This window comes from Grampus griseus (genome assembly GCF_964374135.1).
Source record: "Grampus griseus genome assembly, chromosome: 3".
Classification (NCBI taxonomy): domain Eukaryota; kingdom Metazoa; phylum Chordata; class Mammalia; order Artiodactyla; family Delphinidae; genus Grampus; species Grampus griseus.
The window spans coordinates 65,856,958-66,001,136 of NC_139019.1; the positions used below are offsets into that span (position 1 = coordinate 65,856,958).

A 144,179-nucleotide genomic window follows, 5' to 3' on the forward strand; every position below is an offset into this window, starting at 1 on the left:
GGGAACAATGTAATTGACATAGAATAATCAGGATCATCCCCTTGGGCTGGGGTTTGACCCAGGTTCCACTAAAGTATATGGCTGTGTGAAGGAGGGTAGATACTAGAATGGAATTAGAGTTTTGTTAGAAAAGAGAAGGAGGAATGGCTACAGGATAGCCAATCAACAATGGCTGTTATAGAACAGTCCTAAAGGTAACTGAGAAGGGAATAACTGTGGAGATCAAATAGCCCTCTGCAGTTCTTCTGAGCTTAGCTCTTTGATTTCTAGATGGTCCCCAACAATGGTAGTTATCCTCCTCATAATGATAGCTTCATAGATATTTGAGCTGGAAGGGACCATGCTGAGACCCAGATTTGTTAAATGTCTTCACACAATAAATTAATGGCAAAGCCAGGGCAGGCTTTCTTGACTCTCAGTACAGGGTGTTTTCTTTCATTCTTTACCCTTCAGACAGTTGGAACTGCTTTAAAACTCATGGCAAGCACTGGCCTTTTCTGTAATTAACAGCTTCTTATAATATATGTATTTTGTTTGTTCAGCCTCCTAGAAACTAAATTGAGTTTGTGCTTTAAAAAGCCTACTGGAAAAAAAAAAAAAAAAAAAAAAGAAAATTGGAATAAATAAATAAATAAATAAATAAATAAAAATAAAATTAAAAAAAAAAAACAAAAAAAGCCTACTGAGATCCTTGTTCTCTGTTCTGATACCGTGTGCATGAACCACCAACAGGTTTCCTCCTACCTCACATTTGATGTGAATCCCTTTCTTGCAACATCTCTCTCAATAGCTTCCCCATCTTCTCTTGCTCCATCTATGACCAACTTCCTGTTTCTAAATAGATTTTGTGGTCGCCCCTCCCTCCTTGTGCCAGCTCCTAGCCACTAGTTACTTAGGCTGTGGTCTATATTGTTCTTCCAACAGCCTACCCTGTTGTGGTTGCCCCACACATCCACATTGTTATATGTCCCCAGTTTGGGTTCTGGGATTATTTTGGTAACTACCACATTGGGTGAGAGTCAAACTAATAATTTAAAGTGTTGGGACAACTTCTCCTATTGCAAGTCTCCTCCTGTTTTTACAATCCAAGAGGAGCTGCTTCTTGTACTCTTATTACCTATAATGCACAAATAGAATGTGATGTATGGCCTCCCACAAACCTGAATGCTTATGATTTACTTTGTGTTTTTCTTCTTTTCTTTCTAGGACAAGATGTTGATAAATATAAAGAGCATCTTATGGATGTGCTCTACCTTAATAGCAACCCATGCACTACAGAAAGGTGAGTGTGGTAACAATTTTTTTAGGACTAATTGAAATAAAAATTGAAGTACTGGGGCGTGGAATGGGATTATGGAATCATTAAAATAAAGGATGGGGCTTCCCTGGTGGCGCAGTGGTTGAGAGTCCGCCTGCTGATGCAGGGGACACGGGTTCGTGCCCTGGTCCAGGAGGATCCCACATGCCGCGGAGCGGCTGGGCCCGTGAGCCATGGCCGTTGAGCCTGCGAGTCCGGAGCCTGTGCTCCGCAACGGGAGAGGCCACAACAGTGAGAGGCCTGCATACCGCAAAAAAAAAAAAAAAAAAAAAAAGGATGAATTTTTGATATATTCATTGCTGAACACTTTTAGCTAAAATATTATTAGGTTGAAAACAGTGGTTTAAAAGAAATCAATCATAACAAAATAATGAACCAGGTGCTAAAGAAGCAAGTGGGCTTTCAGTAACTTCCCAGATTACTTTCAGACTGTGCAAAAAGGCTCACATGTGGGGCTGGGCATATTTTTAACTTCTGCTTTCTTCAACACTGCTCAAAAATTTTCTATATTAAAAAAAGAAGACTATTAAACATTCAGGAGGACAGAGTTTGAAAAAAGTAAAGAAGATAGAGAGAGGGCTGATAGCCAAGTTTTTCCCCCACCTCCATTTCTTTTTTCCTTCCCTCCCCTCCCCTCCCCTCCCCTCCCCTTCCCTTCCCTCCCCTTCCCATCCCTTCCCTTCCCTTTCTTCCCCTTCCCTTTCCTCCCCTTCCCTTCCCTTCCCTTCCCTTTCCTCCCCTTCCCTTCCCTTCCCTTCCCTTCTCTTCTCCCCACCCCCTTTCTAGTAACTGGATAAGTACACATCCACTGTTTTTGTTAGCTGTAAATTGTATATCCATCTAATGAGTGTTCTGTGATTCCAAATTTGTGGACTCTGGTCTATGAAAAAAGATACTGTGCTGAGTTTCAGTGATCTGCTCCCATCAAGGGTCTCTCCAGACTCAGCTTCCACTTCTTTCTCATACTCACTCTATGCTTCTAGTCTCTGCAAGAATTTACAATTGCATTCATAGACCTTCTTATTCCCTTTTATTTACATGCAGTTCCTTCTGCTTGACAGTCCCTTCTCTTGTTCTCTACAGTTCCACTTCAGTTCATTCTTAAGACTCAAAATTTAAGTATCATTCCGTCTATTCATCCATCCATCCTTCCACCTATCCACTCATTTATCCATCCGTTGACAGTATTGTTTGAATACATTCTATGTGCTACATGTTAGTCTGGGTCTCCAGGGATATATCAGTGGATGAGTCATACATTGTCTTGGATTTCATTAAACCTAATCTCCTTAGTTACATGAGGTAAGCGATAAACAAGTAAACAAACAATCCAAGTACTTCCGAATAGATGAATATAAAGCAGAATGACATCATAGGAAATGGCATAGGGTGGGGGGCAGGGGGGTGATAAAGCGTCTTTGAGAAAGTCATACTTAAACTGATGTGGGAATGATGAGGAAGAGCCAGCCAGCTAAGATTTGGCCCAAGTTAGGTAGTGTGTTTGAACAACAGAAAGTTCACTGTAGTTGGAGAGCAGTGATCAAGAAGAAAGTAGGAGATACAGACAGAGAGATAGTCAGAGGTCAGTTCATATAAATAGTAACAATATCTAATACTTAGAAAAGAGCTTCCTGTGAGCCAAGAACAGCTTAACATTAGCTTATTGAAACATTCGTTATCCATAGAGGAAACTGAGAACCTAAGAGACTTGCTCAAAGCCACACAACCAGTAAGTAGCAGAACTGGGAGATAAACCAAGGCTGTCCCAGGTGTGTGTGAGCTTTACCTCTGTTACGTTTCTTATCTATATAGGGCATTGTAGCTTTAGAAATGACTAGATTTTATTTCCAGGAAGCACTGAAGGAAGCGCTGAAGGGTTTCAGCAGGTGAAAGACATGAGTTGATGAATGTTTTCAAAGTTCCATGTTTGCTATTCTATGTAGATTTGATTGTAGGAGAGCAAGGGTGGCAGCAGGGAGATCATTTAGGAGGTTATTGTGGTCACCTGTGTGTGAAATGGGGCGTGGCAGAAGAGCTGGAGAGAAGTGAATTCTCATCTCTCCAACATGGAGATGGAGGATTCAGACCAACAAATGGATTGGATGTGGTGTGGTGAGGGCAAGAGAGGAATCAAGGCCGAGCTGACTTTGGACATGGCTCTCATTCCCCTTTCCAGCCAATTTAAAAGCCCTTTCTCTATGTTCCCATTGTCCCCTGTGCTGTGACATCTGTTATAGCCCATACCACTCGCTATGATAAGTTATGCTTCGTTTTTCTTCCCAAGGGGGGTGTAGCTTCAAGAGAGCTGTTTTTTATTTTCTAGCAGAGTTCCTGACACACTGCTAGCACTTAATCAATTTATGTGTTGAGTGAATAAGTGAATGAATAAATACACAATGTGTGAATACCACAGTGAATGACCTGGATGGCCGTCAGAGTCTAGGCTCCACCAATCCAAGAGCCCAGGAGCTGTCCTTTTCAGCATTTTCAGGAAGTAAAGGTTGAAGGTCACAGAGAGGAAAGGACAACGGCATCCAGTGAAGAGGGAAGACAGAAAGGAGATAGAGAAAAGGAGTTGGTTTGGGTGGGAAGTAATAGGAGGGAATTATAGAGAAAGTAGTGGGAGAACCTTGAGGAACAGGGCAACTCACCCTCCACTTAAAACAAAGAAAGAACTCATACAAACAGTAGGGAAACAAACAAACACTTATGGTATAGCTCATGATGGTATTTTAAAATAGTAATAATAGCTAACAGTATTGAGTGATTTCTACGTTACGCCTCGTTCTAAGTATTTTACTTTGTTATCCCTTTTTAATCTTAGCTCTCCGATGAGACACATGCTTTTATTTTTCCCATTTGGCAAATGAGGAAACTGCAATATACCAAAAGATTTAGAGACATAGCTAATGTAGAAGATTATACATCAATTTAGTGATTGAGCCTGTAGGTGAACCCAGGCAGTCTGGCTCCACAGTCCCTGCTCTCAACCACTGTATTGTACTTTATCCCAAGCATCAAGTTCTTTGCAAATCTGTAATCACTGTTAAGAGATGTCATTAGTTTGGGGCTAATTTCAGAACAATTTTTACTTTTTCATGTGAGGGGTAAAAATTGAACATGTAAGATCCATATGAAACAGACTTGCCAAGTTCATAGTGAATCACAGAGCAGTAACTAGTTGAGTCAACACAAGTACTCTTATCTTAAGGTTTTCTCTGTTTATGTCTACGCACGCAAAAGGTCAATAACTAATGAACACTCTGTCTATTGGTTTCTGGATTTATTTTAATGCATGAAGAACTCTTTGCTTTAAAAATACCCTTTATATTGATTATCTAGCATTGACCCAGTTATTTGGAAATTCCTCTAATATTAATAAATGCAGCCATGCACAGTTATTAGTAAATGAATGAACAAGAGAGTGACATTAATACTTGAGAGGGTGATAAATTCCTCTATACTCACTCTGACAATTATTTGGCTAAGGTCTGTGTGTGTGTTTGTTCAAATTGTGTAGATAGAATTTGCATTATCCTTGCTCTGCAGAATTTATTGGCAGAGAATGAAACATAACTGATCATTCATTGTTCAGAGATTTCTCCCTTACTGTATTCATTTAGACCACAAACTATCTGGTGGGAATAGTGAATTTGTTTTAAAGCAAATTTTTTTGAATTTTATTTTATTTTATTTTTTATACAGCAGGTTCTTATTAGTCATCAATTTTATACACATCAGTGTATACATGTCAATCCCAATCTCCCAATTAATCACACCCCCACCCCCACCCACCACTGCTTTCACCCCTTAGTGTCCATATGTTTGTTCTCTACATCTGTGTCTCTATTTCTGCCCTGAAAACTGGTTCATCTGTACCATTTTTCTAGATTCCACATATATGCGTTAATATACGGTATTTGTTTTTCTCTTTCTGACTTACTTCACTCTGTATGACAGTCTCTAGATTCATCCATGTCTCTACAAATGACCCAGTTTCATTCCCTTTTATGGCTGAGTAATATTCCATTGCATATATGTACCACATTTTCTTTATCCATCCGTCCATTGATGGGCATTAAGGTTGCTTCCATGACCTGGCTATTGTAAATAGCGCAGCAATGAACATTGGAGTGCATGTGTCTTTTTGAATTATGGTTTTCTCTGGGTATATGCCCAGTAGTGGGATTGTTGGGTCATATAGTAATTCTATTTTTAATTTTTAAGGAACCTCCATACTGTTCTCCATAGTGGCTGTATCAATTTACATTCCCACCAACAGTGCAAGAGGGTTCTCTTTTCTCCACACCCTCTCCAGCATTTGTTGTTTGTAGATTTTCTGATGATGCCCATTCTAACTGGTGTGAAGTGATACCTCAGTGTAGTTTTGATTTGCATTTCTCTAATAATTAGTGATGTTGAGCAGCTTTTCATGTGTCTCTTGGCCATCTGTATGTCCTCTTTGGAGAAATGTCTATTTAGGTCTTCTGCCCATTTTTTGATTGCGTTTTTTGTCTTTTAAATATTGAGCTGCATGAGCTGTTTATATATTTTGGAGATTAATCCTTTGTCCGTTGATTCGTTGGCAAATATTTTCTCCCATTCTGAGGGTTGTCTTTTCGTCTTCTTTATAGTTTCCTTTGCTTTGCAAAAGCTTTAAAGTTTCATTAGGTCCCATTTGTTTATTTTTGTTTTTATTTCCATTACTCTAGGAGGGGGATCAAAAAAGATCTTGCTGAGATTTATGTCAAAGAGTGTTCTTCCTATGTTTTCCTCTAAGAGTTTTATAGTGTCTGGTCTTACATTTACATCTCTAATCCATTTTGAGTTTATTTTTGTGTATGGTGTTAGAGAGTGTTCTAATTTCATTCTTTTATATGTTGCTGACCAGTTTTCCCAGCACCACTTATTGAAGAGGCTGTCTTTTCTCCATTGTATATCCCTGCCTCCTTTGTCATAGATTAGTTGACCATAGGTGTGTGGGTTTATCTCTGGGCTTTATATCCTGCTCCATTGATCTATATTTCTGTTGTTGTGCCAGTACCATATTGTCTTGATTACTGTAGCTTTGTGGTATAGTCTGAGGTCAGGGAGTCTGAGTCCTCCAGCTCCGTTTTTTTCCATCAAGATTGCTTTGGCTATTTGGGGTCTTTTGTGTCTCCATACAAATTTTAAGATTTTCTGTTCTAGTTCTGTAAAAAATGCCATTGATAATTTAATAGGGATTGCATTGAATCTGTAGTTTGCTTTGGGTAGTATAGTCATTTTCACAATATTGATTCTTCCAATCCAAGAACATGGAATATCTCTCCATCTGTTGGTATCATCTTTAATTTCTTTCAGCAGTGTCTTATAGTTTTCTGCATACAGGTCTTTTCTCTCCCTAGGTAGGTTTATTCCTAGGTATTTTATTCTTTTTGTTGCAATGGTAAATGGGAGTGTTTCCTTAATTTCTCTTTCAGATTTTTCATCATTCGTGTATAGGAATGCAAGAGATTTCTGTGCATTAATTTTATATCCTGCAACTTTACCAAATTCATTGATTAGCTCTAGTAGTTTTCTGGTGGCATCCTTAGGATTCTCTACATATAATATCATGTCATCTGCAAACAATGACAGTTTTACTTCTTCTTTTCCAATTTGTATTCCATTTATTTCTACTTCTTCTCTGATTGCCATGGCTAGGACTTCCAAACCTATGTTGAATAATAGTGGAGAGAGTGGACATCCTTGTCTTGTTCCTGATCTTAGAGGAAATGCTTTCAGTTTTTCACCATTGAGAATGATGTTTGTTGTGGGTTTGTTGTATATGGCCTTTATTATGTTGAGGTAGTTCCCTCTATGCCCACTTTCTGGAGAGTTTTTATCATAAATGGGTGTTAAATTTTGTCAAAAGCTTTTTCTGCATCTATTGAGATGATCATATGGTTTTTCTTCTTCAATTTGTTAATGTGGTGTATCACATTGATTGATTTGCATATATTGAAGAATCCTTGCATCCCTGGGATAAATCCCACTTGATCATGGTGTATGATCCTTTTAATGTGTTGTTGGATTTTGTTTGCTAGTATTTTGTTGAGGATTTTTGCATCTATATTCATCAATGATATTGGTCTGTAATTTTCTTTTTTTGTGGTATCTTTGTCTGGTTTTGGTATCAGGGTGATGGTGGCCTCATAGAACGAGTTTGGGAGTGTTCCTTCCTCTGCAATTTTTTGGAAGAGTTTGAGAAGGATGGGTGTTAGCTTTTCTCTAAATGTTTGATAGAATTCACCCGTGAAGCCATCTGGTCCTGGACTTTTGTTTGTTGGAAGATTTTTAACCACAGTTTCAATTTCATTACTTGTGATTGGTCTGTTCATATTTTCTATTTCTTCCTGGTTCAGTCGTGGAAGGTTATACCTTTCTAAGAATTTGTCCATTTCTTCCAGGTTGTCCATTTTATTGGCATAGAGTTGCTTGTAGTAGTCTCTTAGGATGCTTTGAATTTCTGTGGTGTCTGTTGTAACTTCTCCTTTTTCATTTCTAATTTTATTGATTTGAGTCCTCTCCCTCTTTTTCTTGATGAGTCTGGGTAAAGGTTTATCAATTTTGTTTATCTTCTCAAAGAACCAGCTTTTAGTTTTATTGATCTTTGCTATTGTTTTCTTTGTTTCTATTTCATTTATTTCTGCTCTGATCTTTATGATTTCTTTCCTTCTGCTGACTTCAGGTTTTGTTTGTTCTTCTTTCTCTACTTCTTTTAGGTGTAAGGTTAGATTGTTTATTTGGGATTTTTCTTCTTTCTTGAGGTAGGTTTGTATAGCTATAAACTTCCCTCTTAGAACTGCTTTTGCTGCATCCCATAGGTTTTAGGTTGTCATGTTTTCATTGTCATTTGTCTCTAGGTATTTTCTGATTTCCTCTTTGATTTCTTAAGTGATCTCTTGGTTATTTAGTAATGTATTGTTTACCCTCCATGTGTTTGTGTTTTTTTATGGTTTTTTCCCTGTAATTCATTTCTCTTCTCATACTGTTGTGGTCAGAAAAGATGCTTGATATGATTTCAATTTTCTTAAATTTCCTGAGGCTTGATTTGTGACCCAAGATGTGATCTATCCTGGAGAATGTTCCGTGTGCCCTTGAGAAGAAAGTGTAAACTGCTTTTTTTGGATGGAATGTCATATAAATATCAATTAAATCTATCTGGCCTATTGTGTCATTCAAAGCTTGTGTTTTCTGATTAATTTTCTGTTTGGATGATCTGTCCATTGGTGTAAGTGAGGTGTTAAAGTCCCCCACTATTATTGTGTTACTGTCAATTTCCTCTTTTAGAGCTCTTAGCAGTTGCCTTATGTATTGAGGTCCTCCTATGTTGTGTGCATGTATATTTATAATTGTTGTATCTTCTTCTTGGATTGATCCCTTGATCATTATGTAGTGTCCTTCCTTGTCTCTTGTAACGTTCTTTATTTTAAAGTCTATTTTATCGGATATGAATATTGCTACTCCAGCTTTCTTTTGGTTTCCATTTGCATGGAATATCTTTTTCCATCCCCTCACTTTCAGTCTGTATGTGTCCCTAGGTCTGAAATGGGTCTCTTGTAGACAGCATATGTATGGGTCTTGTTTTTGTATCCATTCAGCAAGCCTGTGTCTTTTGGTTGGAGCATTTAATCCATTCACGTTTAAGGTAATTATCGATATGTATGTTCTTATTACCATTTTCTTAATTGTTTTGGGTTTGTTTTTGTAGGTTCTTTTCTTCTCTTGTGTTTCCCACTTAGAGAAGTTCCTTTAGCATTTGTTGTAGAGCTGGTTTGGTGGTGCTGAATTCTCTTAGCTTTTGCTTGTCTGTAAAGCTTTTGATTTCTCCATTGAATCTGAATGAGATCCTTACCGGCTAGAGTAATCTTGGTTGTAGGTGCTTCCCTTTCATTACTCTAGGTATATCATGCCACTCCCTTCCTGCTTGTAGAGTTTCTGCTGAGAAATCAGCTGTTAACCTTATGGGAGTTCCCTTGCATGTTATTTGTCATTTTTCCTTGCTGCTTTCAATAATTTTTGCCAATTTGATTACTATGTGTCTTGGAGTGTTTCTCTTTGGGTTTATCCTGTATGGGACTGTCTGCACTTCCTGGACTTGGGTGGCTATTTCCTTTTCCATGTTAGGGAAGTTTTCGACTATAATCTCTTCAAATATTTTCTCGGGCCCTTTCTCTCTCTCTACTCCTTCTGGGACCCCTATAATGAGAATGTTGTTGTGTTTAATGTTGTCCCAGAGGTCTCTTAGGCTGTCTCCATTTCTTTTCATTTTTTTTTTTCTTTAATCTGTTCCACAGCAGTGGATTCCACCATTCTGTCTTCCAGGTCACTTATCCATTCTTCTGCCTTAGTTATTCTACTATTGATTCCTTGTAGTGTATTTTTCATTTCAGTTGTGTTGTTCACTCTCTGTTCATTTCTTCTTTAATTCTTCAGATCTTTTTTAAACATTTCTTGCATCTTCTCGATCTTTGCCTACATTCTTTTTCTGAGGTCCTGGATCATCTTCACTATCGTTATTCTGAATTCTTTTTCTGGAAGGTTGCCCATCTCCACTTCATTTAGTTGTTTTTCTTGGGTTTTATTTTTTCCTTCATCCAGTACATAGCCCTCTGCCTTTTCATCTTGTCTGTCTTTCTGTGAATGTGGTTTTTGTTCCACAGGCTGCAGGATTGTAGTTCTTCTTGCTTCTGCTGTCTGCCCTCTGGTGGATGAAGCTATCTAAGAGGCTTGTGCAAGTTTCCTGATGGGAGGGACTGGTGGTGGGTAGAGCTGGCTGTTGCTTTGGTGGGCAGAGCTCAGTAAAACTTTAATCCACTCGTCTGCTGATGGGTAAGGCCTGGCTCCCTCCCTGTTGGTTGTTTGGCCTGAGGCGACCTAACACTGGATCCTACCCAGGCTCTTTGGTGGGGCTAATGGTGGATTCTGGGAGGGCTCACGCCAAGGAGTACTTCCCAGAACTTCTGCTGCCAGTGTCCTTGTCCCCACAGTGAGCCACAGCCACCCCCCTGCCTCTGCAGGAGATCATCCAACACTAGCAGGTACGTCTGGTTCAGACTCCTATGGGGTCACTGCTCCTTCCCCTGGGTCCCAGTGAGCACACTACTTTGTGTGTGCCCTCCAAGAGTGGAGTCTCTGTTTCCCCCAGTCCTGTCACAGTCCTGCAATCAAATCCCACTAGCCTTCAAAGTCTGATTCTCTAAGAATTCCTCCTCCCGTTGCTGGATCCCCAGATTGGGAAGCCTGACGTGGGGCTCAGAACCTTCACTCCAGTGGGTGGACTTCTGTGGTATAAGTGTTCTCCAGTTTGTGAGTCACCCACCCAGCAGTTATGGGATTTGATTTTATCGTGATTGCTCTCCTCCTACCATCTCATTGTGTCTTCTCCTTTGTCTTTGGAGTGGGGTATATTTTTTGGTGAGTTCCAGTATCTTCCCATCGATAATTGTTCAGCAGTTAGTTGTGATTCTGGTGTTCTTGTAAGAGGGAGTGAGAGCACGTCCTTCTACTCCGCCATCTTGAACCAATCTCTCCAGGAATAGTGAATTTTTGTTAGCATTCACTTTTATTTCTTGCATTATCAGAGTTTCAGACAAGTTCTTGCAGGTAGCAGGGTTTTTTTGTTTTGTTTTGTTTTTTAGCATGCATAGTCAGTAAACATTATCTTCTGAACTACTAAATTTCTCTCTTAAAATATTTAGATTTGGTAAACTTAGTTCTTGTTACCCCCCAGTGCCTTACGACCCAAGGTTTCATACACAAAAGACTTGGCCACACAGCTTCTTGTTCATCCTGTTGTTAAGACTGGATTCTACATGAATATTTATTTACATCCAACTGAAGCTTTTAATTTTCTTGTATCTGTAAACACCCAGAACAATAAATAACCCCTGGGAAATTGCCTGTTGGTATAAGTTTGTTCTAATATATTTTTTCATTACAGCACAGTTATTGAGTAATGCTCTAAGTGTCAGAAACCTCCCAATCAGATAGATAGAGGTGAATCTCATATCTGCCCCTATACCTCTAAAATTGTGAAAAGAACTGTAATTTAGTAATAAATATTAAGGAATTGAAAGTCATTTATCTTAAACTCATTTTAAAGGAAATCATAAAGGGTCTTATAATTTGTTGTTGTTGTTGTTGTTGTTGTTGTTGTTTTACTGGTACGCGGGCCTCTCACTGTTGTGGCCTCTCCCCTTGCAGAGCACAGGCTCTGGACGCGCAGGCTCAGCAGCCATGGCTCACGGGCCCAGCTGCTCTGTGGCATGTGGGATCTTCCCGGACCGGGGCACGAACCCGTGTCCCCTGCATCAGCAGGCGGACTCTCAACCACCGTGCCACCTGGGAAGCCCAAGGGTCTTATAATTTATATCATAATTGATGCTGATGGTAAAGATGTTTATTCTCCATTTAAAAAGCAATCTTTTATTTGTGAAGTTAATGATCTATAATTCTTCAGGAAGGAAGATGGGATTTCCTAGAACATATGATGAATATAAATTAGGAGATTTTTAGTTCATAAAATTTTCACCCCTTCCCTTCTCAGGACCCCTTTTCTTGGCAAAAAAGTACAAAATATCTTTTTGTTGTCTTCATCTCCCTAATGGGATCTAATCTTTTTGAAGTTAAGTTTCATTCCTTAGCATCTGTATCATTTCTAATGCATGTCCATTTTGAGATGTGTGTTACTAATGCCTTTAAGCACTAATACACCAAGTGTTAGATACATATCATTTTGTTGATTAACATTATTTCACTCCACCTAGAGGCTACTATTACTATTCATCATATTTGCATGAACTGGGAGTTCCTTGTGCACTAATGATAATTTCTATTCTTATTACCAACACATTGTCTACCCAACTAGTAGAGACTGGAAGATGGGGGAAAAAGGGAGAGGAGAGGTATAGATTTCTATAAGCATGAAAGAATGTGGGTTTTTTGCATGTAATGGTATTAAATTGTGGTCAATGTGTTTTTTCTCATTAAAAGTTTAAGGGCTTAAACAGAAAGGCATTCTGTAGATTAATACTTTAGAAGGTTAGGTGAACAGATGCTAACTCCCCCTCCCCACCCCCACCTGCCCCCAGGATATAATCTAGAGGTAATGTTTCACTGCAAAGTGATTGCAGCTGGATTTCTCATTACAATGAAAGTCTTTGGTTCAAACACTGAACCAAAGAGCATTCTTCAAGTGCTGGGCTTCCCCCTGTTCCAGTCTACTGAAGTATGTTTTAAAATTTTCACTTCCCCTTTGAGTTGTTTTCATTTCCTCTAAGGTAATGTGGCAGTTATCTTAATCATTTTTCTTCTTCTGACCTGTAGACTTAAATTTGTTTTTTAACTATTCTTCCTAACATTGGTCCAGTCTTTTAAACCTGCATTGCTTAAGTCTAGTCTTCTCTTGCCCTTGATTGCTTGTCTTCCTACACTTGCCTTATTTTATCACTTATTTTGTTCATGTTAAACACTAAGTTACAAATACTTTAAAATGAATGCCATATTTTTAGCTCATAAAAAAATAAGCATTATTAATCCCTGTCTTTGTTATAAAACATTACTGAAGTTGTGTACTATTCTCTGTATATAAAATCATTCTAATTATTTCACATATTGAGGATATAAGCAACCCCCTGTAATGGTTCTTATCCATTCACATATTTAATAGACTCAGTTTGTTAATTTAGTATTTTCTCTTTCCTCTAGTCAAAGTGGAAAAAAGCCCACCTGTTAAGGGCTCCCTCTCTGGAAAAGTCAACCTACCTTGTCATTTTTCAACCATGCCTACCTTACCACCCACTTACAACACCACCAGCGAATTTCTCCGAATCAAATGGTCTAAGATTGAATTGGACAAGAATGGAAAAGATTTAAAGGAGACTACTGTTCTCGTGGCCCAAAATGGGAATATCAAGATTGGTCAGGGCTACAAAGGGAGAGTGTCGGTGCCTACACATCCCGAGGACGTGGGCGATGCCTCACTCACCATGGTCAAACTGCTGGCCAGTGATGCAGGCCTCTACCGCTGCGACGTCATGTATGGGATTGAAGACACACAGGACACCGTGTCTTTGGCTGTGGAGGGTAAGGCTTTGGGAATCTAGAAGAAGGTAGTATAACACGATACCTGGTTCAGAAATGTGGTGAAACAATATTCAAAAGTAACCATTGCTCAGGGGTTGGACAAGGGGAAAAACATTAATCAACACAACAGTCTATGTCTTTCACCAAAAATGAACTGTTATTTGCTTAGGAATCAAGGAAGGTGACTTTATACTAGGTATAATGAATACTTCAAGACATGGTTTATAGCTCAAGAATCATTACTTCATTATTGAGACCTATCAGTGGTTATTTTTTAATACTGTAAAGGCTGTTCTACATTTTGTTTTAATTTTAACATATGTGTATATGTGCATATACATGCATACATATACACACATATAGATATATACATACACACACACAGGAAAAAACCCCTTTCCTTCTTTTTCTCACTCTCCTAGCATGATTATTAAAATCTTTGAATTTGCTTTTAAGAAATATAAATTATATCTTAACTTACATTGAAGAAATAAGGCACCTAATAAGTACCATGGTATATATCACAGTGCTTTGAAAAAGCTAGGACTCAATAAACATTTGAATTGGATCAAAACAAGAACTCAGTGAATTTTTTTTAAGGTCAATGCACTGGTTGTTGTCCACTGTCTTGCAATGAGACATTTTAGTTTTAGCCCACGTTGAGCGGTGGTTTGTATGTCATTTGAATTTAAGTTAGGAGACAAAGCAAAGAAAAATTGCTTTAATTGGGTACACACATAATGCCATAGCTCTTGGAAGAAAAATATTTTGGCAAGTTATTAAGCAAAATTCTAATACCCAGACATGATGGAACAGATTTTTCTTCCAACCCTCTACTTCCCTATAAAATATTTACCTTTCAGAAATATATACAAAGGGTTTTATTAAAACTCTTTCTTGTGTAGCCAAAAGGAAATATTTTGAATTTCAGATGTGACAGATTAATTTTCTGAACATCCTTTTCCATTCAGATTCTATTGCTCCCTTCTATAAATCTATTTTTATGTTTTCCAGGCATCCACTAAACACCCTGGGCTCTTTGCTCTTTTAACCTTTTTATCATTTACTTTGGTTTGTCTAGTATTGTTTTTTCTACTGATCTCTCTCTTCCTCTTTTTGTATAATGTAACATACACTATATATATATATATATATATATATATATGGTGTTAGATATACATTGCATATAAATTTATATATACATGTATGTTTTTAAAATCCCACAAGAAGTTTACAACTTCTTACAATTTTCATCATTAAAGAATTAGCAGTGGATTTGCCCCTTGCCCCCTTTGAAACAATGAAAATCCTCCACTTAATCTCCTTAGCCCCATGAGGTCTTCAAATTATCCCAGCAATTGCAGATACTTCTACAGCCTGGTATTCCCAAGGAGGCCCCTTTGTGCCCTCTTACTGCCAATCTTCAGGGCACATGGAAGATTTTTAATTACCAAGAAGGCTATTTGAAGCTTTGATCAACATAAGACTAATTTAAAACCATTCAAAGTCTGGCTTAAGCCTTAGAGATCGTTATAAACTATCTTTCATACTTACTAGATAGCACCATATATACTTCCTGGTACTTTTAGAGTCATTCTACAAAGCTACAGATTTTATGAAACGCATTTGATCAGTTTTTTCTTTGCAATATCAGAAATGGGAAAATGAATGTTAGTTGTCAATGCATCTCCTTGGTGCCTCTGCAGATCTTTCTGTATTGACACTGATCAGAGGTGCTTATTTATGACATGGCTAGTCTGTTCCCTGCAGATACTTTATTGGCACATACCTATTTTGGAAGAGAGAGACAATCTAAGGATAGGCATGTGGGAGACAGTCTTATAGCTAGAAGTCAAGCTGTAAGAGAGAGAGAGAGAGAGAGAGAGAGAGACTTGTTGTCAACTCCAGGAAATTACTAGGAATAAAAGGAGAGTGGAAGATATCTTGGAAACCAAAATTAATTCCGCCTAACAAAACAGTGGTCTTAAATGATATGACTCAATAAAATCTCATCCGTAAGACCCAATTACCCCAATTTCTATTTTCCAGTGACTTCCTAGGCACATTTGCTTGACTCACTTTGCTCTTTTATGAAAATGAGTCATCATATTTACTCCAGTTATAAATGGATGTGCTCTTGCTAAAGTAGGAGAAGAGGACCAAAGCTCCACCCCCTCAGCTGCTCTTTCTTCAGGCCTTTGACAATTCTTTGAGCCCTGAAACACAGTTCAAGAACCATAAGTTTATGTAACTCCTAAAATACAATGAAGTGGAATTTGAGGCACATATCAGGATGCCTGGCTTCTGCCCATGGGAGTCTGGAGAATTTTATTTCAGGCCTCCTTTGGGATAAAAATCATACATCTTACCTGTCAAAGTGGAGACCCTAAATTATGAATATGATAAACTTTTATCACAGCAGTCTATCCAACATTTTAAAATTCTTTATCTAATTTGACCTTCCTATCAATCAAATAACCTAAGCAATATTAGTTATACTTTATGAAGGGGAAAATTAAGACTTATATATGATTAAGGAGCAAATTAGGGATTGGAACAGGCCTTCTCACTCATACCTACTCCAGCATCTTTTCCATTTTAGTATATTGTCTCTGGAAGTAAATATTACAATGTTTCATGTTTGTAGGAAGTGGTACTGGTGAAGGCTCCATGTGCTTCTATTGAGTTGGCCCTGAGTAAAAACATGAAGTAGGAGAAGTTGATCTTGTGGCCCCCTTAACTCTTTGTATCTCTTGCAGCACCTACTCCATTTAATTGTCCAAGGTTCCCATAATAGCCTGAATACTACCTGCATTTAGGACAACTAGTCACCATTTGGGATTTAGTGGCTTAAATCTTTTTTTTTAGATTGTTTACATGGGAACAGAAAATTCTTGAAACTCTCTAATGGAGCAGAATAGGACACCTAAGTGAGCAACATTTCTGGGGCTCCTCAGATCACCATAATTTTGTATAATGCTACATAAAATAAAGTAAACATAAAGAAGTATCATGATGTTATTACCGAGTTAGCAAGTAATTTGACAAATTACTCCAATGAGAAACTGCACAGTATGGTGGGAGACTTGAACTTGCCCATAATTGTTTGCTGCTATCTTTGCAGGGGTTGTGTTTCACTACAGGGCAGCGACCAGCAGGTACACTCTGAATTTTGAGATGGCACGGAAGGCTTGTTTGGATGTTGGGGCTGTCATAGCAACCCCAGAGCAGCTATATGCCGCCTATGAAGATGGATTTGAGCAATGTGACGCAGGCTGGCTGTCTGATCAGAGTGTTAGGTGAGTGGTCTGGGGGCCACCAGGTTTAATTCATCTATTTGGAGCGAGAATAAAGTGCTACCTACTAGTCCTTTATTTCCCCAGGTATCCCATCCGGACTCCCCGAGAAGGCTGTTATGGAGATAAGATGGGGAAGGAAGGAGTCAGGACCTATGGGCTCCGTGCTACTCATGAAACTTATGATGTGTATTGTTACGTGGACCATCTGGACGGTAAGATGTTCAAATTTCTATAGCTTCATTTGACCTAAGAAAATTGAGGAAAGACTGGGAGCACGTGGGGATAGAGCAAGTCTTCATGCTTGTTTGGATTCCAAACAGCAACATTTAGTTTAAATAACCGTATGATTCTGTGGTGAAATAAGCTTAAATTAAAGTGGAAAGAGAACGAGGGCTGTGTAAATGGTTATGTAGGTTTGAAATGTCTTTAGTTAATGGCAGGTTTGCTTTCAGTCATGCTGCCATTGGACTGTTTCCAATACACTTTTAGAGCATTAAGAATAGAAACCTGTAAGGGTGGTACCTATTCTTGTAAGAACTTCAGGTAAAATCCTGTGATGACAAACCACTGTGAATCCAAGTGCTGATAAACACCCCGAAGTGCAGCTGAGTCAGGCAAACTAGCCCGGGAAGGATTTTCATGGTTTGCTTCTCCTTGTGTTCACTTTGTTACACTAATATTTAGAGCAATTATTCATTCATTCAACCAATGAACACATTAAAAGAAAACACCTACTGTGTGATAGGTACTCTGCTCGTAGTTAGGACTATGAAGCCAAGTAAGATATAAGCCTCGCTTTAGAGATGCTTAGAGTCTGATTGATTCTGGTACTATCATTTCTCACTTAGCATGAGTTAGATTCTTAGAGACAAGTTTGAGTTCTCTTGTGGCGATGTTATCTAAGGACACAATGCAGTTTTACTATAAGAATAGAAATTTCAGTGACTTTTGAAGTGGAATTTCATTTGTAGCAACAGGTATCTTAGAAGCCTAAATATATAAATAGAAGTATTGCATTGAGTTATACTTTTAATTTTGGCTGGCTCCCCAAGAAAAGAATGAACTCAATTTTCTTATGTGTAAAATAAGGAAGTAGGACTAGATAACCTCCATAGTCCCTTCCAACATTAAAATTCTATGATTCTATGAATTGAAAAAATAACCTCAGAGACTGAAAGCTAGAAAATAAGCAGCTTATATTTGCCTAATGCCCTAAATTTGAATAGGATGGCCTGCTTCCAAGAAAGCTGCTAAGTGTGGTTCTCTAGTATCTTAACATTCTTATTATAACTATTATTTAAGACTGATAAATGTGTTTTCTAAACCATAACTTTGATACTAACAATTTCCATTTTTTACAAGGACAAAGGGAAAAGATATGTAAAATCCATGCTATGAGATATAGATAGATAGATATAGCTTAGCTCCTTCCTTTAAATTTAATTTTATTTTAAATTTAGTTAACTTTTTTCATGGAATAGGAGATGGTCAGTAGGGGATTCTGGTTCTAGGAAATAAATTTGGTTATTGCTATCTCAGTAAGATGGAAGTTTGTATTCAAATTCACTAAGGTGGAATTTGTTTTATCACTGTGGTTCTCCTTTGGAATAATATCTATTAGAGTGATAGTTATAAAAATTTCTGGAACACTGATAATGCTGGAACTAAAGCAGAGATAGTTTTTGAAAAAGTATACATAACTTCTAATTACCTAAAAGATCTTTACTAAATATAATTGAAATGTGGTTTTCAAGTATAAATCCGTGGCCAATTTGATCCCAATATGAATAAGCATCACAAGCCAGACTCCTTGATGGAAAGACAGGCTTAAGTATTTACAATGCTCCCGGAAGGAGCACCTAGGGGCCCCTCTGCATGTCTCTTCTTCAGTCTTATCCTGATGGAGCTACTGAAACCCCAGTCTCTAAGGCTGCAGAATCCCTAACTTCTTTGAAGGCCAGAGGACTTTCTGCTTCTGCAGAAGTTCCAGAAATTCCATGTCCTGTACAAATTCTGTGTGAGATACTTTTGACAGGTCTTGGTGGTAAAAGCCCTACCAAGGATTCCTAGCCACATTGTACCCATTGAGAGCTGGCTTCCCAAAATCTGTTCAGAGGATCAAAACTAGTGTTCAGGGAAAATTGAACTCTGTCAGAAGAGTCATTCTGAGGATGTATGAGTACACCACAATGAGAAGGATTTATTAGTCATACAGGAATTCTTCTCCACCTCCATAAATATCGCCACTTCTAGGGCAACTGGTATTGGTCAAACCAGTCTCTCCTCCAGTGTAACCCAACTATATTTCACACAGTTGTATATTTACTTGGGATAATTGTTCTACATATTTGATAATTGAAAACTTGTAATGTATAATATAGCATAACTTTAGTTGGAGTATTTATACCAAAACAACAGAATTTGAACTTTTTTGTCCTATCACGTAACAGCTGGAAGAAAAAGATAAAAGAATAAGTATAAATAGGAATTCAAGCACTGGCTGAAATTTGTGTCAGCAGAGTAACAAGACGCCCTGACATGGGCAACCTTGGGAACCTATCGCCTCTCCTTCTCTGGCCTATATTTTCCATGTTAGCCCTACCCTTTGGCTTTTCTTTCACCTGGAACAACTACCACCCTACTATTCCAATTCCCTGACCTTCACACAAGCTTCCCAACACTTATGTGTCTGTACTATGGGCTGTCACACTGATCCCATATCCCCTTCTTAAGTCCTAGATGGTCTCTCTCACCTTTACCATTCTCAATCTTTGAATGTGTGACTATAATCACCCTCCTGCAAATGTTTGCTTATTCCTCCATCTCTCCCACTAGACCATGGATTCTGGGAGGGAAGGAATCATGTGTCTCCCCACTATGTCCTTGGCACATAGTAGGTGCTCCATAGATGGAGTTGAATAAAATGAGTGAATTAATAAATTAACCTCCAAACTAAGTGCCCACTATACTCACATCGCTTTACACTTGCCCTTTGGATAACTTCACACATCTCCGGGCTTCATCACAATTCTACTTCCCAGTTTTTCATTGCTCCAATGTCCTTACTGGTTCATTTAATTTCACTTTTGCTCTTTTGTGTGTAAATAAGTCAAATGCCTTGTGGGATGAACAGGACACAAAGAGACACCAAACAAACAAAAAAAATGAAAAATGATAAGTTTTAGTTTTGCATGTCTAGCCCTGAACTCTCTTCTGAATTCCATACCCACAGTTCTAGTTTGTGAATCATTTTTTAAAAAAATATTTATTATTATTATTATTATTTTTGGCTGCACTGGGTCTTCGTTGCCACGCAAGGGCTTTTCTCTAGTTGGGGCAAGCGGGGCTACTCTTTGTTGCGGTGCGCGGGCTTCTCATCGCAGTGGCCTCTCTTGTTGCGGAGCACGGGCTCTAGGTGCATGGGCTTCAGTAGTTGTGGCACGTGGGCTCAGTAATTGTGGCACATGGGCTTAGTTGCTCCGCGGCATGTGGGATCTTCCCGGACCAGGGCTCGAGCCTGTGTCCCCTGCATTGGCATGCAGATTCTTAACCTCTGTGCCACCAGGGACGTCCCTGTGAATCATGTGTGTGTCTCATCTCTGGTTTTCTGTTTTATCTCACAAATAATCCCCAAGCCTTTAACAGTTCTTCAGGGGACCTGTTTTATGACCATCAAAGCATGTAAACACCATGGCCATTATCATTCCCCTACTCAGCATTGTGTAGTGTGAATTTCCTGTTGCCTTCCTTCCTCCTTGAGGACCTGCAAAGCCCCTCAATCCTGGCTTGGGAGTGACCTATTCAACTGTGTTTCCCTCTCTCCAATATGATGCCACACATGTGCACCAATCATCCACAGACCCTCTGCTACCTCCTGCCAGCAGCTCTGCTTTGATCCTCTCTGAAAACACAAGCCTCTCCCCTTTCCAGCATTCTACTCTTCCCTCTGCCTATGAACAGACTGCCTCCAAGGGCCCATCTTTGCCTCTTCCAGCTCACACTGACATTTCCTGATTCTGAACTCCCACTTTTCTTAGAGTTAGTTCCACATATCTGGTGTTTAATTCTTCTCTGGTTGCTTTATGTTCATCAGACACAAACTATTACCTGTTATTTTTATTTCTGAAAAACTTCTGTAAGCTCCTGATAGAGATAAGGCCATAGTCATCTTCTGTAACTTTCCCAACCACAATGAAGAACCTATTCCAGTAATAGACACATCATAGTTACTCAAGAACTACTTGGTGGTAATTGTAGTATTTCTCCAGACTTTGTCTCTTTCAGAGGCTGTCTCCACCACGCTACCATTTCTACAGTACTTGAAAAAAATGCCAAGCTTTGTCCACCAAACTTACTAAACATCTTTTTTTTTTTTTAAATTAGATCACCATGATACTAGTTTTTTCTCTTTGAATTTCTCCTCTCACTCTTTTCTGTGGTGTCTCTTAGAAATAATTCCTTCCTAGAGACACTCTTTTCTCCTTTCCAGCCTCTCACAGTCATGGCCCTTTCTTGCATTCCCAGCCAACTGTCCTCTCTGGCATCGGTTCCTTTGTCCCTATTCACAAATTACAGGTTTATTTTTCTACCGCTGCCTCATGTCAAAATCCAGGATAGCTCTATCACCTCTATGACTTGTCTAATGCCTCCACGTCATGCTTGTGTCTGACCTAGAACCAAAAACAACCTTTCGTTTTTCTCTTAATGAGCTCCTTTAGATATGAAAAGCTAAACATTTAGGTAAAAGCCTGAATGTCATTAAACAGGTCTTAGAGCAAGGCTTAGTTCCACCTTCTTTAGCGTCTTTGATAGGATCAAAATCAGATATATCAAATCTGGAAACTGTGTGAGTTCCTGCCTGTGGATGCTCAGATTGACTTAATTTTGATGGAATTTACAGCATGTAATCTACAGAGTACTTCACCAATGGGAGTTATTTAAGAATTAGTGATAACTGGGTTTATTCAGTTAAAAAGCCCCATGTCAGCTAGAATAGCTTCCTGCACACCCTGGTTCAGCAGATGGGTTCAAATATTGATTTTGGATTATAGAACCTCTCCACATTTGTTGAGGTTGGTGCTAGAAGATGCTGAAACTTTTTATTCTCTGTAGAACTCACAGAATCATAGATCACAGCTATAGCTGTGGGTTCCCAAATAGACTTTAGATATTAACACACCTTGCTAAGGATTCGAAACTCAACTTGGAGTTGTTTTTGTTTAAGTGTTTGAATGGTCTAGCTAAGAGCCACTGAGGAAGGTGACCAGGCATGGCACCCTGCAGCACCTATGGAAAACGTGTCCTCATTCAGTATGGTGACTTGAATAGATTACCTGTGAGGTAGCTCCGTAGGGTAAGGAAAGAAACTATTTATTGTATGTGGTTGCATTGCCATTTAACTTAATTCTCACAAAAACCTTGACAGGCATTTATTTAAAACCTTTATTTTTACACATAAGGAAACTAAGGCACAGAGGTTAAGTGACTGGATATACACCCTTTTTCCTGTTCTACCGTAGTAACTTTTCAGGACCACCAAAGATTCCCCAGTAGAGCAACAGGTAGTCTAACAAACCAAGAGGATCAAAGTGCTCTTAAACTCCCCCAAATCTCTGATTTCTCACATAAAAAATATCCTAATTCTTATTTGAGTAATGATTGCATTCCTGTTTGGATAGCAGTGATTGGAATTGCTGGGTTAAATGATAACTCTATTTTTAACTTTTTGAGGAACTGTTTTAAAATTCTTACCAGCAGTACATTAGGGTCCTGATTCTTTCATTCTTGCCAACATTTGTTTTCACCTGACTTTTTGATTATAACCATCCTAATGTGTGTATAATGCTATCTCATTGTGGTTTTGATTTGTATTTCCCTGATAGCTAATTATGTTGAGCAACTTTTCCTTTATGACTATTGGCCGTTTACATATTTTCTTGGAGAAATACCTATTCAGAACCTTTGCCCATTTTAAACTGGGTATTTGTCTTTTTGTTATTGAGTTGTAAGAGTTCTTTGTATACTCTAGATTCAAGGGAGCCTATTCAGATACACGATTTGTAAATATTTTCTCCCATTTGCCGATCTGTATTTTTACTTTTTCAATGGGATCCTTTGACACACAAAGATTTTAATTTTGATGAAGTCCAATATCTACTTTTTCTTTGATAGTTTGTGCCTTTGGCGCCATATCTAAGAACACATTACCAAATCCCGAGTCATGAAGACTTACTTCTGTGTTTGCTTCTAAGAATTGTAGTTTTAAGTTTTACTTTTATCTATTTTGAGTTATTTTTTGTATATGGCGTAAGGTAAGAGTCCAAATCCATTCTTTGGTATGTGGATTTTCAGTTATTCCAGAACTATTTGTTAAAAAGACTATTCTTTCCTCATTTAAGGGCCTTGGCACCCTGTTGAAAATCAGTTGATCGTAGATATATCGTTTTATTTCTGGACTCTCATTGATCTATATGTCTATACTTATGTCAGTACCACATTGTGTTGAATACTATTGCTTTGTAGTAAATTTTGAAATTGGAAAATATGAGACCTCCAACTGTGTTCTTCTTTTTCAAAATTGTTTTACCTCTCCCGGGCACCTTGAGTTCCCATATGATTTTTAAGATCAGCTTGTCAGTTTCTACAAAGAAGCCAGGTGAGCGTGAACTGAATCTCCAGATCATTTGAGGTGTATTGTCATCTTAACAATATTAAGTCTTCTGATCCATAAACATGTGATTTTTTTTCCACCTTTTTTTAAGATTCTTTACTTTCAACGATGTTTTATAGCTTTTATAGCTTTCAGAGTATAAGTTTTGCTGTACTTTTGTTAAATTTAATCCTAAATATTTTATTCTTTTTGATGCAAATGCAAATGGAATTTTCTTTATTTCTTTTTCTGATTGTTCATTGAAAGTGTATAGAAATATAATTGATTTTTTTATACTGGTCTTATATATTGTATCCTACAACCTTGCTGAAATTGCTTATTAGTTCTAATAGTTTTTTTAATGGAATCCTTAGGATTTTCTATATACAGTCCCTTTTATTTTATAATGTTACCTTAAATAAGTAGAAAGTAGAAACGTCTTGACATAAAACCCTTGAAACATGTGACAGTCATTTGCTTTAAGGTTTTGATATCAATTTCTGGAATTCTAAATCGGAAGAGCTTCTTTGGAAATACAGTGGTCATTTAACTCTCAGCTGTGAAAAGTAAAAAAAAAACTAGGCTGATTCTCCTGTGTTGACCTGCAGCCATACTGAGCCTGTCAAACCAAATAACACATTCAATCTCATATATTTTGAAGACTCAGACATCCAGAAATGTTTTAGAACCTCTTTCTCACTCTAATTAAAATCTTACTGCTCTGTCATTGGGAAAGAATGAGATCCGACATCCTGCAAACCATAAAAATATGTTTAAATTTTAGTGGGATTTCCTGTGTCTTTAAACCTTTCAAATGACATATATAAGATCTTGTGTAATAACACATTGACAAATATGTGGATTCCCTTTCCCATGAATATGATCTGATTTAGAGAATGTTAACTGACTATCACAGCTGACTGATGACAATTCTCTAAAATTAATTAGAGGTTAAAATTTTCAAAACCCAGTGTCTATGCTTTAAGCCACATTATGCGTCTACTTCAGTCTAAAACAAGTGAGAAATTTGAAAGGTGCTGACCTGGCTTTCCAGTCTCATTACCCCTCAAATGAGAAACATTGCCAGCCTAACACTAGAATTGGATGAAGTTACCTTGGCAGCCCCAGAAGTTTTCTTGTCACTGTTAACAGAAGGTTTGTTTCTGTACAGGTTAAAGGATCAGATCTTAGGGGGAATTGACATGCTTTTGAATTACCTACAAATATTGGCTGTCAAGAAATTATATAGTAGTGTAGGTTAGCTGTTAACCAACCACGTACAGTTGATGGATTTCGTGATCCAGGATAATGAGTATTAGTCTTTATTGCTTTGATCTTGTATATATAGACATGGGCAAAAAAGAAAGAGAAAGACAGAGAGAAAAGAGAAGAAGCTTCCTTTGGAAAAAAAAAAAGTCAAAAACTTTAAACCTAGTAATAATTATGTTGAATTGTCTTTATCACCATAATACTTGCCATATACTCTAAGTGGTTTTATCCTATGGGCATTTCATGTGACTCTTTCCAGTTCACACACCGTATCTACTTTTGCACACATTTATTACTCATATACCATCTTGGCCCACATTGCAATGAAATGTAGTAACAATCACAAATCTTGAACTTCCTTACAGTGAACAAAAAATCAGGAAGTTCTGTTCTCAGATGGGCAAAGGGACTCATGATTAGTTTATAAGAATTGATTTTCAGACCAGACAGTTCAGGATAGAAAGGTTATGAGCACAAATAAACAGAATAAATATAAACATTGATCACACAACCCAGAAAATAGACGCATCTAGATAATTGTGGTGATATATCAGCTTTGACTACCACAGACAGCGGCCCATCAGCTGCAGTCCAGGAAAGAATTGAATAATTATTTGTGATCTGCTGATGCCAATTCCCCGTTTCACCTTGGTGATCTCAGGGAATTTTCAGTAGAAGAAACATATCCTCCCTTAGCTTTGCTCTGGACCCAGGCTCTTTCATAATTTTTCTGAGCTACTCCTGAGTGTAAAGTCTAGCTTTTGAACAGCGTAGGTCATCTTAATGTTTTGATTTGTTTTCATCATTGCTTGCCATTTTAGTATCTGTCATTTTAAAGTCTGCTAAGAAATAGCTTTTCCATTTAGCAATCAGAAGTGTGGAAAAATAACATGCATGGTCCACTTTCCAGGGAGTCTTTTAGCAGTTACTTGTTAAATTTAAGTATTTTTTTCTTAATATTTCTGATGATGTTAATTCCTATGATTAAGACGAATTTAGTTTGTAGAATGTCACCACATATTAAAGTCTCACCAGCAATGTCTTCCAGTTTCTTCTAGGACATCCCTGGAAAGTTGGAATAACAGGAATAATTCAAAGCCAGATCATTTAACTTGAAATTTTGGAAAATTAGAGGTTATATATGTTTTCCATATGAACATGCAAATTATCCTGAGTGTGAAATCCTCTGTTCTGCATTATAGTTTATGTGTGTACTAATGCAAATATATGTGTATACATGTCAGTAAATTCTTACTTACAACTTAAGTCAGCTTGGCATTTTACCTTAAGTCATGCATCGTTTTGTGTATAAAGGATATTTTGCGCATTTCTTTCCTGACACTTTATTTGCTCTCCTTAATCAGCGAAAAATTGATAGATAATTTTTATTATTTAATTATATTATATCATAGATAATTATTTATTATCTATAATAATCTATGAGAGATGCAATTATCTCATAGATAGATAACATTTAGAAACATGTTTCAAATCTGTATTCTTGTTACAAATTTGATAATAAATGTCCTATAGATGTAACAGCTTTGATGAGGCAACTTCTGGAACTGAATAGTAGACTCCTTGTTAACTTATAAAAGTGATGCTTGTCTTCCAGGAAGGCATATATCCAGTAAAGCTAAAATACATTCAATTGTTCAGTCACAGTATTCAAGAGTAGAGCTAGAACACTGCCTTGTCTGATGCTAATAATAGGCGTTTTCTCTCTCAAGGAAGGCTTTGCTCTCTCCTCTCACTCTTAAGGTGATACTGTGATAAAATTCAGAAGGAACTTTTATTACTTACATCAGAGGCCAAAAGGTGCCTTTAAGATACCCTTAGGGTAGGAACTTATACAACCTGACCAATGAAGTCCTGTTGGAGAGAGAGAAGCTAAGCAAATGCACTGAGTTGCTTTGCTTGATTTCCCATGTTTGCTCTCTCTTTCTCTGTTCCTTTGGTTCCTGGTTTGGCTTTGCCTCTGGACTTTAGATTTTATCTCTTGGTATATCCTCATATGATCATTCATTTTTGGACCAAGCTTAGGTTTACATTCCTGTTACTGGCCCAGACTTAATTTCTGTCTGATGTCGTTAATGCTATGAATGACTGATGTTAGAGTTTAGAACATATAATTTGACCTATAAATAATTCCTGACTATAGATTTTAAAACTGAGAGTAGATCAATAAAATCTTTGAAAATCTTAACATCTTGACTGCTTTTCTCAGTGTAAAAGTGGACAGTGTTTAGCCTAAAACCTGCATTTTTCTATGGGATATGGGATTGAAAGACTTGCGCCTACAGTTAGTGACTAAGGAGAAAGACTGCTACTTTTGTCTGCTCTACCTTGCTTGACTTTTTGCAAAGCCTTCTTTTTAAGAAATGAGACACTTCTGTGTTCAGCTTACATATGGTCTTGGACACTTTATCAGGGTCCCTGCTCTGTGCCAGATTCCTTTGCTCCCTTGCAGTCTCTGGTACACCCCTGGGAGGCAATGGACTTCATATGCCCTTTGCTTTGTTTTTTGGTTCCTGCTTTGATTCTGTCTGATTACCTGGTCTACGCAGTCTGCTTCTATCTCGAGCAGGTTAACACATAGGCTACCAGAAACTTAATACTAAGTTATCTTTGTTATGGCTCAATTGAGATTCCTTTTCCTGATTGAAACATACATGTCTCTAGAGCAGTGTTTTCCAAACTATTCCATGAAACAGATCCATGGACTGTTAATTAGTCTTCTATGAGAAAAGGAGATTACTCTGGTCAAATGGCTTAAAAATCCTAAGTTCTTTGTGGGCACTCCCAAATAAATACTATAATATTAACTACTCTGAGAAGTCTCACAGAAACAAAGACCTGTCAGATGACTTGTATTTGTTTCCTAAATGCCAATGTCCACGAAACCTCTTTTCTTTGGAATACCTACTCATGTCTCAAGGATCACCAGTTTTCTGTAGGAGACATTTTTGGAAATTATATTCTTAGAACTTGAACCATAAGTTAATAACCTTCTCCATCCACATCTTCAACAATAAGCTTTTAACAGGTTAATTCTGATTTAAACAGCAGATCTCCTGACATTTGTATTATATTAGATAAAAAATATATAATGTCAAAGGATTATCTATTTAAAACCAGGCAACTAATGAATCAAAAAATACTTGACAGGAGGTTATTTTAGTTTTGTCAATAAAATGTAAAAATAGATGTCTTAGAAATCAAGGACACAGTAATATGAATTAGTTCAGTTATTGCTATCTGTGTATTACCTATTAATTCACTTTTTTTTTTTCTTTCTGGTTTTGGTATGAAACTGATGCCAGGATATTCTGGCATATTTGAGAAAAGTAGAAGATGTCTGGCCTTAATAATTTGAGGTTGAAACACAGGAAGGGCAAAGTTTAGACGTTCAACTTATTGCTTTTGGTAGAGATTGAGTGTCAATTCTAAAAGCTTTAAGACTCAGTAAGAGAATTCCATAGTGTGGATGCTTCACTATATGATTAGATTTTTGAAGTGGACAAGGTAATGTTTATGTTAAACAGTTATGATTTAGGAAGGCTTAGACTTTTTTTTTTTTGGAACAGAGTTAAAGTAAATGTTTTTCTTTTCCTTTTCTCATTATTTTGAAATGAAACAACAATTATGACATATATGATGACAGGCCACACATTATCTTTAGAGATGAATTGGTTTCATTCTCACCCTAGGGTAAACTCAATTAATGCCAGTTAAATCTTCCTTTTTTCATCTGAGTTACACGAAACCCAATGGTGATATCTCTTTCAATAAGCTTTTAAAATTTTATTTGCAATGTTTGATAAAATTTTACATATAAACGAAAAGGAAAATAGGTGGCTTTGGGGATAACAGAATTTAGTTAAATAAATAAAATCATTATTTTTTGGAGATTGGATAGATGGAAATTGTATCCTCCAAACAAGTGAATTAAATCACTGTTTTGATATAAAGTCAGATTTAACAAGAGTTTTTATATGAAAAGTTCTATGAGTAGTTCTTTATTGATTTAATAACAATAAGGGTACTCTCTTTTTAACCTGCCAGCACCTACTGGAGCCTTTCTTTCCTTTAATACCCCAAACATGTTTGCTATTTAAGATAGGGAAACCAGTTACCCAGAAAATCATGCCGTCATTTTTCTTCATTGGCCCTTTGGTATGGCGTTTGGAGAAGTTGATTTCTTCCATCATATGGACTAAAATTGCTGTTTGGAGAAGCAGAGTTTTCCTCAGTTAATTATATTTCTCTGCCTTGCTCTGGTTGGCTGATCACTCTTGTTACTGAAAAGGAACAGTACTCTTGCCTCATTGTAGAAGTACCTCACAATGCAGAAAACGGAGGCAACAAAACTGATATTCCAGCTGTAATAACAAATCCAAGTGTTCCACCTTGGAAGGAAGCGTGCTGGCCTGCTGCCCTCTTCCACACTTACATTCCTTTCAGGCCAAATGCAAGTGTAATGCTGAGGTGAACGGGGCTGCTGAGGCTGCTTGGGGTGACGCAGTCTCTCTTGTCTGCCTGTCCCCAGGTTGCTTTGAGCCAAATCCATAGGTGAGTGAATCGCCTGTCCCAGACAGCAGCTACCCAAAGCTCTGCAGCAGAGTTAGTGCTCTTTAATGTGCTGCTTGGGAAGGATGGAAGAGAAAGGGCCCCTTGTTTCTGAACAAGAACTTGAAATGCCATTCATTTAACAAATTATTAAGTACATACTATGCAACTGGTCCTGTGACCCTTAAGCTTTTAAAACTTAGCGGGAAGGGAGACATGCTAGGAATGGGGAGGGGGAATCTTTGTTCTTATAGTATATTTTTGGATGTGAGATTACTGTCCTTTGCCAGCCTAGGTAATTAAGGACAAAAACCCATTCTCACCTCTACCTTGCTTTTTTCAGTCAGGTAAAAGTCATTTTTCTTTCTCTTCTTCAAATAACTCTTATTGGGATTTGGCCTAGTTTCGTTGGTAGCATTTTTAGATTTGCAGTGAGAAGAGCTGATATGGGTGACTTGGCCTTTTTTCCCCCGACTGATTTTTCTTGTGTTATAAAGCTAGGACACACGCACAGAGAGTAATGGCTCTACACGTTTTAAACAATCCCTTGTTACATACGGATTTAGTTAGGTGAAGATCCAAATCATGAGAGCTCTGCATCCCAGCTGTCTAATGTCTCATAGAATCAGAGAGTGGCCTCAGTGAGATAGAAACAGGACCCACAGCTGCTGTAATAATGGGCTATCAACGTGTTAGCTTCCTCTCTACCTCATTTTATACTCCTCCCCATGCCTGCTATATCTGCTTAGGTATTCTCTAATGCTGTCTCCTTTAGCCACTTATGTGCTCATGTGTGAAAAGCATCATTTAATTCACATTGCATTTATTTCAGCAAGTTGTTATGTTAGTTACCCAAGTAAAATTCCAATTTAACAAACTCTCTGGCATTTCCAGAATACTTTATTGTGACATGTTAAGTGATAATGAACATACTACTTGGGTCTAATTGAGCCTGGCGATGAACAAAGTAAATGTCCTGCCTTTCTTTGTTCATCAATAAGCAAATGTAAGAGTCTCTCCAACCTAGTTAGAGCCCCTGCTAGCACATACAGTAACTTTGTGAGAACCGCAAAGGGCGCTCCTTCTGGGCAGACAGATTGCAAAAGGTATCCACCCTGGGCAGAGCAAGCAGAAAAAGGGTGCCCCTTCCTCCAGGGAGGCTTTGGTACCTTTGGCTGGTTGAATGGGATACTGGCCCCCGTACACTCTCAGCCCTGCCCAAGTGTAGGCCATGACCTGCATAACTATCAAGGCAGCCCTGTGTCTAGGACAGGAAGGCAGGAAACAGCATTCCATTCTGCCTCTTTCCCGTCCCCCTCTTCAAACCCTGGAGGTCTTCTTGTTTTGTTGTTTACTTTGATGGGAGTTAATCCATTTTGATGGTAGAGATAGATGAGAGAGTCAGAGAATTACTATTTGATTTTAGGGTAGACAAAAATAACCTCAGTGACATTTCAATGCAACTTTCTCTTTCCAACATGCAATGTTAACAAGTACCTCATAGCCTTTTACATTCAAGAGAAAACCCGTTTCCTGTCTGGTAAACCAAAGAATCCTTTGGAAAAGTTTGTTCATTTTAAAGAACTGATTGTAACTTTATTATCAAATGACTGCTTCTACGGCCTATGGGAATATATGTATATAAAATGAACCTTTTCTGGCGTGTGTTCTTTTTTTATTGTGTTATTTCTTATCACTAGTAATAACAAAATGAGGTAACATTGAGTTTTCTGCTTTAAAGTATAGAAGCTGCTACCTTGCCATGAAAAAAAGAATTACGTGCTTTTCCCCATCTCCCGTAAACAGAAAGGGACTGAATAGTAAAATTTAGACCCTTTTTCCTCTTCTGATTGCAGGTGATGTGTTCCACATCACTGCTCCCAATAAATTCACCTTTGAGGAAGCTGGAGAAGGGTGTGAAAACCGAGATGCCCGCCTGGCGACAGTGGGGGAGCTCCAAGCGGCGTGGAGGAGCGGCTTCGACCAGTGTGATTACGGGTGGCTGTCGGACGCCAGCGTTCGCCACCCTGTGACTGTGGCCAGGGCCCAGTGTGGAGGTGGTTTACTTGGGGTGAGAACCCTGTATCGTTTTGAGAACCAGACAGGCTTCCCTCTCCCTGATAGCAGATTTGATGCCTACTGCTTTAAACGTAAGTGTTTGGTACCTTTTTAAACATTACAGATTTTTAAAAAAATACTTCAAAGCCGTGCAATTGATGTTCAACTAGCCATCGGAATGATTCCATGTCTTGCAGTGTGTGCACGGAATGGAAACAGTTCAGTGACTTTCAAAACCAAGGAAATGCAACAGCAGTGATACGGTTAAAACAAGAAATTTGACAAATGGTGTTTTTAGAGAGGATGAGGAAATGTCAGGTGAAGGCCTTAACTGTGATGCATTGCACTTAGAACCATAGAACATGTTTCTGCGTACTTATTTTACATTAATTGCAGTCCTTGAATGCAATTAGATTGTTGACGCTATAATGCTGGGACCAACTGTGGCTGAGTTGAATCCTTGAATTCTGTTTATTTCGTCTTTGTTTGCTGTCACCCTTTCTTTTAAATGGCGGAGGATTTACATTTCAGTAATTGCAGGTGAGTACTTGGAGCTGACGTGGATAATACCTAAAAATGAACCATGCTATAAATAAAAATCTTATTTTATCTCATTTTATTTCAAATAATGGAAATATGTGCCTTCTAATGCTTAATTCTCTAGTATCACATTGAAGTGCAGTATATGTTTTTTGCAAGCCTTAACATAAATAGGCTATCTTCAGTCAGGTTTACTACTTAAAATGGATTTTAAGTAACATTTCTCAATATTCATGATATAATTATTTTAATTCTTCAGATGTCCTTAAATTATTTTAGCACTAGTAGTCACATGCTATAGTGCTTGTAGAATGCTTAATTACACAAGCAAGTAATCCAGAGTCTCACTGTGATATTTAGTAGGATCTATATTGTGCCAGCAAAACAAATATCTCCTAGAATTTTTGGTGACCTTGAATATGTTCAAGATAGAGCCACGTTATATTGAAATACAGTGAGAACTTTTTACTAAGTTTCCAATATATATTGTTATAGCGATACGTACAGTCATCCCTTGGTATCCATGAGAGACTGGTTCCAGGACCTTGGGAATACCAAAATCCGCAGGTGCTCAAGTCCCTCATATAAAGTAATAATTGCATATAACCTACACACACCCTCCTGTATACTTTAAATCATCTCTAGATTACTTATAATACCTATACTATGTAATAGTATATAATACCAACTATGTAAATAGTTGCTGGCACACAACAATTTCAAGTCTTGCTTTTTGGAACTTTCTGGAGTTTTGGGAACTTTTTACTTTTTTTAATCAGAAGTTGGTTGAATCCTCGGATGTGGAACCCATGGATATGGAGGGTCAACTGTAACTGAAATGAGTAGAAAATACACTAGCTTATTTTGTAATTGGTTTCTGAAGTGAAATATACAGACATTCTTCATCAACCAAAAAGACACAGAACTGGGAAGTCTTGAGTAGTCAGGAGAATAGATGTTAGTGCAACAGAAAGGTATGGTTTCACATACTGCTATTTCCCAGCTAAGATACTTCTGTTTGGATCTCTTCCTGTAAACTCAACTTTCTGAGTGTTAAACCCACGTGTTGTGTATCAGTGTGATACAAGCTGGCCATGAAAAGCCATTGAAAATATTAGTTTTTTTTCCTAGGCCCCGAAACTACAGAAAAGGTCTTAATCACTTTTAGGAAAACAAACAAACATCAACAATAGTAACAAAACCTTATCCCTAGAAGTAGAAAGATATCATTCCTTTAAGCCATATACCCATAATGGGTTATGGGTATATTTTCAAGTAGTTTAAGCTTTAAAATCAGTTTTACACTAAGTGACTGATGTGATTAAGGAAGAAGATTAAATCTGTGTGTGTGTGTTGGAGAGGGGATGGGGACAGGTGGGTTAGAGAGGTTAAAGTAAGGAAGGAGTTGAATTATCCAGCATGACTACCTTGTTTGATTTTATTTTCTTGTGCATTATAAACGTGGCACTAGAAAACTTTTAAACATTTTTGTTCTCCTTGAGAATAAATTTAAACCAAAGCCTGTCTGTAGCCACAAAGAATTCATCCTGATGTGTTTTAAATTATTTATTTAAATAAGGAATTCACATGAATGTACAAAATAACAATGTAGTTAGATTCAAATAAAATAACCACCTAGTAAAAATCTATATAAAATATGAATAAAATTTGAAAGTTTAGGTCCATTTTTTTTCTTCCTAATTCGTTTAAATCTATATAACTTAGAAATATATAACTGGCAAATATAATGGATTCAAATTTTCGTTTTTCTCCCCATCTAAGCTAAAGGCTAGATTCTTATTTAGTTCTTCTGTAAGACTCTACCATACTCAAAATTTATTCAGCATATAAAAGTTTAAGACAGTTTAGTCATACATAAAAGCCTTCCTTAAACCACACACAATGCCAACAGCCTCCCCAAATTTCTAATTCGTTTTTCAGAGATTCTTTTAAAATATACATTTTTTTGCTTTGAAAAATATTCTCAAAATGACTTGCCTGCTGTCCAGTTTCCCACATAGTTGAGTAGTGACTAAATTTATGGAGTTAAAGTTGGTAAGAGTTATGGCCTTAAGGACAATTCCAAAAGTGATTTCAGAGATGTACAGCTGGCTGGTTAAGTAGAAGAATTTAGAAATATAAGGATATTTTTCTTGTTTGCTTTTACCAAAAGTAGACAGTGTTTTTAAGGCCACTTCATGGTGAATAAACAATACCAAATCTCACTTTGCTCTAATTCCCTTCTCCTTTTAAAATCACTGAATAGAACATTAACAATGGCTGATGATAAATATAATTAGAATCTGAAAAACAAGTAAATTAATGTCCTTATGAAATAAAGTTTTCCTGTACATTTCCCCTTGATGGTTAAATTGTGCACTTTTCATTTTTCTTTGACCTCAGAGTTAAGCAAGTTCTATGAAATAGAGTTATGCAGGGCTTTGAAGGATCATCCATACTCCCCAATTTAAGTGAATCAAAACTATTGATGACTCATAATAACCTCTCATTTAATGTTATTAAAGATCTCCAGGAGAGGGAGATAGGGAATGTTTCCTAGAAAACCCATTCCAATATCCTATTACTATCACTCTCAGTTTTTCCAATTATCTAAATCCTTTGCATTAGAATTTGAGTTCATCTTTCCTTCTTAAGTTGGAGACCAAAATCTAAATTACAGCATTTCTACTATTGAAAACAACTGTTCGGTTGTCCCTCAGTGTCTCCCTCAGTTGAAACAATTTCCTTGTTCTGAAATTTTAATTTCGAGGCCTCTAATCACCTATGCCATCTTGCTTTGAACCCTCATTGTTTTTCACATCCTTCTGTTGGATTAAACTTGGAGCTAGAGATAGTGGTCTAGAGAAGGCTAAGTAAGTACCCACCACATCCTATGCCATCTTTCTTATATATTTGTCCACTTTTACAGTTGACCTGCCCTTCTAACCTATGGTCAGTATATTATATTTTTTGTGCCCTAGATCATAATCTGACCATAGTGTCAAAACTTATCCTTCCCGAACTGGTATTTTTTTAAATGTCTCTGTTTATTGAATTGAATTGGTTAGCATTCAATCACTCGTAAAACTTGAAAAGTTAATTTGAATTCTAATCTCATTGTTCCAAACTTTACTCTTTCCTCAACCATGAACCCGGAATCAACTTATTGAATATCCAGTGATTTTCCTATAATGTAGGCAGTATGGGTATAAGTTAAATCAACCATCATGCTGCTAATAGGGTTTTTATCTTTTATTAGGAAAATCTGCCTCATGTCTCACAACAGAAGCACTGGAGAAGATAGTCCATAGGATATAAAATACCATAAAGTACAGTGATGTGAAACATCTGTGTGGCAGACAGCTGCAAATGTTGGAAGGGAGCTTTTGTGGGAAAAGAATCCTGCTGCTTTCTGTTGGCTTCCTCGATAATGGAGTTGAAGGGACACTGGTAGTTTTCCAGGGCAAAAGTTTCTCCATGTGAATCCTCCTTCTGGAGAGACACTTTTAGAATAATCTGGAGTTGTGCTTTCACCTTTGTAATAGTCATCATTAATACACTGGCATTTATTCTTAAGACATTTCTTTGTAGATATTTGTGTTTTTTAAAATTAGTTCCTTTGTTTTGGAATGGTTGAAGCAAATGGTGCAGATGCTCAGATATACTGAGTTGTGATGGAAATCAGCTGTTAAGTTGATGAAAAAGCAACCCAACCCCAAAAGGAAGTCTGAGGTTTTCCATTCCAAATAGTAGAATTAATCAACTTAATTATAAGCAGACTTCTAAACAGGGCTCTCAAATTATTGAAAACCCTTGGTTTTGAAAACAAAGTCACATAGATCCTAGCTTTGTAAAGGAGATTCTCTGAGACATACTGCTGTCATATTACTGTGTTCCGGGCCTAGAGGAAGGCAACACCAAACAGTTCAGTAATAATTGATAATGACAGGCAGTTACGTAGTTTTTGAAATCTGAGTCGTTCATTTTTAAAATGCTATAAAAGTATTTTCATAGCACTGTGGAAAGTTGTTAACGTAGAACTTGGGTTGGAGCATAGGAAGACCTGATTCACAGGCCCTCTTTTGGCCCTATTGCAGTTATCACCTCCTTTTAAGTGAATTTCATCAGCTATGGAACTACTCAGAGGGAAAAAGCAAAATTAGCTTTTTTGTTGTTGTTAATAATAATATGATTAAATTTTCTCTAATGTGCAGTGTGCTAAGTGTTTATATTATGTTTCCATGGGAACTTTCTCTATATGTACATTTTACTGTTTCCCCAAAGAATGCAGTTATAAAACAAACATGATATTTGGCAGTTAAATGAGGTAACAGTTATGGAATTTCAGAGGATAGAGAATTGAATGAAAAGAAAAATAGTCAACCTCACTTAGGTTCCTTAAGTTGTTCATGTCAATCAAAATAACAAAAGCTTCTTACAGGAAATGAATGCAGAAAAAGCTTTCTTTAAAAAAAGGAAAAAAAAAAGTTATTTAACATGTTTTTGAAGAGTGCGATTCTTTTTTGTTCTGTTGTTTAGTTTTGTTTTAATACAAAGGGATAAAAAGTGGCAGACTAAAGAATTTTTAACTACATCATAATGAAATGGCCCCCAAGTTTTTGTTATAAAACTGATGAATCTGGCCTTTAAAATGGTCTGGGAAATGACAACAGCTAATAACAGCTCATACCAGACAAAAAATGAGGAATCTGTTACAGCTCAAGTCTGATTTACAACAAAATCACATCATTTTATCATTAAATTTTTAAAATAGACTTTATTTATTAGAGCAGTTTTAGGTTCACAGTGAAGTTGAGTGGAAGATGCAGAGATTTCCCATATATTCCCTGCCCCCATTCATGCACATCCACCCCCATTATCAACATCCTCCATCAGAGTGGTATGTTTGTTACAACTGAGGAACCCACATGGACACAACATAATCACTCGAAGTCCATAGTTTACACTAGGGTTCACTCTTTGTGTTGTACGTTCTGAGTTTGGACAAATATATAATGACATGTATTTGCCATTCTAGTATCATACAGAGCAGTTTCAGTGCCCTGATATCATTAAGTTTTGATGGAGTAGCTGGAGCTCAAAAGTATCCAGTTTTGTTTTCCAAGGACTCTGGTTTGGGGATTATTAAGAGTACGCCACAAGATATTACAGATACTACAGATATTACAACTTTTATCAAGGGAACAGACATTACCCATACAACTAGTTTTAAATCATACAGGATGTAGCAAAACGATGACTACAGATTTCCTCAGATCAGTTCCTTCTGAGTCTAGTGGCAATCAGTTTTTGATTTTTGAAAATCTGAATTTAAAAAAAAGAATAACAAAATCTTTATGTGCTAAGCCGCTGCATTTTCTTTATGTTGAGATGGAATCTTATCTACAACACTGTCACTTTTATACACAACTTAAATTTCTTTAAACAGGCCAGGCCATTCTCTGTAAATCTGGAGGCATTATAATGTAGCATTTTATGATGACATGTTACTTTATATTGCCTGAGCCCATTCTTTCTGATGCTCAGGGTTGTTTCCAGTGATTTGTAATTACAGAGCTAAAATATATCATGTGGGTACTTTACTTCCTGTTCTATGTTTGCATTTCCTGCTAAAAGTAAGGCTGGAACCAAGACCCTTAAGAGTTACAAACATAATGTGTAGAACATAGAGCAAGATGTAGAACTACAACAAATGCCAAGCAGCCTCGGCCAGAGGCATTTTATTATTTATTATAAACAAGGCTACTCTGCAGATTTGAAAGGAATATGAAGACAAATGTCCAACACCGGGGATCAAGTGAATAGTGGTGTTAATATCCTGTTTTTATGAAAGCCTCCGCATTATGGACAATGTAATCATTGATATGTAACTCGGGTACATTTGATGTGGCTTTTTTGTTGTTTCGCAATCTGAGGCACTCCCTCTCCCCAGAGACATTATGTAGCTAGAGACAGAAGCCTCCAGAATAGTAGCACTAAGTTCTCCTACTAGACTTCAAGTTGGTGCTGTAGTTTCTGATAAATAACATACCTACTGTTTCCAAACTCTGCATTTATTTATTTATTTATGTTTAACTTCTCCTTATCTTAAAACTACATAGTATTCACTTCCCTTAGCCAAGAACAGTCATTCATACCTATGGGTAAAACCAGTGTTAACCCTTTCAATATAAAACAAGTGATCAATTTGTGATGATTAAATATTCAATTGTCTGTCTTCGGATTAATTTAAGTATAGTTCTTAGACTTCTCTCCATCAGAAAACACTTTGGGGTTGCCCCAAAGTACACAACAGCACTTAACAAACACACTGGACGTACAACTTTTTATTAGTGACTTGTCTAATCAACTCTTTGAAATTATTTTTCTAGCTAAACAGAATATATCAGAGGCTACAACCACCGAACTGAATATGCTTGCAGAAACTGCCTCACCCACTTTATCGGAAGAACTACAAATGGGACCCGACAGAACTACACCAATCGTCCCTTTAATCACTGAATTACCTGTCATTACAACAAAGTTCCCTCCTGTGGGACATATAGCCAATTTTGAACAGAAAGCCACAGTTCAACCTCTAACTATCACACACAGAATAGCCACAGAATCACCCGCGCCTGATGAGAGTACTAAGAAGACTTGGGATATGGACTATTACTCACCTTCTGCTTCAGGACCTCTTGGAAAGCTAGACATATCTGAAATTAAGGAGGAAGTGCCCCAAAGTACAACTGTCATCTTCCATCATGCTACTGATTCATGGGATGGTGTCAAGGAAGATATACAAATGCGAGAATCAGTTACACAAATTGAACAAATAGAAGTGGGTCCCTTGGTAACATCAATGGAAATCTCAAAGCACATTCCTTCCAAGGAATTCACTGTACCTGAAACGCCATTTGTATCTACAACAATGACCCCGGAATCCAAAACTAAAAAGAAAGCAGTAAGCACAGTCTCTGAATCAGTGACCACAAGCCACTATGGGTTCACCTTGGGAGAAGATGATGGTGAAGACAGAACATCTACAGTTAGATCTGGTCAGAGTACCTCGGTCTTTAGCCAAATACCTGAGGTCATTACAGTGTCAAAGACTTCAGAAGACACCACCCGCACTCAGCTAGAGGAGGTGGAGTCAGTCTCAGCATCGACGATTTTTTCACCTGTAACTATGCCCAACAGTGATGGGTCATCCATGGACCACTGGGAAGAGAAACAAACTAATGGTAGGATAGCTGAAGATTTTCTTGACCAGTATATGTCCACCACACCTTTCCCATCACAACATCATACTGAAGTAGAATTGTTTCCTTATTCTGGTGATAAAAGACTAGTTGAGGGAACATCCACAGTTATTTATCCGTCTCCACAAACAGGAAGAGAAAGAACAGAAACACTAAGACCAGAGATGAGAACAGTTACTTATACAGATGATGAAATACAGGAAAAGATCACCGAAGATTCATTTATAGAAAAAATAGAGGAAGAAAGCTTCTCTGGAATGAAGTTCCCTACAGCTTCTTCAGAGCAAATTCATCATACAGTGTATTCAGTGGGAATGACCAAATCTTTTGATTCCCCAGCCCTGACAACAACAAAGCTAAGTGTGGCACCGGCGGAGGCAACAGGTGTGGAGAAAGACTTTACGACAACTCCAAATGGATTAGAAACAGATGGCTATCAAGATACCACAAAGTATGATGAGGGTATTACAACAGTGCATTTGACTCAAAGCACTTTAAATGTGGAGGTGGTTACTGTATCAAAATGGTCATTGGATGAAGATAATACAGCATCAAAGCCTATAGGGTCCACAGAACATGCAGGCTCTCCAAAATTGCCCCCTGCCTTACTCACCACTATGGGAGTGAGTGGAAAGGATAAAGAAATCCCAGGTTTTACTGAAGATGGAAGAGATGAGTTCGCTCGTATCCCAGATAGTGCTCAAAAGCCATTAGAGTTTACTGAGGAAGACACAACAGACCATAAAAAATTCACAGTCAGATTTTGGCCAACTACATCAATTGGCATCACAGAAAAGTCAACTTTGAGAGATTCTACGACTGAAGAAAGAGTTTCTCCTATCACAAGCATGGAAGGCCAAGTTGTTCATGCAACCATAGAGGGAAGTGCTTTGGATGAAGGAGAAGATATGGATGTCTCTAAGCCTGTATCTACTGTCCCCCAATTTACACACACTTCAGATGTGGAAGGATCGGCATTTTTTAATTATAGTAGCACCCAGGAGCCTACTACTTATGTAGAAACTTCCCATACCATTCCTCTTTCTGTAATTCCCAAGACAGAATGGGGAGTGTTGGTACCTTCCATTCCATCAGAAGGTGAAGTTCTAGGTGAACCCTCTCAAGACATACATGTCACTGATCAGACTCACTTTGAGGCTACTATTTATCCTGAAACTATAAGAACAACAACAGAAATTGCACAGGAAACAACTCAGGAAGAATTTCCATGGAAAGAAGAGACTCCAGAGAAACCAGTTCCTGCTCCCAGTTCTACAGCTGACACAGCCAAGGAGACAACAACACACTTGGATGAACAAGAGAGCGATGGGTCAGCATATACAGGCTTTGAAGACAGATTGGTGATAGGTTCTGAGGGAGTCCCAGTTTTAGAAACAACTCCAACTGGAAAAATTGAGCAGAGTATGTCTTATCCACCTGGTGCTGTCACTGAGCCCAAAGCAAAAACAGATGGTGTGGTAACACTAATACCAAGCATGGGGCCAAAGGTATCTTTAAGCCCAGGGCCTGAACAAAAATATGAAACAGAAGGTACCAGTCCAAGGGGATTTGTATCACCTTTTAGCACCAGTGTTACCCAGCTTATAGAAGAAACCACTACTGAGAAAATAGAGAAAACATCCCTAGATTATACGGATTTAGGCTCAGGATTATTTGAAAAGCCCAAGGCCACAGAACTCCCAGAATTTTCAACAGTTAAAGCCACGGTTCCAAGTGATATCCCTACTGCTTTCAGTTCAGTAGACAGACTTCACACATCTTCAGGATCCACTGAGAAGCCGCCTCTCATTGACAGAGAACCTGATGAAGAAACAACCAGTGACATGGTAATCATTGGAGAATCAACATCTCGTGTTCCTCCCACTACCCTTGAGGATATTGTAGCCAAGGAAACAGAAACAGATATTGATAGAGAATATTTCACAACTTCAAGTACTCCTTCTGCCACACAGCCAACAAGACCACCCACTGTGGAAGGCAAAGAAGCCTTCGGACCACAGGCACTTTCCACTCCAGAACCCTCAGCAGGGACAAAATTCCACCCTGACATAAATGTTTATATTATAGAGGTCAGAGAAAACAAGACAGGTAAGTCTTTGCTTTCTAGACATACCAGTCAAGGCAACCAGCATTTTATCTTGAAAATTACTTTTGGAAAAAAAATATCAACATGCCAAATGCTGCCAGTAGAAGATAACTGGAGTGTGAAAAAATTCTGTTTTAGCTTCATGTATTTGTACAAGAATTGGAAGAATATGTTAAACAATTGGAAGAATGTTAGATATTATTTTATTTTAAAAGTCATAAGAAGCCCTGCTTTGTCATCTAATATAACCAAATCATCACTGTTACATCACTTCAGAACATGCAGAACAAAATGTTTTAATTTCAGTGTCTTTCCATGTGTTACTACTCAAGTGTAGTACTAGACTGTGTTAACATTCCATTGGTCTTTAACTATTAACCTTCAGTACTTACACTGTGGACAGCTAAAACCGTATTGCATATGCCTAGGGCTGATAAAAAGACATCTAAAGGTTTGTTTTGGGTTTTCTCTTCCATGATTTGCAGGTTTATCATACAGCTTTTAGGGTGGGTAATGTGGGTCTGTAGTGTAAATGTTATTTTAAAGAAAGTTCAACATATTTTCAAGCTGTAGTCTTTGGGTATTTTAATGAGGCTTTACATATTTAGAACAAATACAATCTAGCTCAGTTCTAGGAAATGCTGTCATCTATTGTGTCAAATATAATTTCAGAAAGTGGATATGTCAGCATTACCTCTGTTCCCTAAAAACCAGACTGTAATTTTATTTATTTTATGATTTAGTTATTTTATCTCTAGGAATATTCACAGTGCCTTCTATTCTGTTCAAATATTTTATATATCTCTCTGGCAAATTTCTTAAAAGCTGTTTCTTTACATTGATTAATACTTGCAATTTTTATCATCAAACATAACTTATTCCTTCCTAAAGGTCAGTCAACGGTATCTTCTAAATTCAGTAAGCTGAATTGCGAATACATAGTGTATGCAATACAATAGATCTATTCAGGTTTGTTTGTCTTTTTTTAATTTAGAAGATCATTGATTTTAGTTAAGTTGCTGTGTTTTAGTTTTAATATGTGGATTAAAGGAATAAATACTCATTTTTCCTTGACCTGGCTCTGAGAAGTCAGGCTAGAAGAATGATCTTGAGCAGGTTTTCTCTCTTAATGTTGGGCTATACCCCTCAAGGTGTCATTTTTCTTAAGAGGGATGCTACCCTCATTAGCCTGCTCAGGGGTGCACCTGTTGGGAACACAGGTGGCTCTAATGTCAAGTCAGCTGGCTTCCAGTGCTGTTAGATGGTAACTTGGCTTCTATCACCCAGAACTTTCTCAGTGTAAAAGTTCATGTGGGGCAGTGAACAGTAGAGGAGAGAATACACTCCCAGAATATTGACGTTAATCTCCACTTCCCAATACCGTTGAACCAGGCCAGGATTGGAGCATTATTTTCCTGCTAATAATGCTGTTTCTTGGAAACCATAACATATTTCTTCCCTCTTACATTCCTCTTCCGCCTCTTGGAGCTGGAGTTGGAGAGAGGAGGCGAGCTGCCAAGTAGTGGGAATGAGGATTCCTGTTAGTAGGGTTGGAAAAGTGACAAGAAGATATTACTGTGAAAAAGAAAGAATTGAAGAGAAGCATAGGGATTACTATGAACGCTTAATTTGAGAATTAAAAAAATAATACTTGAATGACTAACTATACAGAAGTTTTTCCCAATTTAGATTACTCTCTTGTTAGTGTAGATACTACATTGAATCAAATGATATAGAAAATAGTAAAAAAATGTTCTGCATTTAAAAACTCTTCTAAATGGGAAACTGCGTTCAGGTGAGGGTGATCAAATTACAAAATGGAAAAAGTGAAAGTCAATCTCCGTGGAAGAATTGGCAGTCATCAGGGAAAAACAAAATCTAAGTTTATAAATGCTTACTTGAAATGGAGGGTCTGAGTAACCTAACTCAGAAACCATTTATACAAAGCGTGTATTTTTATCTGAATTGTCAGCTTAATTCAGCTGGGTCTGGGAAACACAACTAGGTGTTTCCTCCTCTTTCTTCCACTTTTAAAACGTGTGACCATGATTTCCCTTCAAACTAATTTTCGTTCAGCGTTTATAACAATGGGTCGGAAAACTGTGGAAAGGGAATACTTGGTTATCTCCTTCGGCACGGGGTTCCAGTGAGTGGCGCGGGGTCTGGGGGTGAGGATAGGACATGTCTCTATCTAGTTCCCTCCCTCCATCTCTCTCTCTTTCCCACCACCCCAGCCCCCTCATCTACCTGGCTTTTCCATGTGCTTTATACATGCCATTCTCCTTAAGAATAAAAACACTGTTTATTGTCTTGATAAGACAATGAGGTTGATTCAGATCCAACTGCTTTACTTATACTCATTTGTTTCCTATGAAAAATTTGATTTTTCAAGGATTTTTCATTTTGACAAGGGCAAACCCTAAAGCAGATGTTAAATTAATGAGTTTTAGGGCAGGTGTACATTAATAAGGAAAAATACATATGTGCCTGGAAAACCAACCTTTTTATGTATTAAGGCACATTTTTCCAAACTGGAAAATCCTTGGTACATGTACAAATTTATATAAATCTATTCATAAACATAAAATTGAACTCTACACATACTGTATATTCAAGTAAGCAAAAATACCACGCATGCTACACTAAAACAAGGCATTCATAATTTTTTTGCTGCACTCAGCCGCTCATATAAATCTTGATTTTTTAGAAAAAATTTTACTATTATGAAACAAAACATGCTATGCAGGACATGTTTATGTTATAATTGTTCCAGTGGATCTTAATAGCAACTTAGGGTGCTATTGCTAGAGAGCAACTGTAGTTAGCAGTTAAACAAAATCTGAAGGAACTTTTCAGCTCATAAAACTTTTATGAGCTGAAAAATGCTATAGGGTGGGTTTAACAGTGGTTCAGGGGATACTGGAAATATGACTCCTGTCTATTTCAGGAGTAATTTGCACACCTGCATTTGAAAAATTATTGAAAGGTTTTCTTTGTGAACATATATGAATTCTATAGAGTTTAAAGGCATAGGAAGAGTTTTATCAATTCTGGACTTTTTTTCCTTTTTTTTAAAGAATGCTCCTCGAAATCATCTGAAATGTCACAAGTTAGTGTAACAGGATTCTGAATGTTTTTAAAAACTGATATACTGTACCTTTAACTCAGAGAATAATGTGGAAGTGTACAGATATTAAATTTAACATTATTATGCAAATGTTCATGGTTATAACCTTAAAATAGGTGGCTTATTAGTTTTTTTAAACAAGTTTTAAACAAGTGTATACTACATACTATTTCTCAGGCCTGCTTGTTATTATTTTCTTGCCAGGTGTTCCTTTCTGCTAGTTTTATAATGTATATCTATCCAAATCTAAGTGTAAGACAGGTATTAAGCCAATATTAAACTAAAATGGTATATATATATTAAATATTGATAAAATTATTAATGAAATGGCATTAAAGATTAATGAGATTTTGAGAAGAATAATTTTGGCCTCTAAATTAGAGTTCATTTTACTCTGTTTCCTTATTGAGAGTTATGGTACTTTATTGCTGACATCATTCAGAAATAATTCCCGTATGATTAATCCCATCTGCATTTTTGTTTGTACACTTGAGAAATGTATATAGAGATAAAGATTTATTTTCTGAATATGATGCTGTTGAGGAGAGGGTAAAGAATAAGGGACGTTAGTTCTGAGAACAGGGGATATCTGGGTAAACGCCAATATTTATACCATTGATTGTACGGTCATCATTTTTTAAAAGGTAATATTAGCCCAAGATAGCCTCATATAATTTTTTAAAATCACATTTTTCATTTTTATAGAATTTATTATGTAGGAAAATTATTTTCAGAGTTTTAATTACAGGATCAGATTCCTTTCTTCAAATAAAATGTTATTCAGGGCCTCTATATTTTGAGTAGATAAAGAGTGGCTGTTCCGGTTAGTATTTGAGGGGTGTATCAGGAGGTCCACTTTCTTGGACCTCTCCCTCACCCCCAGTGACAGTTTCTAAAGTAACGTGTACCTCAGAACACAGCTAGAAAGAGAATGATAACATGTAGGTAATTCAAAATAAGCAGCAACATTTAACTCCTGAATGAATTGATTTTTTTAAGTAAAAACATTTTCTAAATTGGCCTAATTATCCATCTATCACTATAATGACACACATTTATTAACTTTTACCTCTGAATAACTCTGTATGATCCCGTATAAAACAAATTAAGCAAATCTAGCTTCAATCTTATTGATAACTATGTGTAATCAAAATCATAGATAATTACATGTCAGAGTATGTGCAGAGCAAAGTCATCAAGCACACACTTAGAGCTTGATACTTTCAGACCACTTTTTACATATTTTATCATGTTTAAAGCTCAGAGATAATTTGTGAGGCAAGTAGGGAAAGTATCGCAGATGGGCAAACGGAGGCACACTGGGTCTGACGCTTTGGCACTGGTCTATGTCTTGGCGCTCCTTGGAGCATTTTTGCAGTGAGGCAATTCTCTCCCCTGATGAACTCACAGGAATAATGACTCTCTATTGGCTCAGGTGCCAGCCTGTCCATCAATTTCTGAAAGAACATAGACTCTGAAAAGACTGGCTTCTCGCTGGCATTCTATTGGTTTTAAAGCAGATGGTTTATATTTAGTTTGCTGCTAATATGGGACACTGTGTATGCTATTCAGATACCTGCTATGGCAAGAGAACAGCATGCTGAAATCAGTAGCTCTGACTCTGGGCTGTTTCTCTCCTGCAGAATTTTGGAGCACTTCCCTGAAAGTAGATGGATGGGGCGGGTGCCTGCACATTTGAGTGGTTCCCTTTGCTGGGCTCCAGCTGTGGCTCCCTTCCAGAGAAGCACATTTTTTTCTGCAGGGAATTAGGATGGCTTCCCCCATTTCTTCTTGGCTGTCTAGAAAAGGATTGAGTTCTTCTATTAGTCAAATAGTGAAAAAAGAAGAGACTGTCTATCTTCCTTTCGCTTCTATAGTAGGAAAAACAGAATTGACCTTAATGTTTCTAAATTATTAATGAGCTTAACACTGCACTACAGACCAAAAGTTACCTTTTTACAAAGTCCTTCTAAGTGAAATATTTTGTATGTATAACACTTACGGTCCCATAGAGACACACATACAAACATATATAGAGTCTGAATTTTTTAAAGCTTTTTTTAAAAAAAATTTATTTTATTTAATTTATTTTTGGCTGTGTTGGGTCTTTGTTGCTGCACCCGAGCTTTCTCTAGTTGCTGCGAGCAGGGGCTACTCTTTGTTGCGGTGCGCAGGCTTCTCATTGCGGTGGCTTCTCTTGTTGCGGAGCACGGGCTCTAGGTGCGCAGGCTTCAGTAGCTGTGGCTCGCAGGCTCAGTAGTTGTGGCTCTCGAGCTCTAGAGCGCAGGCTCAGTAGTTGTGGCGCACGGGCTTAGTTGCTCTGCAGCATGTGGGATCTTCCCAGACCAGAGCTCGAACCCGTGTCCCCTGCATTGGCAGGCGGATTCTTAACCACTGAACCACCAGGGAAGCCCGACTCTCAAATTTTTAAGTGCTCTATAAATATTTTATTAACCCACTAATCTCAAGGAAAAATTTAAGAAATTGAAATTGTATTTCTCACAGGTTGAGTTTTACTAATAAAAGAGATGTTCCGTAGATAGCTAAAAGGAACTTGTTGTCTTCTTCCTAACGTGAACCAATGTCTATTCTTTCTGAAAATGGCATTTGCAATTATAAGTTGCTATTATCAAAACTACTACTGAGGTAGGGCGTTAACCAAAGGCAGATACCACTTAGTTCTTATTGGCAGTGACCTCTAGAGAAAGGCATACACTGTCTTCCAGCAGAGTGCAGTCAATCAAGGGTTCTCTTCAGGTAAAGCTACAACATGCCTTGTTCTTTAACAGAATTAAAAGGGGCACAAAATAAACATAAACCATAGGCCCTGCTCCCAGGGATTTTAAGTGCATTTTGGGGAGCCAGTATTAGCACAATCAAATATAATTGCAGTACAGAAACACATAATTACACACTTGGTATGAGGTACTAATTGTGAATGGCAGATGAGGTCAGCAAAGAAGGAATCAATGAAGGCAGGGGATTCAGAGAATAGTTCATGAGGAGGAAGGTATATAAGTTAGTCCTTGTTGGAGGGGTAGATCAAAAATAAATTACCAGAAACTGGTTATTAGCCAATTGCTTCCCAACAGAGGCTCACCAGTGGGGCTAAGGAGCCCCAAGTACAATCAGGCATTTTTCCAGATAGGACTGGGACGACAGAGTGGGCGTCCCTCCTTCAGAAGATGAATGCCTTCTTAGGATTCACCTAGAAACCTATACAGATTCATGGATACCAGAGATATTCAGGCAACTTCCTCAGGAGGGATTGTTCTCACATTTTTCTGTTTTTTAATGATTGATACTGTTTGATAAAGATAGTGTCTTCTGTAAGTTAAATATGTTGAACTTTTCAAAATACATCCCTATGAAGTATCACGGTTCAGAGTTACACACTTGTAAAGTTAAATGACAGAAAACTACTTTTTAAAGAGTGGGCTGCACGTTCTAAACGGTGATCTATAGGTTTATGATATCTTAATTCAAGTGAAATTTGAATCGCTAATATTACAGAAGCAGGTGCTGTAAGTTGGGGAATCTAGAGTCAGTCTCTCCTTTGATTCTCGGCAATGCAGACCCAGGAATTTCTCAAATTTTCTGTCAGAATTTTTTGCCAGTAAAATGGATGTAGTGGCGATTATTGTATAAAAAGAATAATATTTCCTAAATTCTGACCCATACTCTTTTTTCCAAACCACAGGGATTATGAAATAAAAAGATGATTATATATATATAAACACATATATGTATCCAAACATATATATAATATACACGTATTCAACAAATAGTCAGATAATTGCCGTACACTAAGTACTACGCTAGAACTGGATTTCTGAAGCACACTCTGTCTGTGATATTCTGAACGACCATGGATAAGTAGTTGGTTTGCTCCATGGGATACATGGAAGACTCAGTTGATGTAGTGGAAAGAACCTTTGGAAACAGACCTGGGTTCATGGTCAGCATTGTTATTTGTGACCTGTTTGGTCTTGAGTAAATTGCTTGATCTCCATAGACCTCAGTTGTTATATCATTAAAAATACATGCTAATACTACAAACTCACCAGATTGCTTAAAGGAGAAAGGATCTCTTCCAGGGCTTGCCAGTCACGGTGGCAGACACATTGCACATTTAACGCTCCTTAAGTGACTTGAAAACACCAAGCACAGTGCCTGGCACGTGGCAATGACTTAGTACAAATTAATTCCCTCTCAGCTTCAGCACTTATTTCATTCTGAACTTCTAAATGTAGGAAGATTTAGACGGTTTTGTACTAAATAGGTTAAAAATGGAATTATCTTAAAATTCAAGATGATTTATACCAGGGAGCCAAATATAATTATACTATAGTATCTGCTTAACTGCAAGAGCTTGTTAAAATTTTAATCTTCTATGGATTGTGTTTGTCTAGGATGATGCCATTTTGGGTGCAAATCAGAAGCAGCTGCAGCCCTTATTTAAAATTTAAATATAGTTATAGTATTGATTCTATAGTATCTACACGTAGAATTCATTAGCTTTCTGCTCTTTTTCATGTGTGAAAATTGGGCTTGTGATTTTTGATAACTACCAATTTAATTTTATTTCAAAGAAAAGATCTTTTTACGAATTCTTTACAAATTTTTCCAGGTGCTGGGCCAGGCCTCTTCTTGCATATTCATAGAAAACATGGGCATTCCCTGCTGTCTTTTTGTTGTTGTCAAGGAAACCCCCCAGTTCTCTACACAGGGATTACATTCTTCTTTCTTAATAGCTCTTAGATCATTCATTTGTGCAATGAATAAAAAATGTATTCACGGGCCCAGACAGTGTTCAGAACTTTGGGGGGGGGGGAGGGGCGTAGCCAAGGGGAGAGATGTGTGGTGAGAGGAGCAATAGGGATAAAAGAAATAGAAAAAGAAATGCTTTGTGAGGTTCCATTTTAATGAGTTAAAGTGAACATTTTATATTGAAAAAAGCATTACCTATTTTTGTCAGTTTACAAAATTTATAACATTGCACCTCAGTGAGGCCAGTTTGTCACGTACAAATGGAAAAGCTGGTGAATAAGTGGCTTTATTGATAGAAGGATTCCAAGAATGGGGCCCTGGTTGAGGGCGTGGGGATGTGTTTTAGTGAAGACTTGTATATTTTTTTTCATTTGTATGGAAGTACTTTGATTTTTTTTTTTAATAACATAATTGAGGCATTAGAAAAGGTAGAATATTCTTTCAACCTAGGGCATCATGTGGACAATTGAGAACCTATTTTATTGCATTAGAAAGTGTGCTCCTTAGAGAGATATGCCAGTGTTTAGACTTTGAGTATGGATCAGGAGGGAAACATTGATCTGTTGGCATGAAGGCTGTAATTATTCTTAAAAAGAGTGGTTTGATTTGAGGGAGGAAAATAAATTATGGTGAACCTTCTAAATACTTGCTAGAATTATTGTGATAATATATAAAGCATTTTTCCGTAAATAATTTGAAGTCTAAGTAGGAGATCTGAAACTGGAAAGAAAGGATCTGTGGAGTGAGAGGAAAATTTTAACTGTATTTCAGCATCCGTGTCTATGAAACTTTGACGTATTGTGTCACAGTACTATACCCGGACTTGCTTGCCCCCAGTATATAATCAGCACACACTACCTTGACTGGCTTCTAGTGACTTTATCTTTTCATTTTAATACCACAGTATTCCTGGCGTCTCACAGGGTGAGTTGGTTTGTTTGGCCGTATGCTGCGCATAGTAGGTTTTGGTTTTTCTAAGTTGAGAAAGGGAAAAGAAAATATACTAATGCATGCTTTTGTAGAGTACAATGGAATATACTAAAATTAGCATTTTTTATTATGTTGTGATCTTATCTTGCTCTGCTCTGTAGGGGAACCATTTTACTCTCCGCAGATAAAACATTCTCTGCCCATCTCTTCACACTCACCTCCAGGAAATATTTTAAAGGCTTGTTGAAATAAAGTCATTCAATCAAGCTACTCTGTGGCTGGGGGAAAGAAAATAATGTCATCCATAGCTTAGTTGGGAAGGCAACTTGAAATAATTAGTAAGCAACAAGAGTATGCAATAAAGGCTAGTTGGTTGCTTTAATAGAAGGAAAAATAGAGGTAATATGAAGTAAGTTAATATAAGCGGCACCTTTTAGCAGGCAAAGTCTCAGAATTGACCTCACAGGAAACTCTGGGCATTTATCCCCTCACTGAGCAGCCATCCATTTTACTCAGGAGGACCCAGAGTAGCACCAACCAGGCACCAGCCAGCTGACCAACAATGATGCCATTCTGTACAGGGGTTTGAGGAGCACCAAGAAATCTCCCAGGGCATAAATATTGCTCACACTGCTTCTCAACCTTGGCTCTATATCAGAATCACCAGGGAGCCTCCAGATAAAAATATCCACTACCCCATCCTCCACCAGATAATTTGAATCTGAATTTCTAGTGATAAGGCTTAGGCCTTTGTACTTTTTTTTTGTTTCTTTTCTTAACTTTGCTTTATTTAATTTTTTTTAATATTAGGTATCTGTATTGTTAAATGCATGTGATTTTGATGCCTAGAGAATGTTGAACTCTACTGGTAAAGTAAAGGCTTTCTGACCTCAGACAGAGGCTGAAATATAGACATTCTTGGGGAAGGGGCTGCTTTAAGCCTCTGAAGTTTAAATTGTATTTTAACATTTTTAAGGAGGAAAAAAAATATGCTTAATTTAGTCTCCCCTGAGTGAAACTGTGGTCTTTGATCATGTTTTGAGAAGTGTAGCTTTTCTCACAAATGTTAGATGAACCTTGGCATCTGTAAGTAAGGAAGTAGAATTAACTATCATTGAAATATATGTTTTTTTAAGTCTCAGAATAATTGTAATTGAATCAAAAGTGATAGGGAAGAGTGGAGAATACATCTGGAATTACCTGGAACTGCATACCTCACTTTGCTGTACCCATATTACCTTCTCTCTATCAACATGGAAATTAAAAGGAAATAAATATGCTTATAGCTTAAGGACCCTTTTGGCTATACTGCCAAAGTGAATTTGTTCATTATATATTTACATTCGAGAAAAACAGTGTGATAAGCCTATATAGCTTCTAGATTTGGAAAGAAAAAGAATGATGAAAAGAATATTGAGACTGTGCCTGCATATTTACATTATCTGATTTTTATAACCATAAAAGTCTTTAGTATTTGAGTTATCTGTATGCTCCTTTAGTTGTATCTCAGAATGTGAGTTATTATTGCAGCCAAAAAACAACAATTTTTCAGTCCAAAAAAAAAGGCAAGTCTTTCAAAGGAAGTATCAAAGTAGTAAATGTAAACTTTTCCATTCTTTTTTTATAATTAATTTATTTATTTTTGGCTGCGTTGGGTCTTCGTTGCTGCACACGGGCTTTCTCTAGTTGCGGCGAGCAGGGGCTACTCCTTCTTGTGGTGCACAGGCTTCTCATTGCAGAGCACGGGCTCTAGGCATGCAGGCTTCAGCAGTTGTGGCTCATGGGCTTCAGTAGTTGTGGTGTGCAGGCTTCAGTAGTTGTGACACGAGGGCTTCAGTAGTTGTGGCTCATGGGCTCTAGAGCCCAGGCTCAGTAGTTGTGGCGCACAGGCTTCGTTGCTCCACAGCATGTGGGATCTTCCCGGACCAGGGCTCGAACCTGTGTCCCCTGCATTGGCAGGCGAATTCTTAACCACTGCACTACCAGGGAAGCCCCAACTTTTCCATTCTTGGTGATAAATAAATGTGTAGACATTCATCCAACTAAATTCCCAAAAGAAGGGCTAAGTGGCTAGTGTAAGGAGAGCATTACATATTAAAGGATCCCTTCACTTTAATTATGGAATATAGAAGTTAGTAAGGAAGGTGAAACAAGTATATAGTAACAACTGAGAAGTTATAAATAAGAATAATATGACATAAGTCCTATGGCATACAAATTAAAGATACAGCCAATTTGGGCTGATGAGTTTTAGTGAAGAGATATCTAGGGGCTTCTGCTGGATTATTCATAAATGCAGGGATGAAGTTCAAAGGAGGGTTTATGAAGATTCCAAGTTGGGGGCAGGAGTGTTCTTGTTGAACAGAAGCGTGAGTTGGGAATGAGGAGGATCTTGAGATGGGGGCATGGATTCTCTGCATCCAACTTAGAGGTGCAGAGAATGAGAACAGAGAAAAAAGGCAGAGGATGAATGTGTGTACAGTGATGGAGCTGTTTGAACACCCTATTGAAGAGGTCAGGTGACAGAGATGACTTTTGAAGAAGGGGTGGTGTAATTAAAATAAAATGGTGTTTGGTAAGTTTAGTAGCTATAATATGGGGGCTTAAAAGGAAGTGTATATATATATATATATATATATATACACACACACACACATATAAATGTATAAATGTATGTATGTATGTATTTATGAGAGGCATTTGTTTTACTTTAGTCAAAGTTTTTTTACTTAAATTTTAAATCCTTGATTTTGACCAAAGTACTTTTCTGGTGTTAGGACATCTGGTAATTATTTGTCTATTATCTATCTCTCTAGCATCTATTTATCTATGAAAAGCTTTGACAACCTTAGAGAACTAACATGAAAAAGATAAGAAAAGTACTGTGGTATGGTTGGTTTTTGTTTATTTGTTCTGCTTTCAAAGAAACACTTAGAAACCAAAATAACCTGGATTTTCTTTCATATAGCTCTTTATCTTATTGTTCAAAAATGCTTGAAGGGCCCAAAATTACTTGATTAAGCTCTCCAGGAAAACCCTTACTCTTTAAAAATTGGAAGTTAGGAAGTCCCTTGGGCCTCTTCTATAAGCAAGAAAAGCCCACACTCAGTGATAACTCCTTAAGCGCACTTAGACCAGATGACTGTATCTAAACACATTCTTTCCACTTGAAACAACAGCATTATTAGAGGATTATCTGAATTTGGGAAAAGAGTTGATTCCCATTTATCATCCCCATATCATGTCTGCCTCAAAAGTGAGGCCATCAGAAACACTTATATTGTTTATTACCCTTTCTGGGTGTAAAATTCATGAATTGAAAAATATGGAGCTCCTCGCTCAGCAAGAGGGAGCTGTCAGTGTAAGATAGCATGCTTGGGTGGTGCACCAAATGAACCTCAGCTAGCAGAGCTAATAGGGAGATGAAGGTCACAGCATCCAATCTTTTTTTTTTTTTTTGCGGTACGTGGGCCTCTCACTGTTGTGGCCTCTCCCGCTGCGGAGCACAGGCTCCGTACGCGCAGGCTCAGCGGCCATGGCTCACGGGCCCAGCCGCTCTGTGGCATGTGGGATCTTCCCGTACCGGGGCACGAACCCGTGTCCCATGCATCGGCAGGCGGACTCTCAACCACTGCGCCACCAGGGAAGCCCGACAGAATCCAATCTTGATCTCCCAGCCTCTAGCGTAATCTCTCACTTCTGGAGGAATTGGGTATTGATATAAATATCACGTGATTTTTCAATTATTAATGTAATTAAGTATGCAAAAACAACTGACAAGATTTGGGGAGGATGCTTATATCTTGATCACTAATGTCAATTCTTTTTTCAACATTCTGAGTTGGCACCATTTTTAGTGCCTCAAATTTTGAAAATGATGGGGAATTTAGGATGTCTGAGACAATCTAGTTGAAATGCACATTAGGTGGTTTTCTTTGCTTTATAAGGTGCCAGTTAGCATTTTATTTTAATTAAGAACATATCAAAAGGTGAATGAAATTGAAGCATTTGCTTATGTCTGGTTATTAGATTCATAGGTATATGTCAGAAAGCTTAAACATCTTAGAGAACTTCCAGTTTTCTCTATTTTAGTTCTATAAGTGTTTCTTAAATACTTCAGTATGGCTGTCTATTGAATTTTTTTAATAAAGAACCAAAATATTTTTTGATGCACATTAAGATGAAAACTATTTTAATAAAGAAATGTGATCCTAATATCTCTCTGCTGAGTAGATTTGTATATAATTACATTTAATTAAAAGCTCTTAAATTGTAAAATTCCCTATAGAGAACATGAACTTTAGCCAGCTGCCTCTGCATCTTAGCAACTATGTTTTGTGTCTGCTAACAGTAAGACTGGAAGACTTGTGCTATGTCTACAAAACTCTGCCATGAAGTACTTAAAAATACTTGGTGAATAATTTGAGGTCTGCTAGCAGTAAAGCTTTGTGTGAAATGCCATTTAAAAAAATCTATTAACCGTGGTACCGGTATATTCAAGTCAAGCTGTTAAAATACATTCATGTAAACATAGAAAAGATTATACATACACCTTGTGGAGTTTTGTGGTTTGACTCTTGCAATCCAAATAAAAGTTATATCACCCTTAGAATAAAATTCTAAAATAGAGCCATCTTTTTTAAGGACTTGTTCATCTAAGAGCTGGGAATATTAATTACTCCCTGAGGTTGCACTGTTGGTACAAAGTAGAGCAGATCACAACTTTGTAATGAAACACCTGCTTTCACAATAGCACAGGTGTCCCCCTGCCACACCCTACAAAGAAACTTTTCTGGTTTGCAATAATTATAGCTCTTGCAACTCTCTCATAGCATGCGTGGTGGGTGATGGTGGTGACAAGAAAGGGGGATGAAGAAGTAATTTCAGAAACTAAATAAACAAATAGGAATATGGGTGAGATGTAGGTGGCAGTGGTAGGAAAGAATTCACCTATCTATACTAGGTAGGTTAAATGAAATTTAAAAAATATGGAAACAAACTAGCCACGCTGAGAATGAAATGTAGATTTATCTGTAGAGAATCTGTTGGCAGAAAAAATTATCTTCAAAGCCCTGGGCAATGAATATTTTCGTCACCCTCAAACCAATACTAAGAAAACGGAAGAAACCATTTGGAACACAACTTATTTTAATAATAAATACTAGTAACTTAACTGTGAGAAGATTCCTTGGGAATCTTCCTTCAGAAAAAGGAAACTAATTCCAACTCACATTTCATATCTTCGTTTTATTTAAGAATTCTCATTTAGTGAAATATTTTTACAGTACATATCCAATGAGCACTTTTAAAATCACTTTATTACGATGTGCTGATAGTTCTTTGGTCAGTGCCAGCTTCAAGGTACCATGAGAAGCATAAGATGAAACAGCTTAAAGTATTTCTGTGTTTTCTACCATTCTGAGGCAAGTCAGATCAGATGCTTGTAAGGCAAGTGGAAAAAGGAATCCTAATTTTAATTTAATGATTGGTACATTCTCAATATGTACACTGAAAAAGTGTCCTTTTTAAAAAAAAATAGGGAGAAAAGAGTTATAGTAAGGTCATTTCTCTAACCTATTGGCAAGAGTATTTGTTTCAGAGAGAAAAGAGAAATTTAGAAGATACCCTTGGAGGTCTTAGGTCTCTGTAAAGTTGGTAAACATGTGTTTGCCATATAGTCTCATAGATAATAGGTACTCAGTAAATTTTGTGCAATCAGTTGGTCCTGCGGAGATAACGTTTGGGTGCCATGCATGTTTGTGGTGGTACGTTTAATTTTGCGTGCAAAAACCAGTATGATGCCGAGCTGTGTTGTGAAGTATATGCAAAGACCACTCTCTGCTGTGTTTGTATGGCTGTGATTGAAATATTGTGATATTTGTTTAGGTTAGAAAATGTATTCCATCTAACATTTGAGTCTTTTGGTGAAATTTTCTAATACAATGGTCTAAAATACTAAGAAGTCCTCATAGATTTATGAGCAATAAGAAATGTCAGAGTTCCTTACCCAAGTGGAAAATGGACTAAAAGAATACTATCCTTTGTTCATTGAACTAAAACTAGAGAATATATAGTGAATGTCAGGGACATTAATTAATTGAATTAAGTAGACAATAAGAGTTGATAGTCAATGAAATTACTATATAAATTGTTGATTTACAATGACTTCTTTGTTTTCTTTGCTAGAAAAACATTTTATTTTAATTTATTCATTCCTTTGTAAAACATGTAAGTGAGCATCAGGGTGTCAGTTCCTTTGACATGCTGACATTTGACACACTGACATGCCTCTGTGTCTTTTCTCTTTCTGCTTTATTCCACCCCACTTATTTTTAGAGCTACCAACATGATACTTAATGAAACCTCTATCTATAATTATTCACTAAGAAGATCATGGGATATGTTTATATCAGTTTTGTTTTCTAAAAAAGTAAGGAATTTATTTAGAAATCCATATAAATCTATAATAACTGAGTATTTTTACCCTATTCCTAGCCTACGAGTTTATAACTAAAGAACACCAAGCAGTTATTTCCTTATTAATCCTTGTGTTTGGCTGGAGAAGCTTGGCTGAATGGTTAGTTTAATCTCCACTATTTGTAAAAAGGTACAAAATGTGGTGGGGATTTTTCATATTTTTGACACAGACCCATGCTTCTTATTGAAAGTCTTTCTGTATTTAAATATAAGATGCTGTGGGAATTTAGCAACTGTATGTGTGATAATTCTTTTTTTAAAAAAAATATTTATTTATTTATTTATTTATTTTTGGCTGTGTTGGGTCTTCGTTTCTGTGCGAGGGCTTTCTCTAGTTGCGGCAAGCGGGGGCCACTCTTCATCGCGGTGCGCGGGCCTCTCACTATCGCGGCCTCTCTTGTTGTGGAGCAGAGGCTCCAGACGCGCAGTCTCAGTAGTTGTGGCTCATGGGCCCAGTTGCTCCGCGGCATGTGGGATCCTCCCAGACCAGGGCCCAAACCCGCGTCCCCTGCATCGGCAGGCAGACTCTCAACCACTGCTCCACCAGGGAAGCCCTGTGATAATTCTTAATAGTGAATTCTCATTTACACCTAGTGAAACCTAATGAAAAGGGTTGTATGTAAAACGACACTATAAGCAATTTAAGATAAGCATATTTTTGAAGTTCCTGTTAAACCCTACAGAGTTGAACAGAATAGTTTAACTGAGTGTGGCTTAATTCTACTATGTTCAAGTAGTATTAACAATGAGAGACTACTCGATTTGGTGATTAGCTAAGACTCTCAATGTGATATTTCAAGAGATTCATTTGTACAGAAAGCATTTAAAGATGTATTCTCTCATATACCTATATATGCACATGCATATATAGTCTCTCACATTCTTTTTTCTTAGTGAAAGGTAGCCTTCAACACAAGCCATATTAAAAGGTGTTTATCATCTGAAGATGTTTTCTTTTAAAATATATACACCATGAGGCAATATAAGATTACAGTAACAACTTCAGTGATCTAATATTGAACGAACTTACTCTTTTTGGGGAAAGAAAGGTGAGGCATTTAGGCATTTCCTTAAGTTTGGCAGTTAGGAGTAGTTGTAACATCAGTGGCAGAAATCATCTGTATTCATTTTATATTTTCATAATATACTGGAGTTATGTATTGACCTCATTTCTCTTTATGGTAGAAATATTTTTCATTCATTTGAAAACCTATACTCCTTTTTTTACATAGTTGAAAGGCTGAATGTAAGGGGTGGAGGTATAAGGAATGATTTGTAGTGTGTAAAAGTTAAATAGGATGGATATATATATATTTAGGAAAGAGTATCCCACTCCAACACAAATAGTGTTTTATGGAGACAACACAGTGCAAATGGGATACAGAAAAAAAAAAAGTTTTCTTTTTTGTTTTTATTAGAGTGAAAGGGATAAATGTAAATATGGTGTATTTTCCAGTTACATAAAAGTCTTGTGGTCTTTGGGGTTTCCTTTTAGCAAACCATGGTTAAAAAGAGAAGGAGCTCTGTAAAGTTTCTGTTTTTTTTTTTTTTTTTTTTTTTTTTAGTTACCTTGTTTTTTGGCTGTGTTGCGTCTTCGTTGCTGTGTGCGGGCTTTCTCTAGTTGTGGCGAGCGGGGGCTACTCTTCCTTGTGGTGCTCGGGCTTCTTATTGCAGTGGCTTCTCTTGTTGTGGAGCATGGGTTCTAGGCAAGTGGGCTCAGTAGTTGTGGCACACGGGCTCTAGATCTCAGGATCAGTAGCTGTGGTGCCCGGGCTTAGTTGCTCCGTGGCATGTGGGGTCTTCCCGGACCAGGGATTGAACCTGTGTCCCCTGAATTGGCAGGCGGATTCTTAACCACTGCACCACTAGGGAAGCCCCGTAAAGTTTTTATTGATAGGTCATATACTTCTTATATATTTATGTTGACATAAAGAATATAAACAATATTGCTACCTTCTCAATAGAGTATTTTTCTTTTTTGACATCGGTAAATGCTAGATACTGATCCTTTCACGCGTGGAAGGGTGCGGCTTTTTTATTTATTTATTTATTTATTTGTCTGCGCCCAGCCTTTGTTGTGGCGGCATGCCCCAACTTTCGTTGTGGCATGTGGGCTCTAGTTCCCTGACCAGGGATGGAACCCAGGCCCCTGCCTTGGGAGCGCCGTGTCTTGACTGCTGTCCCGCCAGGGGCATCCCGGGAGCAGCTTCTTACAACAGGAGCCATCTCCCTACCGATGGGGGGCAGGGGTGACTCTGTCGTAATTATTCCCCCTCTAAGTTCTCAGGTTCAGCCTAAGTGTGTGTGGCATGGATCAGGGCTAGGCTGAAAGTTAACTCTGTGACAGTGTTCCTGGGGCCATCCCCCGTGCTTCTCTTTGTCTTCTTCCTGGGTTAGCACACCCACAGGTACCTTTTTGCACTGCCGTGACACTGAGACTAGGACAGCTTCAGTGACAGGACCCTCTCTTAGGATGACTGAATTCCTCCGTGATGAAAGTGAGGGTGCAGAATGGCCTCCCTCCTGGCGTTTGGACAAGGAGCTTTGCTGGTGGATATCTGGAGACAGAAAAGGCAATTGGGCTTAGTGGTTGGTACCCTGTGGCAATCTACAATCTAGGAAACGTTCTGAGGATAAGTGTTATTTAAAGTATGCTAGTTCTAATGATTAGCTGTGACTTCTGAACTTCCTTTGGAGAAAAGGTTAATAAAAAGAATGATAACTGACCGAATCCAGGTCACCTCTCATGAAGGATAAAGGTGTAAAGGTGTGGAGGGCTCTTCTTTCCTGGTGCTTTCAGTGAGCCATCCCTGCATGGAGACCCCCCCTCCCTCCAGGGCTTCCTGCCCTTGTGTATGGGATGTGCCTGCAACCTATGCAGCTAAGTCTTGTCTCACTGTTGCACTGGGGTGGGGTTGTCATCACACTGTGAAAGGGCTATAAAGAAATCTCTCTTTTGCTTTTCTAAAAACAATCTTCTAGGACAAATTATGACAAGAGGCCAGAAGGAATCGCTTCTCATTTCCTTATTGAATAGAGCGCGTCTAAGCGTCCTCCTACATTAAGGACAGCAATCAGTTACTTTTTCTGTATGATCTGGTGAAGTGGTCTTAACTTTTAACTTTTTTTCAGGTCACACAAAGATGAATTCCTATATTTCATGATTACAATGTGTGTATGTGATTCCTTGTTCCATTTTAAGGACGTTGCTGTGTTAAACATGTTGAAGAGTTTTCATAACCCGTTGCTACAATCTTAAATTAGATTTATTTTTCCCATTGCTAATATCAAACAGCAAATTCGAAGACTGAGAACCATGTATAGAAGGGTGATTGCTCTTAATGTGAAAAGATTTGAATCCTTCTTTTTGTGTGAGACTGTGATCAGCCAGCCTAGCTATCGATTTCTTCTGTCGTACACTGCCAAATCTTCTATTTAAGTATTGTGAAAACTCTTTGTTTTTTTCAGGTCGAATGAGTGATTTGAGGGTATTTGGTCATCCAATAGATTCAGAATCTAAAGAAGATGAGCCTTGTAGTGAAGAAACAGATCCAGAGCATGATCTAATTGCTGAAATTTTACCTGAGCTAATTGAAATTGATCTATACCACAGTGAAGAGGATGAAGGGGAAGACGAGGAGTGTGCCAATGCTACTGACGTCACGACCACCCCATCTGTGCAGTACATAAATGGAAAGCATCTAGTTACCACTGTGCCCAAGGACCCAGAAGCGGCAGAAGCTAGGCGTGGCCAGTTCGAAAGTGTTGCACCTTCTCAAAATTTTTCAGACAGCAGTGAAAGTGATAGTCATCAGTTTGTAATCACGAAAACTGGAATGCCTACTGCCATGCAACCTAATGAGTCTAAAGAAACAACTGAATCCCTTGAAATTACATGGAGACCTGAGATTTACCCTGAAACACCAGAGCATTTTTCAAGTGGTGAGCTTGATATTTTCCCCACAGCCCCAGGCCGTGAGGGAGAAGCCACAGAGGGGCCAGAATCAATCACAGAGAAAAGTCCCGACCTTGATAATCTGGTACATGAACGTACTGAATCGGTACCTCTGTTTCCTGAAGAGTCTTCAGGAGATGCTGCCATTGACCAAGAATCTCAAAAAATGGTCTTTTCAAGGGCTACAGAAGGAACAATTGGTGAAGAGGCCGAAAAAAGTACTTCTACCACATATACTCCAAGTATAGTTGCAAGTTCTGTATCAGCGCATGTTTCAGAGGATGTATCATTTACCTTAACAGGGACTCCACGGCCTGATGAGCCGCTGTCCACAGTAGAAAGCTGGGTGGAAATAACCCCTAGACAAATTGTAGAGTTCTCAGGAAGTCCTTCAATTCCGATTCCAGAAGGCTCTGGGGAAGCAGAAGAAGATAAAATGTTTGCCATGGTAACCGATTTATCACAGAACAATACTACAGATTCTCTCGTTACTTTAGACACTAGCAAGATAATGATCACAGAGAGCCTTTTGGATGTTCCTGCAACCACCGTATATTCGGTTTCTGAACAATCTTCTGCAGTAGTGCCTACCAAATCTGCAAGGGAAACAGACACTTCTGAGTGGGCTTTCAGTACATCTCTTGAGGGAAAGACAAGGAAAGATGAGGAGAAGGGAACTACAGGTACGGCTTCTACAGCTGAGGTACATGAGCCCACGCAGAGATCGGATCAATTAACTTTACCCTCTGAATTAGAAAACTCAAATGAAACTACATCTAGTGATTCAGTATCTGGTACCAGGAAGAGTTTTATGTCCTGGATGACACCCACACAGTCTGAAACGGAAACAGCAAATTCTACTCTTGTCTTTACAGAAACAAACATTTTAGACCATCTGGGGGTACAGACTGCTGAGCCCAGCCTTAGCAGTCAACCTGGGGTTCGGGAAGTGCCGCCCACCGTCCCAGGTAGCCCCGTCTCTGTCTTTGTGGAGCAGGGCTCTGGAGAAGCTGCTGCTGACCCAGAAACCACCACCGTTTCTTCATTAAATTTAGAGCCTGAAATTCAAGCCAGAAAGGAAGCAGCTGGCACTTTGTCTCCACATGTGGAAATTGTATTCCCTTTTGAGCCAACTGGACTAGTTTTGAGTACTGTAATGGACAGAGAGGTTGCTGAAATTAAAAGCCAAACATCCAAGGGAAACATGATTTCAGAGATCTCAGGAGAGCCAACTCATGGGGCAGAAATAAAAGGCTTTTCTACAGATTTTCCTTTGGAGGAAGATTTCAGTGGTGACTTCAAAGAATACTCGACAGTATCTCATCCCATAACAAAAGAAGAAACGCTAATGACGGAAGGCTCTGGGGATGCAGCATTTAAGGATACCCAGATGTCACCATCTGTAATACCTACCTCAGACCACAGTAATCACACAGCTGACTCAGAAGAGCCTAGTAGCACCTTGGTCAGCACTTCAGCCTTCCCTTGGGAAGAGTTCACAGCCTCAGCTGAGGGCTCAGGTGAGCAATTGGTCTCAGTAAGCAGCTCTGTTGACCAAGTGTTTCCCAGGGTTGTGGGAAAAGTCTCTGGGACTGATTCCCCATTTATTGACCAAAGATTGGGTGAAGAAGGTGATATCAGTGAAACTGATAAAAGATCTACCATCCTGCCAACAGAAGAAGCTGAAAGTACTAAAGCTTCAAAGGAAGAGGAGGAAGTGAAGGTCAATGGGACAGTTTCAATGGACTTTCCTCCAACTATGGAGCCAGACAAATTATGGCCCAGGAAAGAAGTCAACCCTGTAAGGCAAGGAATTGAAAGTGAAATAGTGTCAGAGGAAAAGATTCAAGAACAAAAGTCTTCTGAACCCCCTCAAAGTTCTGTTGCACCAGAACAAACAACTTTCAATTCACAAACATTTCCTGAAACTGGACTCCGAACCACAGATTATTCTACACTAACAACAAAGAAAACTTACAGTAACAATAAGAAAATGGAGGGGGAAGGCGTTTCCTCAGTTGACGTGTCTACTCCAAACCTGGATTCAGAGGGCTTAGAGTTGTATACTACTCTCCCTGAAGTTACTGAAAAATCCCATATTTTCTTAGCTACTGCCTCAGTGACTGAATCAATACCAGCTGAAAGTGTAATTACAGGTTCAACAATCAAAGAGAAAGAAAGTATAAAACCCTTTCCCAAAGTTATGAGACCAATAATTGAAGAGTCAGATACGGATCTTTTATTCTCTGGACTGGGATCAGGAGAAGAAGTTCTGCCTACTACAGTATCAGTGAATTTTACTGAAATAGAACAGGTCATTAGCACATTACATCCCCAGACTTCTCAAGTGCAAAGTTTAGAAACCAGCATCTTAAATGACACAACTGGAGACTATGAGGGAATGGGAAATGTGGCAAATGAAATCAGACCACTCATTTCCAAAATAGACAGCACGTTCGAAGCCAATGAGACAGCATCCAGCACAACCTTTCTAGAAATTTTAAGTGACACCACAACAGAAGGACCCTTCACAGCAACTCTCACTTTCTCTGCAGACATGGAACATCCTCAAAATCAGACACATAGTCGGGCAGAAGAAATCCAGACTAGGAGACCACAGCCTACGACTGATCAAGTCTCTAACGAGAATACTTCAACAGCAGAAACTAAAGAAACAGCAACCTCTTCCACTGATTTTCTGGCTAGAACTTATGGTCCTGAAATGGCAAAAGGATTTGTTACATCAACACCAAAACCATCTGACTGGTTTGATGAACATTCTGGAGAAGGATCTGGGGAATTGGATGTGGTTGATTTAGTCCACACTTCTGGAACTACTCAGGCAACTAGGCAAGGCAGCACCACATTTGTTTCTGATAGATCCCTGGAAAAACATTCTGAGGTTCCAAGTGCTGAAGCTGTTACTGTTGATGGATTCCCAACAGCTTCAATGGTGCTGCCTCTTCATTCAGAGCAGAATGAAAGCTCCCCTGGTCCAACTAGCACACTGTCAAGTACAATGTCCTATGAAATGTCCACAGAAGGTGCTGCAGACAGTTTCCAAGACCATTTTGGGGGATTTGAGGATTCCACATTAAAACCTGACAGAAGAAAAGGCACTGAAAATATTATTATAGATCTGGACAAAGAGGACAAGGATTTAATATTGACAATTACAGAGAGTACCATCCTTGAAATTCTACCTGAGCTGACATCAGATAAAAATACTATCATAGATATTGATCACACTAAACCTATATATGAAGACATCCTTGGAATGCAAACGGACTTAGATGCAGAGGTACCCTCAGGGCCACCTGGCAGTAATGAAGACAGCACTCAAGTTCTAGAGAAGTCTGAGGCAGCTGTTAACCTCTCTTCAACTGAGGAAAACTTTGAGGCCTCTGGTGATACTCTTCTGGCTAATTACACTCAGGCAACACATAACGAATCGATGCCTCCCGAAAACAGAAGTCAGTTAGATCACATGGGCTTTATCTTCACACCTGGGATACCCATCCCTAGCCCAGAAACAGAATTAGATGTTTTGCTTCCCACAGCAACATCCCTGCCCATTCCTAGTAAGTCTGCCACAGTTAATCCAGAGATTGAAGAACCAAACATTGAAGCAACAACCCTGGATGACATCTTTGAATCAAGCACTTTGTCTGACGGTCAAGCAATTGCGGACCAAAGTGAAATAATATCAACATTGAGCCATTTGGAAAGGACACAGAATGAGGATGAAGAAAAGAAACATGTGGGTCCCTCTCTTCAACCAGAATTCTCTTCCGGGGCTGAGGAGGCACTGATAGATCCTACCCGCTACGTAAGTATTGGTACTGCCTACCTTACGGCTCAGAGTTTAACAGAGGCACCTGATGTGATGGAAGGATCCAATCCCCCAGCATCCACGGATACAACAACAGTTTTAGCTGTTGCAAAGCTGTTCTCTCGGACACCATCATCTCCTCCACTCAGTGTCCACTTAGGCAGAGGAGCCTCTGAGCACACAGAAGACCCCCAGCCAAGAGCTCTGCCAAGTACAGACGCCAGCACATCCCCAGTACCCCCAGGAAAACTTGCAGATATTGAAGTGACTTTCAAACCCTCAAGTGAAGAGGACTTTCACATAACTGAGCCTCCATCCATATCTCCTGACACAGAGCCTTCAGAAGATGAAAGTAAACCTAAATTATTAGAACAAATGGAGGCTTCTGCCACAGAATTCATTGCTCAAGAAGAAACTGAGATTTCCCAAGACTCTCAAAACAAAACCAGTGTTCAACTTTCTGGAGACACAGTCAAGGTATTTCCCAGTATTGAAACACCTGAGGCTGGGACTGTTGTCACAGCTGCAAGTGAAATGGTGTTAGAAGGTGCTACACTGTGGCCACATTCTACTTCTGCTTCTGTGATTTATGGGGTCGAGGCAGGTGTGGTGCCTCAGGCCAGCCCCCAGACTTCTGAGAGGCCCACCGTCCCTTCTCTGGAAATAAACCCTGAAACACAAGCAGCTTTGATCAGAGGGGAGGATTCCACAGTAGCAGCACCAGAACAGCAAGTATCGGCGAGGATTCTTGATTCTAATAATCAGGCGACACTAAGCACCGCAGAGTTAAATACTGAGCTTGCAACACCATCATTTTCCCTTCTGGAAACTTCTAATGAAACCAGTTTCCTGATTGGCATTAATGAAGAGTCAGTGGAAGGCACAGCAATCTATTTACCAGGTAAGGGCACAACACTGATAAATCTGTTTCCCAGCTTGGAAACAGTCCCTTGGTCCTAACAGAGATGTGTATATAATTTTTGTTGTGATGTTAAAATCAGTGAAGGTTTTTGTATTGTTCATGTAACAGCAGGACAGGCCATAGTATTGATTCCATAATGAGATGCAAAGAAAGTAAGTATAGACTATTTGGGGGCTTTAAAGATATGCTTTGCATTTTTCTGGGTGTAAGAAACAACATACAATTGCAACATGGAAAAATTGAAATTGTTAATGGTATAAAAATTCAATTTGGTTTTACCCACAACTAAAGTATTGCTTTGTCTTATATCCCGTAGTTATATATCTTAGTTTTAAAAACAGGAAAAGCATCTTATTTTTTAAAAATCTCTCATGAATGGGTGCAATTATGGCAATATCAAAATCTGTCAGGTCTTTAAAAATGAGACTAGTAAATAACTTTAATAAACACTTCACATAGTTCATTCAATATTGGTTATCAGTTCATACTTTTGTGTAGTTCCCGTGCTCCAGATTGTCTAGATAACGCTTCTAACACAGTGCCTAGCCATAGGGAGTATTCATCCAGCATATATTCAAGCTCTGCCTGTTGAGAGAAATTTCTGTTTTTTTTACTGAATGGACAGGAAGCATGAATTTGATGCTGGTTCATATAGACTATATCATTTAAGCTTCACAAAAAGGCTACAATGTACACATTATTATCCCCATTTAAAAGGGTAGGACGTGGAGGTTCAGAGAAGTTCTGTAATTTGCCCGGGGTTGTAGCCACACACGTCATGGCAAAAGTGGGATTTGAACCCAAATCAGCCCCACTCCAAAGCAGGTGGTTTTTTCTACTGGTCTTTGGTGGTATAAAAATGAGTAATTGATATTTAATGATATGTAAGTCAGAAATCTTGGAATGTTTACTGTGTAGAATTTATTTTCCTTTTAATCTAGCTTGATAATGTTGAAAAGTTCACTTTAATGGTGTTTTCCAAGAACAATGGAAATAACAATGTCAGTGGAATCCACAAGTAGCTATCACCACCTAGTTGCTACCTAGAAAAAAAAACAAATCAGTACTTCTAGGACTGTGTTGGTTGAAAATATGATTTTTTTTTTTTTTTTTTTTTGCGGTACGTGGGCCTCTCACTATTGTGGCGTCTCCCGTTGCGGAGCACAGGCTCCGGACGCACAGGCTCAGCGGCCATGGCTCATGGGCCTAGCTGCTCCGTGGCATGTGGGATCCTCCCAGACCGGGGCACGAACCCGCGTCCCCTGCATCGGCAGGCAGACTCTCAACCACTGCGCCACCAGGGAAGCCCAAAAAATATGATATTTTGATATCATATTTATATATCAAATATATGAAAATATTTTAATGAATATGTTTTACAGCATGGCTGTACTTAGAATTATTCTTCTGATCGTTTCAAACTTATCTTTTGTGCTACTAATGCTTCAGTTTGTTGTGCTTCAGTTAGAGTGAAATAGTCATAAAGTGTAACTTTCATAAATGACTTGAAGTATTTCGTGAATAAAATTGATCAAAGGTGGCTGATGGATTTTTTTGTTGTCACTCTTTATTTAATCTGTAAATGATAACCTAGTAATCTGGCCAATATTTATTCTTTTGTAATTTAGTTGAAATATACTTCAGGTTAGATAAAATATGATATAGAAATCACTGGTAATAACTATATATATAGAGAGAGTTAGATTTGACAAATGAATGAGAAATGTATACCAGTTATCCAGTCCACAATGTTTACCTAGAATCAGAGCTTGCGTCTTCATTGCAAAACACATTGTCACTTTAGGCTAGTTCAGTAAACAGTAGCTCCTGTTGGATTGCCTGGTCTATCTGTTGCAGTTTCAGCTTTCAGAGATGACTACAGAGAGTTTAGGGGAAAATAAAATGCACAAAAACAAAACTATTCTAATCTAAACTACTTTAACTTCACAGCCCCCTTCCTTGTCAAGCCCTTGTCCCATACTTTCGCATGGTGTCTCGTGTCTGTGGTGGGAATAATGCTGTACCTCACATTTGTGTGGCACATAGCACTTTACCAAGCCCTTTCACTTAAATGTCATTTGGATTTTGCACTAAGAGCAGCATGTAGATATGCTGTTGACCATAGCCTTGTCATCTAGGCAGTGTGCTTTCAAAAGCAGAAGGCTAAAATGGCTAGGGCGATTTTAAATATCTTTAGAACTATAGGAGAGTCTTAGCAAAATTGGGGTCGCTTTTGAAGAAATAGTTGCAACCATCTGAATTAACCTAATTATCATGTTGAACCCACACATGCGAATGTGTATCTATCAAGTCTTTCTAGTAGTCCAGAATTTTCTTAACACTCAGAAAGTGTGAGTTTGACTTTCCTGGGTGGGAAAGGTTCAGTTATCTTCTATAGCAGTACCTATTTATCCAAATATTCATGTTTCATAAGTAGACATCTTTTCTTCGTGTACATTATTTCAGACTTTCAGGACTTCAGTTTTTGACAATATGGTTTTTATTCCATATATGACCTATTTATTTCAATTCTTTTGTAAAACATTTAACTCTCATTTGGATTCTTAAACATCTGAAACAAGCAATTATGGAAAAGTATTCAAATAATATATATAAGCTATTAATGTAAATAAAGTTATCCATGCAATATTGCAGAATAATATATATATTACACAATAACATATGTAATAATATATATATTACAGAATAATAATAATATATTACAGAATAATATATAGTGTAAAAGTACTTGCATTTAGAAAATACGTATTAAACCGTTTTCACCTCATAAATTTGTATCTCTGGCCTTTATATTGATCTGCTAGGAGTGTCAATTTTGTGTTTTAATAAGAAAATTGTAATAAAAATTTGGGGTTTCATTTAAGGTGAGGTTTTTGTATTTGGGTTTGTTTTTATACAGTAGAGTTTAATCCATGTGTTGCTTTTCTTCAAGTATAGTTTAAAGGAGTACATTTGGAACGTGTTTTTGGAAAAAGCATATTAATGTAGCAGAAGAGACTTCAGTGCACACTTTCGAAGAAAAAGTTTCTGAGCATTAAGTGGTAAAAGGCAATAATAATTCAAATGATGGTAACAAGCCAATGCTAAAAAGAATGCATGTTCTGTGTATCCAGCCATTTCACATGAACTAACCTCGTTTAAAAGAATACATTTTCCATTCACTGTGCACATACGTGTAATCATTTTGACTAAAATCAATTGCCATTATCATGCCAACTAAATCTGCAGTAGAATGTATTAGTTGCCAGATACCATACAAAATATTGTTTAAAATAATGATGGTTGAATCCCGGAAATGAATAGATGCAATTTGTAATAATTAGTTATAATGCCAAGAAACACTCCAGAGAGAAAAGTTAATGTTAATTTTGAATGTGTAGTGTCTCTAAATTGCTATGGTAAAGCTTATGTTATGGTAGCGAGAAGTGGCATTTTATGCTAAAATATGTTGAAACTTAGAGATGAGCCTAATTGCTTTTCTTTCTTTCCTGAACATGGTAGGACCTGATCGTTGCAAAACGAACCCGTGCCTTAATGGGGGCACCTGTTATCCTACTGAAACTTCCTATGTGTGCACCTGTGTGCCAGGATACAGTGGAGACCAGTGTGAACTTGGTAAGATGTTCTCGCCTGAAAGACTAGCGCTTTTCCAGAAGATGTACTGGGGGAGAATTTATATTGCTTGAATCAATCAGAGGATTTCGGAGAAACCTATGTGTAAATGAATTACATGTTAAGTGAAATTAAAATCTTAGAGTAAGTTAAGTAGGGTGTGGGAAAGAGGGATAGATATTTACTGAATTTTGTTGATATACCCAAGACTCAGTGAAGCTTACTGGGGTCACCTGTGTCTTTGTGTGTTTTTCACACATAGACTTTACAAATGTAAAGTAGTGTTAAGTATTGACAAATATGTTGATCTGTCCCCACATCTGCATATCAATAAATTATCAATTTAAATACAAATTTTGTAAGAAAGCTCTATTTAAAAAATAGGGAGTTTTTCTGATTTGAGATAACTTGTTGCTCTCATGTGGAAAAGGAAAGCTTCTTCTCTGGCTGTCCCCAGAGACCAGCCTCACCCGCCTCTTCCTCAAGACCTTGTGACATTGTTGTCTTCCTCCTCTCTTTTGGGTTCCAAAGAATATCACTGGCTCTTTACTAAATCAGCTCCTTTTACTCCCATTCTTATTTAGGTTTCCTTTTCCTTCAAAAATTTTTTTAAAAAGGACCCCAGTTTTGATTTGGCTGAATATAGATGTTGACTCTAGAAAAGAAATGATGGGATCTACTGACTAGGTGCTCCTTCCCGCAGCACCATAATGGTTTACTCATAATGATCAAATAAGGAAGGCCCATGGATTACACTTTAGATTACACAGCAGTATTGAGATAAAACCCCCAGCATTCATGTTAAAAGAATACTTATCTTTAAAAAAAAAAAGTCAACAGAGCTAGTAAGCTCAATTTGTGTACTAATCAGTGAGGATATAGAGATCGCAATAGATAACATTTAAGAAGTAATTATATTTTAAATATCAAATTTACATATATATGTATAAAAACATTTCTGTTGCCCCCATTCTTTTTCACACTACAATCAGTTAAAAATAATTTAATGAGTTATTATATGTGAAGCTGTTAGATCAGTGTGGGCACTTAGCGAACACTGTAAAAGTATTTGCCAGCATTATTATATAATATTTTTCCTAAGGCCATTTCTTTAGGAAAGAATACAGTATATACCTCTTAGAAATTTAATTTACTTTGTATATTCATTTTTAATACTTAATATAAAGATTAATTAAATTTTTAGTGGAATTACAAAATGCTATGGAATAAAGGCATTCATTTCATCACAAGAGATCATAGAGGTCTATGTTAGAAAGGTTGCATTTGATACAGATTGAAGTTGGGGAAGATTTTGATAAGTGGGAGAGGGGGACTCAACACAGCAAACAAAAGCACAGAGACCACAAACTGCAGAATGCATCCGAGGGGCTACGAGTATTCAGGATGCCTACTTAGGGGTTTGTGAGAGAGAAGCATTGGGAAAGAGTATTGGAAAGCAGGTTGGATCTAGATAGGTCTAGGAAGGTCCTGGATCCAATGTACTGAAGGGGTTTACTTCATACTCTAGTCAAGTGATTCTGAGACTTTAGCATGCGTGAGAATCCCTTATAGGGCTTGGTAAACTACAGTGTGTTGTTCCCATCCTCCACAGTATCAGATTCAGGAGGTCTGGGGTGGGCCTGGGAACATGCATTTCTAATCTAGGTGATGCTGATACTGCTGGTCCAGGGGCCATACTTTGAGGACCACTGCCCTGGATAATTGGGGCCCTTGGAATGTTTAGAAGCCAATGAGTAAAATTATCTTGATTGTGTCTAAAGAAGATGACAAGCAGCAGAGTGAAGGATCTATTGGAGAGGGAAGAGCCCAGAGGCTATGCTCAGTTAAGCATTTTCAGTGTTCCACATGTGAGGTTATCAGAGTGTGAGCTGGGATAGGGAGTGGGAAGGCTAGGGGGATTCTTTATTGGTTTTAGGACTCATGTGACTCATCTAAAAGCAATGGAGATAATGACCCTACTCTGAATATATTTGAAATTTTCTTCGGGTTGCCAGATTTAGCAAATAAAAATATTAGAAGATCAGTTAAATTTGAATTTTGGATAAAAAAAGATATTTTTTTTAGTATAAGTATGCCCTAAATAAAGCATGTGACATACTAAAGTTTCTCCTTTTTTTAATCAGAAATTAAAATTTAACTGGCTATCCTGTATTTCACCTGGCAATCTTATACTAAATAAGATCCTTTGACCTGTTTTGAAAGTACTTTTGTGGCCTTTTACGATTTTGTTTCAGATTTTGATGAATGTCACTCTAATCCTTGTCGCAATGGAGCCACGTGTGTCGATGGGTTTAATACCTTCAGGTGTCTCTGCCTTCCAAGCTACGTTGGGGCACTTTGCGAGCAAGGTAAGAGCTCTTGCAACATTTGTATGATGAACAGGTTGATACTTCAACTGTTAATTCTAGACAGCTCTTTTTTTTTTTTTTGAGCAATTTTGGCCATGTTGCAAATTCTTTTTTGCAGAGGAAATTCATAGGTTGCCTAAATACATTAGGTTTCCTGATGTGTTCGTAGCTCACAACATCTGAACAACAGTGTTGATTTGATCATTGTTGCTTTACTGATAGAATGGAATTGCAGACAGGCACACTGAGCTGAATTTAAGGACATCTGTCCACCTAAAGGAATGTTGTTGTATGTATTCCTCCTGGGGACAAATTAGGCATTGATTTTAATCCATGTATGTGGCTTGTACCAAGGAGTATTGAATTCAGTGTTAGTTGCCTTTATTTTCTCCCCCTAAGCATGTGAGACTCAATGGGCTTATTGTTCATAGTCAATCATCTCTGGAGAATGAGTTAATACAGTTGTGTGAATACGTTCGTCTTGGCTTGGCAAATAATACAGAAAAGATATTGTGAACCAGGTTTCTTTCCTACTGAAGAAACATCTACTTTTTCTGAACGAAAGAAAGGCTTAAATTCATGATGGCTTGAATCGTGTGATCCCTGTAATTTGCATTTTATGGCCAACATGAGATGTATTTTGGGTGTTTTTTTTTTTTTTTTTTGCGGTACGCGGGCCTCTCACTGTTGCGGTCTCTCCCGTTGCGGAGCACAGGCTCCGGACACGCAGGCGCAGCGGCCATGCCTCACGGGCCCAGCCGCTCCGCGGCATGTGGGGTCTTCCCGGACTCGGGCACGAACCTGTGTCCCCTGCATCGGCAGGCGGACTCTCAACCACTGCGCCACCAGGGAAGCCCTTGGGTGGTTAATGGTAACATATCTGAGCTCATCAATCAGAAACAGATTGCATACTCAGCACACTCAGTTTTGGACCATCGATTTCCTCTACTTAAAGTCATACGGTGGTTTGGCTTTGACAAAAGTGCTTAATGCCAAACTTCCATTCCACCAGACAAAACGAAAATGAGTGTCTAATAACTCAGGCACATTGGGTCTGGCCTCACATTCAGCTTTGCAGCATTAATCTGGATGGCATCACAATTAAAGCAAAAGTAAAAGGAGCATGCATTGAATTGCCAGTGGAAGGGGATGGGCGATGCTTGGGTTTTTTAGGGTTGTTTTTTTTTCTTTTTCTTTATTGCATAGGATGGGTCTGTTTCAGAATTTTAAAAGGTAAATATGATAATTGAGCAGACAAGATCCTCTTCTTTAAGAAAAACAGTGAGAAAGATGCTATTTGTTGAAGAAAACAAAAGGGTGAGATACTTGAGACATTCATATATCTTATTGATAAAAACGATTCTGGCTTCGCTTAGTCCCAAGTATAAGGAGTGATTCAAAAAATCATTTGTTCAACAAGTGTTTATTGAGAACCTACTGTCTGCCAGGCACTGTTCTGGGCACTGGCGATAGAGCTCTGAATAAAACAATGTCTCTGATCTTCCTAACCCAGCATAATTCTTGGCAGGGAATAAAAAGAGATAGTATTTGTTGGATACTTTATAATTTACCATATGCCTCCAGGGTACACCATTTCCTTTGGTTAACAGCAGTATTTCCGTGGGTTAAGTGGGCCAGAAATTGAGGCTTAGGAAGGAAAAGTGATGTGTTCAAAGTCACACAGCTAGTAAATTAGACAGTGGGCAAAATGAACCTAAGTAGCCTTGGAAAGCCTAGTTTTTTCTCAGTATCTTCACTCTTCTAAAGTAACTTTTAAATATAAGCATTTTATTTAGATGTGAATCTGATAGATTCAGCAGCAACATCCTTGGAAGGGAGTTTGGGACCAATTACCTTTTTCTTCTCTTTAAAAGAATATTAAAGAGGAAATTTTTAATTTTTTTTTCCATTTCTGGTACCACCTAACTGTCAGGTATATTCTATTTTATCTTAAAGCAAGTTTAACTTTCATCCACATTATTTGCTGAGAAACAGCCATCCCAGTCTGTTTACCAGATGCAGCTGTGCTCTTGTGATTTATTGCCAGGACACTGATTTTTTTTTCCTCTTTCCAGGTTGCCTAAGAACAAATGTTTTCTTCATTAACAGCAGTATTGTTGTCTAAACAGTTTTCTATCCAAATTTCGGTGATGACTGTGTTGTTTCTTCAGCTGACCTATTCTGTTCTTTGCTTTAGAAACTTCACAACTCCCAATAACTCTGAAATAGGGGACACATTTGGTGGAATGATAACAGATCTTAAAATCTAGAAGAAGGTCTTAGAACATTGGAGAGACAGTTCTGTACAGTTTGCCCCCAAAGTCAAGATACAGCTTGCCAGCCAGAAGTGCTGAAGTGTTGACAGTTTCTTAAGGCTTGAGGGCTACATGTCAGAAGTGTTGAAAACATTACCTATATAGCATAAAGAGAATAGATTTTTAGTGAGATTGTTTAAGAGTGACAGTTTCAGCTTCTGTGGTCACGAACAAGTGTTGTCGTACCCTTCACCTCCCCCGAAACACACAGGCAAAACTAAATCTGGGACTTTGTAATGTAACCTATGCGCTATGTGAGTTTTAAAGTATAAGAAATATTTCCCAATGTAGGGTAACACTTAAGAAAACATCAATCCAAAAGAGTTGCCTTTTAATAGATGATATGTATGTCACATTATTTTTAGGTAAGTTGGAAAAAACAGACTGCTTCTGAAATTCTCCTTTCAGAATAGCCTCCTAGAAGATGCTGCTTGATACATAGTCCTTAATTACATATGTGATGAATTCATGAATGGTAAAAATTAGGTGAATCAGTGTGGATATTTGGCTTTTTTAAAAAATAAAAACTCGTCCGTTGTGTGATTTGCACATTATTTACAATCATTGGGAAGTTATGAGAGTACAGATAAATAATCTGTCCCTATTTGGTTTTAGCAGAACCACTGCCTCTATGTTTTGGACCCATGTCCTGATAGGAATATACACACCTGCTAATTGAGGAAGGCATTATAACAATGTCTTTGTCATGCATCTAAATTTTAGGATCCTTTGGTGTTTTGTGTGTAAGAGGAAAAATACTTAATCTATCTCAGTGATAAAAGACAAAGAAAGAAAACCAGACTAAAACCATTTGGGTTAATAGAGGATAAGAGTGTATAGAATAATTTTTTTCTGATATATTTTTCTGTAAGTTACGGCTCCTCTAGAATCTTAAACTGCGTGTCTTCAAACAAATGATCATTTCCAAGGTTAAGGGAAGCTATGCTATTACAATATCGTATCATTGACTTTGTCAGTAAGGGTAGTCTAAAAAATTTTCCAACTCTCCTCCCCTATAGACTAACCCCTTCATATGTGAAGATCTGTTTCCTCCCCACTCTTCCCACCTCACTTCTGAAATCTTCCATGGGAACTCCCCCCCCCAAAAAAAAATCACTACATCCAAGTAGCCAAAATAGGCTTCACTCTTGGGTGCCAAGTGCTACTGTGATACCACCTAACTGTGTCTTGAGTCCTTTCCTGTGAAATTTGGTGGTGTCCAAACAACTCCGTAATATAACTCAAAACTTCCGGTGCACATTGTTTAAATCAATTAGTCAGCTGGCTCTAACTAAGCAACAGGCCTGATAGACTAAACTGAAATAAAGACTGCTCTCAGAGATAAGCTGCATCTGTTGTATGATTATGGTCTAAATCAGTGAAGCCAGGAAAAAATTAACTCTCTCACCATGCAAGCTTTCCCAGAATTACAGGACGAGGAGGAAATGCAGTGAGAATCAGGAGACAATCTGACTTTCAACATGACCACCAAGTCAGACATATAAAACGAGCATTCATTTCATCTAGTAGAGTTTTATCTTCATCAATCAGTAAAATTAGGGGAGGGGAGGATGATCATGAGATAACCTGGAGTTTTCACAGCGTCTCCAATTTCATAAACTTCGCAGTTTTGTTAGTTTTTACACGTAACTAGTTCAGTATCTTTGTGAGATGTTTCGTGAAAGTTAAAATTATTTCTATTGATTACTAACATACAGTTTAATCTCACCTGTGAGTGGGCATGTCCAAGGGAAGATTGCCAATGAGAATGCAGTTCTAGGGACTTCCCTGGCGGTCCAGTGGTTAAGACTCCGCGCTTCCACTGCCAGGGGCACGGGTTTGATCCCTGGTCAGAGAACTAAGATCATGCATGCCGTGTGGCACGGCAAAAAAAAAAAAAAAAAGAGAAAGAGAATGCAGTTTTATGAGCAAGACAGCTTTCCTATGAAATACTTAAAAACTGGCAATCTAGAAATTATAGCTGAAGCTTACTGCCAGTGCAAAATTTAGACATATTTGAAAAGTGTTTTCATCTCACCAGGATACTGGTTACAGTGTGCTTGTTGCAAAAGAGAAAAATATATATTTATACACACATATGCATATGTGTATATGGTGTGATGGAATGAGGGGTACTAAATTAAAGTCATTCTTGATAAACTTCAAATCCCGATACTTTTGCACTGGGAGTTACCTATATTCCCTCTCATTTTGGGAAAAAGGCTCACAGTCCTTAGCTATATCCCAGAAGCTGCCGACTGATGAAGAATTTTTTTCTTCTCTTAGTAAATCTTACAAGAGGCTGTGGCCATCCAGCTCTCTCTTCGGGAAGTGGGAAAGGACTATTTCCAGAGCCTTTGAAGTCCTTAAGCAAATAGAGCATTCATAATCCTTTTAACCAGAATTCTTATCTTATCACTTGAATGATGCTCTTTAGAAAAGTTGTGTTGGCAAGGAATTAGCCCCAATTGCTTCACAAGTGAGTCAGTAGACACTGCAGTCTAAGGAGGTTTTGAATGGCCCCTTTTCCAGTTTTTCTCCTGCTGAAACTGGCTTTCATCAGGGAAAGAGCAGTTCGATAGTGCCTTTCCAGTCCTAAGATGTATTGCCACCCACTTGGCAGGAATAATTTGGGCTCCCTTTATCATAATTTCTTTGTCATCATGACCAAAATTTGTGAATCCCTTGCTTCGAGGACATTGCATTGATATTGGCTTGGGTCTTCTATGAACTTTTGGATGGGTGAATCAAGTCTGAATGACATAGATGAGTTTAATAAGCCCCTGCCTTGTTTCTTCCCAGACACGGAGACATGTGACTATGGCTGGCACAAATTTCAAGGGCAGTGCTACAAGTACTTTGCCCATCGACGTACGTGGGATGCAGCTGAACGGGAATGCCGTCTGCAGGGCGCCCATCTCACAAGCATTCTGTCTCATGAAGAACAAATGTTTGTGAATCGTATGTACCAAATATACATGGGTTTTCTGAAGCTTCATCCATTCTTACCACCTTCTTCCTTTTTCCTGTATCTAACTGAAAACAAATAGCTTTCTCAGTTGTGACTCAACTTATTAAATCCTTCATCTGTGAACTAAAATCATCTCTACTACATGAGCCCCCTACTTTGAAAAACATTCAACTGTAACATAGAAAGGCATTTCATGGTTTGCCAGCAGTAATAGTTGAAACAGCATGCTATAGGTCAAATCATATGAAATTACTATTTGATCATATTTTGACTTAAAGAAATGACCACCTCTTATGTTTCCAGTCTAATTCTTCCCAGGCTTTTGGTCTCTGTTTTGAATATGTACATATGCTGTCTAAAGTAAAAGAGAAAATTGTGTTCAGTTATTTTTACCCCAGTAATTAAAATTGAATTATAAATAGCACCCTAATCTTATCCTCTGTGCATAATTGGTTCTCATCCAAGTTTCTAATTATTTTAGACCATAGAAAGTGGGCCTCATATTAAGAACACGAATTGAGGGAGACTGAAAGCTAATGAAACTTATTAACAGAGCTGTTTAATAACTCCTTAGATTATAGCAAAGAGAGGAGGGCAGCTAGCTTTTATGTAGAAAATACGTAGAAATTTTTTGCTCATGAAGCATTGTTTGATGCTCTATTAAATATGTTCTCGTGATGCCTGCTATCTCTTAGAAGTTTGTTAATTTGCAATCTGAGTAGAGGTTCATTTCACTTTTTTTCATGGTGTCTTTGCCTGTGACTCATTTCACGGTGAAAGTAATTATTTTTGAGGAAGTTTTGCAGATCTGTCCAGTCTAGGTGTTCACCATTAAAAATGCTTTGAGAAGAAACATGTGGCTTCCAAAATGAGGCTAGCATGGGTGAGATCTGTCACATTTTATTGGTTCACTGAATTTTTGCCAATTGCACAGTTTAATAAAAAAGTAAGTGGAAAGTTTGTATCATGAGTAAAGACGGAAAAAAATGCTTAATTGTCGTGCACTGCTAGGGAAATACTTGTCCACGTCTGATATTTTAATGTTTCACGATATTTGCAAACTAGCTTTTTGGTTTAAAACACATTGGGCAGAAGAACAAAAGATAGTTAGACCATGAAAGATTTTTATGAGCAACTAAACAGAAATCCAGCCAGAAAAGAGGATGCATGATTCATGCCAAAAATAGTTTGCTTTGATACATTTCGTCCATATGTGGGAAAGATAATAAAATGTCTGTGTTGTTCCCCTTCTCAGGTGTGGGCCATGATTATCAGTGGATAGGCCTCAATGACAAGATGTTTGAACATGACTTCCGTTGGACCGATGGCAGCACACTGGTAAGTTACTGATGAAAATGACACTGATTCTAGAACTTGGTACTGTGTGTTGATTGCAGAGGCACATTAGACTGGAGACCAGTTAAATATCTTGCTCAGGGTCACTCGGTGAACTAGACGGGGGTTAAAAATAGAGGTAGTTCCCTGACAACTGATCCATCTACCAGGGCTCCAATCAAGGTGGCTCTCTTAAAAGAATAGCGAAAACCGCAGGCTCAGCAGAATTGCCTCAGGTCTGTATTTCAGATGGTTATCTTTGTTTTGTATAGCTTCAAAGCAAAAAGGAAAATAATACACATAAGTGAAAAGGTCCTTTAAAAAATACCTTTTCTTCTTACATAATTGCCCTGGAAGTCTGCTATAAGGCGTGGCTCATTTTTATCCAAGCAAACATGCTCATTTTTTACATCTTAAAAAAGATTGTTGAATTATGATCTTGTAAATTTCTTTCCATTCACTCTGCTGACTAATTATGTGGTTTTTTAGCTTTTTCTACTTCTTGAAGAAAGGAGTGATTTGATACCCACATCCTTGAGTAAGCTGCAATAAGGTTCTTAAGTCAGGATGGATGAAGCTGTTTTGAGTCACTACTAGTAAACACACAAGTCTAATTCTTTAGAACTAGTTCAAGTGTGGTTAGCTATAGTGGTGGTTCTGGGCTCGGGCTGTTCATTAGAATCACCAGGGGAGCATAATTAAAAAACTGGTGTCTAGGCCTCAGCTCAAATTCATTAAAGCAAAACCTCTGGCAGCTATATTTTCTAAGTGTTCCCTGTGTGATTCTAAAATGCAGACAGAGTTGGGATCCACTGGGCTAGACAGTTAGGTGTAAATTCAATTCTAACTTAGATAAACAAGAGGAAGACTTGAAAATAAGCACACACAAAAAGAGTTTAAAAATTAAGTTTCATTCATTACTGCCATTCATCTGGATTTAATGAGTTTGACAGAACGTAAAGTTCATTCTAGAACAGAGGCCAAACGAATAATTGTTTTCAGAAGTTCTGCTCTGCCTGTTCAGGAAAGCTTCTCTGTGCTCTCCTGGACATGCCCCTCAGTTTATGTCTGTGTCACTCCTTGTACTCAGTGCTTTGCACTCATTTATTCTCCACAGTAACTTTAAGAGAGGCATTAAGCATTTTATAGGTAAGGCAAGGGATGGTCAGTTAGGCTAAGCTATTTGCCCACAGTCACAACGCTATTAAGTGGTGAAGCCGTAGGCTTTCTCCTAGCTGGTACCTCCTTGACTTTAAAAAGGGTATCCCTTATCACATTTTGCCTTTAGGAACCCTAAAATAAAGCCTGGCTTGCCCTTTCTCTGTCATCACTCCTTATGTTCAATCAGCACTGTTTGCCATTTGTGTGCATAAGTAGATTATTTGGCAAGATGCATAAAAAGTAGGGAAAGTAGATTGTTCATAAAATATATTCCCCGTAAGGTATAGGATTACATCTCCTACATCAATAGTCTCATTTTCTTCTAATTGTCCTGGGTGGATGGTATATCTGCAATTGTTGTATCTGTATGTTTTCATTTTGCTGAAATGAATAATAATTTCAGGGAGATAACTTTGGTCAGATTAGTAGTGGTTGGTATAGCATGACTTCTTATGTATTCATTTTCATTGAAGATAGACAATTTTGTTTTTACTAATTTAATTTATAAGTGAACATAAAAATTAAAAGGGTTTTTTTCCTTTATATTACAGATAGTTAAGACTTTTTATAATTTTATTAATGTATATTATAAAGTATAGGCATTTAGTCAGTTTTCCCTTGTTGAATGGAGGCTTCATTCCTGTGGGAGAAATTAGGTCTAGGATACCCGCTATTAAGTCTGCCTCCCAAAGACTTTCCCTTATAAGTGGTCCAGTAAAAGTACAGGCTCTTGTGAGCTGTAGTGCAGAAGCTAGAATGCCAAGGACTCAGGTGGCCAGTTGCAGTTGCTACTTCCTTGTGCCTTGCAGACCTGGACCACGACTTATCTCAAAGTGTAACTGTTGGCTGGGTGCCTGTATGGTCCTGCCATGAGCCTAAAATAGTTGCATTTGCCACAGTGAAGTGAATGTAAAGTCTGTCATTTGCAACATACTGACCTGATAGGCCAAGTCCCTGACTGTTTCCAGTCTGTCCTTGGTTATATAGAATTGATTTGTATATTTTCATTCTCAGCATTTTTCTGTTTTACTAGATGTCTATTCTGGTCTCTCCAGTAGCAATTCGGCTCTTCAGAGAAGTGGTTCTCTTGCCTGCTTTTTATTTCGGAAGGTGTGTAGGATAAGGCCCTATGCCCCCTGTGAGCTTGGTTAATGGGACTGAATATTGGCTTATAGCTGGCAGATGAGTGAGGTCTGTAAATTATCTTCGGGAATTTATCTTGCCTGTCAGGTGCCATCCAGGTGTGCTTGATTTCATCAGATGTCATTATTCCACTATGCTGAAGCAAGCCAACTCAACTCATTATTTTGTCTGTGTCCATTAATTTTTAATGGACTGTGCTGTGAAATATACTGTGAAAAAAATAACTTAATTACAATTTCCATAGTCTAGACTGGTCCTAAATTTGGTAAATAAGTGGGCATTGCACTTTGTCAAAGGAGAAATATTGATCTTCCTATGAGATTTTCAGAGGAAGATAACGTAACCTAAGATAGATAACTATACAACATAAACAAGAAACTTACCCTTAATTAATTCACATTTTCTAATTGGAACCTAAGGGTTATGGAGAGAGCACCAAGGAAGGGCCTCAATGGGAAGAGGGCAGCAAATGAATTACATACACAAGGCAAAGTTTATCAAAGAAAGGACACAAGTAAATCCAGGAAAAACTCTGACGGACCCTTGGTTTCTTCTTAATTCACTCTTTGTGTAAAATAAAAGTGTGCTAAGGAGTGTCCTTAACTTTGAATATTTTGGAACAGAAGAGACCATCTGCCCAACAGCCTGTCTCCCTCCCATTTGACTGATCTCTGGCCCACTTTCTGCTTTTCTAACCACGCTTGCCTCCATCCCTTGCTTTCAGAGACAGCCTAGGTGTCTCTTAAACTTGTTTGTAGTTCTCTCTGCAGCCACCATCCCCTTAACAGGTTCCATATGTGCTCAGGCCTTTGAATAAAATAGTTCTCCTTTGTTTCGCTGTTTACTCCAAGTGTCTTGCTTTTGAAAATATCCCTAATAGTAAACTCTTCATCGGGAAAAGCAGTATCTGCTTACAATTGGGAATGGTGTTAACTTGACTGCGTGCAATTTCAAGAACTTTGTTTATGTTTTAGAGTGATTTCTCCCCTCTCCCCTCCACCCCCATTTTTTGTTTGAAAGGTTTATTAGAGCTTATCCTTCTTGGGAGGTAGAGCAGTATTAATACAAAAAGAACCTTTGATATTTACTGTATGTTATCTTTTGTTATTCAGTCTTAGAGTAAAAATAAATAAGTTAATATTAGGTCTCAATTTCAATCAGTTCTTTTCTTGAAATAATTAAACTTTGCTTCCAATAAATTTGTAGTGTATCGTATTTAATACGATTATCCTTTATAGCTAGACTAATTCAATTTATATGCTTATACTAAATTAATAATTTTATTTGGCCAAGTTATCTACTTTGCCCTTATTCTTCAGATTCTGATGGATTCATCCCACATTATTGGTTTCTATAATAGGATGTTGATATCACTAATAAAATGCCAAATTCTTGCTTTTATTGGATCTTTAAAATCTTTTTTATTCTTTATTTGGAGTGTTTACCCAGTAAATTTCACAAAAGTATACTCATGAACAAAATTGGTTCTAGCCTTACCCTTGTGATTTCTATTAAGGTTATTTTCTCTTAACACATTTTAGTTTTCACTTTGTCACTTGATTTCCTACTAAGCAGTCACATTTCAGTTTGCCCTTTGGTTTTCTACTCACCGGTCATTCTTTAACTTGACTATAGATTTCTAACAGCAAAATGCCCCAAGTGCTTATTAGAAAGCCTGACAAATAACTTCAATAATGAATTACTTTACTTGTCACCCAAGTAATGTCTTCAAAGACACTAAGTTAAACCATCCAAGTTAAATACACATTAAACCTGGCGAACTTGAACAAACATTTCTTATCTAGCTTCTGTACTATTAGCTGACTTTTAAGTTCTTTCTTTAACCTATTGTTAAATGAATGACTAGTCTGAAGTGTTTTCCCCTAGATCTGTTTTTCAGTGCCTGTGACCTTCCTCTCCCCTTGCTCTGAACTCTTGTTACGCCCTTTTTAATTCGGCAAATGTCTTCCTCTTGCCTTCAGTATAAAATTCTGTAATTATTATCACGGCAAACCAAGCCCACTTACTCCATCTGCTACTTCCTAAGCTGTCTCATCTCAAAATACCCACAGTTCCAGGAATAAGCCATGACATCTCACTTCTGCTGGTCTTTGCATCCGCTTGCCCTCGTGCTTAGAATGTTCTCACCTCTTGTCCTAATTTCATTTGATAAATGTTTGAATACCTTGCTTAGCCAAGAGTCACCTTCTTCCAGGAAGCCTTCCTAGCTGGGTGTGACTAAGAGCTCCTTCTCTGTGTTCTAGAAGCCCTTTGTACCCTCTTCCCATCCTACCACTGGCCTCTATAGTGTTAATTTCCTGACACTGAGCTTTCTGAGGCAGGGATTAACTTTCATCTCTATTTTTTCTGCACCTAGCAGAGTGGTTGACAAAAATAGATATTTGAATGATAATCAATATCCATACATTGCTCAACCGATTCACTTTGTTATCTTTTCAATCTTGAAAGGACCAATTAAGTCTTTTGGCTGAATCTCTATGTGACAATTCTTGTTTATCTAAATTAAATATTTTATTTAAAGTTGTATCAGTATGAAAAACATTAAAATATAATAGGTGGTACTTCAAATATGACGAAAAGAAAACAAATGTTTCTCAGAAACAGAAGTATGTAGCTGAGCATAATGTATCTTACAAAAGTTATTAACCCAAAGGAAAACAGATGTTCCTACTGGAAATGATGACAGTTTTGTCCATGGTTGTCCCAAGAATACATAAGCTTTGGGAAGAGGAGATGGAAAGCAAACTTTTCAAAGGTTTAAGTTATATCAGGGCAGATTTTCCATGAAGTTTTAGGAAACTGACAATTACTCAAAACTTTGACTTTAAAAAACCTTATTATCCAAATCCAAAACGCAGTGAAACAAGCAGAAGGAACTCTCACTCCTAAGTGTTCTCAGCTCATTTCATTTTTTATAGGTTGCTTGACCAAGGATGACTTGGTTGCCTAAGGTTGGACAGGTCTTCCTTTATTTATCCACTATCTGAGTCCATTCTTTCAAGCACAGAGGGAGCCAGACATCAGGGAACACTATGGAATCATTTATGTTTCTCCACCTATATACACCCTGGCAAAATCTTTTTTTTTTGCGGTACCCGGGCCTCTCACTGTTGTGGCCTCTCCCGTTGCGGAGCACAGGCTCCGGACGCGCAAGCTCAGCGGCCATGGCTCACGGGCCTAGCTGCTCTGCGGCCTGTGGGATCTTCCCGGACCGGGGCACGAACCCGCGTCCCCTGCATCGGCAGGCAGACTCTCAACCACTGCGCCACCAGGGAAGCCCTGGCAAGGTCATTTTTACAACTTGCTTTTCAACTACAGACTGTGGTGTGTCCATGGACAGCACAGTTAGGGAGATATTGGAAACCGGTAGGTGCCTTAATCACACTACTTTTTATAACATGACTCCCTAACCAATGGTTTAAAATCAAGCTGTGGACCTCAGGGATTTAAAGCTGTTACCGTCTTGCCCCCTCCTCTCCCTGAGCCCCAGGAATAAGATTCTCGCAGTGGCAATTCTCCCGAGGTCTGTATTGCTCCCTTCTGTGTTCTCTTTAGTGAGCTCCCGCAGCACCTCAAAGCTCAACCCTCACCACTGGGGATCGGACGCTTCAGTGGATCAGATGAAGTTACTTCAAAGGAAAATGTCACCTTAGGTTGCATTGTCCAGAGGTTGAGGATTGAGTAGAACTGACAATCCAGTTCTCTTTTTAAAATGTTGAGGAGCTTTAGGAAAGTTTGATTTGTAAGGAAAAAAACAACCAAAAAAACCTCTGACTTTATCCTTATACATTAAAAAGAACATTTTCTACATCTCTTTTACATTTTCCATCTGTCAACTCTATTTTGTCAGCACTCAGTGTCAACCCATGCAAGGCTGCTGGCTTGTCAGCTTCCTGGGAAGTAGTCACGGCCTTCTCACTCTCCAGTGTCCTGTTTGGAGAAAACAGAGACTTCCTTTCCTCTGCACTTTCTGGATCTAGTCAGAAAGTTCTCAAACAAGTTACTAATTCACAGATCCTTAAATGTCTTATTTTCTAGCTCTAACCAACTTATCTTGCCCCTTGTTAGTTAGGATATAGATTCCAAAAGGCTAACTGATAGCCTTTTGTGCTTAAAAAATGCTACTTGAAAAAAATATTTCTGGAAGATAACTGAATTTGGCTTTTTTTTTTTTTTCACTTTGATAAACATGGTTGAGCATTGGCAAACTGCCACACCTAGAATTTGGGGCACCCACTTGCCCTCCTGGTTATGCTGCAGAGTTAATGAAGGAAAATAGCCAGATTGGATGTGGAATTGACTTTAAATCCAGAGACCCATTTTCTCCTTTCATAAATAAACATGTTAGTCTGTCAAGCAAAGTATGGTGAGAAAAAAACCAGCTTTTAAAAAGGTAGAAACAATAAAGAAATAGCCCTTAACCCAGGAAGAGACACCTAAAAAGGAGTAACTCGCAGGCCATAAACCATTATTCTTTTTTCTGCAGGAATGTATTATTATTACCCTTTTATAGACACAGAGGTTCATATCCTCCTCCCTCTCCCAGATGTCTTGGACATTGAAAAGAGAATCAAGAGTATTAACTAATTCCCTGTGTTTTCTAAGCTGGTTTGTAGGTTTGAAGGATCGTGAATGATTTGGCAGAAAACAATGATGCAAAACAAAACCCCCGGGGCTTCCCTGGTGGCGCAGTGGTTGAGAGTCCGCCTGCCGATGCAGGGGACACAGGTTCGTGCCCCGGTCCAGGAAGATCCCACATGCCGCAGAGCAGCTGGGCCTGTGAGCCATGGCCGCTGAGCCTGTGCGTCCGGAGCCCGTGCTCCGCAACAGGAGAGGCCACAACGGTGAGAGGCCCGCGTACCGCAAAAAAAAAAACAAAAAACAAAACCAAAACCTTAAGTTTTACTTTTCCTACCTGAAAATCTTAGAAGACTTCCTGTAAAGTGTTTGCAGATGGGTGTGTGTTGGCTATGCTGTGGTTTTAGCTCCAAGTCAAATGCCACTTCTCTGTGAGCAAGTCACACTGCATATCAACATTAATTTAATTATGTTAAATCTCACAGGCTTCATTAGATTAATCTAAAAGCCAAGGAAAACATATGCTGTTTCTTCATTCTTTAGCACATTACTCACCAGTAGAAGAATTTTCAGTTTCTTTTCTGAAAGACCGTTGAGCTCTTAGTGAACATTTTTACTTGTGTTGCAGTTCAGTTTGATTTGAAACCAAGAACTGGTTCTTCTGATTGTTCACATAAAATATATCGAGCCACAGTGTAGTTCTAGAACACAAAACCCTCCTCTCCGCCTTTCCCTTCCTTGAGTGCAGATGGCTATTGACGGGCAAACAGCTGGAAGAACAATATTTACCCACCACTGGAAAATCATTTCATATTTGACAAGATTCTCCTTGAAAAAAAGAAGCATTTATCAACGTGGTAGTTCCTTTTCACAGATGCTTTTCCAACAGTGCTCTGTGAAACCTTAAAAAATCACACATGGTTATTTAAATTTAATTGCTAATTAGTTTAAGGCAATGCATAGCCATGGAAAAGGCCAAGAAAATGTTGAATGGGTTTGGCAGTTTCAAGTTGCATTTGGATGGTGAACACTTCCTGACTGAAGACCTGTACAAACAAACTTGGGGCGAAGGAACCCACTGGCACCATTCATGGTGGGGATTAAATGCAAGTGGCTTAGTGGGGCTGTGCCTGGGACCCCGTCTCCAAGTGCTCTCAGAGTGGGAGGAACTCACATCCTTTGGAAACTGCTGTGGATAATTACTACTTTGTAGGGCAGTGAGCTCATGCTATTACACAAGATTAGTGCTGTGCTCCAGAGCTGGCAGATCCTCTCTCCCGCACAGAGATTTGCCAGCTAGGAAAATAGTGGGCATATTGCCACTTTCACAGCTATCAGGAGACCCCAAGTTAGTTTTTTTCCCTTCGACATATTCATGTTTGTAGGATCCCACTCCAGGCTGCCAGCCTTGGGCAGTGACACCAAAACAAACGTCTCTTTCTCCTTTAAAACAAAGCTGCTCTTTTCCTTTTGGTTGTTCAACTAAAAGACAACAGCCAAACCATAACCTCCTTTAAAACATAAATAAACAAGGACCCAGACCAGAGTAACCCGCAGCAAGTACGCAGATCAGAGGAGGGTATATTTCTACCTTGCAGTGAGGTCATTTGCCCCAACAATTTAAAGAAAACAAAATTAAATATAATCCCCCACAGACTGCAAACAAATGCCTCTTGTGACCACAGCCATCGAGGGAAAAAAGGCATTTTAAAGTTAACACATGTTTTGATTTCTCTAATAAGCAGTCCTTCTAAGCTCCCGGCAGATAACTGTTTGACCTGTGTTCTGAAAGGTGAGGGCGGGGGGATAAACCCAGAGTGGTTATTCTGAGTTCTTTATTTAGTGCAAAGGTGGTTTCTTATCAGCATATGTTTCAAAAGGGTAAGCCGTCGTCTAGGGACTGTGTTTTCTATTTGGAGTTTGCTTTTATCCTTTGGTGGTTATCTGCTTACCCCTGGCATCGACTGCATTTGGATGTTATTTGTGGCCATGTGAGTACAGCAGTGGCACTACCGGTTCCAGGTGATAAAAGGAGTTTGAACACAGAGAAGTCAGCTTTTAGTACAGGTGTCATGTTTTTATAGCTAATCTACATAAGTTTTTACCTACAAACAGACTAAATCACATACAGACATGAACTGTGTGCATTGGTGTTTATTTACGATCTGCCCTGTCCTAAGGATTTTAGGTGGCTATTATAGGCTTTGCTTCTGATGCAGCTTCACTGTTGATGCAAATCATCTGATAATTTTAAAAGGACAAATACAAAAAAATAAATATTGTAGTCGAACGTTTTCGTCAACTGGAAAATTCAGATTATAGCTACATTGGCCTGTAGCTAAATAGAATGGGATTGGTAAATACTGTTTAGCTGAGGTCTATCTTTTAGCAAAGTGTTCTCTTCTTACTTTTCCTCACAAAACTGAGGGAACCTATCACAGATAATCCTTTAATCTTTTTTTCCATATGGAGGAAATAATCATGGTTTGGGGTGGGGCGGGGGTGGGGGGGACGTCTACATTGCTTTGTTAACGGTGACTTAGTTGGTAATTCAAAATCTAATGATGGATGGATATCACCACCTAGTGGCCATATAGTATTTTGCATTTCAAAACTTCACATTCCCAGAACTCTGCTTAGGTCTCTGCAAGAATAATATTCTCTGTGAATTAAGTCCGTATAGCTTTGGGTTTTAAAATTCTAGTATGAATTGCATTATATCATGAACCAGAAAGTTAAATGTGAAATGAGATGATTTTTCAAATGCAGCGTAAAGCGAATACATGGAGTCACATGCTTAGTAAAATCCTAGCAACTGAGGTAAGCACTGGGACCAGTCTTTCCCGTATCTTCACTTTATACACAGTAATAGCAGTGGAAAGTTTTCCTTGGCTGGTTCCCTTGGCATGTGAACCTAGAGGACATTTTTGGTTTTCTTATGAAAATTTTTTTACAGTGAATTAAATCAGCAGTGTTTGGGGGAATAGAGAGTAGGTAGAAAGCAGAGACTGGACTGTTCGTGGAAAAAAACTCCAAATTATAGCTTGAAGCCTTAAATTCTCCCAACAATTACCATAATATATTATGTCAGAGCATGGCTTTACTGGACAAATGTCAAGAGCGGTTTTTATCAATGGAATGTGTGCGGTTAATTGTTTAAACATACTCGGCAACACTCATAATAGTTCTAAAACATAAAGCCTTTAATTGGCCATTTAAGATCATCTAAATTACAGTGAATTTTAAGAATAAAAGGTGACTCAATCTAAGCTGAAAAACTATAGGTAAATACTTGGGTAGGTACAAGGTCGATGATAGAGTAGGCCCCTGCAGATGCAGGTTCAAGATTTGTCGTTTCAAATATACATGAGAGACCCTGAAGATCCACAAATATGAACTATTTCGTACTTTTTGCTCAGGCACAAATTTGGACTGTACCCAATGGCTGGCTAGTATGTAAAAATCGTTCAATTAGCTGGCAAGTTTGTCCAATGGACAGCTCAGTTTTCCCATCTCTAGGGGTCTGTTGATGTTTATTCGACTAACTATTTAACCATTTTGGACCTTCTCTATTGTATTTATGGTGGGGACCTCTCTGCTACACAGGTCTGTGTGAACAAGGGCATTCCCAAAGGTCTAGCCTAGATATATCCTTCCCTGTTGCCAAGAAATACTGTATTGGTAGGGGTGTGTGTACGTGTGTGTGATGGTAGTAAATCTCAAATTTGTGTCCCACAAAAAGATGAACTTAAATTTTATCTAGTGTGTGAAAATTCCATTTTCTTTTTATTAGAGAGGAAAAGAAACCAAGAGATTCTAAACAGAGTGTCTAACTGTTTAGAACTAGTTAGTGCCCATCGATTATCCTTTATAGCTATTTGACCAAATTAAATCGTAAAATCTCAATGAAAAGAATTTGAAATGGGTCAAATATTATGGAGAAGGGCTAGTTATCAACTAAGTTTTGATAAGTCCAGTTGCTTTGAAAACTTCTTAGTTTTAAATTCTGATAAAAGGGATTTAAAAACAAAACTCTTTCATGTTCCGGGAATTCTTTCTCTACTAGAGGTTGAAGCATGACCTTATTATCTTCAGGGTTTTGAATTTTGAATTGACATTATCTTCTAAAGAAAAAAAAAATCTTGATGTGGAAAAGCAAATAGTATTTTGGAATGTTGCATGAAGGGTAAGTCATTCTACGGTTCAAGAGCTTTCCATGATCCAGCCTTTTCTTTTCACCATCCAGCTGCTTGCATATTTCCTCATAAATCGATTTGCTTATATATGTATCATATAAAGGACCAGCTGGGACGTGACTGTCACAGCAGTTAACTGACTAATACTGGATGGTCTCGTTTCCTTTCTTGAACTGAAAGCAGTGCTCAGAGCTGAACCAAGCAAACTCCTTTTGTAAAGCAAAGCAAAGTACCTGATTTATTTTTAAATCTTGTGTATTTCCGAAATAATGCTTTTTTAAAAACCAAAGTATAGTTGATTTACAATGTTGTGTTACTTTCAAGCGTACAGCAAAATAACTCAGTTATATGTGTGTGTGTGTGTGTGTGTATTCTTTTTCAGATTCTTTTCCATTATAGGTTATTACAAGGTAGTGAACATAGTACCCTGTGCTATACAGTAGGTCCTTGCTCTTTATTTTATATACAGTAGTGTATTTCTCTTAATCCCAAACTCCTAATTTATCCCTCCCCGCCCTTTCCCCTTTGGTAACCATAAGTTTCTTTTCTATGTCTGCGAGTCTATGAAATAACACTTCTTTCACCTTAGAAAAAAGACAGTGATCCACCTCTAGTTCAATTACATTAGAGTTTTATCTTCCATTTGTTTTGTACATGCTTGTGATACTAGTTATCTGCTGAGATTCAGGGCCATGGATCATGGTGGTGTGTATTTTAAAGATAAAAGATCATCTGGTATCTCTGAATGACAGTTGGGACTCCTAGATACTATATAATCAGAGTCTCCTTGAAAGGATGTAAACCCTGTCTGACTTTAGTAGATTGCTGGTAACTTTCAAAAGCAGAGACCCTACCCCCATCCCCAAACACAACACATACCTTTTCCCTCCCCGTATGTTGATTGAATTAAGTTGGAGACTTTGCAAAGAGCTGGGAAGGAGAGACTAACTCTTCCGCCATTCTGCTTGAGACACCTAAGTCAAGTTTGTCTTAGATCTGTGGAACTGAGGTCACTCTCCGAGAGTGGGGAATATTGGCAGGCAGGGGAGTCCCGTGTGCTCCAGAAGACCTGCAGGATAATTCTCCGCTTTTATGTTAATATAAGACAGAAGTAAATTTTTGACAATAAAATACAGATTATTTGGAATAAAATAATCTAAGCATTTGTAAAGTTTGATAGATTGTAATGAATAACTTCAGTCTGCTCCGACTTTGTCCTCTCAGTATTAGGATTGGTTCAAAATGAATTCTCTGGTTTGTGGAGACAATTTTCATTCAGGAGAATGGTACTTAGCTGTTAGATTTTGGCCAGGTTTTTAAAAATCATTTTATGCTTTTGGCAGCTAACTTGCTTGAACCTGATTGGGGGGAAAGGAAAGAGAAAACAATAATTGAAAAGTTAATAAATCCAGTTTAGTTGAAATGGTTGTCTTTTGGGGCACTTTTTTTTTTTACACATACAGAGAGGTAATCATTTAATTGGAACACTACAAGTAACTTTTTCATATAGTGTACAGCATTAAGCAGTTCATACTAGGTATAAAAAATTACCTCTTAATAAAATGCATGTTTGTTAGAGAACATGTAGATGAGTTTACATCTGAGCTGGCTTTCCTTTACATCAACTATGTGACTTTTATGTCATAATTTTCTCTGCCATCAAAAGAGAACAAAAATGCACAGTAATCTAGGGGTTTCTTTTCAGACATGGGATTGATCTAATTCTGGTCTCTGGGGAAAACAACGAGAGTTCAAGGTCTGGAATGGAGAACATGAGTCTCTGAGACAAAAACAGGCTAAATCAGCATTTATTTTTGTCAACAGTGTTAAAATGAATTCTCCCCAAGCCATGCTGGCTTTTTGGAATAATTTTAGTTTGCCCATCCAGCCCTAGAAGAGGGTCGACCTGGGCTAGATCACCCAGGATGTTTGCTTATAATTCCAGCGAGGAGAAAAAAATCCAGATGGGAGCAGAGAATTTTTCTCTGCTCATTCCAAGAGTCTACATTTCTGTATGTATGAGACACCGTCTATGTGAGAGAGGCTCGATTACATTCTTATAGCTCAGAATTGATTTCCTGAGGAGAGCTCTCTTCCTAACATTTAGCTTTAGTGAAAAAAAATACATTATTGAACCTAAAATCAATGATTTATTTTTTCTACTCTTTTTCTCTGCAAGTGATATTAAATAAGGCTATAAGAATTCAGGAGGAAACAAAGAACGTTGTTCAGAAAACTGGAGTTTCCTTTGCTAAGTCAGTTTGGCAGTAACATGGAGCAAAATCAAAGCATCCTAGCCAAAATAAATCTGCACAATGGAGCAATCAGATATGAGGTAATAGTGTGACATGCCTGTGGGTATCAAACATTCTTGCAAAAACCACAGACTTAAAATTTGGTCCTGCACCATTAAGCCACAGTTCTGCCAAGCAACAACACAGATCACTGCTGCGAGCCAAATGCAATTCCCACCCAAAACAATTAAATCTTTTACCAGAGGTCTGAGCCTGGGAAGCTTAAGGCCTGAGAATTACTTTGGTGGCATGGAATCAGAATCTCATTTCAGTGTGAAAATGAGATGGTTATTGTTCAGATCAGGAGGAAATGTCAGCTGCAAAATACATGGCAGTCGAGGGACTTGGATGACTTGAAGTGATGTTTGTTGAGGTTAGATTTAAAAAGTGTTAGCTAAGAAATCGGTAAGTTCTTTCTGATTGCCGCATAGCTCATGTTATAATGTTCATTTTTACTGATTAGAAAAATAATTTATGCTCATTCAAGGGAAGTTGGAAAATCTGTAAGAATGTATAGAATAAAATATTACCTTAGTCTCATATCACTAGATATAAACTTTATAACATTTTACTGCATTTTCTTTGGGTCTTTTGCATACACACACACACACACAACTGCATCGAGAGTATGCGTAAAATTCGGATTATTGTACATTTTTAGGACTTTGCTTTTTATTTAACTTAACACTTCTTTTAGTATCTTCCATCTCCTTGTATAGTCCTCAAAGCCAAGATATTTGATGGTTATATAATGTCCCATTTGTCTGGCTATACCATGATTTATTGAATATGTATTTGCTCTATAGATTTTTCCCACTTACTGCTAGTGTAATATTTTAGATAAAATGTTGTTCATATCTCTGATTATTTTTTAGGATAGCATTTTAGAAGTAGAATTATGAAGTCCAAGGGTAGGAACTTTTTTTTTTTTTTTTTTTTTTGATGGTACGCGGGCCTCTCACTGTTGTGGCCTCTCCCGTTGCGGAGCACAGGCTCCGGACGCATAGGCTCAGCGGCCATGGCTCACGGGCGCAGCCGCTCCGCGGCATGTGGGATCCTCCCGGACCGGGGCAAAAACCCGTGTCCCCTGCATCGGCAGGCGGACTCTCAACCACTGCGCCACCACGGAAGCCCAAGGGTAGGAACTTTTTAAGGCTCTTGGTATGTATTGCCAACTGTTTTCCAGACCGGTTATTTACTTCTGCTGACTTTGTGATTGTCTTGCTTGCTGTTTGCCAGCAGCAAACAACATCTTCGATCAGGGGCAAGTATGGATAGGGAGGAGCGCAGCACACTCTGGGGTTCATTATTTCTAAATATGAAATTATTTATTAAACAACACCACTATGTGCCAGGCATAGCTCCTGGCACTGAGGATACAGGAGTAAACAAAAGAAGCCAAAATCCCTGTCCTCAATGAGCTCACACTCTACTAAGGAGAAAAAATATATTAAGTAAGTAAAATGCATAGGATATTAGAAGGTAATAAGTGTTATGAAGAAAAATAAAGCAAATAAGGGAGATGAATAGTGTGGTAAGGCCAAGGAAAGGGGAGCACTGCACAGTTTACACATGGTATTGGGATGCTGGAAAATTTTCCACCTTTGAGGACATTCACTGGTTTCCTGAAAGAGGTTAGTTAGATAGTAAACTAGAAAGTATTGAGCTCCAAAATCCAAATTAAGTATATGAGGAACTCTGGGCTCTTTCACCATAAAAAGTATTCAATTTAGATCTTTGTTAGTTTTAAGGAATTCTTATTCTTTATTAATTTAATTTTTAATTTTATCCTGCTTTAATTCATCTGTTAAAGACAGCTTAGTCATACAGCGGCAGCAGGCTGAATGTGACCTTTATATCTGCATTGTTACTCCATTTCCTTTTCTGTTATCTATTAAAGGAGGGTAGCCGAAAAAAAAAAAAAAGGCAAAAAATAAGACTTGGTGGGTGGAGGGTAAGAGATGGTAAGGAAAGGGAAATAAGCAAAGAAAAGGAAAATAAAGAAATAATTAGAAACCCAGGTCAGATCAAATGTCAGTTCCCAGTCGTAGGAAGACCTGCCAGACAGAGTGCTTTGGTGAGTACGGTCCTCTGAGCATCTTTCCCAGGGCCACCTAGGGGGTAGCTCAGTGGTACCATTCAGGCTACTAGAGTTGAATTTAAATCCATATAATTTCTGGATTTCCACCAGAGAAATAAAAACACCCTTAATTCTGTGTTTTGGAAAAAAAGTCTTAATTAAGCTTCCCTTGGTTCTTTGAAGTTTTATCACTTTTCAGAGACTCTTCTTTACATAGCAGAGGTCTCTTGTGTCCTATCTTAATTTTGGCATGATTGAGGTGTATTTCAAAGCAAAGCTAAGCAAAGAGATTGAAGGAAAAGTAGAAGGTCTCTTAATCCTCAGGTTTTCAAACTTAAGGTCTTCTTCTCACAAATTATTTTATCAAAGATCTAGGTTTTTACCATATTTTAAAGCTTTAAAAACCGCATTATTTTCTGAGAAGAAAGAAACATTAGAGCCATTCTCTAGTATATTTATTATACATTTTTAAAAGACATAAAGATAACCATGGTGCTTTTGGGAGTAACTAGCAGGACTGTTTTTTGGCGTGCTCTGAATTGGAAACAATTGCCTTAACTCATATACAGTTCTTTCTTCTCTGACTCTGTCTTTTTCAAATAAAATCTCTTAACTCACTGTTTCAACCACAGACTCATTTTTCCCCCCCTTGGTTCTTTTTTTTTTTTTTTATTTTTATTGGAGTATAGTTGATTTACAATGTTGTGTTAGTTTCAGGTGTACAGCAAAGTGAATAAGTTATACATACACATGTATCCACTCTTTTAGTTTCTTTTCCTATATAGGTCATTACAGAGTATTGAGTAGGGTTCCCTGTGCTATACAGTAGGTCCTTATTAGTTATCTATTTTACATATAGTAGTGTGTATATGTCAATCCCAACCTCCCAATTTATCCCTCCTCCCCCTTTCCCCCTTGGTGACCATAAGTTTGTTTTTACACACAGACTTATTTTAAATTTAATTCAAGGAAAGACTAATAGATCTGTAGGCCCAGAAGAAACAGTCACATTTGCCATTGTCACATAAATCTGAATACGTATTTCTTTCATATGAAGGAAATTTGTCTCCACCAGTCTGGTCAGCATTAGATGTGATTTAAACTTGACAGTAGGCAAAGCATATTGGGAAAGCGATACCCAAGTTGAGCCAGAGAGACAATGAACAAACATGTCCCATATCACATTCTAATTAAGAGACCGGAGGCTAGAAAGCTTCTCTCTTATTTATGGTCCAATATTATTTTCATTCCACTAAAGTTTGTTATTTTTGAATAGGCATAAGGACTATGTTTTTCATATAATTATTGGTTGATATGGAGGTCACATTTTAAGGCAACAAAAATTTGAATGTAAACCTAAAAGTCCTGGGTGTTTAACATTGCTAAGTTTCAAGTTATTCCCAGTCTTGCTGGATTACTGTAAGAGATAATGCATACCAAGTACCAGAAGAGGGCTTCATTCATTACTGGTGCTGAATAAAAGACATGTATTACTGTGATGGAAGGCAAAAGATATTTCTGGTTAAATCTCATTGCTCAAACTAGGGAATCAAAAGGTATCATCTAAAGATGTAGATATAAAGGTAACCAGTAGGAAAACATCAGGTCAATAAAATTCCTTTTAATTATCTGAACACACATTAAAGAAAAGCAAACATATATTTATAGTAAGACATTTTTAAAGCATTATCTTGTATATTAATATGCATAAATGTGATAAATGTTCCTATTAAAACAACTTCCAGATTAGATCATAAAGCAAAACACAACTGAATGGTGCACATAAGAATCATATCTAAAATAGAATTACTCAGAAAGGTTGAATATAAAATGATGGGCATAGGTATATCGGGTAAACAGAAAAATAAATATAGCAAATATATCAATTTAGCAAAGAATTTGGATGAAAACAATTACATTCAATAAGACAAAGGTACTTTATAGTGGTAAAAATATAAAAGAAGGAATGACCATTTTATTGCACTATAATCACCTCTACATAAAATTATATGTGCACATAAGGTTTGGAAGAAAACATGACAGATAGAGTGACGAGATTATGAATTTTTTTCTCTAGTTGTTCCACTTCCATTAATGCTGTTACAATTAATAATAATGACATGGTGAAAATTCTTAAATTGAGCATTGATTCCTTAGATATATATCTCATCGCCAAAGGAAAAAATATATATATTTGTTGAAGAGAGACTTTGAGATATATACATTTTCCACTCAGAGTGTAAAAATCTTTTTCTTTACCACCAGAATTATTTCAGCTAGATGGTTCAACAGAAATTGTTGAGTCCCTTCTAATTTAATCGTGCAGTAATGACACTGTCGCTTTTATAATATGCTTCTCTTTGACTGTCAATAGTTATCTTCTCCCTCCATTTTTACAGCAATATGAGAACTGGAGGCCCAATCAGCCAGATAGTTTCTTTTCTGCTGGAGAAGACTGTGTTGTAATTATATGGCATGAGAATGGCCAGTGGAATGATGTTCCCTGCAATTACCATCTCACCTATACCTGCAAGAAAGGAACAGGTAATGATTACTCCATTAATAATGTATACTTAATCTGCATTTCAATTATCAAGTAAATTCAGGAAGAATAAATGTCATTCTTTGTGGTCTTTTTTTTTTTTTTTTTTTTTTTGCGCGGTACGCGGGCCTCTCAGTGTTGTGGCCTCTCCCGTTGCGGAGCACAGGCTCCGGACGCGCAGGCTCAGCGGCCATGGCTCACGGGCCCAGCCGCTCCGCGGCATGTGGGATCCTCCCGGACCAGGGCACGAACCCGTGTCCCCTGCATCGGCAGGCGGACTCTCAACCACTGCGCCAACAGGGAAGCCCAAATGTCATTAAGACATAAGCTGGATGTCACATGTGGCATCTCTTATTGCTCTGGAATGGTTTACTTTTTCAATATAATTGAAAAGTTTGTTTTCAGTAATGTGTTCACCTTAGATTTCAAGTGCTTAAGATAACAATGTAGCATTTATGTAGAAAAACTACCTGGCAGTATTTTTAAGAAAAACAATTGCCAGCCCAAGGGCCTATAAACCTGTTTATTTTGATGAGGAGAGCATTAAAAAAAAAAAAAAAAAATTAGTTGTAGAATAAATAAATAAATAATTTAAAGAAACAAAAAAATTTTTAATTAGTTGTCGACAATAAAAAACTGGTATGTATCATAAAATAATGTGAAGTTTTTACTTAAAAAAAAAAGAACACCTGGTGCCCTCTGGCCCATGTTCACATTTATCAATGGTTTAAATACTGCAGCTGAAAACTACCACCCTCCCTTGGTAGGACTGTTGTCTCCAATTCATTGCAGTCCTCATTCAGACCTTTCCTCCTTTTTGGTTAAGTTCCTGGTCTTTATAGACATTTGAGTTTTTCACTCATTCCCTTAGAAGCTCCATCTGTACACATAAACCATAGAACAAAAATGCCATCCCTATATCTATTGTTGAAAACCTTCAAAATATGATACAATAAAAACATTTATAATATGTTTATAAGTTAATAATATAATGAGAATTGCTTAGTTGATATTAAACAGATAAAAGTAAGAAAGCTGATTTTTGAAAGTGTTTATCATTGACCAATATGTTTGAATTCTAAGGCACACTGTATAGACTTCTTCCTTTAAAAAATAGGAATTCCATAAAAATTTATAAACCTATTTGCAATTGATAATGGTGTTAGAACATGAGTATTTAATCTCTATACCCAGATTTTACCCACCTCAATTAAACATACAAAGTACAAATGCAAAATGCAAAATCCATTTGACTTATTTTTGAATATAAAAATAATAAAACTAAAAATACACTCTACAGATATTTTAGGAAAGACAAACACCACTAGAGAAATTCTATCAAAAGAAAGAGAACAGTAAGATACACAAAGCTGAGATGAAACTTAGCTGTTATCCATGACTACTATACTCTGCCATTCTCTTGTCTAAAGCAGAATTTATTCTGAATATCTTTCATGTGTGAGCAGCTTTCCTGACTATGTACGTTACTTCCACACTTACGCGATGGAACTTGTGAAAACAGCAAATCAAGTTATTTGCTCTTTTCCCTGTTTCTAGTGTAAGAAGTCTTTAAAGAACTGTTTGTCTTTATCCAAATGTCGTGTTTGCCCTCTTAGATCTCCAAATGTTCCCTGGAGTCATGCTTTCATTTTGTGATCCAAACATTCTTTTATTTCCCGTGTTGCTTTTTCCTATGCCAGGGTTTATTAGCAGCAGCACTATTAACGTTTTAGGCCAGACGGTTCTTACTTGTTGGGGCTGTCCTGTGCATTGCAGAATGTTTAGCATCATCTCTGCCCTCTATGCACTGAATGCCAGTAACATTCTCCTCCACTCCACGTCCTCCTTTGCTTTGTGACAACCATCCATGTCTCTAGCCATCACCAACTATCCCTGGGAAAGGAGGGAGAGGAGGAAAACTGCCCCAGGTTGAGAACCACTGCCTTATCTAAAGGTCTCACAACAGTAACATCATGGTAGACATTTACCAATGGGGAAAGATTTACAAAACATTAGGTCTACCTCATTAAAGGAGAAAAATAAAACAAAACAAAATGATTCATATATTTTATCTCCCTACTGTCTGATTTTTATTTGTGTAGACTTAATTCTTTGTTAATCAGTACTCTGGGGAATGTTACGAATTTTATAAATGTCTGAAGACTTTTATAAATGACACTTATTTTTCCTTTCAGATATTTTAGACATCTTTAAACATACAGACCTAGGTCGTTTTAATTAAATACTTGCAAAGGAGGATTATATTATATATAAAAGACTTTTTAAAAAAAAAAAAAACACCACCTCATTGCATACTATCTACACATCTTTGGGGCATCCTGCAGGTTCCTTCCAATCCCATCCATTTAATTCCCCAATCCAGCCATAGATAATGACTTAATTCCCTTTCTTTTCTCTTTAGAATTATCACATATGCTTGTATCTGTAAACAAATTGTTTAGTTTTGTACACTTTTGAACTTTAAGTAGAATCATACTGTTTGTATTTTGTGCATTGCTTTTTTTGTTCAGCATTATGTTTGTGAGATTTATCCATGTTGATGCATGTAGCTGTATTTCTTCATTTTGGCTGCTGTGTAGTATTACAGTATATGACTATATAACATCTTATTTATCAGTTCTCCTGCCAGTGGACATTTGGGTTACATTCAGTGTTTTCACTATTATAAACAATGTTTCTACGAATATTCTTGAACTTGTTTGTGGTAGATCTCTGCAAGTTTCCATAGGGTGTTTTTCCAGGAGTGAAGTGCAGAGTCATAGGATACAGGTACTATCAAATTCACTAGAAAATGCCAAATTATTTTCCAAAGTGGTTGTACCAATTGTCACTCCCACCAGCAATGTGTGAAAGGTTCCATTACTCCACATCTTCTCCAACATTTGATATTAACGGACTTTGAAATTTTTGCCAATCTGGTGGGTATAAAATGTTACCTCTTGTGATTTAATTTGCGTTGTCTTGGATACTTCTCCCTGGATATCTTTTCATATACTTTTATTTATAGCTCTTCTTTTGTAAGGTTTCTGTTCATGTCTATTGTGTATTTTTAAAACTTGATTGCTTCTCTTTTATATATTGATTTGTGAGAGTTTTTTTAAATGTCCTGGTTATTAATCCCTTGACAATTATATGTTGCAAATATCTACTCCCAGTTTGTAGCTTGTCTTTCCCCATGGCATTTTTTAATGAACAGAGTTCTTCATTTTGTTGAATTTTCCTTTATGGTTTAAACCTTTTTGTGTCTTAAGAAATCTTTACCTATCCTAAAGTCAGAAAGCCATCCTATGTTGTTTTTAAATGTTTTATAGTTTGTCTTTTACATTTATATATTTAAACCATCTAGAATTGATCTCCCATGGATTCTCTGAGGTAGGGAACCAAATACATATTTTTTTCCATATGAATACCCAATTGTCCAAGTGAAAAAACTACCTTCTCCCCACTGCTCTGCCATGTTGCTTCCGTCAAATATCAAGCATATATATGTGGATCTATTTCTGGTCTGTTTGCCTGTCCTTGCCAGTACCACACTCCCTGAATTATTTTAACTTTATAATAAGTCTTCATTTATAGTTTTGGAAGAAATCTGTATATTGCTTTCTTCTCAAATTTAAAGACAACTTTTAATTAGTCAGAATCAAGTATAATGATTTATCTAATTGATAATTTTTAACCTTCCGTATCACTTCCATCTCATTCTATCTGATACTCGCTAGTATCTGGACCCTAGTATAGACTTTCCATATTACAATAAAAGAAGTGTAGGTATCCAGATGCGGGTTTTCATTGAACTATATACATAGTGTAGATTATTAATTGAAAATGACATATTATTATAGAAATCTCAGTTTATCTTCTAGGAATTTGTAAAAATCAAATACATACACAAACGTTTCTGATTTCTTAGTTATAGATAGTAGGACTTTATAATCTATTTTTAGGTTATGTCTATCTGAATGACAATTTCTTATGTGAACAAAAATATATGCTTGGATTGTGTTTCATTAAAGACAGTTTTGTTTGCTATGGGTCAATACATTCTAAGCTGTTCTGTCAGGCAGAAGTAAATTAAAGGAACTAAATATTTAAGTTAAACCTACATTTGTCATTTCAAAAGAATATGGTTATAAACAGTCTTTTGAATATGTAAATAAATTTAATATTCGTGAACTTTTGACATCCAAACATCTTGGTACCAAGGTTTCTGGTAATCATCCTCCCACTGAAGATTTGCATTATTTCATGAGAGAATATGACATGCTTATCAGGTGGGCCTCATGATGGCATTCTTAAAGTAAACTATTGATAGGAAATGTCATTTAGGGAAATTATATTGAAGTTAAGTTATATTTTTATTAGAGATATATAGCAAAACACAATCACTTAATAAAAGTTAATTTTTAAAATATATCATTTAAAACAAGTACACTAATATTGAATAAAATTACAAATTAATACAAATTCAGTTGAACCAATTTTCCCAGCTTCTTGAATTTCAAAATTGTGAGGTTTCTTTTACTACTATTTCCTTTTTACTATTTCTACCATCACTAAGTTTGTTGATATACAGAATTTTTTATTGTGGGTTAAAAATGATGGTTATATATTCCACGATTTACCTTTACTTACCCTGCTTAAGAGTTGAAATTTATATTTATAAGGTAATTACGAAATTGAAGCATGAATACTATGTCCTGACTTGCTTCCTGTCTCTGTACAGAAGACAGAAAAGAGCAAATAAACATAATTGAACCTGGAGATATTTTATTTATACTGAAGGGTCCATATTTTATCCATATTTTGGACATATTTTGTCCACATTTTGAAGCTATGATGTTATTATAGATTGTAAGTTTTTTTCGGGGAAGTGACAATAATAGTTAATTATTACAAATCTTATTTGAAGTGAAGGTGGGTAATAAATAAAAACATCGGGATGGTGGTAAAGACAACATCAACAGGCCACATGGTGGCATGAGACAGGAAATTCCAAATTCCTTTTAATTTAGAATTTTTTTCGGAAAAGTAGCACCTCCAAATGGACAGGTGAATGTATGACCATATGCCCTATGGTTCTTTTTTAAAAAAAAAAAAAAAAAAGCACAATTCAAGGTACAGAATCTGAGATTCAAACTAGGCCCAGAAGCTTACTGTTTAGTTTTGTCTTGAAAATTTTCAATTTCTTAATCTAAATGACTGCTGAAGGTGCTTGATTGGGTATAATAAAGAAGGAAAGAGAAAAAAAAAGAGAAACTCATGCCAATAGAAATACTTAGATTATTTGGAAATAACCCAATTTACTTTTCTTTAGTTGCTTGCGGCCAGCCCCCTGTTGTAGAAAATGCCAAGACCTTTGGAAAGATGAAACCTCGTTATGAAATCAACTCCCTGATTAGATATCACTGCAAAGATGGTTTCATTCAACGCCACCTTCCAACCATCCGTTGCCTAGGAAATGGAAGATGGGCTATGCCTAAAATTACCTGCCTGAACCGTAAGTGGTCCTTTAGAAAGAATGGACAACCATGCTATAACAACTACTAGACACCCTCATTTTACGGCTACGGTATTGGTAGTTTAGGGTATGGAGCAAGTAATATTGTTGTGTTTTCTTTTCTTTCCTTCTTTCCTTCCATGTAGCATCTGCATACCAAAGGACTTATTCTAAGAAATACTTTAAAAATTCCTCATCAGCAAAGGACAATTCAATAAATACATCAAAACATGATCACCGTTGGAGCAGGAGGTGGCAAGAATCAAGGCGCTGATCCCTAAAATGGCGAACATGTGTTTTCATCATTTCAGCCAAAGTCCTAACTTCCTGTGCCTTTCCTATCACCTCGAGAAGTATTATCAGTTGGTTTGGATTTTTGGACCACCGTCCAGTCATTTTGGGTTGCTGTGCTCGAAAACATTTTAAATGAAAGTATTGGCATTCAAAAAGAAAGCAAACAAAAGGAAAGAAAATAAGGGCAGAATGTAACCATTTCCAGACTATCTAATTTCTTTAGTTTTCTATTTGCCTCCAGTGCAGACCATTTTATAATGTATACCAGCCTACTGTACTATTTAAAAAGCTCCATTTCAGCACCAATGGCAATGTAAATAAGATGATTTAATGTTGATTTTAATCCTGTATATAAAATAAAAAGTCACACTGAGTTCGGGCATATTTAATGATGATTATGGAGCCTTACAGGTCTTTAATCATTTGTTCGGCTGCTTTTGGTAGTTTGTTTAGGCTGGAAATGGTTTCCCTTGCCCTTTGTCAGCAAGATGGAGGATGGCTTTTCCTGGACAATTAACAAACACAAAGTTTTGTAGGTCACTGCACCATTTCAGCCCTAGGTACAACCGGCTTCCATGTGATGCTGAAACCTGGCTGGCTAATGGGATCCCAACGGAACTAGAGACTGCAATGTGGAACTCTTTTTTTGCTGCATTCCTTTTTCTTCACTTACAAGAAAGGCCTGAACGGAGGACTTTTCTATGACTAGGAGCATTTTTTAGGGGTCAAAGTGCTAATTATTAACTCAACTGGGTCTCCTTTTTAATGGCTTTTTATAACACTAACTTGCAAGATTACAGATCAACAACATTTCAAATGGATATAGACCTAGGGCTCTGGAGGGAGGGGGTTTGTTAAAACAACACACATTCAAAGAAAGAAATTTTGTATATATAACCATTTTAATCTTTTATAAAGTTTTGAATGTTCATGTATGAATGCTGCAGCTGTGAAGCATACATAAATAAATGAAGTAAGCCATACTGATTTAATTTATTGGATGTTATTTTACCCCAAACCTGAACATTGACATAGTATGTTAGTTATTTTTCAGTGTTAGCCTTTATACTTCCCTCACACAGTTTGGAACAATATAATCTAGGTACTCTGTCCCTGATGAAATAATGTGATGGATAGAATGCATCAAGTGTTTATTATAAAAAGAGTGGAAAAGTGTATAGCTTTCAGCAAATGACGTTTGCCCATTCTAAGCAAGGAGCATATATGTAGACATAGTGTGGGCGTTGCTTCCTGTTAGGTGGAGTGTATGTGTTAAAATTTCTCCCTATCTCTTCCCACTCTGTTTTCTCCCCTTAATTTGAATAAAATGACTGCTGAAGATGACTCTGAATCATTATCCACTTAATTTAATGTTTAAAGAAAACCCTGTAATGGGAAGAAAGCATTTAGGAGTCTTTCCCTAATTTTAGTTAGAATGATCTGGAGAAGACAACAAATAAAATGCAAATAGACGAAGAGCAGACCCAACATGGATTCTTTTTCACAGAACCTCTTTTGACTTAGAAGGAACCACAGTAGCCACAATCATACAGTCTTTAGGCAAGTTCCCTTGGTTGCCGCGTTAAATGTGATCCACCTTTGGGTGTTCTAGAGCACAGAACAACTCTGTGTCTACCTATTAGGTTTTAACTTTTCCTCTTTCATTACAATGCACATAATACGTTCCTGTATTTATATTATACCGTGTATAGTGTAAAATGTGAATGACTGTTTTTTTTTTTTTTTGTGAATGAAAATCTAAAACCTTTGTAACTTTTTATACCTGCTTTTGTTTCGCCAAAGAAACCTAAAATCCTTCTTTTACTATACTGTGACTGGTCTGGTTATTTACAACTTTAAACCCTAATGTGCACGAACATTTTTACATTCTAGATCTATCATGAAGTACAAGCTGCTGGCTTGGATGAAATGATTTTATGGCTAGCAGAGAGGTGATTATAAATGTCCCTGCAAAAATTGAGATAGTAATTCTGATAATGTTTACATATACATTCTGAGGCATTAATCTCAAACATGAAGGACACATGCAATAGGAAAAGTGATAGGTCACACTTACAGAATTCTTCCTATTAACCAGGCCAAGTGTTTTATGTATATCATCTCCCAACAAGCCTAAGAGAGAGGCTGTTAATGTCTGATTGATGAGGGATCAAGCATAGAGAATTCAAGTCATTTGTCCCAAGTTAGATAGCTTGTTTGTAGTAGATGCAGGTAATCTCCAGAACCTGCATAATACTCTCAATAAAAACATAAAATATTATGTTCTCAATTGTTATACATTTAGGAGGTTAATTTACTGGCTAGAAGATCATATTTTAAAGATCAGAAGATGTCAAAAACACCAAGTTCCTATCCATCCAGATATTCATCCATCACTTTATTTTCATTCATTCACTATTACTAAGTACTTACTATGTATTAGGCACTGTACTAGGCCCTGGAGATTCAGCAGTAAATGAGCTAGACAGGTCTCTGCCAATGTCAGATTTTTATACTGGATGCATCCCATGGGAGTTATTTTACAGCCCATTCTATTCAATATCTTTATTGATAATTTGGAAGAACAAATCCATTATATATTCTGCAGTTGTGTAGAAGATATCATAAAGGACAAAGGTGAGTGGAAAATTATTTTGAGGTTTCTTTCTTGGAATGTCAAAAATATATGGGAAGTTAGGCATGAATAGATACAGAAGAGATTCTTTTCCTTGCTTAGCTTGTCCTTTTAATGTGCAATCTGTCATATCTTTATACAGAACTTTAAATAGAAATTACCCAAGGGAGTATATAAGAATTTGTATTACTTGTGCATGTACACCCTTATTAGATGTTTATAAATCCATCAGATAAATTTTTACTGATCTAGGTGCAAATAATAGAGTCTATGGGATGTTCCATTACCCACAATGCTGGAACAGAGTGAGAAGTTTAAGGAGACTCAGCACTACTCAAAGTCAGCCAGAGGTGGTTTTCTATTCATTTCTAAAAGCTAGGTTGCATATCAGGGGAAGAAGAGGTGGTTTTATGGGGTAGCTGAAATGGAAAAGAGGTATGAGAGATTGTATCGGGAGGAATACATCATTTTAATGTGATAGCAAGTAGGACTTTGCTGATCTTAAGTGAATTTTCAATTATGGTACAGGAAGTAGTAACTGGATTAGCCTTGAGCTAATTGTGCAGGAGTCATATATCATGCAAAATAAAGTTGTGGAGTTTGAAAATGGACAGAAAATATAAAATAGTTTCAAAAAAGTTCAGAGTTGATTTTGTGCATGCCTGTGCAAGACTGTCTCCCAAGAAAAGAATCTCCAAGAGAAAATATATCTTAGATAAAAGCAAAAGATGTTATCAAGAAGCTAAAGACTCAGTGATGACTTCAACATTTTTAAATGTGTTTCTTTTCATGTTTCCCAGTATTACAAATGCAGGGAAGTGGTTTTTGAAGGAAAAGGCCTGCAGTGATGGTTTTGTATCATTTGTACATCCTTTCTTTTTTCTTTTAACTGTGCTGCGGTTCCCATTTGCTAAACAAACCAGAACTCACCCAAATGATTCTTTTCTGAAACAAGTCTATATACAAAGTTTATAAAGGTCTTTGAATGAGTCATTCAAGAGTGTATAATCTTTTCCCGTTATTACTCATTTCTGAGTGTTTGGATCCCAGCTGGACAAGAAAGAGAAAATGCCAAACAAGAACAAGAATGGTTTTTGTTGAGATGTTTACAGAATAGGCAAAGCCTGGGTTTTCATTGGAATTTAAATTCACAGTTCTGTCTGAGTCCATCAAATGATCCCTGCTGAAGATTAAAAGTTGATTGCCTTAAGGCAGTAAGTCGTAAGTAATTTTTTGATAGTGTGTACTCTAAAATAAAATGTTAAACTATGTATCCATCACGTTTTAAGTTGTCAACCAAAATGTTTTTCATCATAAAGCAAAACAATTGTAAAGGATTTTAGTTTTGGCATTTTCTAAATATTGCTGTTCTAAAATAAACACGTAACATCACTCTCTTAAATATATTCAGTGGATTCTAAATACTGTAATAGTTTGATTCCCACTATCATCCATCTAAAAAATACTTGAAGAAAAATACTTTTTTAATAGTCAGATATTTTATGTTTTTATTTTTGGACTTGCTTTTTTATTTCAGTTCCCCCATGGAATTGTATCTAAATATTATAAGTTTATGTGCTTGAAAGTCTTCTATTGATTAAGCTATCACCTTATATATACATCAAAATTTGTACTTTCAAGTGGAAAATTAATTTTGTCTTATGAACATAAACATAAAGGTATAAAAGTTAAAAATCCTCTCCTGGATTAAGTTATCATTGTAATTTACAGATATACAATTGCTCAAAGCAATATTACACTCTTACAAAATTTGAAAGCTAATTACACAAATGGTAACATTTTATTAGAAATGTATCTCAATGAGATGATTAGGGCTGTTTTTCCCAAATCACATTTCCATGAGTAAACATTACCTAAAACTAGAATGTGTCATGGCTTAGCATCAATTCTATTCCTATTTTATTCTTACAGATTTAAACATTGAGAAAACTTTCTCACTTAAATAAGTAAATGGAAATGATAGTTTTATTATGCAGAGCTACTCAATATTTTTAAACTTCTTTCTGAATTATATGTCAAAAATCATATAGTGGTCTGTCAAAAATTACTTTCAATTACCTTTCAGTTTACATCTCAATGAAGTCCTTCTTAAATTTTTTTGGTAAACACCTGACTTAAAAAAGGTTTTGATTTGTACACTGTCACCAGAGTCATTCATTTTGATTCGTCCTTTTCTCTGTTCATAATTTTTACATCCCATGTCAATGCATCCTAAGACTCAGGATGGATGAAAGGTGTGTTCGATATGGTGGTTGTTTTTTATGAAGTCGGAGTCTAAAGCCTTCGGTTTTCAAAGCTTGTTTCCTGAAACAACAGCATTAACATCACCTAGGAACTTTTAAGAAATGCAAATCCTCAGGCCCTGCCATATTGAAATAGAAATGTTGGGGAATGAGGAGAGCAACCTGGGTTTTCACAAGCACTCAGGATGATTCTAAAGTTTATGAGAACTGGTATAAAGAAGATGATATCAAAAACGTTGAAGTTATGGAAATTTCTTCCTTTTGTGTGCCCACGTACACCACCCCCCCCAGAGTCTTTATTTTGCATGATACATGATTTATGGACAGTTAGCTCAAGGCTAATCCGGTTCCTACTTCCTGTCCTGTATTGAAAGTTCACTTAAGATCAGCAAAGTTCTGATCAAGCAACCCTGATTTGGAGACCACTGCTTTAAGATACACAGTCCTTAAAGTATTTTTAGTACATTATCTATCTGTACTTGTGAGCATGTTTGGTGATTGCTTTCCCAATATTGAATGGGCCTCTGGTTATACAAGAAAAAAGTGAGAAAAGCTTTCACTACAGGGAAAGCTGAATAAAGAGGCATGGTTAAAAATAATCATTTCTTAAAAGACAGACCTGAAACAAAGCTTGAAATGAAAGAATTAAGACAAATTTAAAAACTGAGAAATAATAGAAGCAAAAAAGATAAAACTTCCTAACAGTAGCTAGCCAAGAAAAGGAACTTCAAATTCAGTGGGGAGCCCTAAAAGACGTCTAGATGGGAGAATCCTTCAGAGTGAATTGATCTATAAATAACTCCAGTTCCTAAATCAGATGACCCTCTCCAATGCCCATTAGCCAGATTGAACTCATCATTCATTCAATAATGTATATTGAGACTTACCATGTGTCAAGCACTCTGCTAGATATCGGGGCTACTGTTATAAACAAGATAGGCCAAGTCCCTCTCCTCACTGGAATTTACTATCTGATGGGAAAGATTATCAATGGCACTAAAGATGGAAGAGATCTGAATTCTCAAAATGTTGTTGCTGAAGTCTCCATTTTTGGTCATCTCTTTGCTCTGCTCTCCATCTTCACCTGATTCCAACCATAACCATAGGCCTTAACTCACTCCTACATTATAATTTCCATATCTCTTTCTTCTGTGGGAAAGGTATGTATCCAGCTGGTTGGGTTTCAGCAGTACGTTAAGTTCTATATGTCCCAAATTGAAATATTATCCACCCATCCTACTAATTGTCTACACATTTTTTTTTAAACTAGGAGTCTAAGAGTCATCCTGGACTCCTAAGTTATGCCCATATTCAATCAAGAACCAAATTCTATTAATTCCACCTCCAAAAGTTTCTCATATTACCATCTTCTCTCTATCCCAGCTGTCCACAATGTCTCATATAGTATTACTGTCTCTAGATGCACCACTTTCAAAATGATCTTTTAAACTACTACAGAGTATTTTTTCAAATGTGCAATCAGAGTTTGGTGTTCTACAGCTCAAAATTCTCCAGAAGCTATTGTTTACAAAATGAAATTAATTTTACATGCATAGCAAAATACTTTGGGGGGAAAAGACTGTCTAGGTATTATGTGCTTGAGAATGGAGGAACTGATTTAGAAATCTTAAGTAAATCAACAATTAAATTTAAATAATTTAAGTTTTAATCAATTAAATTTAAGTTTTAGTTTTTTTCTTCTAATTAGATCAGTCTGGCTTCCTGTTCAGTCTCTGATGAAAAGTCAGGTTCCCCTTGTAGCGATTGTGTACAAGGTAAAAATGGAAGATCAGAAATGTTCTCTAACTTAATGGGACAGAGGGTTTACCCCTCCAGATACACTCTCTACCCTTTCCTTTATTGTTCTTAAAGCAGGGCGCAAACCCCCTGCTTTGTGCCCTGGGAGATTGACACCCATCTCGACATAGCCCTCTCTACCTCTTATTCTCTACTGCTCTCTCACCTTGATCCTTCAGGACTTAGGGAGTAAGAGCTCTCCACTATTACTGGTCCATGGGTACTGCACTATAAATTGTGATTTCCTTAAGCTACCCATCTGTATATTAAATAGTCCTTTTGTTAAACTCTCTTCATCTTACCCAGTTTGATTGTGTCATCTGTTTCCTACTGGATTCCTGACTGACAGAGTGTTTTTAGATGCAGTGCTTCAGGGAAATTATGGAAGTAACACAGTTCCTATCAATCACAGGATGGGCATGCTACATTACAGTCTGGAAGCGACCACGTTGGTTCTCTTGGTTTCTTTCATGGCATCTTATTGTGAGGTTATACCTTTAGTCCTTCCTTACAGCCACTAAAAGCTAAACATGTGCTTGTTGCAACTGCCAGCCATTTTTCTGCCTCAGCTATGCATAAACATAGCCACGCTGCAGACTGCTTGGTCCTAAGGCTGTGTTCTCTGGCTTGATTTCCAAAGTTAAATGTGATACTTCTCAGCTTGAAATCACAGTCAAGTTCAGTAATCAATACTTGTCTTATAATAAGGAGCAAAGAAAAGAGTAGATGTCAAGGTTTACATGTGCATAGCTTTCTCTGAGATTAAACCCCCAATATTTTAGAAGTTTTATGACCACACATGGGGAAAGTGGGAAGAGAAAGGAAGGGAGACTGGTATTTTAAAGTTGCCAGACCATTTTGTTTCTCTGGATAGAGGTCTGCTTCTGTCTTTCAGAGAAGTTTTTTCCTCCCTTTGTTTTTGGAGGAGCCATTCCAGGGGGGTCTGTAAGTTACACAAGTTTAAGACCAAGCTCCTACTTTGGAATGAATTGGTAAAAGGAGCAGCTGAGTTGCTCTGCATTATAAAGTGGATGTTATCTTCTCATGCAAAGTGGTGTATTTTTAGAGTAAATTTTTACTTGGAGAAATATTCTGTTTACCTTCTCTAGGGTCTTGATTCCAAGGAGTGGAAAATTATTGGCAGAAGGGCCTTCCTGTGTCGAGGAGGGAAGTTAGTTTCAGCAACCTGGTAGTAGATGTGCTGAAATTAAGAGAAACAGGTCTCCACCTGTGGAGGGGCCTGTAAACTCTGGAAGTAGTTGATAAACTGCACAGTTCTGAGTTATTTATCTGTGTTAGAATTCTTTACATTTACTCACGTCCTCAGCATAGTTTTCTTAAGTTAGGGCTTAACTGAGCTTTTCAGAGTTAAGGGATAGGCCAGCCCTCCTATGGGAAGAGTGGAGAGGTAAAGAGATCAGCAGCAGCCTTAGAAAGCCAAGTACAGATGGCGTGATGGGATCTAGAGTCATGTGCCTGGTACCAGAAGGCTGGCTGGGGTCAGAATGACATGCCAGGTGGATTTATGGGACTGGGCAGTGTGCCGGGAACATCTGTTGGAAGGAATCTGCTAAAATGTTTAAATTTTTTGTCAAGTAACAAGTGGTCTTGGAAATATTGTTTGAGCACTAAGGGGAAGTACAATTTCTTAAAACTAAAGGTGGGAACATCTGTTTACATAGGCTTTTTTATAAGTAATATCATTGTGTCATACGTGGCAATACTTATACTTTTACCGTGGAGTCTCTTCTACCTTAAGATGTGAGGTGAATTAACAGATTCTTTTATTTTGTATAAGGATATGTAGGGCAAAATGAGTAATTTGGGAATTTAAAAATGAACACATAAGCAAGAAAAAAAAGTAACCCAGTAAAATGAATAGAAGAAAATTAGCTAAGTAATTCCAGAAGAATGAGAGTAATAAAACAATACTATGCTTTTGGATAAGGATTTAGGAAAGGAAGAAGACTTGCTGGGACTTCGGAGGTTGTACTAATCTAGGCAGAGAAAAAACATGTCATTAAAAAGCAGGCATTGGGATTTGGTGATGCTCTGATTATGAAAGAGGATAAAAGAAAAATATTAATTATAGCATTTTGAGTACAGCATTAGGGAAAGTAGAAATGCTACAAAGCATTCATGCTAAAGAGAGAAGACAGTTTATATTTGAATCTCACTAACAATGGGCAAATATCAGTTGCTTGGGGGTTTCTGGTTGTATAAGAATGAAAAATGAAATCATTTAGAAGGATTTTTAATTAGCTGAGGCCTTGAACACAAAGATACCAGTCCTGTCCATCCAAAGGAGGAGGCCCAGGATGGAGACCAGACCAAAGGATGAGAGTTGCTGAAGTTGCCCAGCATAAAAGGACCACTGTGCAAAAGCTGGAAGATACGCATCCCGGCTGAAAACCGTGTGGGCAAGTAATGTTTGTTGAATCATTTCCTGAATCATAATTCTCATTTTTAGATGCCATGAAAACACTTTTAGGTATTTGTTAAATTATGTCATTGCTCTTTTATTGTTCTTAATTTATTACCTAAGTAATCCCTGTTTATTGTAAATGCATTGGTAAATTCAGAAAAGCACAAATAGGAAAATAAATGTTCAAGAGAATATTTGCTTGAGGTCACTATTTTTTACCCATACCGCCCCAAAGAGTGCTCAATAGCTATGTGGTGAAGGTACTATTTACTGGGTGTCAGTCACTCTCATAAGCGAATTGCCATCTGTCTTCTTTCATGAGAATGTAAGCTCCGTAAGTACAGGGACTCCTCTGTCTCGATCATCACCATGTTCCTAACACCTGCAATAGTACCTGGCATGCAGCAGGTACTCAATAAATATTTGCTAAATGAATATGACTAAATCACCTCTCTTAATATTCATGTCGATTTTACTGTCATTCCTATTTCCTGGTGGAGATACGGAGGCCCAGGGAGATTACACTGACAGCCCCAAGTCTCCTAGCGCATACTCTCGGATGTGCACCCAGAAAGCCTGACTCAGGAGCTCATTAATACATTTAGCAGATACTCCTCAGATAGAGGGGGAGCCTGTTGAAACTAAGGTCAGTGGGATGAGTTAACAACGCCCTACTGAAACCAAGACAGAAATCCCTTGTCTCCTTGCCTCAGGTACCACCAAGAGCCTGTTATGTTATATTCATTGAGCAGTTCTATTAACCAGCAGCATCAGAAGCTGAGGACAGAAAAAGAAAAATGTGAAGCCGTTTCTTTCTGTCTCTCACCACTCTTTGCTCCAGAAACATGCCATCCACTGTTGTCTGTCACCTAAGTTAGTGGCTGACTGAATGGTTTAGCAGATGAGAAGCTGTTGGGATTTCTAGAAAATCACGTGAATGTTTGGAAAAGCGCAGCTGCAATTTGTATCTATCTAAGTCTGCAGAGTCATGCAGAGTCAGAGTGAATGTCAGTGTCATTTCATGCTAGATGTCAGTCCATTGTGACCTTCACTGTTGCCTATTTAACCAAAGTAAATATTTGCCGTTAGAAGAGAACCAGAAGTTGCTTTCCAGCAATATGTGAACAAATCTCCATGCAGCCATTTAACTTGATCCTGGAGATCAAGAAATTATTGTAGGAAATTTGCAGATACAGCCATGTTACAGCATTCAGAGTAGTCACTGATATGTTTTATCATGTGTCCTGAGAATGTTTATGTATGTGAATATGTAGATTTTTGAAGTGAATGTCGAGATTAAATAAAATACCCAACTTACTGCTTCAAAGAGGATGTAGCAGAAAAAACATGAAAATAATGTGCTCCAAATTTTCATAACCCTTAAAAATTTAATTAGATTTAGGGTACAGATTTAAAAGTACACATTTATTCATTTGTGCACTCACTTTTATATTCATTCAACAGATATTTTTTTGAGCAGGAACTACACTCCAGGAACTATTCTATTTAATTTCTTAGATTCATTTCAGACTTTATTATGTTGTTCTGACAATAGCACAGGGCTCTTCTGGTTTTTAGAAGTTACTCCCGGCAAATGAAAATTTTCAGCTTTCCAGAAATAAATTGAGAACATCCTACACCTATACTGACACACTGAAAATATATATGATCAGCCTCAGGATTAAAGACGTTTCAGCGTAAAGCAAGCTGTGTTGGCAGCTAGAAATAGCCTGTGAGTTCAGAATGGGAATAAATGTTTGGGGGTAGGGAGGAAGATTTGTATCTAAGCAACAAGTTGTTTGCAATAATTCTGTGGTAAATAAGGACCTTTGTCTTGAATACATTGCTTCAGATATTTCTTTTAAAGTCATGTTTTCCGCCATATTGTAAGGAGATTTACAGTGTACTGACATGGTGCCAAACAATGTTTGGGCTGAACTTTCTGTTCTTATGTCTCCCAGTTCATTGTTTGGGAGTTGGGAACTGAATACTTATGCTCCAAGTGGATGGCGGAGCCCCCTGCACATCCTGAAAGCCACTGAAAGATCCTGAGTTGACCCTGCAGAGGGTGACGTCAGGGGGAGGAGTCATTATCGGACCACAGGCACTAGAGGCAGATTAGGTGTGGCAGAAAGTGGATCTGCCTGAAATCAGAAGGCGTGGGATCAGGCCCCAGCACCTCCATCTTCCATCTACGAGGCTTCTTGAGACTTGGTCCCTATGGTACTCAGTTTGCTCACACAGTGTTGCTGGCTCCTAACTGTACCTAACTGGTGTTTAGGATTTGGTGATGTCTGATACACCATGAAGAGATTATTCTTAGGAATCAAGTTTTATGAATACATTTCTACGGGGAATTTTGGTTTTGCTGAAAACTAAGGCAAAGATTTTTTCTTTGTTTTTTCCAGGTGAGGAAGTGAGAGGACAGGTACCTACCCCATCCATGTCTACCCCATGAGACATAGAGGAAGGCTCTATTTTTATTAGAGACTCTGACATCAAGGCTTATGCAGTGCTGTGCTTTAGGGACAAAACAAGCCCATAGTTAGGGGGAGAAAAGCAGAGAAAGTTGAGTGGCTGCAGGCCAGGCAGCAGTGGGAATGTTGAGACACGCCAAAAGAACCAGAGGCCACTTTGGGAGCTAGGGAGGTTGCGAGGCCCTCTGAGCATAGACAGAGGCAGGAGTCAGACAATTTTAGCGATTTCAGCCAATGTGATTCCTTCTGAAGCTGTTCTGGTGAAAAGGGCAGGAGAGGAGGCCACTGGTAGCAGAAGAGCCCTTCTTACTGTGAAAGCTTATTCCAAACCATGAAAGAAGAGCTCTCTGTGTCAAAAGGGGGAAAACCAGGAACTGCCTGCTCAGCACACCAGGTATCTATATATTTGTTTTACAGCTCCACCAAGCTTCCGACTTGTAGCCAAGGCTGGAACCAGTGTCTTAGAGTCGTGCTTCTCAAACTTGAATGTGCCTGCAAATCACCTGGGGACTTTGTTAAAATGCAGATTCTGCTTCGGAAGGTCCAAGATGGGTCTGGGGTTCTAACAAGCTCCTAAGTGATGTTGATTTTGCTGGAAGATAAAACACACTTTTAATAGTAAGAGCTTGGAGCGCCGGTTCTCATACTTTAGCGGGCATCAAAGTCTGCCAGAGTCCTTATTAAAACACAGATAGTTGTGCCCAGCTCCCAGTTTCCAATTCAGTTGATCCAGGGTAGGGCCTGATAATTTGCATTTCTAATAAGTTCACAGGCAATGTAGCTCTGGACATGATCATGTACGGCAGTGGTTCTCAAACCTGTCATAGCTGGGAAACTTACAAAGCATAGTCAGGCGAGGCCCTCCGCCCTTCCCAAGCCTCTCCACCTCCCCAAACCCTGCTCTCACAGAATCTGTTCTAAAGCCCCCTGGGTGATCTTAATGCGCCCTCAGGTTGGAGAACCGTTGATAGAAGGCTTCATGGGTCACATAAAGGCTTCAGATTTTATTCTAAATATAATACCATGTACTAGTTGGCTCTGCTTTTAGAAATAATTTGTGACTGGATATAAAGGTGTTTGAAGGCAGATCACTGATGAAATCCTGACGACTGAACTACATGCCTTTATCTCGAAAGGTGAATGAGTAATCTCTATGAGGCAGACACTATCTTCACTATCTCTTTTATTACAAATAAGGGAGACTCAGAAAGGTTAATCAGACGACTCTTTAATTCCCGTGGAGATATATATTAAAAGGTACACAAATTGGTTAATTTTGAAATCTACTCATGCCAACCTGGCTCAGTAGATTTGCTCCCACTTTCTATAAACTTTGGTCTGTTCCATTATGTGTTATGTGGCAGAAACTAATTACTGGGAGCCTGTAATTTGAAGTGACAGGTAATTGAAACTTGGGTTCTGTAGGAATATCTGTGTAATGCATAATACATTATTAAACACGAATTATTTAAAGCACAAGTGAAGCCAGTTGAAGTCATCTCCAGCAGTTGTTGGTTCATAATAAAACTGAAACTACAGATAATTAGCATGGGTCCAAAAAAGCTCATTTCAAGTTGGCCTGCAAAAATTATTTTTCATCATTTGATATTAATTATGACATGCTAATATGTCTAATTTTATTTGGTCCATCTACATTCACCTCATGTACTCAGAATGAAAAGCAGAACAAAGCTCTAAATCCAAGAAAGAAAGAAAATGATCTATCCCACACTTCTATTAATATTTAATCTTCTTTACTGGATTAATACTCCGAGGTTGCCAACACACACCTCAGTGGAAATGGTGACTCTTTTTGAAAGAATGTGAAAGCAGATTTTAGTTTCAAATGGAATATTATTATCTTATAAAATTTGATCACTTGATTTTTTTTTTAATGGAGAAAAGCCCCATTAGAACAATGGGATGTGTATCACCAGTAGTTTATATATTACACACTACAGTGAATATAATACATATGTAACATATAAATAATACAGAACATAATATATAATAAATATGTACATATAAAATACCTAGCTCTATATGTATCTATCTAATTTCCTTCCTGGTCTTTGCTTCTGAAATTGTCCATCTGACACTTTGGATCCTGCAGGAGCATCACTTATAATGATGCTTGTAAAAGAGTAGACGAAATGGGCAGATTTCAAAAAGTACAGTCAAAGTAACAGCTATTGATGAACGTACAACTGTGAATTGCAGAAAAGCCTCCAGAATCATGCAGCATGCATTTCTCCAGTACAAATTACGCCATACTGCTATGAAAATAACAGCTCTGACTTCCTCGGCCACCTACCTGCAACTTGGGGCACTGGCAGTAAAATCCACTTCTAGCTCATTGTACCATCTTTGTGGGACCTTTAAAACCCTAACCATCAGTATTTAGTTTTCTACAAGAGCAGCAATCTCTAAGGCTACTTATCTTTGTTATGAAAACAAACTTACCATAGGTGTAAATATGTATAGTTATAAATATAGCTAGAAACTACAGACCTTTCTGACCCCAGGTCTTTCTTGTTGGCAATCCATAAATAAATAAATAAACAAATAAATAAATAACAAAATCTCTTCCTAGTCCAATCCTTACAAAAAAAAAAAAGCAAGATTTTCCTAAGGTCCTCTGGCCACAGAAGACACAACGGCTGTGTTTTATGCCAGGTACATTTGATCCAGTTGATCAGTCATTTAAACTCCTCCTGTAAACACTTCATTCACTTGACTTCCAGGAATCACATTAACTTGGTTTTCTTCTACTCCTTGGGCATCTCCCTCACTGGTTCCTCCACATCTTTTCTATTTATACTCTTTCTCTTGTTGATCTCATCCAGTCTTCTGACTGTAAAGGCCATATATGTTTATGACTCAGCCTGGATATTTCCCTTGAATTCCAGACTTACATGGCGAATTGCCTACCCTACATCTCCACTTGAATGTTAACAGATATCTCACATTTAACATGTCCAAATACAAATCCCTGTTCTTCCCTCGTACTTCATCCAAGGAAGAAACAGCACTGTGAGGAAGAATAACAGAGGGGGGAGGGTGTTTACTTTTAATGGAATGGGAAGACCACCCTGAGGAGGTGACATTTAAGCTGAGGGGAGGCCTGAAGGATGAGAAAAAAACCAGGAAAGCAAAATATAAATCTGGGGTGGGGAGGGCATTTCAGGGAAAGAAAATCTTATGTGAAGACCCTGAAGAAGTATAAAGCGCATGGCATATTTGAGAAACCAAAAGCAAGCCCACGTGACTGAAGTGAGAGATTGGCAGTTATCTCCTGTAGGTGCTACAGTATCTGTGATGGTTAAGAGAGGAGTCCTAGAGCTGGATTCCTGAGGTCAAAACCAGGTTTCGCCTCTTAACAGCCTGTAATATTTGACAAGTTACTTTACTCTGTACCTTAGTTTCCTCATCTCCTAAAATGGGGCTATTTATAGTACCTACCCTATATGGTAGTTGTGTTATCAATGAGCCATTGCGTGAAAGTACTTAGAACAGCATCTGCAATGTAGCATATGTTGTAGTATAAATGGGAACATCTATTTTGAATTCAATTACTTCTCCCCACATCTGGAACTGCCACTTTGGTGCACCATCATTTCTGGCCCTCCTCCTAAAACTGCCTTCCATTTGGTCTCTAGGTATTTACTCTTAACCCAATACAATCCATTCTCCAACAGAAGTCAGGGTGATTTTTTTTTTAAGGGGTCTCTGTCTTTATTGGCCCACAGGCTGCGTGAGGGGGATGAAGCGGAAGGAGTGGGGTCCCTGATGCCAGGCAGCCGAGCTTCACGGGCTTGTAGGTGATGGAGAACTCGCCCAGGTAGAAGCTGATAATCTCAGGGTTGATTTCCACCTGGCTGAAGGTCTGGCCGTTGTTAACACCCGCCATGCTGCCCCGCATCTCGGGCGAGATAATCACCTCCGAGCAGGGGAGTCTTCTCCACCTGGGGCTTCTCCGTGGGCGGTGCCTCCTCCCTGGCCTGCGCAGGCGCTGCAGCAGCAAGGGCGGCTTCCTCCGCAGGCCGGGTCTCAGTGGCGGGCGCTGCGTAGCTGCATCCGCTGCTCCTGGGACGGATGTCCGGCAACTAACTGGTCGAGGTCCACGCCGAGGCAGGTGAACTTGCGGAAGGTCCGCTTATTCTTCGCTTCCACTTTGGTCATTTTGTTGGTGTTGCAATAAGCCAGGGTGAGTTATTTTTTTATAGAAATGTAATCATGTCGCTTACCTGCTCAAAACTTTCCTAGATTTAAAGCAGATTCATTGAGAATAAAAAACGAAGGTTTTCATGGCCCCTGAGGCTTTCCATGCTCTGACTCTAACCTGCCATCCTAGACTCATTTTCTGCCAGGTTCCCTTCACTCACTATATTTTCTGTCTCGTTCGCATTCTCATCTCCCGGCCTTTATATGTCATGTTTTCTGTATCTAGAATGTTCTTTCTCTAGCTCTCCATGCCTTATTTTTCAGGTCTCTGCTCAAATGTCCTCTTAAGAATGACTTTCCTGATTATCACATCTATTCAGGCACATGCTTTGTCCTCGGTCCCTATGAAGCATTTACTATTTTATGTTTTACTTTATACTCTTCATCAGCTGAAATTTTATTACTTATTTCGTTGTTACTTGTTTCTTGCTTGTCTCCCTTACTAGCTCTCAGTGTTTGTAACTGTAACGTACTGGAGACTCAATACCTATTTGTTGTATGAGGGGATGCTTTTCCATATTCTGGAAAATGAAAGAAAAATGATTGAGGATATTTGCTTGGAGCTTGTGAATTATTTCCACTTGTCAGAGATTCAGATGGAAAGGCATTTTTTTTTTTTTTTTAGTTGCCTCACCTGTTTCTCCTCTGTCAAGGATTGTGGTCTGGTGCTGCCTGTTGTTCAGTGTCTGAAAACCATTGTTTTTCTATAGCTTATCTGATTGTTTGTTGTTGTTTAAAACAAAAAAAGTAAATCTGGTCCCCATTTCTCTATCTTGGCGGGAACTAAACAATTGCACGTATATGATTTTTATGACTTCTAGTGGTTGTTTGTACTTTGTATGGACTTTTACAAATGGAGAGCATCTTACATAAAGGCAATTCATGCAGATCATTGTGTCCTTTCTCCATTTGTCTCCAGTTTCTTAATACCCAAGTCACTGTGCTGCCATCGTGGGACACCATGCATGATAATGGAAGTTCTATGAATACAAATTTAGAAGGGTCTGATAGCATTTCCTTAGTTTTTTTCCCTAGAGCTCATCTCTGTATGTCATATCTAGTTGGTTGAAGAGCCAGGGCAGATCCCAGAGGAGATGTTTCTGGGAGACCCATAATCCGAGATGTGACGGAACCCTACATGGTGCTTTGAACAATTCTTGCTTATTTTTCACTAAACCAGATAGGTTGTTTCAAATCTGAATGCTAGAAAAGGGAACACGCTAAGTTAATATCTGCAAGAATTTAGTTGTTCTAAGAGTCAACCCAAGATTTTTATTGTAAGAAGAGTCCCCGCCTCCCCATCTTGGAGATATATTTAAATAATAAAATTGAATGGATGTGGAAATTTATTCAATAGGTCTATACTTGGAAATTTGGATTACAATTCAAAACAATAAGAAATATTTTCTATAGAAAAATCAGGCTTCTATTACATGGATTTCTAGTCAGAATATTTCAACTTAAACATCCTGGGATTGCCTTTCTACAAACTGAGAAGTGGATAATTAGATATGAATTAATCTACTCGCACTTACAATTTCTATTTTCATTTCGAACAAAACATTTTCTCCATCAGTTAAAAGGCTGAAAATGGGTGATTTTATTACAGCATAGAAAATTCTGTGTTGTGTAATCTTCTGTGTAGTGAGAGGGAAACACGTAAAGAACTTTGAAAATGACTTTGCTGTTGGTAATTGTTCTGATGTGTGGTGCCGGTTTCTGCCTTCAGACCTGGTGTGACGCCAAGAAGTTGTGTATGGTTACTCTTAATGTATTTTTATTATAATAGAAATAAGGCATGAAGAACATTATGATACCCTGGAAGGAGGGAAAAAAACTAATTTAGAATGAACAACCAGTTCTGACACAAATGAGGGATATCAAGTAGTGAATTTTTTATAATGTAACTTGAGTTTAGATGTAAGTATAGCATTGAAAGTTAGTGTTCCACACTACTAGGTTAACCCTAAGGGCTTGACATCAATGTCTAGCTTTTAGGGGCTAACTTTGAACTTGGATTAAAAGCTTTGTTGAAGTATTGATATTTTGGTTACTGAGTTGTTTAGAAGACTTTACTTATGAAAATCTCATTCACCAGAAATCTCTGGGAGACACTTGCTACTTGTTGGGTAGGAAAGAGAGGGACAATTATGACAAGGAAGGAAAGGAAAAATTATTTTCTCAGTCAAACTTACATGAACCAGTCCCCAAATGATAGGTCCAAATTGCCCTGAAAATATTTCCATGACACTGCAACAAAATGTGAATTACGTGCATTTATTCAAGAAGTGTATAAATATATGATATGCAGGAACTATGCTTCAGTCTTTCTTCTAGATATTTTGGAAACATCAGTGAACAACAAAAAAATCTTCATAATTCCTGCCCTCTTAGAGCTTAGGCCCTATTAGGGGATAGACACACAATAAAAATAAACATAACTGAATATATTACAAAGTAGAGAAAGTGAAAACAACTTTGGGAAAAATAATAGTAAGTGGAGTGGGGGCAGGCAGACTGAGTGCGTTGTCAACGATATCTGAGTAGGTCTCATGCAAAACGTAATATTTGATCAAAAACTTGGAGGAGATGAGGTCCTTGGCTAAAATGATATCAGAAGAAATAGTGGTTCCAAGGGAGTGGTCAGTACAAAGGCTCTAAGATGGGAGATTCCTTGAAGTCAGTAGGAAACAGCAAGAATGGTGTGCACAGAGCAGAATGAGCAAGGGGGAGGAAAAGATATTACCTCAGAGAGATAACAGGGAGCTAGACCTTTGGGTTTTACTCTGAGGAACAAGATCCACTATGTGAGTCTACTCACCTACCTGTTCTTAAAAGATTCTATCCCAGGAGACCCATTTTGTTCTACAGGTCTAAAATTAATTATGTACATCGGTCACTATGACTGAAGCTGTACTGCTTCTGATTCCAAGCCAACCACTGTCTTCCCTCCCAGAGCATCAGCACCGTCACTTACTTTATATTAAGGAGTGATAAGTCAACGGTTCTTAACCAGTTGATGAAGAAGTCAGTAGCAAAGAGAGCTTCATAAATTGCCACAGTCAAATTTCTTTTTGCAATGAGCTAGGATGTGGGTCAGCAAACTTTTTTCTGTAAAGGGGCAAAGAGGAAATACTTTTGGCTCTGCTGGCTGTATGGTGTCTGTTGCACACACTCAGCTCTGCCCCGGTGGTGCAAAAGCAGCAATAGATAATGTGTAAACAGATATTCACGGCCGGGTTCCATAAAACATTTATTTATAAAACCCAGTGGTGGGCTAGATTTGGGCCGCAGGCTCTAGTTTGCTTTCCCTTATGATAGAGCACAGGGAATATATTAGCTCTGGGGGGAAGGGCATTAGCTGAGGGGGGAGGATGCAGGATGGTGCAGGAGAGAGAGCAGTCATTAAACTCTGGACTCCTAGAGACCTGTCCTTTCAAGCTCAACTCTTCTACTTACCCAGTGCACATAGCAGGTGTTATGGGGTGAATGTTTGTGTCCCACCCCATGCAGGGATCCTTTTCTGAATTTCTCTCTCAGAAATCTGTTTCTGGAGTGTCCTGCGCTTGCAAGACGGCCACTGTCTACTTAGGCCCTATTTCCCCATGCTTGAATGTGGAAAACTACCTCAGAGGAAAATCCAGGGGGGACGTGGAGCTCACCTTCTATGCTTCCTTCTCTCAAGGATTACAGCACCTATATTGCTGGTTCTTCAGCGTCAAGCAGTTGTTTGGTATATTTTATCCAGTTCTCCTAATGGCCTCAGCCGTAGCGTTAATCCAGTACAAGATACTCTGCCATGGCCAGAACTGGCTCCCCTTAATGCTTCAACTTACTGTAATATAATTTCCATCGCACTACCCCATTGAAACTGCTCTGGCTAGAGTCACCGATGATTTCCATGGTCCTACTCCAGTGGATTCTTTTCAGGCCTTATCCTCTTCCATCTCTTAGTAGCATTTGACACAGTTGACCACTTTCTGTCTTTGGCTTTCATACCACACTCTTGGTATTCCTTCTACCTCTATGGCCATTTTTTCTCAGTCTTCTTCATTGACTCAATTCTCCTTTACTCAGCCTTTAATGGAGTTCCCCAGGCCCTCTGATAGGACGAGTCTTAAGGGCTTTTTTCTCCTCACTGTACGCCCCCTGTGTAGGTGATCTCATTCAAATCTGATGATTGCCATAGTATGCTGGAAACTTTAAAATTCATCTTTCCAGCCCAGGCCCCACGTCTAAGCTTCACAACTTAGATCTAATGGCCAACTCGAGAGCTCCACTTGGATGCCTTACAAGGTTTCCAAATTTAGTATGTCTAAAATGGAACTATTTTTGTGCTGTATGCCGACCTCCCTCTTCCGAGTTCACCATCTTAGCACAGGGCATCCTTCACCCCTCTCCACCCTGTAACTCTTGCCAGGCACTTGGGAATAACCCTTGATTCTTCCCTTTCACTTTAATCGACCAGGTTTCAGTAGCGCATCTTTTGATCAAACTTTCAACGTTATGAGAATCTATCTCTTTGCTGGCTGATGACCTTAGTTTGCTTTGTCCTGGGCCAAGTGCATTGTTCTGGAGCCATCGGAGTCATTTTTATTAGGGTATGTGAGGGTATAGGGGCGCAAACCCTGAAATCTCACTGTATGGCAGCATAGGGTACATACAGATGTTCATAGGCAAGACCAAAGTCATCAGATAAAGACTAATGTATGTTCTCTATGCTTTAAGACGTTTAGCACATTTATGGTTAGTTTTTAAATAATTTCTAGGAAATTTTAGAAATTTGGAGGCTAATTTTCTGTAGATTCTGTAAGGCTCGCCTTATGGAAAATAGTCTGCATCTAACAGAACTGTATTTACAATTTGTGGAACTGCTGCTAGCTACATTGGCTTTCAGTTTATATTACACAGGCTGAAAGTTTAGGGTCTTTTTAGTTGTGGATAACTGGGGGTTTTAGATGTATGCATGCCATGTAGTCTATTAAATGTCTTGAAAATTAAAATGCTTATTAGAAAGGACAGTATGTTTTAACTAATGAGAAATGGTCTAAGTAAAATGGTACTCATATTTTATATATTTTCTTCAGAACCCCTAGTCACAGCGCAGCACCCACTGACCGTGAGTGACCTTGGGTATGTCACTTACCTCACGTATAAAATGGTGATGGTAATAGTGTCTGCCCCATCGGTTGCTATGAAGCTTAAGGGACTTAGTATTTATAAAGTGCCCAGAACAGTGCCTGGCCTAGGACAAACATGATAACCATTTGTTAAGTAAATTAAATAAAGTATTCCTAGCTTCTCCTTTTTAGTTTCTCTATTGTTTTGTGAAAGAACTAAGGAGTCAGGAACCCTGGATTCTTACCTCAGAGGTGTTATTGCTTAGCTGTGTGGCCTGTGTGCTGCGTAGTGTCCCTTAGCTTTGATGGTGCATCTGTAACATGATAAGTAACACTTACTGGCTACTTTTCTTGTGCCAAGTACTCCATGAAGCACTTGACCTACATCATCTCATTTAATTCTCACAACTACCTCAAGATAGGTGGGAAAATAATAACTTTCATTTCATCTGAGACTTAGAAAAGAGAGTAAGTTGCCTGAAGTCGCACAGCTGGTAAATGTGGCATCGGGCAGCTTGTCCATTTCCAGAGCACAGAGCTCTGACCTCTTCTCTGAGATCCTCAGCCTCACTCCTCATTCTTCCCCAGTGGCTGCTTGTTTCTTACAGAGCTTTTAGGCATTGAAAAGCAGCCCGGGTTTCAGCCAGGCCTCTGCCTCTGCAAACTGTCTGCAGTTTTGTCCGTGGGAGGAGTCCTGGAGATCGTCTCCGTGTCGGAGCGAGCCTTACCCCCTGTCTCCTGGAGCAGGCTGGGGTCCAGCCCACTTCAGCAGCTCACTAGTTCTCTCCGGAGATGAATAGCGGGAGCCTGGGTGGGCCTTTGTCCCCTGGCTTTTGGTTCTTCTCTGTCATTGCTTTCTTTCTAGGATGCATTTGCAGTTATAACAGAGAAATCATGCAGACCCGAAGCCCTGTGCTGCTTCTCTGGCATTTTTCTTCTCTGAACCGGGTCCTGGTTTCCATTGGCAACCCTGTAACTTGATCCCCCACAAAGCAGTTCTCCCTGTAGTGTTAGCATTTCAAAACTGAATCCCTTGTCAACATAGCTGTTTGTTGTCCAGAATGCAGATTGTCCTTCCAGTGGCCTTCAGGAGACAACATGTATGTCTGTTTGTTAATACTTTTGTGACCCTAATGGTCAGAGGAGCAGGCCCGGAAGGAAGGAGGCGTCGCAAGGGTAGAGTGTCCTCAGACCAGCAGAATCTGCTGATTCTCCTTAAGCCACACTGTGTGTAGGGGGATGGGGGAAGGCTTCATCTCTTCCTCCACTCAGGACCAGTAGAATCATTCAATGTCACCTCTAGAAAGGATCATAGACCGTATCCCAGCCACCATGAAGATGAAGAAATCAACACCATTATTAGCGGCTGCGTCACCTTAACATTGGACTGGGACCCGCCTTCCTGGCACCAGCACTCTTAACCCTGTGTGGTGTCACCTCCTCCACGCCAAACTCGTGTGTAGCAGGTACGCATCCCAGACCACAGATTCAGGTGTGCAGCGGGTTGAATTGTGTCTCCTCGAAGAGAAGGGCCCCTGGTATCTGTGACTATAAATGTATTTGGAAATAGGGTCTTTTCAGATGTAATCAAGATAAGATAAGGTCCTATTGATTAGTGTGGATCCCGAATCCAGTGGCTGATAGCCTTAGAAGAAGAAGAGAGGACACCCAGGAACGTGCACCAAGGTGAAGACGGAGGCGGAGACTGGAGTGAGGCAGGACTGCCAAGGCCTGGCAGCAGGCACTAGAAGCTGGGAAGAGGCAAGGGCAGGCATCTCCCCTAGAGTCTTGGTGGGGAGGACGGGCCTGCGGCCACCTTCATTTTGTGCTTCTAGCCTCCAGAACGGAGAGATTAAATTTCTGTTTCTGCAAGCCACCCATTTTGTGGTAACTCGTTGTGGCAGTCCTAGGAAACTACTACAAGGTGGCTATTAAATATAATTTTATTTTTCTGTAATTCAACAGGACGTTTATTTTGTCCTTCAGTTCTGCCAGGGGGTAAACACTTAAACCCAGGCAATTGAGGTTCCTCGCACCTCCCAGGGTTGTGCCTAAACTACAAGTTGGGCCCATCTGCCCAACCCAGTTGTCAGGGAACATGCCTTGTTTCCGTGCCCATGGCCTCTACAGCTCTGATGGCTCCTGGAGCTTCCAGAACACCGCAAGGCACAACAGTCTCAGACAGGCAGTTTGCACTCACGTAAGCCTGATTGAGGTGGTCTGGACATTTCTGCGGGAGTGCTGCTTTGTTATTGACTCAGGCAGGGAAAAAAGCTTTAGGGCCCCTCCTCCCAAGACCCACCTGTGTCTGTTCTCTCATCTGTACCCCAGCTCTGCAGTTATGGAAAAATAATTATACCCACTTCGCTCTACCTCATTTCTTGGCACTCTTGCTACGCTCGTTATCGATGCCTCGATCCTCTAACTTCCTTACCTAGACTTTTGGGGTACAAAAGCCCAGATATTTGCCAGGTCTTTCAGCTTTCCGGCTGGCCACATCACTCCCCTGAGGCAGTGAACCCAGAATATCTACTATAGGGGAGGGGGGAGCAAGGAAAGTGGAAAATAGCAGTGGAAAAACAAAGAACATTAGCTGGTTTATCAAAACTATTATCTAGATGAATGTGATATGGAAGAAAAATGTGTTCCTGAAGCCAAAGAGACATGAAATCAGATGCCAACAATGCTACTTTCTAGCTGTAAATAGAGCAAGTTATATTTAGTCTCTCTGAGCCCTTGTACTCTCACTTACCAAAATAGGGAATTCAAGACCTACCTTCTGGAGTTGTGAGGATTAAATTTAGTGAGATAATATACGCAAAGTCGTAGTACTTCCATTTAGCAAAAACACAAAGAGGATTCCAACTAGCCAAGCCAACATAGTCACAGAAATGACGTAAGCGTGGGTCAGTGTCCCAGTTCTTTCCTAAGCAACCAGCATCCATGAAGATGCCAGCTATTTAGCCTGAAGATTCGTTCTGTTGTGGCCTCCCACTACTAAACAAGATGCCGCTATGGAGGCTGGCCAGCCGCTTAATTGTCTTTCTTGTGCTAAGGAATAGCCTGAGGCTAGGAACTAGATTTTCCATTCTTCCCCATCATCGTTTTCAGGCTTTGGTGCACTTTGTGTTTTGTGCTTTCCTGAATCCCGATAAATACTCTGCAGACAGACAAATGCCTTATATTTTAATCCACTTGGCTCTTAAACTGGAACACTGCTGAACTCTTGTGGGGAATGAGGAGCGCTCTGGTGTTTTTTCAGGAGTTGGAGAAATCCAGCAGGGCCCTGTTGATGGTGCCAGTTTTCCTTTCCTGGCTACGAAGTTGTCATGAAGATGCGGAGCCACTAGATGTCACCAGTGGGGAACCGTTCTGCCCCGCTCTCTGTGGTTTCTCCTGCAAGAAGAGATGGTGATGTACTATAATCCTTCTTTTGAAAAAATTGTTCTAAAAGACTTAATTTTTTTAGGGCAGTTTTAGGTTTATAACAAAATTGAGAGGAAGGTCAGGAGTTTCCCATATACCCACTGTCCCCAAACATACCTGGTGTACCCTGTTATCAACATCACTCACCAGAATGGTACTTTTGTTTTTTAATCAAAGATGAACCCACACTGACACATCATTATCACCAAAAGTCCATAGTTTACCTTAGGGTTTACTCTTGTTGTTGTATATTCTATAGGTTTAGACAAATGTATAATAACATATATCCATCATTATACTATCGTTGCTATGGTCTGAATGTGTTATTCTCTCAAATTCATATGTTGAACTCCTAACCTTCAAAGGTGATGGTTTTAGTAGGTGGGGCCCTTGAGAGGTGGTTAGGCCATGAAGATGGAGCCCTCATGAATGGGATGAGTACTCTTATAAAGAGCTCCCTAGCCCCTTTTGCTATGTAAGGATATAAGGAGAAGTCAGCCACTCAGAAGGGGGCCCTCGCCCTACCATACTGGCACCCTGATCTCAGTCTTCTAGCCCTCAGAACTGTGAGAAATAAACTTCTTCTGTTTATAAGCTACCCAGTCTGTAATATTTTCTTTTAGCAGCCTGAATGGACTAAGACAAGCATACAGAGTATTTTCACTGCCCTAGAAATCCTTTGTGCTCTATCTACTTATCTCTTCTCTGTTTCCCTCGCCCCTGGCAACCACTTATCTTTTTTTTGTAGTACGAGGGCCTCTCACCGTTGTGGCCTCTCCCGTTGCGGAGCACAGACTCCGGACGCACAGGCCCAGCGGCCATGGCTCACGGGCCCAGGCGCTCTGCGGCGGCATGTGGGATCTTCCCGGACCGGGGCACGAACCCGTGTCCCCTGCATCGGCAGGCGGACTCTCAACCACTGCGCCACCAGGGAAGCCCACCACTTATCTTTTTACTGTGTCTATAGTTCTGCCTTTTCCAGAGTGTCGTATAGTTGGATTTATACAGTATTGTAGCCTTTTTAGATTGGCTTCTTTCACTTATTAATAAGGTTACTGCATGTCTTTTCATGGCTCAGTAGCTCATTTCATCACTGAATAATAGTTCATTGTCTGGATGTGTCATAGTTTATCCATTGCCCTACTAAAGGACATCTTGATTATTTCCAAGTTTTGGCAATTATGAATGAAGCTGCTATAAGCATCCCTGTGTAGGTTTTTGTATGGACAGGCGTATTCAATTCCTTTGGGTAAATACGAAAGTGCATGACTGCTAGACCATTGGTAAGAGATGTTTAGTTCTAAGGAGCTGCGAAACTGTCTTCCCAAGTGGCTGTGCCATTTTCCATTCCCACCAGCAATGAATGAGAGTTTCTGTTGCTCTACTTCTTTGATAGCATTTGGTGTTGTGAGCGTTCTGGGTTTTGGCCATTCTAACAGATGTATAGTAGTAACTCCCGATTGTTTTAATTTGCATTTCCCTGATGACATACGATGCTGAGCATTTTTTCATATGCTTATTTGCTATCTGTATATCTTCTTCGGTGAGGAGTCTGTTAAGATCTCTGGCCCATTTTAAAAATCAGGGTTTTTTTTTTTATTATTGAGTTTTATGAGTTCTTTGTATATTTTGAATTAAAGCCTTTTATCAGATGTGTCTTTTGTAAATATTCTCTTTAGTCTGTGGCTTGTCTTCTCATTCTTTTAATATTGTCTTTCACAGAGCAGAACTTTTAAATTATAATGAAGTCCAACTTAGCAATTATTTCTTTCATGGATCATGTGTTTTGTGTTGTATCTAAAAAAGCATCACCATACCCAATGTCATCTGGGTTTTCTCCTATATTATCTATTAGGAGTTTCATAGTTTTGCGTTTTACATTTAGGTCTGTGATCCATTTTTGAGTTAATTTTTGTGAAGATGTGAGGTCTGTGTCTAGATTCAGTTATTGCATGTGTATGTCCAGTTGTTCCAGCACCATTTGTTGAAGAGACTACCTTGCTCCATTGTATCACCTGTGCTCCTTTGTCAAAGATCAGTTACCTGTATTTATGGGTGTCTATTTCTGGACTCTGTTCTGTTCCATTGACCTATTTTCTTATTCTTTCACAGGTACCACACTGTCTTGATTACTGTAGCTTTATAGAATATCTTGAAGTTGGATAGAATCAGCCTTCCTTAAATATTGTATTGGCTATTTGGGTCTTTTGTCCCTCCATGTAAATGTTAGAAGTTTGCTGATATCCATAAAATAACCTGTTGGAGTTTTGTTTTGTTTTTTTAATAAATTTAGTTATTTAGTTTTGGCTGCATTGGGTCTTTGTTGCTGCCTGCGGGCTTTCTCTAGTTGCGGCGAGCGGGGGCTACTCTTTGTTGCTGTGCATGGGCTTCTCATTGCGGTGGCTTCTCTTGTTGCGGAGCATGGGCTCTATGCACGGGGGCTTCAGAGTTGCGGCGCATGGGCTTAGTTGCTCCGCGGCATGTGGGATCTTCCCAGACCAGGGCTCGAACCCGTGTCCCCTGAGTTGGCAGGCAGATTCTTAACCACTGCGCCACCAGGGAAGTCCCCGTGTTGGAGTTTTGATTGGGATTGCATTGAACCTATACATCAACTTGGGAAGAATTGACATCCCGTGTATTATGCAAGTCTCAACCTTTAGATAACCCGTGTGGTAGCCGGACCCACCCTTGTGGTTCTTACTATGATTGCAGAACACCATCAGTAATAAACATCAAAGAACTTTAAAAAAATGTTTATTATTTACAAGTCCTGGAAATTACATGGCACATCTGGAGGCACACAGTGAAGTCACAGGTAGAGAGAGAGAAAGCACAGACCTGGGGTTCCACTTTTATTGGGGTCAAGGGTGCAGGCCTAGGGAGGGGGCCTAGGGTTTTCAAGGCTCACTCTGTATTGGTGAATTTAAATCACAAAAGTGGTAGTTTAAGGCTCAGGAAGAGAAGAAATACAAGCAGTGCAAATGGTTAGTTATTGAAATCAACCAAGATGTCTAAAACAAAGGAGTCTGGGGGAAAGGTGAGGGAGGTGGCAGCCTGCCTCTTTACCTAGCCGTGTGGTTCTCACTAAGGACAAATGCTGAAGAAGTCAAGAATATGGTTAAAGGAAGGCACACGGCTCTTTTCTCTAGAATGGTGATGGGGCAGAAGGTGGGAATGGACCGAGCATTTCAGGACTGGGGCTGGCTGCGGCTCAGTGTTCCGCCTTGCCCCGGGACACACCTTCCTGCGGCGCCCACGGCCAATGACTGACTGGTTTGTATAAAGGCTCCATCATTTCAGCGCAACGTGGGACAACTCTGCAGGGCCATCTTAACTCCAGAACTCCCCACAGGGTCAGCTGAAGCTGTTTATGAGGCCTGCATCACAGCTTGGCTTCTCCCTCAGCTAATCCTCCTTCCTTCTCCGCCCGTCCACGGGCACTCCCTAATAAACGTTCTACTCCGAGCCAGCTTCTTGCAGAACCTCTCCCACATCTGTGTGCGTGGAGAGACAGCTCATGCTCCACAGTCAGGGTTCCCTTCCCTGCTGGGAGCAAAACTATTCCCAAGTGCGAAAAGGCAGAGAGAGCAAAATAATTGACTAACATTGAAGACTAGCTGGGGTACCTCTTAGCTGGTTATGGATGGAGGTAATGTCGAACACAAGCGTATATGAAGAGTGGTGCCCCACACAGAACAATGGGCGTTAGCTCCCTAATTCCAGTAGGAATTCACATTTTATAATTTTCTAAGTCAAGATAATTAGGCGAACTCCTAGTACTTTTCAAAGTTCAGTTTAAATGTCACTGGTCCTGTTATTCTTTCTGTAGCTTCCTCAGAAAAGGTCTCTCTCTTCTTTCACTTTGCTTATACAGCACTTGACCTCCGTGTCATATCAAGGGGATGGGAGATAGTGGATGGGGGAGAGCACTGTGCCCTGGAGGCAGGCACAAAGTGGGTACATTGTCTGTGGAGAATTTAAGAACAATAAGAAAACAGCCTAAGGGTCAGCCTGCTTTCCATTATCACCGGGCATTGGCAATTCTAAACAATGTCAGTAACAAAATACTGCTTCCTCCAGCTAGGAGTGACCCCCCTCCCACCCCCGTAATTCATACACTCCTTCCTACCTCTTGGTCAACTACGACTCAGTATATACCTTAATCGTGGCACTTTGTATTATACTGTTTACCCCAGACTGTGAGTTCTTTATGTCTAATTTAAGTATGGCTGATCTTTGCCCCCTCTTTGTCGTCTCTGTATTATCCCTATCATAATTCCTGGCCCAAAGTAGTCACCAATAATATTTAATTGAATGAGTAAAGGGTAGTAATTCAGTTCTTCTTCCACATGTGGGAGCAGCAAGTTATTACAGAGATGATAAAGTCTTCTAGCTGTAAAGCTCAATCAGTGTCCTAAATCAATGTCATTATGATGCCCTCAAACTTGATTTTCTTTTAATTTTCCACAGTTATTAAATCAAAATTCCTCTTTTCCTGGTACCACCAGCATATTGGAATCGATGAACTTATGTAACAATAATAACTTAAATGTCACTAGCCCTTGTCCCTATCTGCCTGCTCAGGACCAGACCCTATTTATTCATGTATTCAATTGTGCAATGGACAAGAATCCATATAGTAAATAAATATTGACTCCCATGTGCCAGGCACTGGGCTAGCACCTCTGACATCTCATCCAGTTATGTCTGAGAGTTCCAAGTAGATGTCTTAGCCATGATCACAGACAGAGTGAAACTTAAACACTCTTACATTTCTCTTGCTAATAGTGACCTCCTCCCATAATGAAACTTCAATGCATTATTTAATAGTAAAGTCTCTGACTATGAATGAGTCTTTGCAAAGACTCCTTCCAAGGGTGAGGAGAAGAGGGCAAAAAAAGAAAGAAAATTCTCTCTAGCCACTCATCACCCTTCATTTCTCCAATCAATCCTTTACCTTATGGCCAGACTATCTTCCAATGTCTATATATAAGTTTAAGTCATCTTTCTTCATCAAATTTCATCAGTGGTTTCCCATTACTACAAAATACACCCCAAACCCCATGACATTTAAGGCTAGTTGAAGGATAAAAACATACAAATAAATGTCACAGAACCAAAATGACAAACATATGGGAACTCTCAGGCTTTTTTTCTCCCTGCCAACTGAAGAGTGGTCTGGCTTTCCCCTGCTCAGTTTTTTATTTCCTTTTTTTCTTTTGGGGAGAGTTCTCCCAATGTCCTGTGCACAGCTGCTTGTTGTTAGGTATAGTTCAGGGGCAAGAGAGAGAATGGGCCCCGGTCCATCCATAGGTGGCAGGTTTATCTTCTTTGCACAGAACTCCTGCAGAGTTGGCTTTTGTGAATCAAAATTGGGAGAAACGATGAGAAGGCTGAACAAGAAAAGAGAAGGAAAGGTGCCAGCGAGAGGATGGCTAGGACTGAAAATGGAGTTTTTAGGGTGGTTACTGTGGAAAAGGACCAGAGCAGCTGTGGGTTGGGAGGGAACTGGATGGGGGGAGAAATGGGATTTTAAGAAGTATTGCTCAAATAAAGAATCTGAGTTACTTTGAAATTTCTTTTGGTTGCTGGATGGTGTTTTCTTTGTCTGCCATAGTGTTAGAAAGATCATTTTACATTCCAGACTTCACGTCTCAGTTTAACTAGCTAACCAGTTAACTAAGGTCTGCAACTGCCTTCCGGGTGAATGACCGTTGGGAGAAGAAATACTCTCATCTTCGCATTTATCAGCTGTTTGACCTTTTGGAAGCTAACACTTTTCTTAATTTCCATGTTTTCATCTGGAAACTAAGGTGGTAATAGCACCTGCCTCATGGAATGGTTGTGAGGATTAAGTGAAATCGTGCACATCTACAGTGCTCTCCTCAGTGTTTCGCATAACGTGAGAGCTCAGTGAATGATAACATCCTGTTATTGTTCATGTTGTTAGCTGGAGAAACTCAAGCAGAATCCTTGGAAGTCTCCACAAGGAAATTATGTGTCCTGGCAAGCTAGATGGGACCAAGAATAACCCTGGGGCTTGCTGAATTACAGTGACTAGCATCAAAGCCTTTTACGCCTTGCAGTGGTTCCTGTAGTCTGTAGGCACAGCATATTTTCCTATCTAACTTCTAACATGTCAGATTTCCTCTAAGTAGTAGTTTCTTATGCTAAGCCTTTCATATAATTTTAACATTTTTCTCATCTCATTTGCTTAAGTTTGTTTTTCTTTTTCCTTCCATATGCCATCTTGTTTGCTTTCTCCTACTCAATCCCACTTCTAATAGAAGGACTGAAGGATTGCAGAGCTCCTCCAAATTTGAATTTGAGGTAAAAATATGCCTATCATCTCAGCTGTCTTCTCTATACGCCATTGCCTTCTTCCCTTTCCTGCTCCCTATTTCTCCTAAGGACAACTGATTCCGCAAGACCTCAGCTCTTTCACCTTCAGAGGTGAAAAGGATGGAGGCCTTTAATCAGCTGTATCAGCTGTTTTTGTTTCATAAGGAAACAACAACAATAAAAACAAAACCCATACTGCCTCAACACCTACTTGTAATTATAAGCCAGATACAAATTAAAATAAAAGTCAAGCAAACACTGGGGCAAAATCTCCTTGAGCTAGAGTGTTCCAAAGGGACTGTCTTTCCCTTGGTTTTATTTCACTTTCTCCTAAAGCTTGTTCTTTGATTATTGAATTACAGGGCTCTGTCCTCTCATACCATTTTCAAAGGCTCAGTGTTCGTAATCTATGGCCTGAGAATACCAGCACGAAAGCTCTCTACTGGAATCATCCATGGAAGTGTTTCAAGGGGATAAGACCCTTTATAACTATCTTAAAGACGTGTGTGTGTGTGTGTGTGTGTGTGTGTGTGTGTGTGTGTGTGTGTGTTCATATGTATAAACAGACCATTTTCTGGGAAAAGGGTCATATCTATTAGTAAAATCCCAAAGATCCCTCCAAAATTAATCACAATTGGTAGGACTTTAATCCTTCATCCAAATACTTAATTCCATTTATTTCAGTTTTGTTCCTGCTTCTCTCATTGCAGTTATGTTTTCTTTTTACCCTAGTAGTTCTATACAGGCATTTTAGATCTCGAAGCAGAAATATTTCTTCCTTATTCACTACCATTTGAGAGGATTAACTCCCAGTTTAGGGCCTATGTAATAGACATTTCAGTTAAAATAAACTTTTCAAAGAGTGTGGATGTGTGGTGATACAAAAGGTCATGAAGCTTGGCTCCTGCTGTCTAGGGGTCTATAAGTAAAACAGGAAGGCATATATATATTTTAAAAAATGACCATCAACAACAACAATCACAGCAATGCAGAGTCATATGGGGAGTAATGGGAAGGATAGATGAGGAATTTCTAAACCTATCTGGGAGAGTTAGGATGGACCTGTTGAAATAGGTGATGTTCAGATGTATCTTGAAAGGCCTTGAGGAATTTTTACAGGGAGAACAGGTGGGAATGAGCATTCTTGGCAGGAAGGGGGACAACAGTTAGTTTCAGTGTATCTGGGGCCTGAGGTAAATGGGTCAGTGTGGTGGGACCTGTGGCTGGTAGGGGACATTGGAGTCAGGTGAATGATCCCAGGTGGAGGACTTGGGATTTCAGGTGAAATCATCTATGCATATATATGGGGTGTGTGTGTGTGTGTGTGTCCTTACATATATGCCTATCTAGAGAAAATGTACTTTGGGAGAAGTCTGCTCAGTTGTTGAGAACTTCCAGGGCGTGGGAAACGGGAAAACAGAGGGTGAGCAGACAGAGACCATATGGGAATTGAGGAGTCCAGGATCTAGAAAGGCATGTCCAGGTCTGAGATAGAGACGTGGGGACAGTTCCCTGAGACGTGAAAGAGGACCCGAAGCTGCCAGAGGGGAAAGAAGCCAACACTGCTATATACACTGTTTGATTCTATGAGCACTTTAAAACACAACAATGAATATAGACCCTTAAACACTTCAGTTTGATTGTTTAAATTGGGAGCTTTCAGCTTATTTTATCAAGAAATATCTTGGGTTTTGTGAAGAGTATTGTGCTGAGTGCAGTGGTTTAGGTCATGCAGTTATGTTCCAAATGAAGCCCTATTATTCGCTGGTAAAGGTCAAATACAAAATGACTATTTTTGAAAAGGTGACTCACACATAATTCCTTTGCATTTTAATAAATAGCATGTTCTTAGATACTTTATCCTGAGCATGTCTTTGATGACTTGGCAAATAGGGCCACATAATATTTTCACTGATAAACACATGTACCGATGGCAGAGCCTATAGACCACAGAAAGCAAGACTAAACATTGTAAAGTTGTTTGTACGTTATGGCTCTCTGCAAAAGAACCAGACGTTTGTATCCTTTGCCTAGGGCTGCTTAGAGACAGTTTAGCTGTCACATAGTTATTAAATGGCCTTTTAATTTACTATATATATCTGAACCTGAGGATAATGTTGTGAGTATTTGAGAATTGGCTTGTGGAAGAAGCTAAATTTGGCTGTTATCACTGCTAAAGGGGCCAGTTTGCAGAAAAATATTTTTAAGGTGTGCTGAAATAATATATTTGAATTAAATTTAGTGGGCAGAGTATGGAAAGAGTTTGCTCTGAAAATAGCTTTTATTTAAGCCCTTTTCCATGATAAAGATAGAAAATTTTATAAGCTGTTGTTTTATTTGTTTTTTTTTCTCCATCAAATAATATTTACTAGTTATCTTTTTTGATGACACAGGTCTTGTTTCTTCCATTGTTACCCTTGATGATTTTGTCTAAGCATGTAGCCAGTGTATACCCTTAAATCAAGAAACCCCAGGGGCTTCCCTGGTGGCACAGTGGTTAAGAGTCCGCCTGCCGATGCAGGGGACACGGGTTCGTGCCCCGGTCTGGGAAGATCCCACATGCCGCGGAGCAGCTGGGCCCGTGAGCCATGGCCGCTGAGCCTGCGCGTCCGGAGCCTGTGCTCTGCCACGGGAGAGGCCATAACAGTGAGAGGCCCGCGTACCAAAAAAAAAAAAAAAGAAACCCCAGGGTCTTGCCGGCACAAGGAAGTGTGATAATGTTTTACAGGCTATATAGTCACAGATTATAGGATTTGTTAGAAGTGGTGGGGACGGAAGAAACAGCCACCTGGAAGTTGCTTTCCTTCTCTCAGAGCTACAGCAGTCTGTGGAAATGGTGACCAGTACAGTCAGAGAGAAGACCCCCTTCCTGAATCCTCCTAGGCATCCCCAGGAGGACACATTTGCAGATGGGAAGTAGCAGACAGTGTACCTCTTAGAGTCTGGCCCTGCAGGGCTCTGGACATTTCTGTATGCAGACGTTTTCCAGAAAAACTGAACTGTGTTAATAATGACTAAAAGGTGTTTCTCCATAGTTGGTTGTTAATAATGACTGAAAGGTATTTAAAAAGCAGTTTATTAGTCTGATTTGACATCTTGTCATTACCACTTAACTTAGATGCTGATCCGCTACATTGATTTTTAAAGCTTTACGTATCCTTTGCATTTACATTGTTAGCTAAAAGCATTTTGTCGAAAAATTTCACCATCTGGCAATTTAATTCTTTCCAAAAGTGTCTCTTGTTTAAATATGAAACCACAGCTTACACTTTTATCTAGCAACCACTCAACTTGAACACAGTTATTTAAAATTTTTAAACTGTGGATAAACCTAGTCACATAAAATTGTAAATACTGTGTACTTCAAAATATTACCACCTACTCCTAACAAAATTTAGTATCAGCAATGCTATTGCCCTCTGTCTTAAAAAAAACAAACAAAAAACCAAAAACGAACCCAGTATCTTGTTTAGAAAGGTTTTTCTCCTAAAGACAAAGATGCCATCAATGCCAGCTCAGAAGGATCCGTTTAACAGCTGGTGTGTGGCATGTAATGCCTAAACACTTTTTACATAAAGATGGCATGAATCTAATAAATAAAAATTATTCAAATGGTCATAATTTTAAATGCAGTTAAATCAGTACATCTGGGTACATATCGTTTAAAAAACTTCTCTCTTCATCCGTAGCCTCATCTGGAGTTACTTAGCATGTTTGTTTTGAATCTCTGACTGCTAACCTTAATCCCATTTCTCCAGCGTTCTGCTCAGCAGTTGTCCTTATATTATCATGAGGTTGTCGCCAATACCGAAAGTTTAGAATTTGCTTTGAAATTTCAGGATGTTTCCCTGCTCTCAGCATTATAAAAAAATGTATATATGTGAAAAAAAATGATTTTTAAGTTTCTCTTCAGTGCTTATAGGGAAACTGTTTACCTGAGCACTTGAGGGGAGAGAGGAAGCCCTCAGGGTGTGTGTGAACAAATTCAGTATTTGGGAAGAAAGGTGCCAGCTGATACTTCAAAATATTGCACTACATCACGAACGTCTGTATTGTTTGTTATATGTGACGTGGCATAGCTTGAGAACTGTGAAATCCATAACATTGTATGACTCGAGCAATTAAGAAACATTTCAGTCAAACCTGGAAGTTGGTCTGCTTTTAAAACTGGTAGGATTTCACAAGTTCCAGTGGGACAAGTTACATGCATTTCCACTCCTCTATTTAGCAAGAAGAGGAGCACCTGCAGACTTGGAAATTTGTCTCATGACCCTGATTTCTTCCCATATTTACCAAGACCAACTCATATTAAATTGCCCAACAAAACCTGAACAGGCATCAATAATATTTTCCTGTTACACAATTTGCTTTTCATTAAAGGCTACATGAAGAGGAGAAACTCAATTATTTTCAGATAAGAAGTTAGATTAGGTGGAACTCTGCAGATTTGCCAGCCATCTGGTTCTGTCACAGACTCCCTAGGGATCCTGAACATGCTTGCAACTGAAAAGAATTTGAACCTGAATGACTTTTAAATTGGGACATAAAATGTGGCAGCCCAGACTATGCACAGATACTTAGCGAGAACTAAGGACTTCCAATATTGAGGTTTATGCTCCATGATGTTTTCTTTAGAGAGAACTAAAAGGCATGCAGACACTTGTTAATAATTGAATAAAAACTCTTTCCCTAAAATTAAACCATACCTCTAAGATATACATATAGATAGATAGATAAAGATATATTTTAATTTTTATTGGAGTATAGTTGATTTACAATGTTGTATTAGTTTCAGGTGTACAACAAAGTGAATCAGTTATACATGTATATTTATCTACTCTTTTTTTAGATTCTTTTCCCATATAGGCCATTACAGAGTATGAGTAGAGTTCCCTGTGCTGTACAGTAGGTTCTTATTAGTTATCTATTTAATGTATAGTAGTGTGTATATGTCAATCCCAATCTCCCAGTTTATCCCTCCCCCTGCCCCTTATCCCCTGGTAACTGTAAGTTTGTTTTCTACATCTGTGACTCTACTTCTGTTTTGTGAATAAGTTTATTTGTACCCTTTTTTTAGATTCCACATATAGGCAATATCATATGATATTTGTCTTTATGTGTCTGACTTACTTCACTCAGTATGACAATCTCTAGATCCATACATGTTGCTGCAAATGACATTATTTTGTTCTTTTTATGGCTGGGTAATATTCCATTGTATATATGTACCACATCTATATGATATATTTTAAATTATTCCAAAAAGTCTTTTGCTCTGAGTGACCTTTCTCATTTGCCAGTTTGCAGGGAAACACATTATCAGTAATTAAATTCTTATGTAAGGAAACTTCTGTAAAGAAAATCCAAAGTGTTATACAGATTAGTCTAAAGACTATAAAGTAACAAATCTCATTTTCGTTGTAGAATTTTCTTTTTATTTTTTTAATTGAAATGTATTTGACATATAACATTGTAAAAATTTAAGGTGTACAACATGTTGATTTGATATATTTATATATTGTAATATGATTGTCATTGTAGTGATAATACCACTATCATATTACATAATTATCATTTCTTTTTTTGTGGTGAGAATAAAATAAGATCTAGGAAAGATTATTTTCATTTTCACATCAGACACCTCTTCACCTGTCTCTCCCTCAGTCAAGCTGCACGGTTTTTTTTTTTTTGTGGTATGCGGGCCTCTTACGGTAGTGGCCTCTCCCATTGCGGAGCACAGGCTCCGGACGCGCAGGCTCAGTGGCCATGGCTCATGGGCCCAGCCGCTCCGCGGCACGTGGGATCCTCCCAGACCGGGGCACGAACCCGTGTCCCCTGAATCGGCAGGCGGACTCTCAACCACTGCGCCACCAGGGAAGCCCAAGCTGCACCGGTTTTGAGATCTGCAGTGAGCAGTATATGAGAGCACAGGCTGCTGGACCATGTAGGAAGTGGAGAAGTGTGCAGGGTGTTTGATCTCAACAAACTTGCAGTTTTTCTTTATGAAAAATGTCACATGTCAGAACACAGGTGACCAAGTCCTATGTCAGAACACAGCTGACTTTGTAGTTTGTCTGGCAAACACCAATTTTAGATCTTTTAAAAATCATTAATAAAGACATTGCCTCCACAGCCTGCTGCAATCCCCCATTAACTACCAAAATTGCATTTACCTCCACTAAGGGACTGCAGTCTGTGCCAACACAGACCTAGACAACGGATGTTCTAGGATGATCATTTAAAGATGTCTCAGACTTTTCATGCATGTAATTGACAGTGATTTTGAGACAGTTGACTCTGATTTTGAATCCTAGAGGGATGAGCTCTGATCAATGGAAAAAAAGCTTCACTTGCTACAGGAAGATATGCCAAGCCAGGAAAAATTTTTTTTGTTCAAATATCACTAGAATTATATATTAAGAAAATTATATATTCAAGTAGTTCAACCCATGCAGAAAACTTCCAAAGGAACATGTATGGCATAAATCTTACATTGTATTTGATTTTACAATTCAGTAGGTGTTTGTAAACACAAAAGACCACGAATAGCCAAAGCAATCTTGAGAAAGAAAAACGGAACTGGAGTAATAGGCTCCCTGACTTCAGACTATACTGCAAAGCTATAGTCATCAAAACAGTATGGTACTGACACGACAACAGAAATATAGATCAATGGAACAGGATGGAAAGTCCAGAGGTAAACCCACACACTTATGGTTACCTAATCTATGACAAAGGAGGCAAGAATGTACAATGGAGAAAAAACAGTCTCTTCAGTAAGTGGTGCTGGGAAAACTGGACAGCCACATGTAAAAGAATGAAATTAGAACACTCCCTAACACCATACACAAAAATAAACTCAAAATGGATTAAAGACCTAAATGTAAGGCCAATACTATAAAACTCTTAGAAGAAAACAGGTAGAACACTCTCTGACATAAATTGCAGCAAGATCTTTTTTGATCCACTTCCTAGAATAATGAAAATAAAAACAAAAATAAACAAATGGGACCTAATTAAACTTAGAAGTTTTTGCACAGCAAAGGAAACCATAAAAAAAAAAATGAAAAGACAGCCCACAGAATGGGAGAAAATATTTACAAACGCAGCAACCAACAAGGGATTAATCGCCAAAATATACAAACAGCTCATGCAGCTCAGTATCAAAAGAAACAAACAACCCAATCAGAAAAGGCGCAGAAGATCTAAATAGACATTTCTCCAAAGAAGACATACTGATGGTTAAAAAGCACATGAAAAGATGCTAAACATCACTAATTATTAGAGAAATGCAAATCAAAACTACAATGAGCTATCACCTCACACTGGTCAGAATGGCCATCATCAAAAAAATCTACAAACAAATGCTGGAGCGGGTGTGGTAAAAAGGGAATCCTCCTACACTGTTGGTGGGAATGCAAACTGGTGCAGCCACTATGGAGAACAGTATGGAGGTTCCTTAAAAAACTAAAAACAGAGCTACTGTATGATCCAGTAATCCCACTCCTGGGCATATATCCAGAGAAAACCATAGTTCAAAAAGATACATGCACCCAGTGTTCATTGCAGCGCTATTTACAATAGCCAAGACATGGAAGCAACCTAAATGTCCATCAACAGAGGAATGAATAAAGAAGATGTGGTACATATATACAATGGAATATTACTCATCCATAAAAACGAACAAAATAATGCCATTTGCAGCAACATGGTTGAGTGAAGTAAGTCAGACAGAGAAAGACAAATATCATATGATACTGCTTATATGTGGAATCTAAAAAAAAAGCTGCAAATGAACCTATCTACATAACAGAAATAGAGTTACAGATGTTGAAAATAAACTTATGGTTACTGGGGGTAAGTGGGGGAGGGATAAATTGGAAGACTGGGATTGACACATACATACTACTATATATAAAACAGAAAACTAATAAGAACCTACTGTATAGCACAGGGAACTCTACTCAATACTTTGTAATGGCTTACATAGGAAAAGAATCTAAAAAAGAGTGAATATATGTATATATATAACAGATTCACTTTGTTGTACACCTGAAACTAACACAACATTGTAAATCAACTATACCCCAATAAAAATTTTAAAAGTAAATAAATGGGGCTTCCTGGTGGCGCAGTGGTTGAGAGTCCGCCTGCCGATGCATGGGACACTGGTTCGTGCCCCGGTCTGGGAAGATCTCACATGCCGCAGAGCGGCTGGGCCCGTGAGCCATGGCCACTGAGCCTGCGCGTCTGGAGCCTGTGCTCCGCAATGGGAGAGGCCACGGCAGTGAGAGGCCCTCGTACCACAGACACACAATAAATAAATAAATAAATAAATGTATGTTTGTAAAAACATACATTTGTGAAGAATTTTGTTAATTCTTTTGAAAACTACATTGTCAAGGACAGAATCATTGTGTCTATTAGAAATATGGGTACATTTATGAGGCCCAAATTTTGACTGTGGGGCAGGAACTGTTTAGGTCTTAAATTGATCATCACCAGATTGAAGAAGAAATAACTTGCTTTGTGCAGAGCATGGTATATAGTAGACTAGAGGGCAGTCATTATAAAGTTGCTATTTGATTTACTGTGCTTGAAAAGGAAATCACAAATAATGATTGTGATCCTGATGGTCATGATGACTAATGATGAATATAGCTTTCTTTGAGCACCTACTAGTGCCAGGCACCCTTAGAAGCACTTAACGCATTTAATCAGCAAATAACCTTAACCAATGGGATAAATGCTGAGATGAGTTTATTTCCCTCCTAATCTCAGGCATTCATAAATGGACCACTGCTGATAAGATATTAGAGTTGGGTAAAATATTCCAGGGCTTTTTGGAGAAGGTCAACCTTGACTGAACACCTGAGAGGTGGCTGGTTTTTCGGGAAAAGCACACTCATCTAGCTCGGGTGGATATTAAGGCAGGAACTTGGTTGTGGCCACCTTATAGCAGATGTAGCAAAGCTCCACTGGGGCTTGAGTTCTGCTGGTTTCTTTAGTTCTCCTTTTACTCTGATCATCCACCTTATAATAGAAAACTCAGGCTGTTCCCCAAAAAGGCAGTATGGCCTATCTTGAGTATGTATGGAAACTTGTGTGGTGTGTTTTGAGTTATTAGATTGATGGGAAGGGAGTAGTCACTGGCAGTGAGTGGCTGGAAGAGTGAGGGATGTTAAGTGCCCTGAAAGGTGAGATAATCCCTCACAGTAAAGAATCATTTTATCCAAAATGCGCATGGCTCTTCTTGAAATGCAGTGCAGGTGATTCAGGTCCGCACCAAGAGATAGCCAGGGTGGCTTTATAGTGGCAGACCTGGAATCGAGGATGGTACAGTGGGCAGGAATTCTTAGAATCAAATCTGGAATACTTTTTTCCAAGTTTTTTGGAAATTGTTAGACTCCAGTGAGAATATGGTAATATTATGGCACGTGAGTTTGTTAAACAATTTTTGCATAATGCACCTTTGCTGTGGAAACTTCAGAAGTAGAAAGAAAAAGGATAACCCCTTTATGTTATGAGTTTGTTAGTATATATCCTTTATGTTATGAGTATGTTAGTGTATATCCTTCCAGGCTTTACTATGCGTATTAATAAATTGCACAAAGATGAGATCATAAAGACAACACACAACTTTTTAAATCGCCATTTTTGAGTATTTGCATGGAAGGGAATAAGTTTCATAGCCTCAGATAAATACTATATGCTTGTAAATTTTTGATGTTTTTAAAAAATTGTGTATGGGAAGAGACATAAATATTTAGATTTCAAGTAGCAGTAAGCTTTAGTGATATTTTAAGTTTTATTTATCTTTGCTTTATTCCAAACAAGATTGGAAGTGGTTCATTTACATTACATGTCAACATTGACTTGTGAAGTAGTGCTTTGGTCAGTAAGATAAGGGCATTTCTGCAGACCACTGTCACAGGGATAGCTTTCTTCCACAGACTCTCTAAGGCATTAGGCAGCAGTCTGTAGATACTGTTATTCTGTCTATTGCTTTGAGAATTTCTAAGTTTCCAAAGTTCATCCTGAGCAGTGCTCTCCTATCAAACCCTCCAGGCCCTGATGCCTGAACTTTCCTCCAATGACCCTTTAATAGGGAGCCAGTTCTCAAGGGATTTGTCATCCTTCAACAATTTCTTCTATCTTTTTGGTGGCAGGTAACTGTTACATTGTTAGTGCACCTTAGTGCAGTTAATTTGTTATTAACTGTTAGTTAATTTGTTTTTTTCTTTAGAATTTTTCTTCTGGGTGGGGAGGATACGAAACAGAGCTTCATGCTTTCTTTTTGCACAGGCAGTATTCTGACAGAAAGCCTCCATGCCTTGAGGCACTAGTCTTTCTTTTGTTAGTCTAAAGCCAGGGAAGGAAGGGCCGGGTCCCACTCGCTCTGTGAATGCTAGACCATTGGCCTCCATGCTCTCTGGAGGGGCCAGGAAACTAAGGAAGCTGAAGAATGGCTAAAGGACATTTCAAGCTAATTTATTATTGAATTGTGTTGTTCAAGTCTTTCACTTGCCTCAAGGTGAGTTGCAGCTGACTCATATAGCTCTGTCAGATTCATAGGCCAGTTAGGAAATCACTTATAGCTTTATTAATGACATAGTTCATACATCTTATATTTACTAGAATTGATGAATCAATTAATTAATTGATTTAGCAAGTGTTTAATTAAAATCTGTAATGATGACTTAATTTTTATCAAAAACCATGACCTTTTCACATACATAATGGAAAATATGATATAAAATTTAACAGTATTTTTTCCCTGAATGTTTGGATTATGAGTAATTTTCATTATCTTTCTTCCCTATTTTACCAGCATTGTGTTAGCTTGTTTTTTGTTTTGTTTTGTTTTGTTTTGTTTTGGGTCTGAGGGCCCATCTTGTAATGTAAAGCTCACAGTGAGCATAGGTCTTTTTTCCTGAGATAACTGAATCTCAGAAGCCACTGGCTTCAATGTGCAGTTTGAATTCTTGTCCCCAAAACGTTTTACACAATTATTGTTATAGCCCTTGGATTTTGGTACTTTAGATGGGAAAGAGTTTGATATTAGGATACATGTGGTTTAAAGTAATTTTTACAGAAGTGACAATAATAAGGCAGGCAGGCAGATAAATAGCTTATTACAACACATTTGCTAATATAATGGGAACTATTACTGGAAGAAAAAGAGCAAATCAAATGAATTAAATGTTTACATTGGAAGAATTTCTAAGTTTGATCAAATTCAAACCAATTATACTATTTTTAAAAATTATTTTTAATTGTGAACTATACATATCAACCCAATCATGTATCAGTGGAATGGCTTTGATTTTTTCCTCCTAAGTCTGTTAAGACCGGTGTTTCTCAACCCTGGCTACTTATTAGGATTAACCAGGGGTCTGTGGGGGAAGGTTTAAACGATCCTGATGTCCAGGTTATACCCTTGAGCATGATCTATGGAGAAGACCTCAAAGTTTTTCTGAAACTCCCTAGCTGAGTCTAATATGCTTACAACTGCTTTGATAGATTATTGAATTTTTATGTATATTGAATTGAAAGATTGGCTTTTAAAAAACATTTTTTTCAATTAGAAAAGCAGAATTTGCTTCTCAGCCGCTTGAAATTTGGCTCCTATCACAGGAATAAGTATCTTCCCATGGAGCAAGGATGTTCAATTTGGCAGACCTCAAGTACAGGGAGAGCCACAAAGGACTGTATTTATCTTTCCCCTGGGCTCACAGCAGTCATTACACGCAAATATGTTTATTTATCAGAATAATAAATGAGTGGTTCTGCAGTTCTGTTTCAGATTCACATGCAAGAT

At 38.3% G+C, this 144,179-nt stretch overlaps 1 protein-coding gene across 4 annotated transcripts; it reads left to right on the forward strand.

Annotated features, from left to right (window-relative positions):
* Positions 1–1,212: 1,212 nt before the first annotated feature.
* VCAN (versican) lies at positions 1,213–103,429 on the forward strand (the record flags this gene model as incomplete). Of its 4 annotated transcripts, XM_082650878.1 has the most annotated exons (14): positions 1,213–1,282; positions 13,052–13,429; positions 16,554–16,728; positions 16,813–16,940; positions 31,072–31,365; positions 38,206–41,187; positions 59,958–65,177; positions 68,721–68,834; positions 71,087–71,200; positions 76,318–76,476; positions 77,742–77,824; positions 95,694–95,838; positions 101,172–101,354; positions 101,501–103,429. In XM_082650878.1, the coding sequence occupies 14 exons, from the start codon at positions 1,213–1,215 to the stop codon at positions 101,626–101,628; spliced, it is 10,173 nt and encodes a 3,390-aa protein (XP_082507004.1). In that variant the 3' UTR covers positions 101,629–103,429. The 4 variants fall into 4 exon arrangements, with proteins under 4 accessions (XP_082507004.1, XP_082507003.1, XP_082507001.1 ...); XM_082650877.1 differs by lacking the exon at positions 59,958–65,177; XM_082650875.1 differs by lacking the exon at positions 38,206–41,187.
* Positions 103,430–144,179: the final 40,750 nt, after the last annotated feature.